At 35.5% G+C, this 144,179-nt stretch overlaps 2 pseudogenes; both read left to right on the top strand.

Annotated features, from left to right (window-relative positions):
* Window positions 1-69,597: 69,597 nt before the first annotated feature.
* LOC110218543 (mitochondrial import inner membrane translocase subunit TIM14 pseudogene) lies at window positions 69,598-107,738 on the top strand (annotated as a pseudogene).
* An 8,994-nt stretch (window positions 107,739-116,732) lies between these two features.
* Window positions 116,733-117,624, top strand: LOC110218478 (E3 ubiquitin-protein ligase RNF146 pseudogene; annotated as a pseudogene).
* The last annotated feature ends 26,555 nt before the right edge of the window (window positions 117,625-144,179 follow it).

Below are 144,179 nucleotides of genomic sequence, written 5' to 3'. Positions count from 1 at the left end.
TCCCATTACATATAATGCTTGTTGATAGTTTTAGATAGATATTGCTTATCATTTTAAGGAAAACACCACTCATTCCTATGCTCTTTAGTGTTTTTAATATGAATACATGCTGTATTTTGTCAAAAGATTTTCTGCATCTACTGAGATAATCATATAATTTCTGTTATTGAAGAGCATCTGTAATATTTCCTTAGTATGTAGTTGTGTAGCAGTCATGTGAAATTAACTTATTTCATCTGCAGATGACAATGTAATAATCAGATAAATAAAATAGACAATCAAGCAGGCATTCTTGAAGAACCCACAAAGGAACTGTACTTTCTGAAGGACATGGTCAAATTAGCCATATTTTAGACATAGGACCCCCAAGCCTGAAGTCCAAGGCATGCCATGAAAACACATTTAAGAAAATACAAGGTGGATCATAAGACCTGTGCAGAGAGGAAACCAAATCACTTTCTTGTGAATTACATTGGAAACTTCTCTGCCAAAATCAATCCAATTCACACTGGAATATTCCTGAAAAAACTCAGTAAATTGGTTGACCACAGCAATAGAATTAAAAATCTTTGGGGAGGAGAACTCCTGGTTATTTAGAATGTCATTTGTTGATCATGAGCTATGGATATGTAATATATAAATATTATTATAATCCATAAATACATAGGTACCTTAAGTTATTCCACTGCTGCTAAGCAGGTATATTCAGGTATATACTCTATGTGCTAGTCCTATGATATCACTGTTTACAAGATTTGCTTTAGGAAATTATTATTGTAGAATCCTAAAATATATTCTTCTGCTAGAATACAGATGTGATTCTTTCTAATCCTCTAAGTACCTGACATTACCAGAGAAGGTACTGAGCAAATCCACCAAATAGAAATCTATATGAAGATTCCTTTCACTGCTAAGCAGCAGCCATTTCCCATCAGGAATATCTCAGTGGTATCTGGGAGCTGTCCAAACTAAAGTTTAGTTGGAGGAACATGGAGGATTAGGTTAATAGCAGATGCTTGGGATGAAAAGCAATTACTTCTTTAATCTGCCAGGTATATGTGGACTCATTTAAAGTGAAACTTTGTTGGGTATCTGCTTTCTTTGAAGACTATCATGGTGGTGGGGTCTGTTTAACAGTTGGCTTTGCATCTTGTTGTAAATACACTGTTGTGCCTTTCTTGTCATTAGACAATGATCTTGTGACAGGGCTGTAATTTTATTTGGATGTCATTCTCATCCCTCTGAATGCCTCTGTTTCATATGATTTACTTCATGCTAGCTCCTCATGATCTGAGATTTTTCAATAAATCTCTGTAAGTACCAAAAACTTTTTGTTATTTTTAACTGAGACAATCTAAATTATATTGACTCAAACACAATAAACCTTACATCTTTGTATGTCCTGAAAATTTTTTTAATATAGAATACTAATTTTGCTGTAATCATTTGCTTTATCTAATTAAAATATGCCACAAGATTTTTTTTTGTTTTTCATTAAAATACTGTTTTTCTATCACATTGGATATTAAGTGATCCCTGGAAAAAAGAATTTTTCTAAGCCTAGACTTGATTGTAACCCATAAGTTATCAATGGGATTTAAACAAGGTGTGTTTCCATGTTAATAAATCTTGTGTAATTTCCGTTTCATCTAAAACATTCTTTATTTTTTTTAATGTTGAGTTTCAAATTCATTCTTTCACTCTAGCACCTCCAAAACACATCAAGAAGATGTAAAAATCATGCAAACAATACTTCTAATTAGCTATGTTGTAAAAAAGAAAGAAAAATGAAGAGAAAAATAATACCTCCTAATTTGCATTCAGAGTTTGTCAGTTTTCTCTCTGGAGATGGATACTATTTTTCATCACAATCCTTTGGAATAGTTTTGAATCATTATATTCAAAATATGTAAGTCACTTACAGTTGATTAACATGAAAATATTGCTGTTTCTAGTTACAGTGTTCTCCTGATTCAACCCACTTCATTCTGCATCAGATCACTTAAATTTTCTCAGGTTTTTCTGAAACTCTCCCCCTGATCATGTCTTATAGCATAAAACTATTCCATCAAAATAATATACTACATCTTGTTCATCCATCTCCAAACTGTAGCCATTCCCTTAATGCCAAAAATTTCCCACCAGAGAAAGAACTGTTATGAATATTTTTGTATATGTAGGGTTTCAAACTAAAAAGGGGGTTTAGCAAAGAATTTCTTTGATCTCTTTGAGATAAAGACTTAGTAGTGGTATGTAATGTTTATTAATAAGATAAAGAAATCTGTTATTTATAGGCCGCCTAACTTAATATATTTTTCATTTCCTTAATATTCTTGACATTTATACTTCTACATGAGTTGTGCTGTTATGTTTTCTAGTTCCATGAAATAATTCTTTGGTACTTTATTTGATATGACACTGAATAAATAAATTTAAGTAGAATTATTTTTTATTACATTGGCTCAGCCTACCCACGAGCAATTAATATTTCTCCAATTGTTTGGATTTCTCTTTATTTGTGTGAAAAGTGTTTTGTAATTTTGTTCATATAGTCCCTGGGTTTCTCTTGGCAGGTAGACTTCCAAGCATTTTATATTATCTGTAGTTACTTTCAACGGAATGTCTCTTTTCACCTCTTATTGTGGGGTTTGTTGGTAGTGTATAGAATCATCACTGAGTTCTATGGATTTACTTTATATCCTACAACTATGTTAAATTTGTCAATTTTCAAGTAGTTTTTAGTTGATTCTCTAGGGTTCTCTAGGTATACTATCATTTTATTTTCAAAGAGTGATAGTTTTGTTTTCTCATTGCCTATTCTTATTCCTTTTATTTCATTTTCTTTTATTATTGCCATAGCTATAATTTCTAGTACCATATTGAATAATAATGATGATAATAGACATACTTGCTTTACCTTGGTTTTTTTGGGAAGGCCTCTACTTTTTACTCATTATATGTAATGCTTGCTCTTGGTTTTAGATAGAGACTACTGATCATTGTAGGAAGACCTCCATGACAAGAATCTTTCTAGCAAAAAATGTTAAGTACAAGGGAAATTTTTTAGTATCCTACACGGAGGATGACATGTTCTTTCTATGACTAAGTAAGTTACTATCTATGCTCCCACTACTGGGTCATCCCCATCCAATAAAAGATGGTAAAGGAAATAAATATTTTCTTCTTTTCTAGGTCATCAAATAAAATCAAATCTTTTTTAAAAAAAGAAAGATGGGAGAGTGAAGGAGATTAAAGGTTTGAGGACTAGAAGAATATCCTGATTTATGTTAGGAGTTTGAAGGCTTGAAGAAGAAAAAGAGATGAAAGATTGATGAATACTTAGAAATAAGCAACAAATAGTAGTCTTCCAAAAGAGACAAGAGGTAGAAGCAACTAATTGTTTTCTAGAAATGATAATTTACAATCATTGGTATGATAGTACTTATTAACATTAATAATAATAGCTAGCATTTTATAGTACAATTGTGAATCACATATTATTATCTTCCCATTTTACAGATTAGGAGACTGAGGAAGACTGAGATTAAGTAAATCATTCTGGGTTACACAGCTACTAAATCCCTATGGTGAGATGATAACTTAGATCTTTTTTGATTCTTGATTCAATGCTCTATTCTGTGCCATCTGTATGTCTAATATCAAAGATTGCTGTAAAACATTCTGTTGGCTCTAGGATAAAATAAAAGATTCTTCAGTTTGGTTCTTCAGTTTGCATTGAGACTTTATTTAAATGCTACTTCCTCTCACTCATGCCATAAGCCAGACAAAAAAGCTATTTTATTTTTATCTTCCTGACTTTCCATTTCCTTACTCCATTCCTTTGTGGAAGCAACTTTACCAATAGGGAATGCTTTGCTTCTCCTCTTCACCTCTTCTAATCTTTTTTTCCTCTTGAAGATTCAGTTCCTATGCTAATTCCCACTTTACTATTACCTGGATGCTCCATAGTTTAACAGTCTGAACCCAATATGATTATTTTATGTTGTATACATTTATTTGTGAATGGCTTGTATCCCCCTTCCAGTTTAATTTAATTTCAATGAGAGGGAAAACAGAACCAAGCTATTTCTTTTTCTTTTTTCTTTTTGGTGAGGCAATCAGGGTTAAGTGGCTTGCCCAGGGTCACAAAGCTAGTAAGTGTCATGTGTCTGACACTGGATTTGAACTCAGGTCCTCCTGACTCCAAGGCCAGAGCTCTATCTATTGTGTCACCTAGGTGCCTTGAACCTGAAAGCTTCTTAACAAATTATTGATGAATTGAATTAATAAATACAGTGGGACAGAATAGAATGGAATGGGATGAAATAAAAGGAAACAGAGGAGAATAATGTAGAAAAATGAAAAGAGAGTGAACATAAGGCTGCATGAATTTTTCAAGGGTATGCTGCAAGAAATTATATTTATATCTTTTTAACAGGTTTGCCAGATTGGTACATAAAGAGATTACCAGAAGAATAGTTTGCCTAGATGTTTCAAAATAGAAGGACATAATTTTGATTGCAAAGCAGTTAAATAGATTTATAGCTATTGGATGGCCAGATTGAAAGAGTTGTCAATAATCTTTAATTTCATCTTAGATTAAGATCTCTAGAAAAGTGTTCTGGGGTTTCTATGCTTAATCATATCATTTTAACTCTTTCCAATGGCTCACATGATGGACTGCAGGTAAGAGAAAACTGCCTAACACTTTGAATAAAAATTAGATTCAATAGGGTTGAGATAGGCTATGATGTTAGACTAAATCAACTATTATTATATTTTATAAGGGTGAATATAAAGCTTTTCATTTTTTTCCAAAAATCAATTTCAGAATTACAAGATAAAAGAAGTTCATCTGAAAATTGGTGTTAATATTTTAGACGAATCCAAGTGAATGTAGAAGATAAAAAAAAATAAAGCAAACCAAGGGAATATAATTTTGGATATACGTCTTGCATAGTGTCTAGAACTAAGGATGTACTAATGCTGGTATACTCTAACCAAGTAAGACTATTTTCATATTTTTGAGTACTATTTTTGGTTCTGGGCATTACATTTTAGGAAGGACTTTTTGATAAACTGGCAGAAATCAACAAGAGGTAAATTAGAATGGTGAAGGGCCTTGTTGTCAATAAATGAACTAGTTGCATGAAATGGAAATGTTTACTCTTAAGAAGAGAATATTTACAAAGAGGCAATAATGATAGCTGTCTTCAAGTATTTGAAGGATGTTGACATGAAAAAAGTGGTACTGGACCTGATTTGTTTAATTCCTGAAGTTAGCAGTAAAGGTTGAAAAAATACTAGAAATATAATATATGGTACTAAGACAAGAAAAAAAAAAAAAGAAAATGAGGGAATAAGGTTGAGAGAAAAGGAAAGAAATTCTCACTTTTTACACATGATCTGATGGATGTTTTACTTACGAAATCCTAGAGAATTTAACTGACGCAATTAAGAACTTAAACAAAGATACTGAATATAAAGTAAATACACATAGATCAATAGTATTTTTGTATATTACTAATAAAATTCCAACAGAAAGAGATAAAAAATTCCATGTAAGATAATTACTGAATGCACTTGGGAGACTACTTCTTAAAATGCATATAGGAATTGTAGGAATACTACCACAAAATACTCTTCACAGAAATAAAACAGAATTAAATAAGTGGAAAAATTAATTAATCCTTGGTAAATTAAGCAAATATAACAGAAATGAGAATACTGCAGAAATTAATTTACTTATAGAGTGTAATACCAATTAACTCCAAAAAGATTACTTTATAGTGCTTGAAAAAAATAATAAAAAAAAATTTATCTGGAAGAATCAAAGGGAATCTCAAGGGAAATGATAGGAAAAGATAATAGGAAAAAATAGTGAGTTAAGGAGTGTAGCAGTACTAGATCACAAACTATTCTGCAAAACTTGTTGGTACTAGTAAAAAAAAATAGAGATTGATCAGTGGAACAGATTAGGTACATCATACACTGAGGCAATGAAATTGATATCCTAGTGTTCAATAAACCCACAGACTTTAGCTACCGGGATAAGGATGTAGTATTTAACAAAAATTACCAGGAAAATTGGAAAATAGTCTGGTAGAAATTAGCTTTAGACAAACACTTCATACCATATATGAACATGAGCTCAAAATAGATAAATAACTGAGATATAAAAGGTCACATCATAAGAAAATTAAAAGAACAAAGAAGAAACAATTACCTTTTAGTTCTATAGATAGGAAAATAGTCCATTACCAAATTAGGGATATAAGTAATGTAAAACTACAACATTTCTCAAGACTACTGTAGCAAAAATTAGAAAGGAAATAGTTAACAGTTGCAGTAAGTTCTCTGATAGAGGCCTCATTTCCAGGATATATAAGCATGTATAAATGAGTCACTTTTCAATTATTAGGAGGTCAAAGGATACAAATATACATTTATAAATGGAGGAGTCAGATATGCAGAGACATATGAAGAAAAAAATGCTCCAAATCACTAACAATTAAAGAAATGTAAATCAAAGCAACTCTGAGGCTCCATGTAACATACATTAGATAGGTGAAGATGACAGAAAATATAAAAAGAAAACATATGGGGGGGGCTACTGGAAAATAGGCATATTAACAAAGTATTGGGGGAGCTATGAATTGGTCTAATCATTGTGGGTAGAAATTTTGAACTATGTCCAAAAAGTCATCGGAAAGTTCATAATTGTTCATCCAATGATATCCCTACTAAGCCTATACTTAAAAGAGATCAAGAATAATGAAAAAGTACCCCAGTGTACAAAAATAATCATATCAGCTATTTTGCTTGTGACAAAGAACTGCAGAGTAAGTGTATTCTAACCAACTGGGGAAAGGCTAAATAAGTACATTATGTGAATGTAATGGGATACTACTTTGTTATGAGAAAATATTAAAGAAGGCATAGTGTCAGAGAAATCTAGGAAGACTTTTATGAACTGATAGAGGGAAAAGTGAGCAGGATCTAGGAAATAATTTATGTAATAACAGCAGTATTATAAATAGAAACAACCTTGAAAGAGTTAAGAACTTTGATTAACACATTGCTTGATCATGATACTAAAGGAATAATCACAAAGCATGCTGCCTTTCTCTTGCCGTAGAGTGGTGGACTCAGGATTTGGAAGGAGTCATGCTTTTTTGAATATTGTTAATACAGGAGTTTGATTTTCATGACTAGGCATATGTTAGTAGGGTTTTGTTTTCCTTCTTTTTTTTTTTTCATTTGATTAACATCCATTGAGGTAGGAGGGAAAGAAAATACTTATCATTTGAAAAAAAATACAATGTTAAAAAGTAGGCACTTAAGAAATCTTTGTTGAATCAAACAAAATAACTTACAGACAAATTCAGTCATGATGTAAGGAATGATTCTACTATAATTAGAGTTATTCTAGAGAATACCAGAAATAATAATGTTGTGGAATCTCATTTTACTTATTTGATGGTGTACCAATGAAGCTACTGAAAGGATACTTAATGGAGCAAGAAAATATAATAACTAAATTCATTCAGAGTAATAAAATATCTAGACATAATAGTCCTTAATTTGGTGTTCATGATCTTTTAAAAATATTTTCTGAAAACTACATTTCAATATAATTAATTTCCTTTATAATTCTATGTATTTTAGGTTTTTTGCTTTTAAAATCCTTATTCTGAGAAGTTATCACCAAGTTGTCAAAGGTGACCATTAGACAAAAAAATAGTTAAAAATCATTTCTCTAGAATATCAAGGATAAAATTGTAGGGGAGTGGAAAGTAGGAAAAAGGGAGAATAGTAATTCCACATTTTAAACTACATTATAAAACAGCAATCATCCAAACCAATTGATACTGGTTTAAAAAAAAAGAACAGAAAAGTAGAAGAACAAAACATACTAAACAAAGAAGACTTCAAAATAATTGAACTCAATAATCAGTATTGATAATCTCCCCCCAAAAAAACCATGCAAAATATAAACATAAATCACCTAAGAAATAACTATCTCTTGGATAAGAACTTCTAGCAAACTGGAAAACTGACAGAAATTAGACTTAGGCAAGTATCTCAGACTACCTTGCACAATAAACTTTTTATCAATATGTGATCTGCCTATGAAAAATTAATGGAGTTCTGGGTGCATGTGCAGAATCAATTTATTTGCTAAATATCATCATCTGCACAGAACATGCTAAGGACCTCTTTCAAAAGAGTACAAGAGTGGATATTTTGTAAATGGTTCTGGTTGGTCAACCACAGTTGTGAGAATCTTTTTTTTCCATTGTCTGAGAAGTTGGAAAGAGCTTGAATAAGCATTGCCAAGGATTTTTAAAAATTGATTTGTGACTGAGGGAGCAGAGCGATTAGTTCATTAATAGTTCTTCTAAAACAACTATGTTGTAAGAGAAAATTCTTTTGATTCTTGGCCTTTTTGTTCATTATTTTCAATTCTCGGTACTCTGATTCTGATCTGGACTGACAGTATAGGCCATGCATATAGTGGTCTAAAATCAAGGCCCAATGTTGGATTCAGTCCAACATCATATTCTGAGAAGTAAGGCACTCCAGGCTCCTAGAAGCCAAAGTAATGGTGACTTTATACCTGAACTTAATGGGACCAAAACTATGTAGAAACTGAACTTATGTGTAAGTCTAAATTTTCACCCATCTAGAATGAGGTTATGTAGGGGAGATTATGTCCCCAAGGTCTTGAGGGAAGGAGTGTATGTTTGATTGTCATGTCAATAAAGCAAACATTTCTTTGTAAAATTCAGTCAATGTGAAGTGGTTAAATGGAACTGGGCTGCTCATCACTGGAACCCTAAAATGAGAATAAAAATAGCAGGCCTTGAGACCAAGTCAGAAAAATGTTACCCAAATCATCCTCCTTCTGTTTCCAGTTGCCTGAAAACACTGAGGGGAAAGATTTAGTCTGCTTGGCCCTCAGAGAATGGGGCCAGAGAATATTTGTTACAGAAGTAATACTACAAAAATTAGAAGAGAAACAGATCAGAAATCTTTCATAACTAAGACTAGGGAATGAATTCTTAACCAAATAAGGTATAGAAGTAGTAGGAAATTTAGGTATTTCAAAAATAAAATAAATAAAGACTATATTAAAATAAAGTAAATTTGACTGTTTCAGAATGTCCTCAAGCAAAGGTTGTAAGACCATTTGTCCCATACTTTGCAGAAGTGATACTGATTATAGTTACAAATTGTACAAGAATACCTCTGAATTCCCTTCTTACTCAGACTCTATGATTTCATATGTATTGTCTTTACCCTTAGGAAGAGAATGCTTTTCTCTCTCTCAAACTGTCTACAGGCAATATGAAAAGAGAAGTTGAGCTTTACCTTTGTAATGCTGTTTGGCTGTTCCATTATACTTAAGCTGCTAAGCTCTATGTTTTAAAGGGAGGAGTAGTAAAGGAGGCAGACCCTAAGAATAAGGACACTGAACTTACAGCCAGTTCTGTTCTGCCAAGCTGCACAGCCTCTGGCAGGTCATTGGACCTCAACTGACTGAATGACACCTTCATGATCAAGTAGTTACACAATAAAACCAACTGAAAAGTCTTGATTAATCAGGTGGCAACTCTCTCCCCTTCCTCAAGGTGGCAATAAAGAGTAAGATGGACAAATATAGCTGAGGCTTGAGGTCAGTGTTCTGACCTATTCATCTGCCTGTCACTGCTTGGTGAAATGTCATAGTCAGCTCAAAAGGAATACTTCTTAAGGGCAAATCATTGTAAATATGTGATTTATTGGTATGCAATTTATCTGAGCACATGAATGCCAATGTCAACAATCCCTAAATTTACAAGACTAGTTTGACAAGAGACTTTGGAGAGGAGACTAGTAGAGGGGCCAGGTAACCTGCAGTCAGTCTTCTTAATAATCTCATTCAACTTTTTATCTTTCACAGCATAAACCACAGTAGCTTGCACTGATGATTTGTTGAGTGAGAGATTGGAATGAATGAATGAAATGAGAAAGCAATTTATATCCACTGGTATAGCCTCATATTCTAAATTCTCACATTTTTTTCCCTAAAGAACAAATTTAATTAGAGAAACTTTCTATAATATATTCCAAGAATGCCCTCCCCCCACAAAAAAAAAACAACTTCTTGTTAGGATTAAGTTTTGACTCAGGACATCCAGTAATAATGAACTTCAAGGGCTTTGTAGTGAGGCTTTGAAATCATTGTTCCTTTAGTATTTGGGGAAGACCAAGAACCAGCACAGGTGTGGAAGAGGAAATTGCCCAGAGACTAGCCATATGACTTTCTAAGAACTGTAGTCCTGATGAACAAGAAGAGTTAGGAGAAGAGAGATTCAACAAGTAGATTTTACAGCAGAATGATGACAGATAGCAGAGGGGAGGTAAGATAGATGGAGAGAGAGAGAGAAAGAGAGAGAGACAGGGAGAAAGAAACAGAAAGAGATAGAAAGAGAAGGAGAGAGAGAAAGGATGGTGGTGGCTGCCATGGATAAAAAGAAGATTTGGGGAAGGAGAGTTTAATATTTCATTTTCTCCCATTTCATTTTTTACCCACAGAGACAGCTTTACTCCAAAGTTTTTTCTGTGCTACTTTCCTAATTTATTTTCATATTGACTTAAAAACTGTCTCATGCTAGATACAAAATTATGAGTGGCCAGAACTGTTTTGTGACTTGTTATTCCTTCATTGCAAACAGTTTGAGTACAAAAGGTTCACTAATCAGATAGAGTCTTAACAACATGGCAAAATATCTACAGAAATATTTATTGAAATTGCCGTGGTTGGAGTTGAGGAGGTAGTTTTCCTCATAAGTTATTTCAACACTTTGAGCCTCAATTTTTCCATTTGTAAAATTGGGAAGCTGCATTAGTTCATCAATCAATAAATTCCCTTCTAAATCCCACAATCCCATGACCCTCTAATGAAGAACCACAGTTAAATTCATAAAGCTGATTTTTATCATCAGCTCTTTGTGTGAGGTTGCAACCATAGAATTCTTGAAATGTACTCTACTGTAAGAGATATGAAAGCAGATAGATTCACCAAAATACAGTCAAAATAATATAGATAATCTTTAAATGCAAAAATAGTTGTTCCATTCCAATGCAGTCTATTAATACATTGTGGAGCAAAAAGGCTTTACTATGAAATTTAGTCAGGATCTGACAAAGTTACTTTCTTATTAATGAAGAATAAGCAGTTATGATGGGTAAATAGAGTTATATCCAGTTGACCCAATAGAGGGATGGCATGTCACTATGCTAGACAAAATATTTCTGAACATAGAATTTTATATCCACAATATTTACCACATGAGAGGCAGAGGGGCCTAGTGGGACTAGGGCATTGGAACCAGGAATACCTGTATTCAAATCTTGCCTTTGACACATGCTGGATATATGACCCTGTACAAATTCATTAATTTCTCAGTATTTTAGGTGACTCTATATGACTATAAATTAAAGAGAAAATGTGCTTTGCATTGATAGAAATGGTTTCATTATCCTGGAATTCCCAGGATACTAATGAAATCACAGGTCCAGTCCTTTTTCTCATTTGTAGTATAAACTAGAAAAAAGTAAGATTCATTAACCTTTGATTTATAACAGATAAGATCATAGTTAATATTGTTTGCAAGTCAAAATATGCAAAATATTTATTTTCTTGGCACAATTTGGTCACAAATGACAATATTCTTAGAAGCCCAAAGAAAAAGGAACTCTAAATTGGACAGGAATATTGTAAAGCAGAGACACAAATTGTAAAATCTCTTCCCCCTCCAAAAATAAAGCACAGGGAGCCATGTGACCCATGATCTAGTGATTCTGGGAGGGCCAAAGGAAGATTTAGGATCTCTGCTTCAACAAAGAATGATAGCTGTGCCATTCCCAGATTACTTTGCTTCTTAGATTGCCTTCTATCTACTCTGTAATATGTGTAGTTTTCCAGTAGAGCAGATGTTCCCTGAGGAACAATTTGCATGCTTCTTTGTGTTCTCAGAACTTAGAACAATTCCTGGTTTAGAAGAAATGCCCAATAAATGTTCATTGAGTGACAACAAAAGAGAGAATAAGAAGTCCCAATCCCATACTATAAAAAGGTTTCAGTTTATCTCTTTTTCTTTTTTTTTTTTTTTAAGGAGAAGAATGTTGAGATAAATTTGGTACTTGTGATATACAGATTTCTGTACTACTCATCACAGAAATATTAAATGTTTTCATTACACTGCCCAATAATTGTTTTGAGATAGATAATTCTTGGGTGCAGCTACTAACTGGAAAGGATTTCACCAAAGTGTAGCTGAGCCATCAGTTCGTGGTAATACAGCTGAAGACACTAAGTGTTTAATATCCAAATTGGGTTTTGGGCCTTTTCTTTGCCATTTCAAGGCTATACTTGTTGGAATTTTTTTTTTTGTCTGATGCGGAACATTAGTAATAAGTACTATTTTCAGCAGCTAATAATTTCTAAATTAATTTACTCCTAGCCTGGTAATTCTCAAACTTGTTTTCAAACCCAGTGTTTCTGGGGGAAAAGTTTTTAAAAAATTTGTTTAGACATTGTGCATTAAAATACAAGTTCAACATTCACTGCCCCTCATCCTAATATTTACTAATATGGTCAGACAACAGAGAGATTCTTCTGTGGTCTGTTGCTAAGTGGAAATGGGTCAAAGTCATCTGTGTCTCCATTTTATTTTAGGAAGTATAGCCCTTATTATATGAATAAAGCAGAGGAAAATTATATGGAAGGTTAAAACAGTTTTCACTCAGGTTCCTTTCCATTTGAGCAAGTAGAACTGTGGGGAAATGTGCTAAATCTGGAGCATATGATATGCATTAAGAAGTAAAATGGATTCATTATCAATTCAGCAAAGTTACATGAGAGAATCAGATAATGTATTAGAGGATCAGTAGTTAAAAACAAACAAACTTGTTATCCTACACTGGGAATCTCCTCCCTTCTGTGAGTAGCCAGGATAAGTTAAAGAACTTCATAGCCATTGGCTGAGAGCATCAAATGAGAAGAATTTTAGTTTTTTTTTCTTTGGTGGGAAGAGAGGCTTCCTAACTTGAAGTCTCCCAGGGAATAAAGAACAGATGAGTAAGTAAGTAATACTGAAGATAGCACCTCAACTGCAGATTATAGCTAAGGCACAGAAGAATATTAAAAGAGTTGGTTGAAAGAACATCTGCCTTCCATAGTAAGCACAGCAACCCTTACCTGCCATCCAATAAATGTTGGATGTAGCTGAAAGAGATGGTTGACTGAACTTTATCTGTTCCATAGAAGGGCAGAGCTCACTAACCAAACATCCATAGTAGAAGTTGGGCAGGGTTATACATAACCTTGAAAGAACTAGATAACTGAAGAGTCTGGAATAGAGCTCTAAGACTCAATTGGCAGAAACTGAGATGCAGTATCTAGAAGTGAGGAGAATAGATCAATGGACAAGAGGAAGAAAACATAGCTGACCATTATTATAACATCACAAAAAGACAATTAGCAGTGCTACAATGCCAAAAATATGAATACATCACTATGTATGATGTTTATTCATATGTTTTATCACTTCCACTGAGGATGTGTGTATTTGTAAAAGAATGAGAGGGAAGCAGAAGGAAACAAGGATTTATTAACTTCCTAATATGTGCCAGGCATTATGCTAAACACTTTATGACTATCCCATTGAGCTCATGACAATCTTGGGAGGTAAGTACTATATTATGAGACAGACAGAAGTTAAATGGTTTGCCCAGGGCATCTACTAAATGTCTGAGGCCATGTTTGGACTCGCCTACGACAGCACTATTTACTGTGCCACTTAAATATCTTGAAGTTTATGGGGGAAATATGATAAAGGATTTATTTTTATGATCACTATATTATTACATTTAGTGCCTCTACTTTGAATTGTATCCTATGGGCAACTTGTCAAATTAGTCATTGATAGGGGCTAATGAGTTTCACATGGAAGAATTTTGACCCACAAAGTACCTAGAAACTGGAAATGCTTTCTTTAGACTCATAGATGTGAATGTGATTGTGTGTGTGTGTGTGTGTGTGTGTGTGTATAATGTGTTACACTAACTTAATATAGAAGGGTTATAATTTTTAGAAGAACACATATAGATATTTTCACTTTCTGTTCCCTTATATTTTACAATAAAACCCATAATAACTTTAAAAGAAGTTTCCAGATTACCTGTTTCTTTCCATATGGTCAACTCAAGTCAGTTAACAAAATTCATGTTTTAACCTATACAGTAAATAGACAAGCCAAATAGTCTTGTCTTTAATTTAAAATCTGTTGGAAAGTGCAGAGCAAGTGAATTTCAATCTTTCTGCTTGTGGGGAAAAAAATCTCTACCAAATATGACACATGAATGTAGGACACAACTAGAGAAGCATAATTTGCCAGGCACAGAAAATGATAAACCAAAAAAAAAAACCACTATCTTTTTCATCCTCATTGGAGGAGAGCTTTCTTCTGAATTCTTAGATTATTTGAGCTTTTAGTTCTATTCACACTTCTTTTTGCTTTATTCCTTATCTAATAAGGTTGTGAGATTGGAGAGGGTGTTTACAAAATAAAAATAAATAAACAAAATACCAACCCAAAGTTCCTATTTATACCTTGAAGTCCTCGAAGGCTGTCAATCCCTTCACTTCACACTCTATTTCCTGAGCATATACAAAAGGACAGCTGATGCTCCATCCCCAGTATTAATGGGAGTAGATAGAGCCTGGGGAAAGGTGTGGAATCCTTTTCCTTTCATTATTATGACTCCAGTTGTTTCTCCATTCCTCTGTGTTGATTACTCTAAGAATGGAGATACATTTGAATTGATTTAGGCAAAATAATAGAAACTCTAAATGCTCATCATTAATCCTGACAAGGCATTCAGTAAACACTGCACTTATCAGGGAAACTTTCATGTAGGGGTGAAAATTGTGGCTGGGATAAAATCAGTCTGCTCTGAAGTGGGATGTAAGCCTAAGGCCTAATATTTAATTTTGTACAATTGTGCCTCCTAATCTATGTATGACTATGCACTTATTTTCCTTCTCTTTTTCTGGTGTTCTTTGAACACACTTATTTGGTAAAATGGTCTCTTTTTGCCTGGTAGTGTCTGGGTCAAGTTCTGAGAGTGATTACAACCTATAGCTTAATAGAGTAATCTCTACAGCCTTTTTTTTTTTCAAATCCATAATGGTAACTGAGGCCATGTTAGTATTTTGGAAGCATACTAAAGCTTTCTTTAGTTAATCATGAATCAGAAGGGCAGTCCTAGACAAACTCTCCAGCATAGTGGATGTAAGAGTAGGATTCCAGGAAAAAAGTAACTTTTTTGATGACAGGAAATATGTTTTTGTGGTGTTTTGTCTATGTACACCCTGTGTTTAGCACATATTTTGTGCATAGTCAGCAATTAACATTACATGCTCATCAAATTGTAATGAATATCACACTAAAGGAAGGAGAAAGGTAAACAGAATTCTCTTTCTCTTCTTCCTCCTCTTTCTCCTTAACGAAAGATCTCCATTAATTTTTTCAGCTACTTTGGGAGTGCCTTCATTTGTGGAAAACATTATGCTAGGAATCAGGGCAAAAAAAATCAATAATATGGAGTCTTTGTTCTTCACAAAACTTTGCTATATCCCCTGTTGCATAGTACAATTAGATCCCACTTAGTGAGAATAATAATCTCTTGAAGTGATTACCTATATTGGAATTTGCACTATTCAAAGTTAAAATTATGCAAAATATGATAATTGGGCTCAATGGAAAACTGATTTGTAAATTTGAATAATGCGATCTTTTCATAGGATTCATTATCTGTATTAATAGGGACTTGGTTATATTATCACAATAAATGTGTCTTTATCAGAGATATAAGGTACCATGAAAATCCATAAAAAGGAAAAGAAAACTTATCATGAGGTGAATTATGGGATTGAAGGAAGGCTTCATAGAAGCCTGTCAGGATGATGTCTTTTAGCAGACTTGTTTTCTTAATTTAGAAGAAACGAATCTTATTTGTTTTATCAAGCAATATTCTATGCCACCAAATTTTATAGCATTTAAGCCTTTGGTTTAACCCAAGTGCAGACCCATTATATATTTTGCACAGCATATATAATAATTCATTTCCATTGCAATTTACCAGATTATCAAAATGAGTTCAGAAGTTTCTTTGATTATTATTTAAAAAGTAATGTGGGAAAATGATGCATTCTGAGAATGGTAATTAAAAAGAAAGCAGCAACACTACATACATTTTACAATGAAAAAGAACGTCATTTAAATACATTAGAGTTTCAGTCAATTTACATTTCTAGGCATATAGAGTATATTATCTCAGAAAGTAAAAGAACTCACTTATCCTGGAGTAAGGCTAAATTACTCATGAAAATGGTAAATGTGAGCATATGCATGCTTAGAAAAATTAATTATGAGAGACATGACAAAAACAGATGAAACAATGAATTCATACCCCATTCATAATTTTAAAGATAACTCATTTCCTTTAATTTTTGCATGAATTCAGGAAAAAATTAATGAATTTTAAAGATCAAATCTTATGTCACATTGAATTTCAAGGCCTGCAAAGAAATCTTTGACATCTGTTTGGCCAAAAGGTTTTCATTTGTCATTCTCCTTTGGCATGGACCATAGCCTCTAACTGAAATTCATTGATCAAACTTTGTTCAGAGAAACATGAGCAAGCTGACAAGAATTTGAAACCGTGCCATGGAAGGAGGAATTTAATAAGTTTCTCTATGACATAATGGGACTTAGACTTGATTCATTTGGCTCTGGATTACAGAGCTGGGAGCAAAGAATAGAATTTACAGAAGAATATTTTAGCTCAATACAAAGAAAAATAAATAAATAAACAAAAAATATTGTTACCAGTTAAAGCTTCCCAAAGTAGAATGAATTTTCAAAGTCTAAGAAAGAGAGCTCCTAATTTAATTTTATTTAGTTCAATTTGATCTTTGAGACATTTTTTGAGCAATTATATGTGCAAGGTACTGTGGTAGATACTACACAGATGAAGATAAAATCCAAAAATTAAGCCATTTCTGCCTTCAAGGAATTTATTTTCTGCTGAAGGGCACTTAAGTGCAGATGCAGTGACCACTTTCAGTGACATCAGAGGGGAATTCTTGTGTGGATGTAGGTTGAAGTGTATATTCTCTTTTTTTTCTTTCTTTTTTTTGGAGTATATATTCAAAATAGTCTCTTGCAACTCTTAGATTATATTAATTTCAACTTTTTTTGTAGATACAGGTCATGACTTCCTAGGGAATGCATGGACAATAAATCTGATCACTGAATCAGAAAATAAAAATCATTACTTCAAAATAATCTTAGACCTTTATCTTAATCTGCTAGATAATTGCTTTTCCATTTCATAATCACATGACATATCAGTGAACTGTGTGTAGCCATATATTTGAAAGTACTGGAAAAAGCTTCTGGCTAGGAAGCTTTCTTAGAAAATTAAAAAAAAAAGAAATAGAGAAAGAAATTATTTCAGCCTAAGGAAAAGTTGGTTAAAGTAAATAAGAGATTTAAGTGTGAGAATAAAATAAAAAAAGAATAATGATTTTAGTTTTTGAAACACATCCAAGTGAAATCTCAGACTATTGGTGTGGCAAGGAGACTTACAGATCATCTGGTTCAGGGACTCTTGACCTTTTTTGGGCCATTGGTTCCTTGGGAGACAGTCTGGTCAAATCTATGAATATCTTCTCAGAATTTTTTAAATGTACAAAATAAAAGGTCATTACCCAAAGAAAACTCATTTTATTGAAATACAATGATGATGATGATGATGAGGAGGAGGAGGAGGATAATAATAATAATAAACTTTAAGTTCATAGATGCCAGCTAAAGAATTAGATTCAATTTCAAACCATTTATTAATGTTACAAATGAGGAAATAGAGGTCTAGAAAATTGGTACGTCATACTTCTATGGTCCCATAGAGGGAAGGGGCAGGGTACAAACATTTATAAGCACCTACTATGTGGCAGGCACTGTGTAAGTGTTTTACAAATATTATCTAATTTAATCCTCACCACAACACTAAGTGATAGGTGCTATTATTACCCCTACTTTGTAAAGGTGAAAACTGAGGCAGACCATGGTTAAGCTACTTTGCTGGGTCCACAAAGCTTGTAATTGTTTGAATCCAGATTTGACAATAGTAACAGAACATGGACTAGTATATGAGTCTCTTATATTCTAAGTTAATCTATTCCCTCTATAGCAGAGAATCTATGCCATGTTGCTTTCAGATTCTAAGTTTTGATTTTAATTAAACCTCTGATATTTGGAATTTATTCCAATGCTAGACGTATTGATTTGTTTCCAAATTTTAGCCTCTGTTGGGAATTTATTTTAATTATTAAAAAGTATTTAGTACTTACTACTTGACAGACACTGTCATAGATACAAAGGATAAAAGACAAAGAAAAGGAGTTTCTGTTCTCAAGAAACATTCATTCTATTTAGGGGAAATATGAAATAGTTCACTGAATATAAAATATGTGCAAAGTAGTAATTTGGGGTCTGAGGGTCAAAAGTAACTGGGAGAGGGAGACAAGAATAGCAAACAACAGTGCATCTTAAACTGTGGGTCATGACTCCAAATGGGGTCACATAACTGAATATGGCAGTCATGAAAGATTTGCCCATGATAAAAGACTTCTGAATGAGCAACAACCAAAAATTAATTCAAAATCAAACACGTAATGAATCTGAGGTGTTTCTGGCAGTGCTTGTCCATGTTGCATCATGGAACTTCATTGCAGTCATGGTTCTGAACACACAATATGCACGCTTTACACTGCACATGACATCATGCCATGCAGTGCCAACAAACGCTGCCTGAAACACCTCAACTAAGATTCAAGTCTATTATGTGTTATGAATTGTAGCATTTTTACTGTACATGCAAAGTTTTCTGCTCTTACAGAAAGATAATAGCTTAATTATGGAAAATAAAGACTTTTAATATGTTCCTACTGTCATTCCCCATCACGTATGTATCAAATTAATATATCTTTATATTGTATTATGTTAGGATATTTCATTTAAAAATTGCTGTTATCAATCCTTCTTTTACAGAAACCTAAGTGTTTAATTGCAGCGAGTAAAGACAAAAACCTAATAATAATATTTCTTCACCATTACCACTGTAGGTATGTATATGTGTGAACATCATTTTTTTAATTAAGCATAAACAAATGTAATTTCATACACTAAAGCTAGTATTTATTTGAGAAATTATTAGCTGTGTTTATTTATATTTTAGGACAAATATTTTTCGGTTATAGATAAGTGGCTAAGTTTAGAGGGAAGAGGTAAAAATACTGATGACAATGTCATAGAGTCTTAACTATCAGATTGCAGTACACCTAAATCGACAAGAAAAAGAAAATATGTCAAATCATTTTAGTGGTATGGATTTACTTCTAATAAAGATGATGTTGTGGAAAGACTCTTTGCTTAATTTGTAATGAAGTTTTGGCTACAGAGAACATGGAATCAGACAAACTAAAATGACATCTTAATGCCAAGCATGCAGTGTACTGCAATAAAACAAAGGAATATTTTGAACAACTTCTAAAATCTTCAAATAAAGAAAAACAGTGTTTTGAGAAATTTGTTATTGTCAATGAAAAGTCTTTATTGGTAGCTTACAAAACTTTTTATTTAATTGCAAAAATTAATAAAGCCCTGCATGACAGGAGATCTCATGTTACCTGCTGCTATTAAAATGTCAAAAATAGTTCGTGTGAAGAAGTATGGGAGTGACATTCATAAAATTACTTTATTGAGTGATCCTGTTTCCAGATGAATTTCTAAAATTAGTAATGACCAATTCCAGAAACTTATTACCATGCTCAAGGGCAGCCCAAAGTTTGCAATTCAGTTAGATGAAACAACTGATATTTCTAACATGACACAGTTGTTAGATATCTATATCTTTATATCTGTATCTATATATATAATGCAAGATATGCTTATGAAGGAATCACACATGAAGAATTATTGTTTTGTTGCCCTCTGGAAGGGTACACAAGAAGGGAAGATACATGTCTTAAAGTCAATGATTTTTTTTTTAAATGAGGGTTTGCAGTGCACAAATTGCATTGGAATCTGTGCAGATGGTGCTGGAGCAGTGATTGGAAAGAATATGGGATTTGTAGCAAAAGCTAAAGCTGCTGGAAATGAACATATCACTTTTACTCACTACATGATCCATTGGGAGATACTTGTAACCAAATATACATACACACATGCATACATACATACATACATACATACATACATACATATATATATGTGTGTGTGTGTGTGTGTGTGTGTATACATACATATACATATATATATATATATATATATACATATATATATATATATATCACCTAAGTTAGATATGCTTCACAATACTATCAAAATCATTAATTTCATTAAAAGCTATGCTCTTAACAGTTGTTTGCTTCCAAATCTTTGGAAAGACATGGACTCTGATGACAAAAGCTTATTACTACATGCAGAGGTAAGGTGGCTTTCAAAAGGCTGAAGTTTCAACAGATTATTGAAATTGAAAGGTGAAGTTATGTTTTTAACTGAGCAGAAATCCAATTTTGTTAACTTTTTTTCATAATGACTAATGGCTTTCAAAACTGTTATTTGTCAGGTATTTTTTGAAAAAAAATCAATTGTTTAAACACGTTGCTTCAAGGAAAAAATATAACATATTTATGTTAAAAGATAACATTGAAAGATATGCTAAAAATATTAACATGTGGAAGAATAGAGTGGAAAATGGTTCTTTAGAAATGTTTACACCTACAGATGATTTTATAATTGAAAATTACCTTCCCAAATTGTGAGAGTTATAATTGACCATCTGAAGTGCCTGGAGACACAGTTTCAGAAATACTTTACTTCAAATTTTGATTCTAAAAAAAATTAACTTGGGTTTATAAACCATACTCAATTTAAATAAAAAAGTCAGTCATCTGTCATTAAAAGTTTGAGAATAATTTGCTGAGTTATCAAGTGATGCAGGTTTAAAACTTGACTTTCTTAAAAAAATTGTTACATGCATTTTGGCTTGGGATTAGGACAAAATTTCCAACAATTTCTGAAATGACTGTAAACATACTTCTGCCTTTTTTGTAATGCGTATTTATGCAAAGCAGCATCCTCAGCAATGATGATTATAAAATCAAGTATTGATCAGTTCTGAAAAACATTGAAGATGCTCTGTGTCCTGTAGTTTCAAATATTCTGCCAAGGCTTAATTCTTTATGCAAAAATAAACAAGCAGGGGACGGAGCCAAGATGGCAGAGTGAAAGCAGTGACTTGCTTGAGCTCTCCCCAAAACCCCTCCAAATACTCATAAAAAATGGCTCAAAACAAATTCTGAAGCAGCAGAACCCACAAAAAGACAGAGTGAAACAAATTTCCAGCCCAAGACAACCTGGATGACTGATCAGAAAGGTGTATCGTGCCAGGCTGGGAGCGCAGCACAGCATGGCATGGGCATGCAGGCCACAGCAAATATGGAGAAGGCCTCAGAGGACTGAATCATGGGCAGCTGTGGCAGTTTCCAGACTCTTCAATCCATGAATGCCAAAGACAACTTAGAAGGTCAGTGGGAAAACTCTGTTTCTGCGGTGCTCAGAGAGGAAGGCGGGTTTCAGCTCCATTCCCCAAGAGTGTGGTGGGGGGGGCAGCTGCTTCCCAAGCTCCTGGCCCACAGACTGAGGGGGAATCCAGTGGCTGATTAGAGAGGGATTGCAGGGATCTCTGCCAGTGCTGAGTCAGGAATCTCTTGCTTTGCCCATGTCTGGATCTGGGTCACAGTTCTGGGCAGCTGTGCTGGGGTGAGGAGGAGCGCTGGTGTGGAGGAGCTTGTAGTGGCAGTGGAGAGGAAATCCTACTCTCAGCTCCAAGACAGAACTCATAGACCAGATCACAGGACAGGAAAAGAGTAAACACCTCGCCCCTTATCATACCACCTTGGAAGAATCGAAAATTTACAGGTCCCTAAGAAGTATCTCTGAAAACAGCTGTACAAACCCCTGAAGCTTGGGACAGTACACTCTCCACATTGGAAGCAGACTCTTACTTTAACAAAGAATTTAAAACTCAAGTAATTGGCCGGGATCATGAGCAAGCAGCACAAAAAGAGTCAGACTATATTATCTTACTTTGGTGACAGAGAATATCAAAATATACAACCAGAAGAAGACAACAAAGTCAAAGCTCCTACATCCAAAGCCTCCAAGAAAAATATGAATCAGTCTCAGGCCTTGGAAGAGCTCAAAAAGGATTTTGAGAAGCAAGTAAGGGAAGCAGAAGAAAAACTGGGAAGAGAAATGAGAGTGATGCAAGGAAATCATGAAAAACAAGTCAACAGCTTGCTAAAGGAGACCCAAAAAAATACTGAAGAAAATAACACCTTAAAAAATAGCCTAACCCGAATGGCAAAAGAGGTCCAAAAAGCCAATGAGGAGAAAAATGCCCTAAAAAGAAAAATTGGCTAAATGGAAAAGGAAGTCCAAAAGATTACTGAAGAAAATACTTCCTTAAAAATTAGGATAGAGCAATTGGAAGACAGTGACTTTATGAGAAATCAAGACAGTGTAAAACAAATCCAAAAGAATGAAAAATTAGAAAACAATGTGAAATATCTCATTGGAAAAACAACTGACCTGGAAAATAGATCCAGGAGAGAGAATTTAAAAATTATTGGACTATCTGAAAGCCATGATCAAAAAAAGAGCCTAGATGTTGTCTTTCAAGAAATCGTCAAGGAAAACTGCCCTGATATTTTAGAACTAGAGGGTGAAATAGAAATTGAAAGAATCCACAGATCTCCTCCTGAAAGAGATCCCCAAAGCAAAAATAAACAAGCACGTTCATCTCATTAGTATGCAAATTTGCTTTCATCTTTAATAAATGGTAAAATTATATTATACCAAAGAATTGTTTTAAAGTGCATTTCTTTATGATTTATTATCAGTAAATGTTTGATTTATATACTTATTTTATATAACTGTGTACCTAGGTTTGCATAAAAATTTCTTGGGTGAAAAGGGGTCGCAAGTGGAAATAGTTTAAGAATGCCTGCTCTATATGTTCCTATCGCCTCTCCTTCCTATTTCATATTTGCTTAACTCTGTTGAGCAAGGCCAGGGAAACAATCAATCAGTCAATCAATAAGCATTTATTAAGCACCTACTACGTTCTTGGTTCTGAAGATACCAAGATAAAAATGACACTTCTTGCCCTCAATGAGTTTATATTTGGGCCCAAGACATGAGCATACATATGTAAATATATAAAGGTGGTTTATTAAGCCCTGGAGCTTCCTGCTTTTTTTTTTTCACTGATTTCTTCAGGAGTATTTCTTTTGATACCTGAGAGCCCACTACTTTATGACATGTAACAGTTTCTGGGTGTTAGAAACCTGGAGAGTGCTTCTGAATGTATAAAGAAATTACTAGGATTATGAGGTAGTGAGAAGATTGGTGCAGTTTACAGATATAACCCAAAAGCCTGCAAAATGTTCTCTTTCTTTTCTTTTTTTTTTGCCTTCAGCTGACTACTTAGATTTACAGCAGGCTTCCAATTGTTGAAATCTCATCTCTTGAGAAAGAAATTGAAATGATGTATGGAGAGAATGGAGAAAGAATGTTTTATCATACTGGCAAGATTATACATTACAGTTCAGGTGAATCACATGCAACCCCAGTCCCAAAGCCCGTTGGCATGGGACTTTTTCTTCATTGGTGGAGATCATACCCTCCCCTGCACGAAGATCAGGGCAAAGCTGGCAAGCGCAAGAGAATTCTAATCTTCTTTGAGTCTTCTTGTAGTTTTCATTGAGTTGCTTCAAGGTCTCTTCAAGTTTCAAATTACCTCAGAGCCTGTGGTCACAGCAGGCACTTCTGGCTTCTAGCTTCAAGACGGAAGACAAAGGAGGCCAACCCCACTTCAGGTTGCTAAAGGAAAAGACTCTGGGACATCATGAGAGAAACCAGCAGCCTCCATTGTGTTCCCATTCCCCACCTTTCTACACTTGAGACTTCAGAGAGCTTCCTTTGGGTGAGATCTAGGACTCTTTCTCTCCTTTGAGATGAGTTACTTTACTCCTAATGAGAGAGTTCTTTCATTCCATTTTGTCTGTCATGTATTTGCTCTTTATACTTTCTCTAATTTCTGTTTTGCTACTGATGTGAGTAAATGGGATTTCCTTGATAATTGCTATGCGCCTTCATTATGGAACTGGCATTTGGAGGGAAAGGGTCAAGACTTCATTAGAAATCTTGGGGTTCCCTTTTCCCACAATAATAACAGTGATTGGAAGCTAGATTGAACCTGAAACTCACACCTGCTAGATTAATAATATTGAAAGGAACAGATAGATATTCTAGCCGGGTACTCCCTTTCTTTAATGACAACAGAATAGCAGCCTGTGACCCCTGCCTGTTTGTTTGCCCTCCTGGCAGGAAGTAAAGTCTCCCTTGCAGAAAGGGTGATGGTGGAGAAAAATGCTACATATGTTTATTCTGTCTCTCTTCAAGGCACACAAATGACACCGCCCCCATTACAAGGTGGGAGGGAGAGACAACCCCTTGACACATGTGGGCCTCACAACACATGTATAAAATATCATTGTCACCTGAGAAAATAATATAAAACAGTAGAATTCCCCACCAAATACATTTTGTAAGGTGAATCTGAAGGGATACACTTGAGTTTAGAAAACCAGGAAGGTCAATAAGTTGTTTATAAATAGGCAAAGCCAGCTTTCAACAGTTCTATTCTAAGGGAAGAAAAATAAAGAAAATGTGCCTCACGCTCTCTTTTTAAGTCTCCAGGCTTAAGGCTGAATTTAGATGGTGACCATCCTGCCAGCATTTCCTCCCACACACTTTGCTTCTCCTCCCAGAGGGGAATAGTATTTGTGTTGTTTCTGCGACACATTTTATGGTTCTTCTCTGACATAAGCCTTCTCTGCTTGAATACAATGAAAATCTTTTGAGGAGAAAAGAAGTACAGCTAAAAACTCCTTTATCATGAAAAGGCTGAACTCTCTTCTCAGCTCCCTCTTCCCTGGGAAATAAAATTCTCACTTAAGCAAGACCCAATTAAAACAAAGTAGTCCCTATACGTTGGATGATGATACTATTGCTTTTCCTTCTCCTCCTTTCCTTCTCTTCTCCATCTCTATTATCCTCCTCTTTCTTTACAGTTACACAGTATTCTTTTTCTCTTCCTTCTAGGTTTCATGAAAAAGGTTAGACTCCTACTGTAATACCTTATAACTACCTACTAGACATTGATCAATTGCTAGCATTTATTTAATTTTTATAACTATTATCTCATTTTATCCTCACAACAGTCCCAGGAAGGAGGTGCTATTATGACCTCATTTTATAGTTGAAGTAACTAAGGCAAACAGAGGTTAAGTGATTTGCCCAGGATCACACAGCTAGTAAGTATCCGAAGCGAGATTTGAACTAATGTCTTCAGAATTCCAGTCCTACCGCTCTATATATTCCACCACATACCTGCCAACTAAGTAAGAGTTCCTCATTATGTGAGCTATTTTGTGGAAATGAGCCATGCTCTTTTGCGAATGAAACAATCTCTTTTAGACTGCTCATGACTCAGCAACTATTGCTTGGTACCATTAAGTGATATCAAAAGACAAATGTTATTGACAGAATTTAACACTTAGCAAAGTGCTTAACATACATTATCTCATTTAATGTTCATGATTACCCATGGATGTAAATACTGAATGTATTATTTTAGGCAACATGCCAAAGTAAACTGAGAAACTGAGAGGTTAACAAATTTTCTAAATATTGTATAGCTAGTGTCTCAGGTGGTATTTGAAGTCACACCCCCTGGCTCCAGTCCCATGCCCCATCTATCACAAAATGATACCTCCAGAATATAATATTTCAATGGTATACTCCTAGAATATCCTTCACTTTTTCTCTGTTTGGTTTCTATTCTCACCTTAGTGGGATGAGGTAGAATGCCTTTATTCACATCGAGAAATAGTATTAAGCTAAAGTAAATTACTTCAGATTCTAACATTTATGGCAGTATTGTCAGCTTGGTGGATTCTTGCTTTGAATGTTCTCATGGATTAACAGAAATTAGAATTTTTTTTCTATCATCCTCACACCTGAGAGAGCTTTAAAATCTAGGACTTCAAATTCTTCTCCTGATTTTTTTTTCTCTCTGAGAATGGAAGAAAACAACATGTTAAACTCTATCAAGTGAAACGTTTAAAAAGATTAGATTAGCCGGTGCATGGTACTTTAACTTTTATGAAGGCTAGCTACACCTACTAAATTCAATTCAATTTAGTTCAAGTCAACAATTATTTATTAATTGCTTAATAGAGGCAAAGTACCATGCCTGGCTCTGAGGTTACATAAATGACCTCTGAAAAAAGGTATAACCTCTGCTTTCTAGAAGCTTAGTAATTAGTGAATGGCAAGGATGAACATTACATGAGGGGAAAAAAAAACATGAAAAAGATAGACAAAGAAGAGACCATGATGAAGTGATTTAGGAAAATTTGAGGTGAGAGAACTGGGGATATTGGGATTAAATCATGCCTCCTCAAAGAGGGGAGTGAAATAGCCAAGAGGCAGTTTACTTAAGTTGGAAATTTCAAAATACAATTTCAGAGACATAACTACAAAAATTAACACTTATAGGATAAAAGTCATATAATTAAGCTGTTTGAGGTTTATGTGTTCTTCCACATTAATAAGCATGTTTGCATATATGTGTAAGCTTTCATGAAAGCACATGTTTACACAATACACATATAGGTTTGTACATATCTGAACATATTATATGAGATCCACATTCTATATATGAGATATATTTCGGTGTTCGATATAGTCAACACAATGTTACTTGGACAAAGGAGCATATGGAAAAGCAGTACTATATGTTGACAGCAGACCATTAAATTGATTACTGAATCATGGATTTGTTTGTGGCTATGGAGGGGTTTTGAAAGACAATTAAATATCAGGTCATTGTCACCTCAAATAATTAACAGCTAAAGTTCTGAGGTTAATTGTACCAATAGATAAAGGCAATGCCTACTACATATAAGTAATAGTCTTCTCAGAAGCACCTCCTACCACGTGAAATCACGTTGACCACATTCAAGCATAGAATAATGTAGTAGAGAGTAAAAGTCAGAACACTCATGTTCAATCCCCAGTTCTCATCAATGTGTATTTTTGGGTCTGAGTATCAGTTTCTTTATCCACAAATTGAAGGGATTATCTTGAAAGTCCTTCCAATTCTAAATATATAAACACACCATAGATTTACCTCAAAAAATCCATGCTTACTCAAAAAAAGTTATTTTTATAATCTACTCCAAAAAAGCAAATGAAGAATCTCTATGTTCCATATCAAGAGTTGGCAAACTGTTATCTGTGGGTCAAATTCAGTCCATTGTCTACATTTGTACAGCCCACATGTGATTTTTTTTTACAATTTTAAATAAAGTTTTGTTGAATTTTAGAAAGATAAAATATATTCTTAACATAAGACTCATACAAATGTAAGAGGCAAATCCCGTGGCTGATAGTTTACCAGTCTTTTGAACAGACAATAACTGTAGTTGGATGGGTCGTGCACTGACTTAGTCACCTGGTACTTCTAGAAGCAATGGATTTCAACAATGGTCTCAGAACTGAATAGGCAGAAGGGGATTGGTTAATTTTAGAAATTTCATAGAATTTCTGAGATAGTCTTCTGGTGATGTTACATGTCTGGAGTTCGTGGAACACTGCAATCTATGCAGAATAAAAAAAAGTCACCCAAAGAACAAAGGAGAAACACATTTTGGTCCTATTTAGGTTGCAACAAGTTATTAATAATTCCTTTTGAAGAAGTGGTGGTTGTTGTCCTCCATGTTGGAAGAGGAGCAAAATGACATCACTATGTTGGGGACAAAGTAAAATTTGTCTGACTGTGGTCAATCAAATTAACATGAGCTCAGCATTTTCTACCACAGATTAGGTACAAGTAGTCCATGTAAACATTTGGGGTGGAGAGGTCTCTAAATTTGTGCATCTCATATTTCTTTTGCAATTCTACTTTGCTCATAGAGCACAGTGCTTTTTTTGATGTGAGCATGCCACACAAGGCAATCCTGTGCCAGTGATTGGTCTCACAATTGATTCCAGAGTGCTTCAGAGAGACCTTGAGAATGTCCTTGTATCACTTCTGAGTGTTTACGTCATGCGAATAAATAGTCTTTTAGGCAAATGTACATTCAGCATTTGAACAACATGTCCAGCCCATCAGAGTTATGCTCTCTGAAGTAAAATCAGAATGCTTGGTAGCTTAGTTGGAGAAAATAACTCTTCTCTTCCACACTTTCATTCAGATTCTCCCAAACACTGAGCTAGCTCTAGCAATGCATTTATCAATCTCATCATGTATGAGGACATACCTGGAAAGTATACTGCCAAGGCAAGTGAACTCATCCAAAGTACTAAAATTTTTTTCCATTTGCTAAATGATGGTTCCACATATGGACAGTGTGGTGCTGGTTGGTGGAGAACCACTGTCTTCTTGGTGTTAATTGTTAGGCTAAAGTTAGCACAAGCAGAAGATAAGTGATTCATACTCTGTTACATATCAGCCTCAGGGCCTGCATTGAGTGTACAATCATCTGTGAACAAAAAGTCACACAAACTTTTCTTTTACTTTAGTGTGGATAGTATGCTTTTAGTAAAGAAGTAGATAAATATCTGTAAATTGTAGAACTGGGAAAGAAGGTGAGCTTGTGCTATGTCCCTAGCAATAAACTGAATTCTACTTTGGTTGCCATGCAGTAGTAAAAGAACAGGCTTAGTAGGTAATCTGAGGAGAGTATGAGAAGCCAAGCAAGAACCAAACAGGATGAGATGTGCATGGTTTGTAATCAGTCATAGCAAGGAGTCCTTGTTGTAAATGAGGTTATGGATTCATTGAAACATTAAAGTATTTGGCATGTTGAAGTTTGAGAACACACTTCCACCCCTTATCAATTACTAACCTTCTGCCACACCCCAGGCTCTTCTTCTAGACCACATCACCTTGCATTATATCGCCTCAGCATCCACCAGCAGATTATTGTTATGACAAGCTTCTCAGTGATTCTCTCTTCTCTCTTTCCCAGGGAGTAAGAGTCATATCATACCTATACTCAAAGTGACTTTCCTTTGCACTGCAGCTGCTATCCACCTCCACCCTTCAACTGTGCCTCAGGTGAAAATATTCCAATTTATGGTTCTGATGAGCTCTACTCAGAAGCTCTCATGCTCCTGTACAAATCATATCTTATTGCAAGCCAAATTACTTACATCAGTTATTTGGATTTTGCTATGTAGCCATACATTATTTACAAAAGTTTATTAAACAGACTCTAAACATCTTCATCAACTTGCCATAACTTGACATGATAAGATATTTCTACTGGCCACACACACAAAAAAAATATAAGTCCAATATAAATGGGTAGAAATCCATTTATTCCAGTTCAGCAAAGATGTCCAGATAAACATTATCAGATAGCATTTACAAGTCTCAGATTGCTCTCCCAATGGAAAATGCATTGATTAATAGGTAACAAAATAGGAAACATACCTGAATTTTTTAATTGAATTGATGCTTTTTGGATCTAAATATATAACTTGGTAACTCAGCTGTTGTAATGGAGAATTTTAAACATCTTTTCAATGAAACAGACATGGTGAATTATTATTATGCATTAACAGGTTTTTTTAATAATAATCATCATTTTAGCACTATTTCCCATGCTGATATAAATATGATGTTTATCTATATCTACGTCTATCTATTGACATCTATGTATGCATAATAGCTTCTATAGTCCTATGAGATGAAAGTACTGAGGCTTCATGAATCAGCTGTTTCTTATTTCCTGATTTTCTATCCTCATTTGAATGTATTTTTGTCATTTTACATTTTTTCAAGTTTAAGACACTCATTCCATTTTTTAATTTGCTAAACAAAAATGGGACTTTGAACATTCTATCTATTTCTCTCATTTGGTATATATACCCAAATATATATATACACATGCTGATACAGATATATACACACACACACAGATATATATATGTATATATATATATATATATGCATGCACACATGCATATACATATATATGTGTATATGGATGTATACACATATGTATACACATACATTCTTTGGAGATAGTTTTTTTTTTAATGTTGTCTCCTTCATTAGACCGTAAGCTCCTTGAGAGCATAGATTTTTTTTTGGCTTTCTTTATATTCACAGAAATTATCAAGGGTCTGGTACACAATAGGTGCTTAATATCTGCTTGTTGACTGACTATACATCTTGGAAATTAAAATTTCAGTGACCTCTCTAGGGGGCAGAAAGAAGAACATACCTAACAATTCCTGCAGGCATCCTTATAAATGATATATGATAATCTTACTCCAGGAAAATCCACAGTCCCTGGATGTAGATTGGCAGAGGCAGCAGAGGAAAGTACCTATAATACTGGACTTGGAAAGCTTTTCAATACCCAAGTTTATATCCTGCCTCCAACGTTTAGTAACTGTAACTGCAAGGAAGCCACTGAACTTTTCTGTGTTCTAAGTGTTGGGCAGCTCCTTAATAGACAGCTATTAATTTAGAAATAAGTTTCCCCTTCAACCCATTTTGCCACACTGGTAAAATGGTAGATACTCAATGTATTCACACGTTGTATATCTGTATGTGAATGTGGGGAGGTGGGATAAGGCAGTGGAGTGGAAGTTATCTCCCATTTTTACTGGTGTAGGGAAGCCCCTGGTGAGGAAATTTCTTGAACAAATTTAGATTAGGAGCTGTTTTGCAATTTATGGCCCTACAAAGTTTCTTTGGGTACTGAACCTATTTTAAAAATATGCTTTAATTTTTAAAAATTTAAATAGCATTTATTTTCCCCAATTGCATGTCAAGAAAAAAAATTAGCATTTATTTTTATAAGATTTTGAGGTCCAAATTTTCTCCCTTCCTCCCCTCCCCTCTTCTGAAAATGGTAGGCAGTTTTGATAAAGATTATACAGATGCCATCATGTGAAACACATTTCCATACTCATTGCAGTTATGGAAAAAGAAACAGATCAAAAGGCATCCCATTCACATTCACAGTTATGATCACTACCTGTGTATTTCCCTCCATTCTAGTCTTCCTCCTGTTCTCTCCTTTCACCCTTTTCCCACCTCCCCTGTGTTTTGCTTCTGTCTACCACTTCCCCTGATCTGCCCTCCTTTCAATTAGTTCCCACCCCATCTAGCCTTATTTGATATCCTCACCTCCTACTTCCCTGTTAGGTAAGATAAATTTCTCTGTTTAACTGATGGTGTATATTACTCCCTCTTTGAGACAATACTGAGGAGAACAAGGTTCAAACGATGCCCATCGCCCATCCTCCCATCTTTCCTTTCACTGCAAAAAATCTTTCTCACCTCTTCATGTGAGATAATTTGCCCTATTCTGCCTTCCTTCTGCACTCTTTATACTCCTTTTTCTCATCCCTTAATTTTTATTTCATTCCCTCAAATTCACCTTTACCCTTATATATATATATATATATATATATATATATATATGTATATATATATATGTCTATGTCATATACATGTACATAAATATATTAATTTTCTTTGGATTGTTAGTGATACAATTTTTAAGAGTTACAAGTATCATCTTCCTGTGTAGGGATGTAAATAGTTTTGCTCTATTAAATCCCTTATATTTTCTTTTCCCTTTTTACCAGTTTGTGCTTCTCTTGGGTCTTGATATTAGAAGTCAAATTTTTGGTTTAGTTCTGGTCTTCTCCTTGTGAAAGCTTGAAATCCTTCTATTTCATTGAATCAACATTTCCCCTCATGATATATTGCACTTAATTTTGCCAAGTAAGTGATTCTTGGTTGTAGTAATTTCTCCTTTGCCCTCTTCAATTTCATGTTCCACGACCTCTGGTCCTTTAATTTTGCAGCTGCCAGGTCCTGTGTGATCCTGATTATTACTCCCATATATTTGAATTGTTTCTTTCTGGCCACTTGTAATATTTTTTCCTTGACCTGATAGTTCTGAAACTTGGCTATAATGTTCCTTGGGTTTTTTATTTTGGAATCTCTTTCCTGAGGTAGATTCTTTCAATGCCTGTTTTACCTTCTAGTTCAAGGACATCAGGGCAGTTTTCCTTGATAATTTCTTGACAGATTCTGTCCAGGTCCTCCTTTTGATTATGGCTTTCAGGTAGTGCAATGATTTTGATATTGTCTTGACTGGCTCTATTTTCCAAGTCAGTTGTTTGTTTGTTTGTTTGTTTCCCCATGAGGTATTTTACATTTTCTTCCTTTTTTTTCATTCTTTCGAATTTGTCTGATTGATTCTTGATGTCTTACAGAGTTCATTAACTTCTACTTTTCAGTTCTAACTTTTATGGTATTGTTTTCCTCAATTAACTTTATTACTTTCTTTTCCATTTGGCCAATTGTACTCTTTAAGGACTTGTTTTCTTTGTGGATTTTTATATCTCCTTTTCCATTTGGCAAATTCTACTTTTTAAACAGTTTTCCAAGCTGTTGACTCTTTTCATAATTCTCTTGCATCACTCTTATTTCTTTTTCCCAGTTTTTCTTCTATCTCTCTCATGTGATTTTTAAGCTCCTCTTTAGATCTTCCATGAGATCTTTCTGGGATTGGTACCATTTCACATTTTTCTTTGGGCTTTTGCTCATAGGTGTTTTGACACTGTTGTCCTCTTCTGAATTCGTGTCTTGGTCTTCCCTATCACCATAACTTTCTATGGTCAGATTTTTTGTTGTCATTGTTTTTTGCGCATTCTTTTTTATTTTGGGCTTTTTCCATTTTTTAAAAATTTTGAGCTTTGCTCCCAGGGTGGCAGGGGTACTTTCTCAGGCTTCTTGCGCTAGGGGCTGTAGGTCCTGGCTGTTCACCTTGGTGCGGATCTGATGTTTCCCTGAAGGCCACAGGGACCCTCTTGTCTGGTGCTACACTGACGGCATAGGGTGAGGGTTGGCTGACCCTGCTAGAAGCCACAGGTGTCTGGAAGCTTTCCTGGTGCTAAGCTCAGGTCCTTGTGGTGGTGTCTTGGCCTGTGCTGAGGCCTTGTGAGTTGTTTCTGTTTCCCTATGGCTACAGTTAAGCATGTGGTTGTCAGGCTTCTGGAGGCTGCCTCTTTGCCTGGAGCTATGCTAAACCATGGCTGGCTGTTGTAACTGACTGATGGCTACCTGTTTGCTTTTGCACCCATAGGGTTGCTCTCTGCCTGTTTGCCTGGGGCTGTGCTGGAGCATCTGGAGGTCTTGTCACTGGGGGCTGCCTATTTGCTCAGGGCTACACTGAAGATCATGGTAGTTCTTAGAGCTGGGGTCTGCCAGTTTCTCTGGCTATGCTAAGGCATGTGGGGAGTCCTGGTGTTGGTGTTTGCCTGCTCCACCACACTGGGGTTCAAGATCTCCCACTGGTTTGGGGGGATGTGGTTTGCTGCTGCTTTGCTGGGACACTTCCTGTTCTGGGTTGCAAACCAAGTGAGATGGGCTTTTCTTGCTGATCCTCCAAATATCTCGGGGCTAAAAAATAGTTTCACCCCATCTTTTTGCTGGTTCTATTGCTCCAGGATTTGTTTGGGGGCTCTATTTTATGGCTGTTTGGAAGTGAGTAAGCAGAAATCTCTTGAGTGATAAACTAGGTTTGTTAGAAGATGATGTGAACTCATGTCATATTAACCCTGAGTTTAGCTCTCGATGCATTATAACTACATTGCCTCTCTCTCGTTCACACACACACACACACACACACACACACACACACACACACAGAGTGAAAAATAACACTATTATAAGCCTCATCAATTTTAAGACAAATAAAATTTGGTTGAAGAATTTAGTTTCTATTTTGAATGCTATAATAACAATCGTAGTCACCTTTCTATCTTCTAACCAAATTCTCATAGTAATCAAATCATGACTGTCTTATTTTTTTCTTCCATATTTTTTCATGCAATATGAGCATTTGATATCATATGGATCACTAATTTTACTGTCTTTTGGAAAGTGTCACTTTGGATTCATATTTGGTGCCAAATACCCAAAGCTTGCTTCTGTTATCAATCTTATGTATCACAGGTAATGATATTAGTTCCATAATACCAAACTAAAAAGAAGCAAAAGAGAAAGCAATTTCAGCTTATATTCTTTTAAATAATCTATAAACACAAAATCTATATATTGACTAAAGAACAAAAATGGTCTGCCAAAAAATTCCTATGGTGTTAAGAGCAAGTTTTTATTAACTCAGTAATAATTGAGCACAATGCCATGTCTTCTTAAACCACATATACTTTCTTTTTTTTTTATTATTATTACAAAGCTTTTTACCCAGTTCAACACTCATGACTTTATTTCCTGAAAATATGCAAGATAGAGTATTTGAAGTTCATATGGAAAAGTTTATACCATGTGACTAGCAAAATAAATCAAGAAAATTAATATAAATATGATATTTTCAATGAAATATTTTCACCTTATTATAGTGTTGCCTTTTCTTAAACCTAGTATCTTATTTCCTAAATGGTTTGCAAGTTAAGAAAGGAATTATACCTACTTGCTCCATGTGCTAGCTCCTTCATTCCTACCTATCCTCACACTGGTAGGTCTAAGTTCTCAGAGGAGAACCACCATCACATGATTATCCACAAATCTCAGCATTTTTGGAGTAATCTTGATGTGAGGGGCTGTATTTCTGGTACTAACCCATCTAGCACTTCAGCTTTTTCAGGGGTGGCTGAATTAAATGGTTTCATTTACACAGCCAGTTTCTCACAACAATGATATTCTTTGATCTTAAATGTAACCATTTACTTAATGATAGGGGAAATTAATAATAAAAATATACAAAAATTCATACATATTAAAGCAAACATATAAATAAAACACATATAATAATCCACATATAAGCTTACATCATACTGTTCCATTAAAGGTAGATATACACAGTACATTTACACAGTATATCTGGATGTATACATAAATCTACCAAGGAGGTACATGACTGAAAACAAACAAACAAAAAACCAATATACTCACTATAATTTAGATCTCTGTAATTATGAAATGCTGTATTGTGAGAATGATTTCAATAGCCCTACTCAATTTGATAAGTATGTACTCAGTTCATTGTGATTTATAGGTATCAGTGATTGTCTACAAGTAAGATAAATAGGATAGAATTAGATTTAATTGTTAGAATAACAATCCTGTAGGTTGGAATTAATTGCCTACAATCTATTAATGATAGTATCCATTTATTAATGATTGTTTTTTTAAATGATTTATGAAATAGATTTATACTATACAGAGGTACTAACCTATGTTAATAGAAATTTGCTGTATTCTGAAAGCTGCTGTGTTCCAGAAAACAAGGTACCCATTTTACTTTGTTATTTTGTGCTTACTGTTCATAACATGCTAATGGAAAGTCCCAGAATCCTGTTGCTTAGTCACTTACTAAACACTTGTGATTGATGACATGTGGAAAGCCTGATGACTAGACTTTGATGATTGATGGACAATTCCTTTTGACCAATCATGTGGATTTCCTCCTTTAAGAATCGACCAATCAAAGAATTCTACCACCTCATTCTATTTTGGTGCTCTTTCATTCCCTCTAAATATTTACAGAATGGGAATATAACTGCAGAAGCAAGTCTTGGGTACAATTTCTTAGGGATCATTGATCTCCTAATAAATTAAAACAGCTCTGAATCTGCCTCAGTTACCCTTTATTGTGGATTGGAATTTGGGGGTCATAGTGTCCTCTTCCTGTTCAGGAGTTGTTCATTAAAGTTCTGGCTTTTATGCTGAATCAATGTTTTCACTGATGAGATGAATAGAGTAACACTCCACTTAACTCACTAAGACACAAACTTACAGCCAACCTAATCAGTCTGCTGGGTGATTTCTTTGATTCTTTTCTCACAATCTGTTCCTTTGTTTAATTGAAATTATTCCCCAATAGCATCTATATTATCGATCACTTCCAGCTTCAGTCAGTCAATCATAAAGCCAAGTATTGTGTTAAATATGAGGGATACAAAGAAACAAAAGACAGCCTGTGATCTCAAGGAAGTTATAATCTAATGGAGAGGGCAACATGAAGACAGTTATGTACAAATAAGATATATACAGAATAAATTGCCGATAAAAACAATGGAAAGGTACTACAAATAAAGGCGATTCAGAAAAGTAGCTGTGTTTTGGTGATGAGAATTTATGTGGAACTTGAAGAAAGTCAGGAATTCAGGAAGGTCACAGGAAGAAGAAGATAATTCCAGGTTTGGGGGACAGCTATCAAAACTCCATGTAATCAAGTGATGGAATGTCTTGTGTGATGAATACCAAGGCAGTCAGGATTATTAGATTACAGAGTACATGGAGATAAATAGAATGTAAGATGACTGGAAAGATAGAAGCAGGCTAGTGTAGCAACATTTGAATGCCAAAGAGATATTTAACATTGGAGGTAATAGGGAACCATTAGATTTTATCATAATAGAGAGGGGGTGGCTGATATAGGCGAGCCTACACTTAGGGAAGATCAATTTAACAGAAGAGTAGAGAATGAACTGGAGTTGAGAGAGACCTGTGGCAGTAAAACCAACTATCAGGCTATTGCAGTAATCTAGGCATGAAGTCATGAAGGCCTGTGCCCAGGTGAAGGTAGAGTCAGAGGAGAGAATAAGGCATATAAGAGAGATATTATAAAAGTTAAATCTACAGGATTTGGTCACAGATTGAATATGGGGTGGGGAGAAATTGAGGAGGTGAGGATGACACTTAGAGTGTGAGCCTAGGTGACTGGGAGACATGGTAGTTTCTTTGACAGTGATAAGAAAATTAGCACGAAGGGACAATTTCAGAGGAAGTATTTTGGACATGTTGAGTTTCAGATATTTGCGAGATATTAAGTTGAAGATGTTCAATTATCTATTAAAGATTGAAGTATGGAGGTTGGGAGAGAGGTTTGGACTGAATAATTAAATCTGTGAGTCATCCTGATAGAAGTGATTGAGTCTATGGGAACTGATAAGATTAAAAAGCAAAATAGCATAAAGAGAAAATAGAAGATTATCCAGGATAGAACCCTGAGGAACACCCACGGTTAGCAGATGTAATCTGAATGGAGATCCAGCAAAGGAGACTAAATTCAACTAAATTTTCATTTTCTTTCACTACTCAACTAGATTATATTTGTCTCAAAATAATACAACAGTGTTGGTGTCCATATCAGTCAGTCAGTCAACAAATATTTATTAAGCACTTACTATATGCCAGGTACCATACTTAGTGCTAGGTACAGACACAAATTAAAGAAGAGAAAAAATAGTATCCATTCTCCAGGAACTCATTGCCTAAGGTGGGGGACCACATCCAAGCTATAATGGGTAAACAAGATAAATTTGAAATAATCATCTTCCCAGCTTGCTATAGTTTATCATATTCAAAACTCAGCATAACTCTCCTAGTACTATGAGTCAGAGTTCTTAACAAGCTTAACTCAGAATACAAATTTTAAAGCCCAGATTCTCTCTTTTTTTTTTTTTGTAAAGCTATATATATTTTATTGAATGCTTGCCACTTTTCCTTTCAACTTGAGACAATAATTGCAAATTGCACAAATTTAGACAGTGAAATATTACATGGTATTACCATTAACTGTTGTATACTTAACCAAACTTTATCATTGTTATCAGTACATAACTTAATTTAAAAAAAATCCTCAGGTTAGCAAATGATAACATACAAACTTCTAGATCTTTGAAAAGAGTGGACCTTTAGGTAAACCTTCTGACTTTACATATACTAAGTAATATTGAAAGGATATCCAAGAACAGCACTCACAATCTGAAGACACAAGATGATGACCCTATGGGCCATCAATATAAAGCCCAGATTCTTCACCTGGAGTCTGAGGAAAGATCACAAGTTCTCCATGAACTTAGCATATTACAGGAAAAAAACATGTTGGAAAGTTTGAAAACATCCTTGCACACTGTGAATATTTAGTATGTACCAAAGGCTTAGTAAGGCACCACCTGGTGGCTAGAATCTTACACGAGAAGTTCACAATCTTTCATGACCTGAGAAAGAACAAATCTCCACACTAAAAATACAGAAAGTAAGATATCTGGGAGAATTAAAAAAAAATAACTTTACTAGAAGAAAGACCATTAGCCCACACTGAAATGCTGCCACACTATCATATGGAAATAATATTTATTCATAAAAAAATTAAGAGTATTTAAAAGTACCAACATTAAAATACTTAAAATATACCCAAGCTACATGAAATAGAAAGCTTTAAAAATATAGATGCCTGGAAAAAAGGGAAAAAAATTGGGGACTGGATGAGGTGAATGTTATCCCTAGAATCTTTTCTGCTTCTGGAATTGTAGTGAAGATGATTTCAACAAGTCTACAGAATACGAGTTTATATTCTAATATTTTTATTCAAATATATTTTTTTAAAAAGCTATCTCCTTTTGAAATAGCCACATAATATGAAATAATAATATAATAGCAGTAATGTTAAACATTGCTGAGAAGGTTCTAATTTGATTTGGTAGAACAAATTGCTTGGCAGGATGTCTCTACAATGATGAAATGACAGGTCCATGCAATGGTTGAACATAATGCCAGGAGATTTATGATGAAACATGCTACTTATTTCCTGTTGAAGGGACGATAGACCCAATATGCCAAAAAGAAATGCATATTTTTGGACATGGCAAGTGTGGGGATTTGTTTTGCTTGATTATGTGTTTTTGTTATAAGATTGTTTTTCATTTCTTTTTTACAGAGGTGGGAAGGGAGGGAGACAAAATGATTTCTTGTTCTTTGAAAAATATATATAAAAAAAACAAGTAAATGAAAGAATCAACACCCAACAGCAAGAGATAAAGAAATTCCATTTAAAGTTACTGTAGACATTATAAAACATTTAGGAGTTTACCTACCAAAACAAACCCAGGAACTATATTAACACAGTTGCAAAGCACTTTCCACAGAAATAAAGTCAGATGAAAATAATTAGAAAAACTTTAGTTTCTCATGGGTAGGCTGAGCTAATATAATAAAAATGACCGAAGCTGATTTACTTATTCAATGCCATACCAAACTACCAAAAAATGTTTATTATAGAGTTAGAAAAAATAATAACAAGATTCATTTGGAAAAACAAAAGGTCCAGAATTTCAAAGGAACTAATGAAAAGAAATGCAGGGGAAAGTGGCCTAGCAATCTTAGATCTTAAAGTGTATTAAAAAGCAGCAATCATCAATACCGCTTGGTACTGTCTAAGAAATAGAGCAGAGGATCAGTGTAATAGGTTAAGTATGCAAGACACCATAGTCAGTGACTATAGTAATCAATTATTTGATAAACCCAAAGACCCCAGATTCTGGGATAAGAACTCATTATTTGACAAAAAACTGCTGGGAAAAATGGAAAAAAGTATGGCAGAAACTAGGCATAGACCCAAATCTCACACTATATACCAAAATAAAGTGAAAATGGGTTCATGACTTAGATATAAAGGCTGATACTGTAAGCAAACTGGGAGAGCAAGGAATAGTTTACCTATCAGGTTTATAGAGAACAGAAGAATTCATGACCAAACAGGAGATAGAGAACATTATGAAAAGCAAACCAGATAACTTTGATTACATTAAGTTGAAAAGTTTTTTTCACAAACAAAGCCAATGCAACCAAGATTAGAAGGAAAATAGAAAATTAGGAAAGAATTTTTACAACCAGTCTCTCTGATAAAGGCCTCATTTCTAAAATATATAGAGAATTAAGTCAAATTTATAAGAATACAAATCATTTGCCAATTGATAAATGGTCAAAGCGTATGAGTAGGCAGTTTTCAGATGAAGAAATTAAAGCCATCTGTAGTCATATGAAAAAAATGCTCTAAATCACTATTAATTAGAAAATGCAAATCAAAACAACTCTGAGGTACCACATGAGACCTATCAGATTTGCCAACACTACAAAATAGGAAAATGATAAATGTTGGACAAGATGTAGGGAAATTGGAACACTAATGTACTGTTGGTGGAGTTGTGAAATGATCCGACCATTTTGGGAGCAATTTGGAGCTATTAAAATGTGCATACCCTTTGACCCAGCAATAACACTTCTAAGGATATATCCCAAAGAATCATACAAAGGGGAAAAGGACCCATATGTACAAAAATATTCATAGCAGCTCTTTTTGTAGTGGAAAAGAATTGGAAATTGAGAGGATGCCCATCAATTGGGGAATGGCTGAACAAGTTGTGGCATGTGAATGTAATGGAATACTATTGTACTATAAGAAATGATGAGCAAGCAGACTTCAGAAAAACTTGGAAAGACTTGTATGTTCTGATGCTGAGTGAAGTGAGCAGAACCAGGAGAACATTGTACACAGTAACAACCACATTGTGCAATGACTAATACTGATAAACTTAACCCTTCTCAGCAATGCAAGGATCTAAGCCATCTCCAAAGGCCTCATGATGGAAAATGTTATCTACATCCAAGGAAAGAACCATAGAGTTTCAATGCAGATCGAAGCATACTATTTGCCATTTTTTTCTTCTGTTGTGTTTTGTTTCCTTTTTCTGGTGGTTCTACCTATTGGTTCTAATTCTTCCTTATAACATCACTAATGTGAAAATATATTTAATAGGAATGTGTATGTATAGCCTATATCAGATTGCACAGTGTCTTGGGGAAGGAGGTGGGGAGGGAAGGAGAGAAAAATTTTAAACTCAAAACCTTGTGGAAGTGATTGTTGATAAATCAAAATAAATTAATAAGTTTTTTTAAAAAAGATTTAATAAAATTACAATCCATTATCCCCTTTCCCCCCAAAAAATAGCATGAAAGAACATTTCTGCATGAAATCCAAACAATAAGAATAAGATGATAATAGCTAATAATACTATAGTTCAAAGACCTTTACATATATCATCTCATTTGATCATAACAACGACACTCTGAGGTAAATACTGCAGTTATTATTACTTTCATTTTATAGGTGAAAAAACAAAAGCTTCATGAGTTGATATGACTTGTCCCAAATCACAAACAGTTCCTGAGGCAAGAATTGAGCCATATAATTTCTGATTCTAAGTCCAATCCTCCAAGTACTACACTGAAAATGGGAGGTGGTTGTGAATAGTTCTTAGAATAGGAAAAGTCCCAGGAAAGGGAGTACTTTTAATATTGGAAATATACATCAGCCTAATGCATTTTGATAGTGTTTCAAATGATGCTTACTGTTATTATTCTACCAACTGTCAGAGGTAGCCATTTGTATTTTAAGAAGGGACTGGCTGCCCTAATGACAATGGAGCTTTAGGAAAAATTCTAAAATAACATTTCTTAATCTTTGCCAGTCACTTACAAGGTGACGGTCTCCTAAAATGTGTGGTTTTTTTTTTCAATGTTGAGCAGGAAAGTTTTTTTCTTCAGAATGTGAAGTTGGTTCCAAAGCACTTTGGAAACCAATTTTTTTCCCATCATATTCACACCTTGACAATGATACAAACAACTTCACTTCTCATCTCGACTGGCACCTTGAAGCACCGAGCTCAGAAACTGGAATAAAAAAAACACTTATAAGCCTCATTTTGCAGTTTACTTGTGGGAAGGAGTACATCTTGTTCTAATTCTATTCCTAAAAAATGCCTCTCACATCATCAGAGAGAAATCTTCAAAGGTCATGGTTGAAGTAAGCAATTGCCATGTTTTGTGCTTTGCTGGTATTTCATAGCATCAAACAACTTATAAACTACATCACCAGTTCCATTTCCGGGAACTGGACTTATTGTCATGACCTTACTTCCAAAGAGCATTTTCTTTTCTATCTTTCTGTAACTTTCTGCCTGGGCAAGACAGCAAGAGATCTGGACTCACAAACCTTATTTAACATTTGGTAATTTAACCATCCAACTGCCTGAGTGCTAATCTTATGCTAATGGGAATGCCAATTCTTTGTGACATCCTGTCAACAAGAAAAGATGATGATAAGATGGGAGCAATGAATATATTTTATATAATTGCACATATGTAACTTCTATCAAATTACCATCTTAGGGAGGGGAAAGTAAAGAAGAAAGGAAAAATTGGAAATCAATTTTTTTTTACAAAAATGAATGTTAAAATTGTATTTACAGGTAATTAGGAAAATAAAATATTATAAAAATGATGGGAGGAATAACATTTTCATGGTGTCAGATTTTAACATAGGCAGTTAAACAAACAGACCAAAAAGAAGTCAGGAGCATGGAGCCCTTAGGGTAAAGTATGAATTTTAGCCTATGCCAAAATGAAAAGGGCAAGATCAGCAGATAAGCTAGCTGAATCATCAAAATTCAAAGAGTTGAAATTAATACGGAGAAGGAAAAATATGCATTTTTTTGTATTTTACTGTTTAAAGGTCCCCCTTTCTTTACCATTGTTTGTCTAACAGATTATTATTTATATTTCCTATAAAACTGGTGCTTGCTGTTATGGTCAAGATTGCTGCTGAGCCATTTATATGAAATCTAACAAATATTGAGATCTTGCTTATGGCTGACTAGTGACTCATCTGTGTATGCTTTCTTATTAAACAATGTTTCTTAGGCTCCATTGAGCCCTTATATTGCTCCACTGATCCCCTCCTTTATGTTGCCAACATGAAAAGCTAAACAAATTAAAGGGTACCATTGAATCAAACTTAATAAATGCTCATATTCTGGATTAAAATTACAACTAAGAATACCTTACTTTAAAGTTTGTCCCACAAAATCATCTAAATGCTCCTTGGGCCCATGAAAAAATGCACATTTACATTAAGAAGTCACTAAGGTGTCATTAGGACATTATTATAGCAATTGTCTAAACGGTACCTTAGTTGACTGAATGAGTTCACTCACCGAACTTACTACCAAATTATAACTCACACACTAGGAAGATCAGACTGATGACAAAACATTGGATAGTGCAAATTAATCACAAATTCCCTGTATGAATCTAGACTAGGACCTAGATTTTCAACCTAGGATTTGTGGGAGTCATATAGACCAGGTTCATGGATTTCCAATTTATTCCTCTCAAGCTACTTTTAATTTCCACCTGATACAGTGTACACCCCTACTAAAACAAACCAAACAAGTAAATAAACGCATCAAAGCACTTTAATAGTTGCCTATTGCCTCAAGGACAAAACATTAACTGTTTAGTCTGGTATTCAAGCTCCATCCATGTTCTGATTACCACACCTTTTCATATTAATTCACCTTAGGGCCTTAGTTTGCTCTATGTTCCAGACAAATTGAACTAGCCCTTCCTTGATCTTATGGTGTCTTTGGCTATCTTATCTTGTACATTTCCCATGCCTGGAATGCTCCACATCCTCATCATCTACACCTGTGATAATTTTTCTTTTAATTATAAAGGAGTAGGAGACAGAAGAGAGGGATGTGGTGGGGTTGGGTAGGAACCACTTCACTCATGAATCTTCATGATTTCTGTAACTGAATCTTCTCTCTCCCTCTTCCAATTTCCATAGAATATTTGAATTTCTCCTTTGTATCTTTCACTTTTTGTATTATTCTGTATTAAATTCATTTTCATATGGTCATATTTTCTCTAAAAGATCGTTAGCTCCTTGAAGAAGGAAGTATTCTTTTTCATCTTTGTATCCTAAGTGCCTAGCACAATACCTTGCACCTAATAAGGCATTTAATAAATGTTTCTTGAATTGAATTATAAGTGGTTATGTATTTAATATTTTCTCCATATGGATAAAAAAGTCTGATGAAATCCAACATTATTATGGCTATTCTAATAGATGTATTGCAAAATTTGAAGCTTTTAGACCCTCCAGAGTAGTTCATATATACAAATTGGATCCTACCAAACACTTTATGTAGTTTTTCTCAGTCTTTCACATCTTTATATTTTATTTACTTGCTCAAAGTACAGTCTGATTCCCTCTTGCTCTCTTAGCAGCCTTGATCCCAGCCCTTTTAGGTAACAAAAGGCAGCTGGAGTGATTAGTAATATGATTAAAATGGTTCCAGTACATAAACACCCACACCCACATATACACACAATATACATACATACACAAACATACACATATACATATATGCATATCGCACACATGGGTTTATTATTTATGTATACATCCATATATGCGAACATGTGTGTATACATATGTATATGCATATGAGTCGATACATAGATCAGTCCAGGCACATACAAAAGACATTAGTTATAATAAGCATTTCATGTTAGAAGAGAAATTAACAAGATGGCAGATTTATTTCCACTTCAAATAGGTACTCAAACATATGGATTCTTCTGTGAAGCTCACTTGCCTATGAATTTCTTGAATTCCCAATGGAGCGTTTCTTGTGATCTTTTTACTTTCTTTCTCCTTCCATTCTTCAAAGAGATTTCATGAAACACCTTGCTATAATTTCTTTTCTCTTGACTTCTTCAATGATCCATTCCCTTGGTTGAAGAATCAGCCTCTGGAAAGAGGCTATGGAGATTACTGGTTATGTACATTGTGTGTGTATGTGTGTGTGTGTGTGTGTGTGTGTGTGGTGTGTGTGTGTGTGTGTGTGTGTGGAAAGGGAAGGAGGGGAAATGTCTATTTTAGATTTTAGTGAAGATGGAAATCTTTCTTTTAACAGATTTCTGCCCCCTGAATGATATATACACAGAAAATACTCAGCCAAGAGTACCATGTCATAAAAAGTTAAATTTCAGCATAGCTTACTTTTCGCCTTAAATGACTAGTAAACTATAAGCAAATGACATCATCCTAATTCCTTGTATGCGGAATTTAAGTAATACTAAGTAATTGTCTAAGCAGGGATGACATAAGGAATGAAGACAATTGCAAAACCCTTGGAAAATGAAAAGCTTTAAAATTGTGGTTGAAGGACATGCACAACAATAGCAACATCCTTATAACTTTCCCAAGAATAAAGCAAGGAAAGCGGGATTTTTTTTTAGTATTGAATAGTTATTTTAATTTAATAGTTTATTTTCCACAAATTACAGGTAAGATAATTTGAACATTATATTTTTTCAAGTTTTGAGTTCTAAATTCTCTCCTTCTCTCCCTCTTCTCCCCTCCTCATTGATAAGGCAAATACGTTGACGTAGGTCATATGTGTGTAGTAAAGCAAAACACATTTCCACGTAAGTCATGCTGTGAAAGAAAACACCTAGAAGGTTTCTTTGATCTGCATTCAGGCTCCATCAGTTCTGTCTCTGGATATGGACAGCACCTTTCATCATAAATACTTCAGAATTGTCTTGGATCATTGTATTGCTGAGAATCGCTTAGCTATTCACAGTAGATCATCATGCAATATCGTTGTTATTGTGTATAATGCTCTCCCGGCTCTGCTCATTTCACTTTGCATAAGTTCATGTACATCTTCCCAGGTTTTTCCAAGAGCATTTCACTCATCATTTCTTATAGTACAATATAAATAACATCACAATCATATATAACTACCTGTTCAGCCATTCCCCAATTGATGTATAGGGTATTTACATTGTTTTTAAGAAATCTTTTTTTTTAAAAGAAGTCTTCTCTGACAAAGTTGTCTTTAGAAATGAAATGTTTATTTGATATTTTGTTTTCATATCCCTACTCACAATTCTTCACTGTCTTCCCATTTTTTATATTAAAATAATAAGGCACATTTTTCTTTCTTTTTTTTTTTTTAGGCAATTGGGGTTAAGTGACTTGCCCAGGGTCACACAGCTAGTAAGTTTCAGGTGTCTGGTCTGAGACTGGATTTGAACTCAGGTCCTCCTGACTTCAGAGCCAGTGTTCTATCCAATGTGCCACCTAGCTGCCCCAATAAAGCACATTTTGGCATGACAGTGAAGGCCCTCCACAGCAAGGCCTCAACCTAACTTCTCCAACTTTTCTCCCATCTGTAGTAGATAGTGTGTTGGATAAGAAGTCAAAAGACCTGCATTCAAATCCTGCTTCTGACATTGTTATGTCTGTGTGCTTATGAGTATACAGAGTTGATCATCAGTTTCCTTATCTATATGTCTATAGTACCTTTCTCATAAGAATTTGTGAGACTCAAATAAAAAAATGTAATTATCAAACATTAAAGAGCTATATAGCAGTCAGCTAATGTTACTTTACTAGACACGTACTGTACCCTAACCTCTAAAATGGAGTACTTGACTCAGTCAGTTGATCATCAAGCATTAATTAAGCATTTATTATGTGTGAGACTTCAAGGAGCTTAAATTCTGATGGGGTAAATAGGACTTTTAATTATTAATACAGGTTACTGAGGGAAGATAGGGAATTCTGCTCCCTCAAGGCCTTCATAACTATTCTTTCTCTTTACCATTTTGAAGAATAAATTCCTATTGGGTGGACCAGATGTCCAAATCATTTCTCTTGGATAGCCAATGCCAGGGATAATTCAGCTGTAGGAACTCATTGAATGATATTATGAAGTACTTTCCACTCTAGATGTTTACTTCATTTTGCAAATTCTTACATTTTCCATTACCTTTGAGTCCATGACAGAGAGCTAAATTCTTCATATCAGTGATGCTATACGTCTCTTCACACTTTGAAAATATCTGTCCCTGTCTCTTACTAGTTCTAAGCAAGCCAATTCGTATCTCTGGGTCCTAGCTCCCTCAACAGTAAAATGAAAGGATTGAACTAGGCGACTGAGGTTCTACGATTCTTTGCTACTGAAACTTTACTTGATTCTGGAGACCAAAAATCTCTGTTTGTAGAAGGGGTGCTAACGCTAGAGGGCTCCATCCTCATACAAATAAAATGAGCCCCTAGCCTAGGTTACTAGGACTTTAATTATCACAGATCCCCATTTTGAATCATCCCTGAAGTAGGCAGCTTTGATTTAGATCTTATTTTTGTAAATAAAACAAAATGCACTTCATATTTCTGAAATGCTCCTTACTCACAGCTTAGCTATGTGCTCAGCAGTTTGCTCACAGCTCTGGCTTTATTATCCTGCTGCATTCTGAGGTTCCTGATAGAGGAAAATGATCCTTTTTTTTGTTTTGTCAGTGAGCTGTCCTTCAGTAACAAAAAGCTCACCTTCATAAGCAAATAAAAGTTTGGTTTTTATCACAGCCCAGTTGGTCTTGTCAAAATACCAAACTGTGACTAACATGCTAGCTTTGTCTGGTCTAACCTCATTCTGACTTGTCTCAATGAAGCTTTCTTAGCACTCATAAAAATAAGAGGATTCTTCCAGGAGAGCCTTGAACTAAAGCATATGCCTGAAAAAACAGCTTCTCTGATTGTGACAAGAAAAACAGAAAAACTGACTGGCTAACAGTAACACTCAAACACTAGGGGACACAAACAATAGTAATAACTAAAGTAGGCACCTACAGCTTAAAAATGATAATAAAATACAATAAAACTATTTTCCTTCTAAGATAAGTTGCATCACACAAGCCAGGCTAATTGTACTATAGAGGAATAATCTCTTCACACATAAGAATGGGCATATTTATATAGATCTTTGAGGTTAACAAAGTACTTCTCTCATATATTATTATCTCCTTCTATTTATAAGGAAATGGAGGTTAAAAGAAGCTATGTGGTTTTCAGAAGATTATAAAAAGTAGGATCAGCATCATAGATTCAAAGCTGGAAGGGTGCCACAGAGACCATCTGGTAAAAATCCCTTATTTATTGCAGTTATAGGAGGTGGGTTATGAACTTGAGTTTTCTTTGCCTCTTAATCTGGGGCTTTTTCTGTTAAAGTTCCTCACATAGCATTTTGTTTATTCTTCTGATATTGTACATATTTGTCATATACCTGATATATTTTACCTGCTGGATCATAGGTTGCTAGCATGCAGTGGAAGTGGCTCTTGTTGATTTTATATTCCCAGACAGAAGCTCGGTGTTGATTTGTTAATGGTATAGGTCAGAAAAAAAATTTCTTCTGTAATTTCAATTTTTGGTAAAATGTTGGAATTAAAAAACAATCTTATGCAAACTCAGGAAGAAAGTAATTTTTTAGAAAAGATTCTTATCCCTTTTAAACCCATGATCTTTTCTTTTTAATATTGAGATCAAGTCCAATAAAGAGGCAGCACAGGTTGCAGACATAATTCACTTTTGTGAGTCAAAATTAATTAATTCTTCTTTTTAATTAACAGGGAAATAGATTTAGGTGTAAATCTAAGTATAATAATCAAGACGTTGTTCACCAGGCAAGTACAGGAATTATCAGTGTCCATGAGCAACTTCCATGTAAATTCTACTGATGTCAAGGAGACTATGCAATCATCTATGCCATTATTGGAATCTATGTTGAATTCCTTGGTGATTTCATTACGAAGTTTAACAAAACAGATGTTCCTTGGTTGGAGACTGACGAAAGAAACTATGGTTCTTGAATGTAATGAAATATTACTGAACCATAAGCAGTAATGAATACAAAGAATACAGAGAAGCATGAGAATAATTATATGAACTGATAACAAGGTGAAGTAAACAGTACCAAGAAAACAATACACAGAATTACTGCAACAATGGAATAGAAAAACAAGATAAATTAAATTCATTGTGATCTAAGTATAATCTTTGAGTCCTTATTGAAACAAGAGGTAAGAAATTTGACCACCTTTACTTCATTAAAGAAACAGCAGACTCTGGGTATGGAACATTGTATTTATTGTCAGACTTGTTTGATGTATCAGCATTTTTTTTCTTTTTTCTTCTTTGTTTCAAAGAATTGCTTGTAGAGGAAAGAAAGTGGAAGGGACTTTTTTTAAATTAAAACTGTATAAAAGCAAAAACATATCAATGAAAATTAAAACGAATGTCACTAACATGATAAATGACCCTCATACATTTCTCACTCTGCTTACCAAGACCCTTGTGGTATTGAGGAGATTTATCAATTCAAATATGTACCAAAGTCATAGATTTGAGTATGGTAGTATTTGAAAACAGTCCCCTCAACCATCTATTCCTTTTCCTAGAAACTCAAATAATATAAATATATTTTCCCAGTTTTGTAGTTCAGAAATGTTGGAATCAAAGTAGGAAGAAATAACTGCTCCCTTAATTCTAATATGAAGCATATCATTTGTAAAAAATAAATGAAACCAAATTACTGTTGGTATCAGGTTATCTGTTTCTCTTTTATTTAGTGATGGTGGGTGAATTTTCCAAAGCTAGTCTAGTCCTAATGCAAGCTGATAGAAACTAAAATCTACCTTCAGAAACTCAATTGAATATTAATTGAAGACAAGTGAAATTAGGAAGTTAAATCTATTATAATAAAGATACATCATGTTTACTCAAACCATTACTTTTGATTTTTCATAGCACTACTAAACTTTTTTTTAATGTTTCCCATTTGTAGCATTTAGCATGGTGCTTTTCAAACAGGAAAGCTTAATAAATGTCTTGTCATTTGTTCTTCATTTATAATGATGGGTGGATAATATAGATTTGATTTTCTGTGCACATATACTCATGATCATGCATGTGCCAAAGAACAGGTTCGTAACCATTTTGGTATATCTGTTGCTTTGTCCAAGCTGCTGATATGGGAATGGGGAGAATTTCATTTGTGGAGGATATACTTCCTCCCTTAAGTGTTTTACCCACACCTTTTCATTCTCCATAAGATTGTGTTCCCATCTTCTTGCTAGGGGCAGGGAATGTGGATCCCAGGAAACTGTGAGGGAGTGGGTTTCCAGACAGGTAGAGATGAGGAAATAATTGCCAATACCTTAACCACACTCTCCTTTTTAATCACAGTGGAACTCATAACCTGGAGGAATTGTAGGATCCACTAGATGACTGGTTCTGCTTCCAGCCAAGCCTCTATATCCATCATTAAGTTTTATAACCTTGTGGAGAAAGAACTTGCCATCCCAACTACAACAAACTCCAACCCCTAGCCAACTGCCACCAGAGAGGTAAGCCCAAGAGCCTCAGCAATATCAGCCTCCCCTTCTCCCATCTACTATCTTTGATATTAGCATGACCCCATGAAGCCATTATCAGGGAAAGGGGGAAGTAGGGAGAGATGAATATGACAATCCTTGTGCACATAAGGAACTTGACAATTGCCTTTACAGGTGCCATAACCTCCTCCTCCTCCTCAGTGAACATAGCTACTGAAGACCAGAAAAATGAAAGTTCTTGCCCACAAAGTCTTTAGAACCATGGAATGGTACCAGAGTGGAAATACATATGGTTTCATCAATGGAAATGACTTTAAAGAAGATCCATCACCATCTGTTTGTCATTGCAACCTAGAGACCAGTGGCCTTTACATGTGATATGAGCTGAAACCTCCTAATTGTATTCTCTCCCCTATTGAAATTGGAAGTTCTTGAAACTAGTTACTATATTGCTTTTCTATTTATATTCTCTACTTTTACAATGCTTTGCACCTAATAAGCCATTAAAATGTGCTTTCATTCATTCAATAGTGTGATTTTCCACTGGTGGATAATACACACTAAAAAGACCCTAATAGAATTTCCAGAGGTCACTTTGATTTATCTGTTTAAATTAATGGACAGAAAGTTGATAAAGTATTTGTTAAAATTAACTATGTACCAGGCATTGTTGCTAAGAGCTGGTGATACAAAAATAAGCAAGCAGCACAGTCTCTGCTTTCTGGGAGCTTACATTCTAATAGACAAGACATAATTGAAGCTAGAAGAGCAGATAAAGCGATAGTGGTATGGTGTGGGAATGGCTGGGAAGTGGTTGTGGCCAATAAAAAGTTAAATGCTCACAATCTGCCCCAGGGACAGATTCCAGGTAGTTCTGACAAGTGGAGCTAGGTGGTGCAGTGGACAAAGTGGATAAAGTGCCAGGCCTCGAGTCAAGAAGACCTGAGTTCAAATCTGGCCTCAAACACTTAGTAGCTGTATGACCCTGAGTAAGTTACTTAACCTTTTTGCCTCAGTTTCCTCATCTGTAAAATGTCTAAATTATTCTTTATTCTGTTACATTGGGTGGTTGATGACTTATTAAGGTGCAGGAGAGTCTAATATAAATTCCTTGAGGGCAGGAACTATTTTCAACTCTGTCTTGATATCCTTAACGTCTTTCACTGTATTTTGCATGTAATAGATTCCTAATAGAAGCTTAGTGATTTCAGTTAAAGGATGAAGTGATAGAGTACTAATAAAGTTGATGTTTGTGCTTTATTCTAGAAGAGGCCCATAGCATCAGGTAGGTGATGTCATAACATGCAAGTGAATTGGATTTAAGTGAGGTGCTCTGCCCAAAGGGAGTGTAAAAGTAATAAAGTAGGAGAGTAGTGAGAGAGGAAAACTGAAATTCCAGGTGGGTAAGATAAATAGCTTATTACCATTTTAACAATATTAGGGTCAAAATAATGGGCTGTCTGAGAGTTGGGTTAAAGATCAGGAGGAAAGGGAAAAGACATTAGCCAAAATATTAGCCACTCATTATTGCACTAAATTATATCGCCTTTGTTAAGCTTGCCCAGGACAATGAAATAGGAAATATACTATGTTTAGAGTAAAAAGAGCTCTGGTAATTACTAGCTATATGGCTTTGGCCAAACTGCTTGACTTTGGGGGACATCAGTTTCTTTATCCATGAAATATGAAGATGTAGTAAATGATCTCTCAGGTCGCTCTTGACTCTGTCTCTTCTGACCCCATATGTGTATTCAAATTTTAGGAATATAGGGCAGGATCCATACACATAATTATATACTCCCTCACTTACATGTTTTGAAGTGTTTATCTTTAAGATTCACCTTCCCTTGTTAAAATAAACATACTCCTAGAAGCAATAATATCATAAGTAATTCTCCAATGGACCTGTGATCTCATTGCTTTGGTAGTTCCCTTCAATGGTGGGGATCATAACATATCTATATCTACCCATCCTTTGTGACTCAAGTTCACGTCCGCAAAAAATTCACCAGCCTGCTAGAAATCTTCTTTGATTTCTCTTGACCTTTTTAGGGTACCAATGTATCACTGAAGACATTCACCTTTCATCCTTCACTATGCTATTGTGATCAGCTGATCTTCTTGTACTCCTAAATAATTCTTTGACATCTTTCATTCCTGTTCTTTTTTGATGTTTCTAATTAGCTATATGTTGCAGCCCATTTAGCCCCAACATGGACCTGTCTATTGCTTTCTAAATAGTAACTCTTTTTTAAAAAAATTTTTTGGAGCCGCTTGAATTCCATACTTCAGTGTCATATGGTAATACCAGTAAAATGTTGGCATTGAAAAGCTGAGTATTAATTTCCATTGGAATCGTGGGGCCACCAAAGGAATTTTGCAATTTCCCGAAAGCCATTCAACCTGATTCTCTCTCCTATTCAATTTGAAATAGAATATATTATCCCATTGTCCTGTCTTTCCCAAGTATAAACAATGATGGAAAAGTTCTACAGATTTTTCATCCAAATGAATGACATAATCTGGGCAGTAACCGCCAGCTTTTTTCCTGCATAGATATTTAGAGCAAACTATTGATGAAAGGCTGCAGATCTCTTCTAGGAGGGTCTGCTTTTTTTCTGGGACTTGATACAATCAGAACTATATCATCTTCAGACAAGGAGCAAGGACTATGTACTTAACTTGGACATGGGTCCAACTTGGAAATTTGGACTTAATTTTGAAAAATGCAAAAGATGAGAACAGTTTACAGATATTACTGTAACATACTGTTTTCACCATCACGTGCAATTGGACACCACAAAATACCTTTATCTCACAGTCCTATATTTGTTCATAAAGGAAACAGAAGTGATACAAAAGAGAATGGAGATGGGAAAAATAACAGGATTGAGTCAAGTATACATAGAATATTATGTCCTCAGCAGATAATCATGCATGAAAAGCACACCAAGATGAAGAGAAGGATGCTGAAAGTAGAGTTAGATGGACACCATAAATAAGAGTCATAGTAAAGATAAGATGAACAAGGCTTTTCCATAGACAAAGCATCTCCCTTCCCATTTCCTAGCACTGCTGTGCTTGCCTCCCCCCCTCAACACACTTCTCACCCTGACTTATTTGGACTTTTCTCTATACCCTTGCATGTTCCTCCCCAAATACTCATAGGGGTCACACCATCCTTGGCAATGTCTGTCAACACTCATCTGACATAGCTTCAGCAAGTTGCATGTCTGCTAAAGGCAACCTTTTCAGACTTCAGCATTTTCTCCAGGGCTAGCCCTAGTCTTTGAAGCAGATCTGACCTTCCCTCCATCCTGTGGAGTGTCCGGCCACAGACTATGAAGCTGAAACAGACATCATGAATCAAAATGTTATATAACCGAACACCCCTTGGCAGACACTTGACTCTTTCCCAGGGCTGTCCTTGTTAGAAATGAGCTGTATTGAAATGGAAAAATGGCAACACATGGTTAAAAATGCCAACAGTTTTTGTCACAAAATCAGTCACGGAAAATCTGTCCTTTCTATTTGTTATAGGGTCTGGCATCTTCTAAAGCCCATGCAGCTGTTTCTCTGAAAGACAGTGAGGCAGTCCACACTCAGGGCAGCATTTGGCTTCAAACAGTATTATTTGCTCAGGAGGAATCACAAAATTGGAATCAGAGGGTGATGATGGCTTTTGTTAGTGCAAGATGCCAGGCCATCCTCAGCCCACTGAAGAGGATATTCATCAAGCTCCATTTGCTTTCAGTTTCTGAACTGTAACCCAAAGCATTAGCACCAACAAGCTGCTGTTGTCGGAATCTGTTCTTGTCATTAACAAACACATTTTCAATGCCTGAACAGAACTCTGCAGGGCAACGCTGTTTCATTAGTGAACACTGTGCGCACTTGGCTTGCTTAAGAATAGGGAGGGTGGAGAGAGACAGACAGAAAGGCAGAAAGAGACAGAGAGATAGACACAGAGACAGAGACAGAAATACAGAGAAAGTGGGAGAGGATGAGAGGGAAATGAGGGACAGAGACAGAAAAATAAAGACAAAGACAAAGACGCAGAATCAGAGAGAAATCGAAACAGAGAGACAGAAACAGTCAGCTCTGCAGAGACAGAGGAACAAGGACAGAAATGGAGACAGACAAAAGTGGTTAAAATGGGAAGGGGAGGGAGAGAAGAAGGGGGGGAGAGAGAGGCGGAGTGGGGAGAGGAGAGAACTTTTGTGCTTGCTTAAAAGAAAGTTTTCAATCAAGGAATTGTTTTTTTAATTACTTCATCCTGTTGAAAAAGAAAAATACTGACTCTCTCATGCAATGTAGTTAAATCTCCTTATCATGTGCTCTTTTAGGGCAAGACCAATGTCTTAAACTTGTGGGTTTGAAGTCAGAAATCTCCAGCAGAATTCTGGTATAATGGATTTCTCAGAAGCAAGGGAAAAAAGAAAAAAAAAACTATTACCTTAATGTAAAGCAGGAGATTGCTATATGAAAATTTTATGGAACCCAGTAGTCTTTTGAAGAGTGGCTACATTCCATTCTTATAAGTGTGCAACATATTTACCAATTGTCAATTTTTCTCTACATGATTTTTAGTGCATGGATTGCCCTGGGACTAAGGACATGAGAAGGTTTCACTTTTTCCCCATGATTCTAGGAACACATTTACTTTAGGCTCTGGGGAAGAGCCAAGCATGAGGGGAAAATATCACTTACCCTAATCTGTTTGAACCTTTAACATATTTTTAGTTGGGGAATGTGACTAACTTAAAACCTTGATATTAATATGGCAAATCCTAAGACATAATAATCCATATTTTTATACCTTCTTTATAGAAACCCTGTGGAGTAGGTAGCACAAATATAATCATCCCAATTTTACAGACAAGTAAACAGAGGCTGAGAAGTAGGGTGATTAGGTCATATAGCTAGTAAGTATGAAGGTAAGGAGTCTTTTGTCTCTGTGTCTGGGGTTCTTTCCACTATAATATAATTACAAGGATGTCCAAAGCCCATAAAAGTGGGAGTATTTAGACTCACAAGCTAGTCATATGTCACCAAAAAATAGGCTTGTACATCCTATATCCTACAAGTTTGTATTTAAATTCTCTCTCTTAAAGATATAAATTGCTGGGCAATTGCACACAATGACAGGTGATTGAGCTCAATCTGGGGGATCAGATTTGTGGCTCTGAGACCAAATCTATAGGTCATCTACTCACTGCTCAAATCCCTCTTAGATGAATTCTGTGCTCTGGCTTTAGAATTACATGTGGTGTGTGTGACTATGGACTACATGAAAAATTTGGGAGAACCCAGGTATACCATACAACTTTTTGACTGCTTAGGAAATTCAGTGAAAAGGGCCATAACATATTGCACTGGAGTGTTATGGATTTCCCTCTTAGTAGAATGTGCATATCAGGAAGGAATCATTATAATGATGGAAAAAAATATTAACCAAATGTTCTGGCTTTTGAGCTGACTGGCTGCCAAAAAAGAAGTCAATAATAACAATAGCCAGGAGAGAGGGATGTCTCTATCTATACTAGCTAATTAAAGGAACTTGGCTTTTTAATCAAGCTACTCCACAGGAAAGAAAAATATGATGATAATGTTAAATCTGCAGAAATCTAACCCGTACTTTCATCTGTCTCTTTACATGATCATAATAGGAAAGGATGTCATTAATACAGGATTTCAGCTAGATGGTTAAAATAAACATAGCATCACAGGATGCTGGTAGTGAAATGGATGTTCAAGTTCAGAAAATCTAACTCTCTGATTTAAAAATTTTGGAAGCTGAGTCCCAAAGAGATTAAGTAATACTCAAAGGCATAATGCTTTTATGGAGGAGAGCCAGGATTCAAACTCCAGAACAAAATCCAGAGTGCTTTCTTCCAAATCAGCTTTAGCACTTATAGCATACATAGAACCTGCTACTTCACCTCCAAGACTTCTTAATAGTCACTCTCTATTTTTCTCTTGGCCCAAATATCACTGCCATGGCAAATAAGATACTATAGATTAGAAGGAAATTTGCCTCGATGTCTTAGTACCAATTTATAACATGGAAACAATGGTAGGTGCCAAAAGAGATGAGTCTTGATCTGATCTGCAAGGCTGAGTTTTCTTTCCAACCAGGGACAATATCATGTTATATTGGTTCACACAGTGGGTCACTTTTGTAAGGAAAGGCAGTCTCTCTAATTTTTCAATACTTTCTCTGGGACCAAAGTACTTTTGAAATTTGTAGTTAGGATTCTGCAAAACCAGTTCATATTTTAATAACAGTCTTAGAAGAAACTGGAATTGTTACCAAAAGCACTCTATCTGAGTCACATTTGGCACGAGCAGTATTCCATCTCACATTGCTGTCTGTCTCTGTTTTAATTATTTGAAAGTTTAAGTGTGGAGGGGGGTGGGGAATGGAAAGAAATTGAAATAGCAATAAGTCTGCATCCAGGTCATGCAAAGCAGGAAGGGAAATATTCCACAGCTGAACTTTTCAATTGAGATCTGAGACTGTCTCATATTTGTTCTTATTAATGATAGCTAGCATTAATATATGATTTTAAAATCGGCAGAGCATTTTACAAACAGTACCTTATTTTTTCCCTCACAACAAACCTGGGAGGTAGATGCTATTATTCCCATATTATCAATGAGGAAACTGAGATAAACAGGGGTTAAGTGATTTACCCAAGTTCATACTGCTAGTAAGTATCTGAAATCTCATCTCGAACTCCAGTTTTCCTAACTCCAGGTCAAGTGCTTTACCTACTGCATGAACTAGCTATCTATTCTTACTTAAAAGCTGCTTACAGTTTCTGACTTCTCCAATTCAGCCTCCACTTAGCTGTCAAAGTAAGCACAGATCTGACCAAGTCCCCTTCCCTCTCTCTCAATAAACTCAGGTGGCTCCCTATTTCCTCCAGGATAAAATATAAAACCCTTCATAACCTGGCCCTTTCCTCCCTATCAAGTCTTCTTACATTTTATTCCCCTCCGTATACTCTATGATCCATCACCACCAGCCATGCTCTTCTTTTTATGTTATTCCATTTCCCGACTGTGAATTTTCCCTGGCTGTGCCCCATGCCTGGAATATTCTCCCTCTTTTTCTGTCTCCTGGTTTGGCTGGCTCCTACTTTTTCCAAGAAGTCTTTCTTGGCTTCCCTTCCTGCCCTCATGCTGGAACATTCTCTCTGAGAATACCTCCTATTTACATTGGCTATATCTTTCACATAAATAGCTGTTTGTATATTGCCTTCCCTATTAGAATACAAACTTCTTAAGGACAAGAATTATATGCTTGCCTTTCTTTGTATTTCTGGCCCTTAGCAGAGTACTTGGCACAAAGTTAGCACTTAATGAAAGAGTGTTGTTGACTATCTCAGTTAGTTGCACATTCAACTGCATGCCACTGTTTGAGTGGGCCATTTTCATCATTGTTTTTTTTTCTTTTCTGTATAGATGGCCAAGCTTATCTAATTTAAGTCCACATGAATCTGAAAAGACAGTATAATGTTCTGGGATTTGGAACAAGCAGCATGATTTCTTTCACTAACAGGAGCATTCTCGAGGATCTCACCATATATTTGGAATTCCTCCATTTTGCCCCAAGAGTTGGATACCCTTCACCAAAATTGTATGGACCCTTGGAGAGTATGCATCTCATTTATTGCAAGTCAAGTAAGGCTTAGAACAAGAACAGATAACTATTATTTCTTTACAATAGAAAAATTTTAACTGTATTATGAGGCAGCAATTGTCAAAACTATATGGTACTGGCTGAGAAAGAGAAAGGCAGATCAACGGAATAAAATAGGCATACAATTTACAGCAGCAAGTAAGCACAATAACTTTGTATATGACAAGTGTAAAGACTTAAGATTTTGGGATAAGAATTATTTGGGGGCAGCTAGGTGGCTCAGTGGATAGAGCACCGGCCCTGGATTCAGGAGGACCTGAGTTCAAATGCGGACTCAGACACATAACACTTACTAGCTGTGTGACTCTGGGCAAGTCATTTAACTGCATTGCTTAGCCAAAGGAAAAAAAAAAAGAATTAATTATTTGGTTAAAAAAAGTTGGGAAAAATGGCAAGCGGTATGGTAGAAGCTGAGAATGGGCCAATATCTCCAACCACATATCAAGATAAAGTCAAAATGGATGCATGACCTAGATATAAAGAGAGATTTTTACAAGAAAATTAGAACATATTATTTATCAGACTTATGGACAGTTAAACAAGTTATGAATAAACAAGAGGTAGAGAGCAAAGTTAGATGTAAAATGCATAATTTCAATTATATTAATTAAAAATTGTTCGTACATATAAGACAAACATAGCCAAGATGAAAGGAAAGCAAAGAATTGGGGGTAAAGTTTATAGATAGTTAATCAGATAAAGTCTCTTATCTAAAATACATAAAGATCTGTCAAATCTTTAAGAATATGAGTCATTCCCCAATTGATAAATGGCCAAAGGATATGAACAGGCAGTTTTCTAATGAAGAAATCAAAACAATTTGTAAGCATATAAAAAAACTCTAAATCATTATTGATTAGAGAAGTGCAAATTAAAACAACCTTGAGATATCATTTTAAACCTACTAGATTGGCTAAAACAATAGAAGGGGAAAGTGACAAATGTTGAAGAGGACAGGGAAAAATTGGGACACTACTTCATTGTTGGTGGAACTGTAAAATGATCCAACCATTTTGGAGAGCAATCTGGAATTATGCCCTAAGACTTAGTAAACTACCTATATCCTTTGACCCAGAATTTTTACTACTTGGTCTACTGTCAAAGATGATTGTGGGAAAAAGGAAAAGAACTATATTTCTGAAATGTTTATAGCAGCTGTCTTTGTGATGGCAAAGAAATAGAAATTGCAGGGATACTCATCAATTGGGGAATGGCAGAACAAATTGTGGTATATGGTTGCGATGAAATACTACCATGCTATAAAAAATTATGAGCTCAATGATCTTAGAAAAATGTGGATAGACTTGCACAAAATAATGAAGAGTGAAACAAACTGAACCGAGAGAACATTGTATACAGTAACATCAGTATTGTTTTATGAATGACTTTGAGCAAATAAGTTATTTTGTCTATTACAGATATCCAAATTAACTATAAAGGACATATAAAGAAAGATGCTATTTGAATCAAGAGAAATAACTGATAAATTGAAGTATAAAATAATTTTATGTATATTTGTGTGTATGTGTGTGTATATACACACACACACATACACACACACACAGACCTCTTTGTGTTTATTGGTGGCTATCTCTACTCTAGGATGGAGAGGTAGGGAAGAGAAAAAGAAAAAAAAGAAATTTACATGATAATTTTATTGTACATTTGAAAAGAATAACAATGTACATAGTAAATTTGCATTTTCATATATAATCATCTCTTTATTGTACTATCTTATGGAAATGCTTATTTTATTCCATAAATTACAAATAAAATAAATAAAAATAGATGAATTTTATGTGATGCTTTAAGGTGTGCAAACTGCTTTATATATATTATTTTATGATTGTCCATTTCATGGCCAGCTTCTCCTCAAATGGAACTGTACCCTTCCAACATGACTTTCAGAGATCAGGACCCTAGTCCTTGGGGAGTTAATCCACCAAACTATGGAAGTTCAGTACTGAAATCTCACATGTAGACAAGTAAATGAATGCAAATTCCCCTGCCCACAGAGAAGACCACACTACATATCCCACTCTGCTGCTCACCAGACCATTTTGCCATTTGCCTTGACACTAAGTAATTACATTTCTACATGGTCTTTCACATTCTTCTCTGAACACAGTAATCCGTTATTCCTGGAAAGGGTAGGATAATTGGCTCTCCTATGAATCTATTCACTATCCTATGATTCCAGACCAAAAAAAATCTTCCATTGCCACCATTCTTCTCTATGTGTTGGATCCCCCTGATAGAATACAAGTTAATCTTGAGGTCAGGGGCTATCTTTCTTTATATTCAATTAGCTTCACCCACTGTCACACACATAGTAAGCACTTAAATGCTTTTTCATTCATTCATCATTGGTCTCTGTCCTATTCTGACTTAATGGAAATGGAAAAAAAGCTAGTTACTTGTATTCATAAATTTCTCTGTCATATAATTTTATGTGTAGATATATACATGTACATATATTTATTCTTGACTATATACATTGTTCATAAATACATATACATGCATACTGGTTCTAGAGTCAGAGATCCTAATTTCAAAGCTCTCCCTCAAACTCTTTTCTCTAGGTCAAACATGCCAATATCTCCCCATTATGCCACATATTTATACATTATATTAAAAACATAGAGCATATGTTGGGTGAACTATCCTGCAATGGTGGTTAGGAATGAGGAGAGAGAGAGAGAGAGAGAGAGAGAGAGAGAGAGAGAGAGAGAGAGAGAGAGAGAGAGAGAGAGAATGAAAATAACTCTGTTGAACTTTGAAATGTCTCTACTTCATTTTTTTTTGCCATTTCTACACAGTTTTAGAATAGGAAATTGAGAAGTCATCTAGTCCACCTCACCACCCCCCATTTTACAGATGTGAAAATTGAGACCCAAGAAGGTTAAGTGACTTCATGTAGGTCACTTATGTAGTAAGTGACAAAGGTGAGCTTTGAACTTAGGATTTCTGGCACTATATCCAGTGTTCTTTCCATTGTACCCTCTACAGTGTACCTACTGTATCAACCCTCCTGGTCCTTTGGATGGTATAAAATCAAGTGGATAATGATTTTTTTAGAACTACAGAAAGAGCAAAATATGTTTGAAATGCATTCAATGGAGCCTTATTAAGGGTATATCTTACTTGAACTCAAATTAAGGCGAAAAAGAATGATACCTTCAATAGAGACAGGATCATGTCACACTGATCTTGTCATTCTGGAAAGCTTGCAATGCTCTGCATGATAATGCTTGAAACCTAATTACCATTTATTAGATGAGAATCAAGGACTGAGTAGGTATTTGTGCAGACCTAAAACACAGGGAAAATATGATCTCACCAAATGGTTTCCCCTTAGACTTGTGAGAAAGAAAATGTTGTACTGAAAAGTGTTGAACTTGGGAATTAAAAGTCCTGGGTTTGAATGCTGTATATCTTTTGTTATATTGGTGACTGCAAATAAGTCAATTAACACCTCGGCGACTCAGTTTTTTAATCTATAAAACAGGGATAAATAGCCTTTACTTTGTCCCAAGGACTATGTAAAGAAGAAAAATCTTTATAAACATTAAATTGCTTTATAAATCTAAGTTATCAATATTCTCTAACAATATATGGTGAGATGGTTCATCATGTTCTGTACTTGGAGTTAATCAAGAAAATTAGGGTTGAAGTCCTATTTCAGACACTGTATAGCATGATTGTACGCATGTATTTAGTTTCTGTGCTTTAGTCAACTCCTTAGAACTTGCTAGGTGCATTGGACAGAGCACAGGCCTTGGAGTCAGCAAGACTTGAGTTCAAATCCAGACGTAGGCACTTATTGGCTGTGTGAAAAAAAAGGCAAGTTTCTTTATGCCTCAGTTTTCTTATCTCTGTAAAATGAGGATACTAGCACATATCTCAGAGTTGTTGTGGTGATCTAATAAGAACCATATTATTACTAACTCAAAAGTGGGTTGTTGATCTGTAGTGGTGGAAGGAATTTCTGTCCCAGAAGTTTTTCATACAGAGAAAATTGTAGAATCTTGGATAATTATAATTATTTTTGGACTTGGAAGAGACCCCAGGAGTTACGTAGTCTGATTCATGTTGCCACAGAATTGGGTCACAATGTTAACACTTCCTACCACGTTAGTTGTTTGGTTTTTTTTTTTTGGCTGTTGCTGTTTTGTTTCTTTAAGTCACTTCTCCAGACGCTCATCTGTAGTGAGGACTGCTGAAAGAAAGGTACTAGCTTTCCCTTCCCAAAATAATTTTTTTTTAATTTCAAAGAGTTGTGACGTTTGTCAGTATATATTGGAAATATGATGGGACAACAACAACAACAACAAAAACCTTATGGAATTCTGGGCTTCATTAAGAGATAGCAGTAAGATGGCAATGCTCCTGCTGGACTCTGCCTTGGTCAGAACACAACTGGAGATTTGCATTAAGTTCTGGGCACCATATTTTAGGGAGAATGTTAATAATCTATAAACCATTCAAAAGAGGTTGACCCCTTTGGTTAAGGTATTCAATTTCATGCTATATGTGAGTCAATGGAAGAAAGTAGAAATATTTGAAGTAGAGAAAGGAAGATGACTTAAAGAAAAACACAAAACTCAAGAGAAATTCATATTCATTTGCCCATTTCTAAAAAGGGAAGTAGGAGCCATGATAGGAAGTTGCAAAGAGGTAAACTGAGGTTTGATAAAAGAAAAAAATGGGCAAATGGAATAATTATACAAAATCAGTTTACCTTAGGAGATAGTGGATTACCCCTCATGGAAAAAGTTCAAGGAAAAGCTGACTCCTAGTCACTATGCTCTAGGAAGGATTCTTGTTCAGGTACTATCTTTACTCAGTGGTTAGAAATTTTCTCCTTATAAAGCAATCAACTAAACGACCAATTTATCAACAAGCATTTATCAAATGTCTAAAGTAGTACATTGCTGATTTATGTATTGGGAAGCTTTTCCTCATATTAATATGAATTTTGCCTTTATAGCTTTCATCCTTTTCTCCTAGTTCTACCCTCTTAGAAAACAAAATGAGTTTAGTCCATTTTCAATGTAGTAGCCCTTGAAATATTAAGGATAGGTATTATCATTAACTCTCCTTTCTCTACTAATGTTTCCTCTCCCCTTCTTCACTCACATGGTATATGTGCATGTACAAAGATGTGTGTATGTGTATGCATGCATATACATATATGTGTATATGGAATATGGAACTGGCCTTTAGAACATTGTCACATTTTCTTCCAATTTTTCAAATTTCAAAATTCCCTTTTTATACTGTGAAGATCCAATAAAAGGGCTTAATTTATTACTATTCAAACTACTATGCCTACACAGTCCTTGCATTTTTCCATTAGCCCCTCTTGTGAGAATTATAAGATTTTTAACCATTTATTAAAAGTAGCAAAGTGAGGTGAGTAGGTTCCCAATATTTTTGAAGGCATGTGAATTATAAACATTTCTATTGGAGACTGGTATTTCTGATAGCAATTTGCTTTTCTCTATCCTGTAGATTGGGTGTATATTTGAGCTAGAAGTTTGTTGTTACTTCAGTCTGTTTTTCCTTTTCATGTTCTTATAGATTCCTCTAAGAGAAGATGCCAACATCACCTGTGGTGGTCTATTGAACTAACCCTAAAATAGCTCAAAAAGGCTAATAATAATAACAGTCTAAAAGTTCAATGTGTGCTATCCTGTGGCATCTGCTAATGTTCTGCTTCTTTTATTTTTATCTCAAACAAAAGTAGGAATTTTTATTAGGTTAATAAAAAATGGGTGACTTGATTGAGAGTTTGAAAGAAAAATATAATTTGAAGGAATATATTAATCTAATTATCTAAATCTTTTCTATCCATAGCAGTTACAGAGTTGACCTCTGTAGGTATTTTATTTCAATTCAATAAAAATAAATTTGCATAGTTGGTCGTAATAAAACTGAAGATGAAAAAGAATTTTTTTAATTCCTGAAAGTCTCCAAGATCCCGTCTCTTGCTTTAATTTAAATTTAACAGAGATCGAACAGAATAGGTCAATAGCAAGATACATGACCACAAATTTTGATTTGTTAGAATTAATTATTAACCTTGATACTTGCTGGTAGGTAGAGGGAATATTTCTTAAGTGCCTGCATTTTTATAATTAGTTTCATACATAGACAGTTGTATCATATCCACATAGACTAATAAACGAAGAGGCATTAGCAATAGTTATGCATTGCAATATGAAGCGATTGCTCAGGGTAACTGCTAGCACTGTTAATGAAAACACACATACATGTAGAGAAATGATAATCTTGTTACAGCCCTGGACTTGAATTCCTGGTCTGCAAATCTGTGATTGCTCACACATATGTACTGTTGGTTTCTCATAAGGAGAGTTAATTATGTGGAGGAAATTTTTCCTGGTTACTTTTTAAAAAAAATTTTAACAGTTTACCAAGGAATCCTCATTCAAGATAATCAAAAATGTTTGGGCATCTAATGTTTGTGTAAATATGGGCAATAACTAAATTCATAGCAGTGTATTAATTTACAACACACTATTCGCAAAGTGTCTGGGTCTTAGAATCATATATTTGGACCTTGAAATCCACTGACACTGACTCTTTCATTTTATGCTAAGGAAACAGAGATTCCAAGAGACACACTTAGCAATCCTGTAAGGCAGGATTTGATCCCACTTCCTTACTCCAATTCCAGTGGCATATCTGCTTGAGCTGCTCATGATAAATTTGTTTTGGTCGTGATTAAGCTATTCTCCAGATATGTTGTTTAGCTTTTCATTCCTTGGCTAAGAAATATAGGTTTTATTTATTTTAATTTTTTTTGAAAAACTGTATTAGACTTTAGTAATATTAAGTGTGTCTCTTCTTTCCAGGACTTGGGAGTTTTCCAAGCTACTGATATGCTATTGAATTCCACTAAGGTTTTGAAATAAAAAAAAATCCTCAGTAAACCACTATATTGAAATATGTACTATTTAAATAATTTATATATACATTGTGGAATATATAGAAAAATGTGCATCTGTACATACATATTCACACATATTCATGTGTACGTATATGTATGCATTTATGTATGTATATATGTATATATGGCTTTTCCTAATTACTTCTGTATGTTTAGGGGATTTCATCCATGAGAATAAATTACTGTTTTAGCTAAGAGAGATCCTGGAAGTTTATTGATTTTTCATAGTCAGGTAAGATGTGAGAACCATTAAGTAGCATACTATCTTATAACTTCTTATTTTCAAACTCTGTATAGGCTAAAATCTCCTTTTGAGTTCAATTTTTCAGAGAGCCATGTGCCTAAGAGTTTCTTCTATCTTTTCTCCTACTATTAAAAGGCAACAATAAAATTTTATTGGTGTAGGGAACTTCCAGAGTAGGAACTCCCTTCAGTCAGCTAGATCAGCAACTTGAACTTAATTTAAAGTCTTCGAATGATACCGAAGGGCCCAGAGAGGTTAAGTGACTTGTTTATGAACCATGAAAATTATTTTTGAATGTCATTCTTTATTTAATGTATTATCCTCTAATTCTATTCTTATCTTTCTGTTTTCCATAGACTTTTTGTCTTCCAAATATCTGTCAATGACATATATTTGAATAGACCTGTGATTTCTTCAGTATTGGAATCTCTCTCCAGCATTAGGATCAGCACATTTATGGTCTTTCTTGAGGTCCAGGTAAAGTCTGAGTATGTCTTTGTTCCTATTTTGGTAAAATTAAAATAACAACAACAAAAAAAGTAACCTTACAGTACTGATGAAATTAAAATATTCTCCCATCTTTGATAAATTGTCAATGTGTTTTTATTTTTAGATTCTTGGCTAGATCCTCGATCTAACTGGTGCGAGTATCCCACCTCTGACAAGATAAATAATCCTTTCATGCCTTTTCATCCTGTGTGATTTCTAACAGTTTTTCCAGAAATCTTTCATAGAGCACTAATCTAATGCATTGGAGGCTTTCTTTTGTGTCTTTCTCTGCCGCAGGTATTCAAAAATACCATCTGACCTATCTGCCATTCTCAAAGTGTGACTGGCCTACCTTGTCTCACATCTCTTCTTTGGGGCCAAGTATGCTCATCTTAATTTCACAGCATTCAGTTTATGCTATGTAGTCATTTTTGCTTTTGTTTTTTTTCCCCCATTTGCATTGTTATTACTATGTAATCCCCGGTGGGGGAGGAGGAAAAGAAAAAGGAATAAGCATTTATATAGCACCTACTAAGTGCCAGACACTATGCTAAGCACGTTTTTATTATCTCATTTGATGTTGTTGTACAAGATACAATGCTGGAGTAAGCAGTAGTTTTCCTAATTCTCATCACTTCATTTTGCAATAGTTCATATGCCTTTCATTGCCTCTCTATATTCGTAATTTCTCAAGTCACAGTGACATAATATGACATGCGTGTTTCGCGATTTGCTTTCACTTTGGGGCATTAGCTTTGTTTGCAGTTCTTTGCTACTTCAAAAAGTGTGACTACAAGTATTTGGATGATTAGATTTTTGTTTGTAGCAATGATATCCTTGGTTCATTGTTGTTGTTATTCATCCTTCATTTATAAAGAGGGCCATTGGCAACAACAACAAAACCAATAGCTACAATATTGTATTGTAAATGTTAGCTTCAGCAATAAAAGAAAAAAAAAGACATTGAAGGAATTAGAATAGGCAATGAGGAAACAAAGCTATCACTCTTTGCAGATGATAAGATGGTATACTTAGAGAACCCTAGAGAATCACTGAAAAATATTTAAAATAATTAACAACTTTGGCAAAGTTGCTGAATATAAAATAAAACCACATAAATCATCAGCATTTCTATATATTACTAACAAAGCCCAGCAGTAAGAGATAGAAAGAGAAATTCCATTTAAAATAACTGTAGACAATATAAAATATTTGTGAGTCTACTTGCCAAGACAAAACCAGGAACTATAGAAATACAATTATAAAACACTTTTTACACAAATAAAGTCAGATTTAAATAATTGGAAAAATATCAATTGCTTATGGGTAGGAGAAGCGAATATATAATAAAAATGACAATTCTACCTAAATTTATTTATTCAGTGCTATACCAATCAAACTACCAAAAACTATTTTACAGAAATAGGAAAAAATATTAACAAAAAAAATTAACAAAAGTTCAAGAATATCAAGGGAAAGTGGCTTACCCGTACCAGATCTAAAACTATACTATAAAGCAGCAATCATCAAACTATTTTGTACTGGCTAAGAAATATAGTGGTGGATCAGTGAAATAGATTAGGTACCTAAGACAAAATAGTCAAACGACTATAGTAATCTACTGTTTGATAAACCCAAAGACTCCGCTTTCTGGAATAAGAACTCAGTTTTTGAGAAAGACTGCTAGGAAAATTTGAAAATAGTATGACAGAAGCTAGGCATAGACAAACATCTTACACCTTATACCAAGATGAGGTGGAAATGGGTACATGATTTGTACATAAAGGGTGATACAGTAAACCAATTAGGAAAGCAAGGAATAGTTTACACGTCAGATCTATGAAGAAGAGAAGAATTTATGACCAAACAGGACATAGAGAACATTATGAAAAGCAATATGGATAATTTTGATTATGTTAAATTGAAAAGTTTATGCACAAAGCCAATGCAATCAAGAAAAGAAAGGAAGCAGAAAGCTAGGAAACATTTTTACAGCCAGTGTCTCTGATTAAGGCTTCATTTCTACATTATGTAGAGAACTGAGTCAAATTTATAAGAATACAAGTCATTCCCCAATTGATAAATGGTCAAAGAATATGAATAGTTAGTTTTCAGAAGAAATTAAAGCCATGTACAGTCGTAGGAAAAAAATGCTTTAAATCACTACTGATTAGAGAAATGCAAATTAAAACATTGCCACATCACACCCATCAGATTGGCTAACATGACAAAACAGGAACACAATAAATGTTGGAGAAGATGTGGGAAAATAGGAACACTAATGCATTGTTGGTGGAGTTGTGAACTGAACCAGCCATTCTGGAGAGCAATTTGGAACTGTGCCCTAAGGGCTATAAAAATGTGCATACCCTTTGACTCAGCAACACCACTACTAGGGCTGTATCCTAAAGAGATCATAAAAACGGGAAAAGGAAGTTCCACTTCCAGGAGCCAAGATGGCAGAGTAAAAAGGTAGTTGCTCTCACTCTCCCCTATCAACCTCTAAAATCCCAGAAATATCACCCCAGAAAAAAACCATGGAACAACTGAACAAGAAGAAAGATGGGGAGCAGCAGTGAGGCAGCCCAGCAAATGGGTCTCCCAGGGCCTCAGAAAAAATAAGGGAAGCAGCACTACAAAGGGCCCCAAGTGGACAAGCACCCTGTAGTATTCATCTGAAAGGAGCTGAAGAAAGCAACCTAAAGTCTTCATAAAGCCCCAGCCTTGCTGCTTCCAACCCAACACCAGGGAAGAGATCCTGAAGCCCAGGTGGTAGAGCAGGCAAACACTAACACCTGGACCTCCAAGTGCCTCAGTGAGGGTGGGGGAACCAGTGGAAACCAGCTCAGAAAACAACCAGGTGACTCAGCAGTCTATCTCAAAGGAATCTCCCAGTGCATTAGCAGAAATGAGGGAGACAATGCAGCAGGGGGCCACAGGCAGATAAATACCCTCCAGCACCCATCTAAAAGGAGCTGAAAAAAGCTAAAGGAAAGGAAAAGCAGGCAACCTAGAATTGCCTGAAAGTTCCAGCCTTGCCAATTCCAGCCCAACAAGAGGTAAGCTGCAAAAACCCTACAACTTCCAATTGGCAATATAAGAGGCCCCAGCACACAAAGCCAGTGACCAAGACCTAGGCTCCCAAGACAAGAAGCTTGGGTCAGTGCCCTCTGTTCCCCAGCAGGAGAGCTCAATATCTTTAAAGGCCAGGGAATAAAGAAACACCATGAGTAAAAAGAAACGTACCATAGATTCCTATTATAAGAGTGAAGATCAAGACAGAAATTCTGAAGAGGACAACATTGTCAACAAACCCACATCTGCAACAACAAAAGGGAATATGAAATGGTCTGAAGCCCAAAAAGCCTCTTAGAAGAGCTCAAGAAGTATTTTAGTAGTCAAATGAGAGAGGTAGAAGAGTCCTTAAAAAGTACAATTGGACCAATTGGAAAAAAAGTACATTGAAGAAAACAAGTCCCAAAAAAACACAATTGACCAATTGAAGAAGAAAGTGCAAAAACTAACAGAAGAAAACAATGTGTTAAAAACTAGAATTGGAGAAATGGAAACTTATTACTATGACAGAGCAAGAATCAGTCAAACGGAAACAAAAAAATAAAAAAAAAATAGATGAAAATGTAAAATACCTCATCAGTAAAACAACCGACCTGGAAAATCGATTCAGGAGAGACAATTTAAAAATTATTGGACTACCTGAAAATCATGATGAAAAAAAGAGCCTGGACACTATCTTTCAGGAAATCATAAAGGAAAACTGCCCTGAAGTCCTAGAACCAGAAGGTAAAATAACCATAGAAATAATATACTGGCTTCCTCTTGCTGTGCTGGACCTGAGGAGGTAGTGGCTGCGGGCCAGAGCCGGGTCTGGGGCCTGGAGCTCAGCCAGGACCAATGTACAGACTCTGGGCTGGGATGAGCTGCGGTTTTGCAGGCTCAGGGCAGCACCAGCTGAGCCATGGACGCACAATGGTAGCAGTGGGACTGACAATCACAACTACAGGATTTGCAGGCCGATATGTTTTGCAAACAATGAAGCATATGGAGCCTCAAGTAAAGCAAGCTATTTGAAGTCTGCCAAAATGTGCCTTCAGTGGTGGCTATTACAGAGGCATGTTTGAACCCAAAATGACAAAGCCAGAAGCTGCACTAATATTGAGAGTAAGCCCTACAGGTAATAAAGGGAAAATTAGGGATGCTCACCAAGGAATCATGCTTTTAAACCACCCAGACAAGGGAGGATCTCCTTATATAGCAGCCAAAATCAATGAAGCTAAAGATTTATTAGAAAGTCAAGTTAAGAAGAAAATTAATACACAGATAATTTTAAATTTATATATATATATATATATATGTATATATATATACATGTATATACACACACACACACACACACAAACATACATATACATCAATTACTTTATGTATAGGAGTCCTGATGTTTTATAATAATTTCATTAAAGCTGTAGTATTTCTTTAAAAAAAAAAAGAATATACCACTCACCACCTGAAAGAGATCCCAAATTGAAAATGCCAAGGAATATAATAGCAAAATTTCAAAATTACCAGATGAAAGAAAAGGTGCTGCAAGCAGCCACAAAGAAACAATTTAAATATCATGGAACCACAGTAAGGACCTTGCAGCTTCTACATTAAAAGACCACAGGGCCTGGAACATGATGTTCCGTAAGGCAAAGAAGCTTGGATTGCAGCCAAGGATCAACTACCCAGCAAAAATGAGCATCATTTTTCAAGGGAGGAGATGGATATTCAATGAAATAGGGGACTTCCAAACCTTCCTGATAAAAAGACCAGAGCTCAACAAAAAGTTTGATCTTCAAGTACAAGACTCAAGAAAGACATAAAAAGGTAAATGGGACAGAAAGATACAACATGTTGTTAATAAGGGGGGGAGGTGTTTAAACCCCTACAAGGGAATATGAGACTTGCAACCCTTGAGAATTGTATTGTTATTACACCTTGTTAAAGGAGTATACATGAAGAGGGTGGATATTAGTTGACTTTGATGTAATGATAAAAAAAATCTAATCAAGTGGGTTAAATGGATCCAAATAAGTGGATCAATCTGATCTTAGAAAATGTACTGAGAAAGGAGGAGGCAGACAAGGGTAAATTACATTACAGGAAAAGACACAAAATCCTATTACAGCAGAGGGAAAGAGGGAGGGGGTGAGCATTGTTTGAACCTTACTCTCATCAGATTTGGCTCAAGAAGGGATAACATAATCAGTTAGGTATAGAAATCTAACTTGCCCTATAGGCAGTAGGAGGGAAAAGGGGAAAGAAAAGGGAGGGGGGATAGAAGGGAGGGAAGAAGCAGTAAGGCTAAAGGGGAAGAAAAGGGAAAGGGATAATAGAAGGGAGGGGGCTGAAGGAGGTGGTGGTCAAAAGCAAAACACTAGTGGGAGGGGGGAAAGGAGAAAAAAAGAAAGAAAAGCATAAACAGGGGGAAAAAAAGATGGAGAAAAAGACACAGATAGTAATCATAACTGTGAATGTGAATGGGATGAACTCTCCATAAAATGGAAATGGATTGCAGAATGGATTAAAAACCATAATCCTACAATATGTTGTTTACAGGAAACACATTTGAAAAAGAGTGACACATACAGGGTAAAGGTAAAAGGCTGGAGCAGAATATATTATGCTTCAGCTGAAGTAAAAAGCAGGGGTAGCAATCCTGATCTCAGACAAAGCAAAAGCAAAAATAGATCTAATCAAAAGAGATAAGGAAGGAAACTACATCCTGCTAAAAGGCACCATAGACAATGAAGTAATATCATTACTAAACATATATGCACCAAATGGTATAGCATCCAAATTCTTAGAGGAGAAGTTCAGGGAGTTACAGGAAGAAATAGACAGCAAAACTATACTAGTAGGGGACCTGAACCTCCCCCTTTCTGCACTAGAAAAGTCTAACCACAAAATAAACAAGAAAGAAGTTAAGAAGGTGAGTAGAATATTAGAAAAGTTAGGTATGATAGACCTCTGGAGAAAACTGAATGGGATAGAAAGGAATATACTTTTTTCTCACAGTACATGGCACATACACAAAAATTGACCATGTACTAGGGCATAAAAACCTCACAATCCAATGCAGAAAGGCAGAAATATTAAATGCATCCTTTTCAGATCATGATGCAATAAAAATATATGTAATAAAGGGCCATGGAAAGATAGACTAAAAAATAATTGGAAACTAAATAATCTAATCCTAAAAAATAATTGGGTCAAACAACAAATCATAGAAACAATCAATAATTTCATTCAAGAGAATGACAATAATGAGACAACATACCAAAACTTATGGGATGCAGTGAAAGCAGTTCTTAGGGGAAGTTTTATATCTCTAAATGCTTACATAAATAAAATAGAAAAAGAGGAGATCAATGAATTGGGCATACAACTAAAAAAACTAGAAAAAGAACAAATTAAAAATCCTCAACTAAACACCAAATTAGAAATATTGAAAACCAAAGGAAAAATTAATAAAATTGAAATTAAGAAAACTATTGAACTAAAAATAAAACTAAGAGCTGGTTTTATGAAAAAACAATAAAATAGATAAACCTTTGGTTAATTTAATTAAAAAAAAAGAAGAAAACCAAATTACTAGTATCAAGAATGAAAGGGTGAAGCTACCACCAAGGAAGAGGAAATTAAAATAATAGGAATTATTTTGCCCATATATGCAACAGATTTGACAATCTTAGTGAAATGGATACATATTTACAAAAATATAAATTGCCCAGATTAACAGAAGAGGAAGTAAAATACTTAAATAACCCCATCTCAGAAAAAGAAATTGAACAAGCCATTGATGAACTCCCTAGGAAAAAATCTCCAGGGCCAGATGGATTTACATGAATTCTATCAAACATTTAAAGAACAATTAATTCCAATACTATATAGACTATTTGGGAAAATAGGTGAAGAAGGAGTCTTACCAAATTCTTTTTATGATACAAATATGGTGTTGATACCTAAACCAGGAAGAGTCAAAATAGAGAAAGAAAATTATAGACCAATTTCTCTAATGAATATAGATGCAAAAATTTTAATCAAAATACCAGCAAATAGATTCAGCAACTTATCACAAGAATAATACACTATGACCAGGTAGGATTTATACCAGGAATGCAGGGTTGGTTCAATATTAGGAAAACTATCAGCATCATTGAGCATATCAACACCAAAACCAACAGAAACCACATGATCATCTCAATAGATGCAGAAAAAGCTTTTGATAAAATACAACACCCATTCCTATTAAAAACACTAGAAAGCATAGGTATAAATGGAGTCTTCCTTAAAATAATAAATAGCACATATCTAAAACCTTCAGCAAGCATTATATGTAATGGGGACAGGCTAGAAGCATTTCCAATAAGATCGGGGGAAACAAGGATGTCCATTATCACCACTGTTATTCAATATTGTACTGGAAACCTTAGCTTTAGCAATAAGAGAAGAAAAAGAAATTGAAGGCATTAGAATAGGCAAAGAAGAAACAAAGCTATCACTCTTTGCAGATGACATGATGATATACTTAGAGAATCCTAGAGAATCAAGTAAAAAACTACTTGAAATAATAAACAACTTTAGCAAAGTTGCAGGCTATAAAATAAACCCACATAAATCATCAGCATTTCTATATATTACCAACAAAGCCCAACAGCAAGAGATAGAAAGAGAAATCCCATTTAAACTTACTGTAGACATTATAAAATATTTAGGAGTCTACCTCCTGAAACAAACCCAGGAACTCTATGAACACAATTACAAAACACTTTTCACACAAATAAAATCAGATCTAAATAATTGGAAAAACATCAGTTGCTCATGGGTAGGCCGAGCTAATATAATAAAAATGACAATCCTACCTAAGCTAATTTACTTATTCAGTGCCATACCAATCAAACTACCAAAAAATTATTTTATAAGAGTTAGAAAAAATAATGGCAAGATTCATTTGGAAGAACAAAAGGTCCAGAATATCAAAGGAACTAATGAAAAGAAATGCAGGGGAAGGTGGCCTAGACATTCCAGATCTTAAATTGTATTATAAAGCAGCAATCATCAAACTGCTTGGTACTGGCTAAGAAATAGAGGTGGATCAGTGGAATAGGTTAAATGCAAGACACAGTAGTCAATGACTATAGTAATCTATTATTTGATAAACCCAAGACCCCAGCTTCTGGGATAAGAACCCACTCTTTGAAAAAAACTGCTGGGAAAACTGGAAAAGAATATGGCAGCAACTAGGCATAGACCCAAATCTCACACCATATACCAAAATAAAGTCAAAATGGGTTCAGGACTTACATATAAAGGCTGATACTATAAGCAAACTGGGAGAACAAGGAATAGTTTACCTAACAGATCTATGGAGAACAGAAGAATTCATGACCAAACAGGAGATAGAAAACATTAAGAAAAGCAAAATGGATAATTTTGATTACATTAAATTGAAAAGTTTTTACACAAACAAAGCCAATGCAACTAAGATTAGAAGGAAGGTAGAAAATTGGGAAATAATTTTTGCAACCAGTCTCTCTGATAAGGGCCTCATTTCTAAATATATAGAGAATTAAGACTCATTTATAAGAATACAAGCCATTCCCCTATTGATAAATGGTCAAAGGATGTGAACAGTTAGTTCTCAGATGAAGAAATTAAAACCATCTATAGTCATATGAAAAAATTCTCTAAGTCATTATTGATTAGAGAAATGCAAATCAAAACAACTCTGAGGTACCACATCACACCTATCAGAATGGCCAACATAACAACACAGGAAAATGATAAATGTTGGAGAAGATGTGGGAAAATTGGAACACTAATGCATTGTTGGTGGAGTTGTGAAATGATCCAACCATTTTGAAGAACAATTTTTAACTATACCCAAAGGTCTATAAAAATGTGCATACCCTTTTATTCAGCAATAACACTTGTAGGGCTATATCCCAAAGATATCATACCAATGGGAAAGGGACCCACATGTACAAAACTATTCATAGCAGCTCTTTTTGTGCTGGCAAAGAATTGGAATTTGAGAGGATGCCCATCAATTGGGGAATGGTTAAGCAAGCTGTGTTATATGAATGTAATGGAATACTATTGTGCTATAAGAAATGATGAACAGGTTGACTTCAGAAAAATCTGGAAAGACTTTTATGGTCTGATGCTGAGTGAAGTGAGCACAACCAAGAGAACTTTATACACAATAACAGCCATGTTGTGTGATGACTAATATTGATAAACTTAACCCTTCTCAGCATTACAAGGATCTAAGGCATCTCCAGAGTACTCATGATGGAAAATGGTATCCACATCCAAAGAAAGAACTATGGAAGTTGAATCGCTGTCATTTTTCTTCTCTTCTGTTGAGTTTTGTTTCCTCTTTCTTATGGTTCCTCCTATTGGTTTTAATTTTTACTTACAACTTCATTAATGTGAAAATATATTTAATAGGAAAGTAAATGTGTAGCTGATATCAGATTGTGTGCTGTCTTGGGGAGGGTGGTGTGGCAGAAGGGGAGAAAAATTTTAAACTCAAAAGCATATGGAAGTGATTGTTGATAAATAAAAATAAAGTAATAAAATTTCTTAAAAATGGGAAAAAGACCCACATGTAAAAGAATATTTATAGCAGCTCTTTTTGTGGTGGCCAAGAATTGGAAATTGAGGGGATACCCATCAGTGGAAGAACGACTGAACATGTTGTGGAATATGAATTTAATGGAATACTATTGTACTGAAACGATGAGCCGGAAAACTTTAAAAAAACCTGGAAAAACATGTGAATTGATGCTGAGTGAAATAAGCAGAACCAGGAGGACATCATACACAGTAACAACAACACTGGACAAAGACAAACTCGGATAGACTTCGCCCTTTGCAGCAATACGATGATGTAATATAATTCCAATAGACTCAAGATTCCACATTTGGAGAAAGAACTATGGAGTCTAGAGGCAGATTGAAGCACACTATTTTCTCTCTTTTTTTCCCTTTCTCATGGTTTTTCCCTTTTGTTCTGATTCTTCTTTCAAAACATGACGAATGTTGAAATACGTGTAATATGACTTTACATGTATAGACTATATCAGATTGCATGCCATCTTGGGAAAGGGGGAGGGGAAGGAGGGAAAAAATAGAACTCAAAATCTTATAAAAGTGAATGTTGAAAACTAAAAAAAGTTACATTTAAAAAATAATAAGAACTAAAATTTATATATTGCTTTAAGTTTCACAAAGCACTTTATGAATATCATCTCATTTGATCCTCACAAAATTCCTAGGAAATAGGTGCTATTATCTTTTTTTTTTTAAAGATGAGGAAACTGAGGCAGAGTTAAAGTGACTTTCTCAGGGTTATACAGTATCTGATCCTGTATTAGAGCTCAGTTCATCCTGAATCAAAGGTAAGGCACTATATCCACTATGCCACCTAGCAGTGGAATTTCAGTCAAAGTTGTGGAAATTTGAATCAGATACTTAGCATAATTCCACAATTCCAAATTGCTTTCTAGAAGTTTCTTTCTTTTTTCTTTCTTTCTTTTTTTTTTAACAGATTCATAGCTTTACCAATAATACATTAGTGCCTTTGCCTATATTTCCTCTGAGTCCTGTTATTATACCATTTTTCTCTCAGGTTTGTGAAGGCAAACCTCAAGAGTTGTTTCATTTGCATTTCTTTTATTATTCAAGATCTATGTCATTTTTTCTTGTGGTTGTTAAGAATTTGCAATTCTTTATTTGAGAATTGTTGGTTTCTTTAACTATTTATCAACTGAGAGCCAGCTTTTAATCTTATTTATTTGTTTCCTTGGTTATTTGATCATGTCAGAGACTTTATAAAATAAATGTCAATTTAAACCTAATTTCAGCTGAACTACTTTTCAGTTTTTCCAGAAGCCTATGTTAAATAGAAATCTCCTTCCCAAGTAAATGACCTTGGATTTACCTAATGCTGGTTAATTAGTTGAATAGTTTGTACTTTTCTCCTTTATATGGTACCTAATAATTTTGTTATTAGTGTTTTATAGTTTAATTGGAGGTTTTTATGTTCCTCTCTCATTTTATCCTACATTTTCCATTATTTTCCATGAGATTCTTTTATTTCTCATGAGATACTCTATTTCTCTAAATGAATTCTGTTATTTTTTTTCTAGATCTATAAAGGATACTTTTGGAAGTACAGTATAGCATTAAATCCATAAATTAAATAATATAATATCATAATTTTACTATATCAGTATAGCCTAACCATAATCATTGAATATCTCTACTTATTTGTTATTCTTAAATTATTAAATGTGTTTGTATAATTATCATTGCATTTATTAAACATCTTGGTCCCCCTTTCCCTTCCCCTCCCTACATACACTGAGAAGCACAATGGGAAGGGAAGACAATAGCTAGAATAACTAAATTGCATCACACCATGGTTTTATACCATCTGATCCAGTGTAGGCAGCATTAACTTATGTTTTTCTTTATATTTAATTTATATTAAATTTAATGAATGTGTATTTATGTTTTAAACCACAAATCGGTAATTTGTACATACTAGGCAGTCAATATATTTGCTGAATTGAATTAGTTGCCCAGATTAAATATAGGTTCCTAAAGAGTAAAAGAAAATTTTCTGATTCACATCTATATTCCTAAGTGATTGCAAATACTTTTACTGTGTATAGGGTGAAAAATGGAGATCTAAGTGAATATTCCATGTCCCAAAATGCCCTGTGTTTTGTGTACATTCTGAGCAGCCTGCTACAATTCAAATACCTTCTCTCATTTTGAACAATGGAGGTGATTGTTTCAATCATCTCTTTACTTATTTAATAGAGGTGCAGACATGAGTTTCTTTGCAACAACTTTTCCTGCCTGGGTTATGCTTGGTGTATAGGCCGAATGCAGAGTGACCAGAAGAGGGTGCTTTAGTAACCTGAAATAAATGTGGGAATGATAAGTTTGATAATAATCTAGCAAGTACACTGCTATAGTTAGCAATAGATACCAAGTCAAACTTGTAGAACAGTTTTAAAGGTGGTGTGTGTGTGTGTGTGTGTGTGTGTGTTGTGTGTGTGTGTTTAATGCCCATCAACAGACCTCAAAAGTCTTAGACTGAACCTAGGTTTTTGCTAAAATTGAGAATTCTTTAACCTAACCCTAAAGCTGAGATGAAGAGCAGTTGGCCACAGAATGCTGATCAGATAAATATAGCTCAATCCAGTCACAACTCCAGCCTTACTGTTATCAGTCTCCTGATATTTGGAAAGGTTGGAGGCATGAGCATTCTTTAAAGAAATAACAGCACACTTCTGTTCAGCTGAATACGTACCATACTGGAAGCTTCTCAAGTGTTACCTGGAGGCTCTCTTGTCTGATTCAGTTCAGACATCTGTCCATTAACTACATTGGTTTCCTAATAGCTAAATAAGGAATGCTTGAAGGTCTGTTGCACAGAACATAAAATTCAAGCTAAGATAAAGCCACATTGTTGGTCCTGGCTATTTATTCCACTGGAGACTTAACGACTTTTTCTTAAATGAACTTTGTAATAATGATAGACAAATATTAACTGAGTTTAAGCCTTTATTTCTAATTGTTGGGGACTTTTAGAGGTGATGAGAAAGGGGAACTTAACAAATTAATGGGAAGAGACATTTTCCTTCCATTTTTCTAAGGCAATTGGTAAAACTATGAAAGATGATTAATGGACTACTCTGTGTCTTTAGACTACAAATGTTTCTTTCAGATTAGACATAGATGATTACTCTTCCAAAAAGCAACTCAACTCATTGAAACTAAATAGTTATCAACATTTAATACTCTATGCAAGAGATTGTGCTATATATGAGATTTTGCTAGCATGAATGGTATTAATCAGGGAAGTACCTCCCTCCATGACTTTTTAATTTTTTAATTTCAGTCTCCTATATTGAGACTATCTCATGCATTGGGCTGGTCCTGCTCCTTGGTCTGTGCGACTAAGATTACAACAAAGACAAAATTTCCAGAAACTATTAAACCAGGAAGAGTAGCCCACTTAGTCAATTTCCAATTTCCAAAACAGGGAATATTTTTTCTCTATTGTTGTCTCTGTATGTATTTCAGTCTGTCTTTGTAGTATGTCATTTGAGACCCAGACTACTTTCCCTTTAGATTTCTAGTGAGGGAAAAAGGAGATGTCTTTCCTCCTCCTTCTTAGCATCAATGTCTATATGCACATGACAAATAGAATATTTGTTTGCCTAGCTGAATTTGGTAATGGACCTCAAATAAGAGGATTCCTCTTCTACTTTGTGTTTACTTCCCTTAGCATAGGTGACTAAACAGTGATTGTGAGATTAGCATTTCAATCTTGTCAGCTATATTCTGAGCTCAAAAGTTCAGGAGTTCGTGGGTGGGTATAGGTGTTGGTTTACAAGAATGAAATGATCCCTGCAACAATATTGCTGTGGGCACAAGATGTGATCATCACCATGACACTAAGTCATCTGAAAGTAAGTGGCCTGTCTTATCAGAAGATATGGATCTTCAGTGAATTGGTTTGAATATTACAGATCCAAGGTAAAAGAAAAATGTATACTCAGTATTCTGACAGGTTTTCCAGGAACTTTACTTCATAGTAAAGTATACAATGCTGGAAATTTCATAGTTTGAGAATTTATCAATATTTACTAATGAGTCTTATGATTTTATTATTTATTTTGGAAACAATGAAATAAATAGCTGTCCTATACTCAATACCTATTTTGTATACAAGTAACTCTCTAGAAAGGATTCTGTTCTTCCCTTTTGGGGATATTCTGGATACAAGGTAGATCTAAGCTTTATTTAATAAATTTTCAATGTATCTTCTCTAGGGTGAAAGTATAATGACTCAGAGTCCTAGAGGAGAACTTGGTTTGCGGTCAGATTCCATTTGGATATAAACTTTGTTTAAGTGAGCCCAGATTTGGGGCTTCTTATTGTGAAGAAAGTTCCTTCTTCCAGCCCTGTGAATAATACTAGTTGTCAGATATAATGATACAATCCAAGTCTTACTTTGAAAAGAAGTCACAGTCTAAAGGGATGGGGGATATTATAAAGCAAAAATAATTGTGATACAAAAGTAAAAGGGAAAAATGCAGAAGGGGTAAATACATGAAGTGTTAGCTGAAGGACACTAAAGAAATTCAATGGTGGAGTTGGTGAAATCTCTTTAAAAACATGTTTGATTATATTCTTTAAATTCACTTCATTCAACACACATTTATTAATCGCCTATTATGGTTATTTCTGGGGATATAAAGACAAAATCATACAGTTCCTACCTTCAAGGACCTATCATTCTACTGGGATAAGAAAAAAAGAAATGTGTGAAAAGCAACACAGATAAAAGGTAATTTGAAAAATAACTTCCTGGAAAAGGTGGCCCCTAAGCTGAGAATGGACATAAAATAAACATTTTGAGCGGTGGAGATTGGGAGGGAGTGTATTTAATCCATAAGGATAATTTGTCTGAATACAGAGATGAAACTGGAATGTGGAAATCAGGAACAAGTAGGAGTTATTTTGGTTGGAATGCACAGTACATGAGGAGGAATAATATTAGATTAATATTGGCAAAGTACGTTGGTGCTAGGTAGTAGAGCAACTTAAATGACAAGCTGAGGAAGCTGTATTTTATCTCAGATACAGTCAGGAGCTCTAATTTGTTTTTTAAGATTTTTTTTATTAAATGTGCATACCCTTTGACCCAACAAAAGCACTTCTAAGGCTATATCTCAAACAGATCATACAAATAGGAAAAGGACCCACATGTACAAAAGTATTTATAGCAGCTCTTTTTGTGGTGGCAAAGAATTGGAAATTGAGAGGAATGCCCATCAGTTGGGGAATGGCTGAACAAGTTGTGATATATGAATGTAATGAAATACTATTGTGCTATAAGAAACGATGAACAGGTTGACTTCAGAAAAACCCGGAAAGACTCATATGGTCTGATGCTGAGTGAAATGAGCAAAACCAGGAGAGTGTTGTACACAGTAACAGCCATGTTGTATGATGACTAACATTGATAGACTTAATTTTTTCAGCAATACAAGGATCTAAGACATCTCCAAAGGCCTTATGATTGAAAATGCTATCCATATCCAAAGAAAGAACCATGGAGTTTCAATGCAGATCGGAGTACACTATTTGCTATTTGTTTCTTCTGTTTTGTTTTGTTTTTTCTTTCTGGTGCTTACTCCTATTTGTTCTAATTCTTACTTACAACATCAATAATGTGAAAATATGTTTAATAAGAATGTATGTATATAGCCATCTTGGGGAGGGAGGCAGAAAGGGAGGGGGAGAAAAATTTAAAACTCAAAAGCTTATGAAAGTGATTGTTGATAATTCAAAATAATTAAAAGATTTTTTTATTTTTCCAAATTACAAGTGAAACTGTTTTAAAATCTGTTTTTAAAAATTTTGAGTCCTAAATTCTTTCTATCTCCCCACCCATCTCTTCCCTGAGACAGTAAATAATTTGATATACATTATACATGCAAAACATATTTCTATATTAGTTGTGTTGTCAAAGAAAATATACCAAAAAAAGAGAAAGTGAAAAACAGTATGCTTTTATATATATTCAGACTCCATCAGTTCTTTCTCTAGAGGAGAATAGCATTTTTCATCATGAGTCCTTTGAAATTGTCTTAGATCATTGTGTTGCTGAGAATAGCTGAGTCATTTATAGTTGATCAGCATACAATTTCCCTGTTAGGGTGTACAATGTTCTGGTTCTGCTCACTTCATATTTCATCAGTTCATGTAAATCTTCCTAGGCTTTTCTGAAATCATCTTGCTCATCATTTCATATAGCACAATAGGATTTTATTATAATTATATACCACAACTTGTTCAGCCATTCCCCAATTTGTGGACATCCACTCAATTTCCAATTGTTTGCCACCACAAAAAGGAGGAAGGAAAATCAAAAGAGAATTAAAATGGAAGGAAAATTAAACCTATGTGCTATGATGCAGATGTTAAAGGTAAGTTATTAAAATGGTTGAATGGGACTTCATGTTCCTTACCAAACTGAAGACCAAACAATCTGCCTGATAACCTAATCCAACTTGGTAAGGAATGAGATTACTTTCCATATGTTCCTCAGCTGATCAGTCACTACCCATTGTAGTGTAATTTTTATTAGAACCTGAGAGTTAATAAAGGCTTCCTAGAAAACTTCACAAGCAGCAAAACCTACTGAATTGAGCACCAACAATGGTTTCAACAAAAGCTCCTCTTCATAATACACTGCACAAAAAGGTTTTTTTAATTTCATTTTAATAGCTATTAGAAATGTTAATTGGAAACAGTTGATTATAAGGGAAAGGTATTATAGAATGATAATGCCCTGAATCTGACCAATGAGGAGTCAAGGCTAGGAATAGATGCTAATTCTCCCTGGGTAGGCATATAAGCATCCAAAGTCCAAGAAAATAATTCCTTAAAAACTATAATTGGGCAAGTGGAAGCAAATGATTTTATTAGACTTCAAGAAATAATAAAAAAATCAAATAATGAAAAAATACAATAAAATATGGAATATCTCATCAGAAAGAAAAAAACAACCTAGAAAATAGATCAAGGATATATCATTTAAGAATTATTGGACTGCTTAATTGCCATGATAAAAGAAAGAGCCTAGATATCATTTTTTCAAGAAACTATCAAAGAAAACTGCCCTGATATCTTAAAGGCAGAAAGTAAAATTGAAATTGAAATATAATGAAATGGAGCACTTTCAAACATTCTTGATGAAAAGACCAGTGCTGGAATCTAAGAAAGGCAACCTAAGGCTTTTCTTGGGATCAGGAGAAAGCAAAGACAGAATTAGGCATTAGTAAATCTGTTGTATGATAAAAATTGCAAATTAATTTTATGTTTTATTTATGTATTTTATGTGCATATACATGCATATATATTCCATAATAGGTAGAAGAGTGAGATGCTGAGTCAATGACCCAAGCAAGTCCCAATCCTTGAAGTAAGTAGAAAATGTGAAAAATAAGCCTGTGTCTAGCCTATAAATTTTATATTATGAAAAAATACACTAGTTTTGCATTTAAGAGATGATACTGCAATGGTTTTTTAAAAGATTCCCATTTATAAAGAAAATATGGATATTGTCAAGCTTTGCACACAATTTTAATATTTCTCTCATGAAGACAAGATGTTGTAATTGCACTACAAAATGTTTCCATTGAATTTGACACTTAATAAACTCAGCTCTATCTAAATATGAAAAAAAAGAAAAAGAAAAGACCAGTGCTGAATAGAAAATGGACTTTCAAACACAAGAGTCAAGAGAAGTATAAAAAAGTTAAACATGAAAAAGTTATCATATAGGACTCAATAAGGTTAAACTGTACATTTCTATATGGGAAGATGACACATGCAACTCTGAAGAACTTTATCATTATTGGGGCAGTTAACAGGAGTTTGCATAGAAAGAAAACATGGGCATAAGTTGATTATATTGGAATAATCTCCAAAAAATAAAAAAATAAAAAAGATGAGAGAGAAGAATACACTGGAAGACTTCTGGGAGCCAAGATGGTAGAGTAAGAACTAAGTCATTCTCACTCTTTCTTACTGACTTGTGAAAGCCCAGAAAATATCACCCCAGGAAAACAAAACAAAACAAAAAAAAAAACTGGAACATCTGAGCCACCAGAAAAATGAGGTGCAGCAGACTTGTAGCCTGAGAAGCTTGGGGGATTAATGGGAAAGGTTTCTTTCACTCTGGTGGAAGGGGAGCAGTACAGGACAGGAGGAGTTACAGCAAGCCAACAGTAAGCCCAACCTCAGTAAAGCAGGAGTATATCCTGAGCCTTAGGTGGTAGAGTAGGTAAGCACCAACACCATGACCCCCCCACCCAGTGCCTTGACATAGGCAGGAGAACAGGTAGACTCCAGCTTAGAAAGTCACCACGTGCTATAGTGGGCAGCCTCCAGTCCTCCAGCAGCCAAACCTCCCTGTGCTTCTGCACAACTCCAGGAGGCACAAATTCAGAAGGCACAGCTCCAGATGAACAAGTATCTTCCAGTGGCCAAACCTTCCAGTACTTCAAAGCAGCCTGGATGAGTAGGTATCACTCAGAGGCCAGACTCTATCCCCCTCCCAAGAACTTCAGTGTTGCTGACCCAGCTCAGCACCAGGTAAGCTGACAGACCCTTACAACATCCAACTGCCAGAGACTCCAGTACACAAAGCCAGTGACCATGTCCCAGGGCCCCAGGACAAGAAACTTGGATTGGTGCCCCTTGCGCTCCAGCAAGAGAGCTCTACTTTAAGGGGCAGCTAGGTGGCGCAGTGGATAGAGCACCTGCCCTGGATTCAGGAGGACCTGAGTTCAAAACCAGTCTCAAACACATAACACTTACCAGCTGTGTGACCCTGGGCAAGTCACTTAACCCCACTGCCTAACAAAAAAAAAAGAGAGAGAGAGAGAGAGAGCTCTATTTTAAAAGCCATGAAATAGGCAAACACCATGAGCAAAAAGTAGAAACAGACAATGACCATAGGTTCTTACTTACTTGATCAACACAAAATTTGAAAGAGGATAACTTTGTCAACATACCCACACCTGAAACCTCAAAGGGGAATATGAACTGGTCTCAAACCTAAAAAACCTTCTTGGAAGAGCTCAAGAAGGATTTTAAAAGTCAAATAACAGAAGTTGAAGAAAAATGGGAAAAAGAAATGACAGGTATGCAAGAGAGAGTCAATACCTTGGAAAGCTAAGGTCAAAAATTGACTACGGAAAACAAGTCTTTAAAAATACAAGTGGCCAAATGGGAAAAAAAAGTACACTGAAGACAATACATCCTTAAAAATAGAATTGGTCAAATGGAAAAGGAGGCACAAAAACTCACTAAAGAGAAGAACTCTATAAAAAGTAAAATAGGCCAAATGAAAAAGGAGATACAAAATCTAAATGAAAAAAAAAACAATTTGTTAAATATTAGAACTGGGTAAGTAGAAGCTAATGACTCTATGAGACACCAAGAATCAGTCAAACAAAATCAAAAGAATGAAGAAAATAGAAGAAAACATAAAATATCTCATTAAAAAAAAACAACTGAACTGGAAAATAGATCTAAGAAAGATAATTTAAAAATTATTGGTCTACCTAAAAGCCATAATGAGAAAGAGAACCTGGATACCACCCTTGAAGAAATCATCAAGGAAAACTGCTCTGAGTTCCTAGAACCAAAGGGTAAAATAGTCATTAAAAGAATCCACTAATCACTTCCTGAAACAGATCCCAAATTGAAAATGCCAAGGAATATTGTAGCCAAATTCCAAAATTATCAGGTCAAAGAGAAAATACTGCAAGCAGCCAGAAAGAAACAATTTAAATATCATGGAACCACAGTCAGGGGTATGAAGGACCTTGCAGCATCTACATTAAAAGATCAGAGAGTTTGGAATATGGTATTCCGTTAGGCAAAGGAGCTTGGATTACAATCAAGGATCAACATTCAGCTAAATTGAGCATAATCTTTCAGAGGAGTAGATGCACATTCAACAAAATACAGGACTTCCAAACATTCCTGATGAAAAGATCAGAGCTCAACATAAAACTTGATCTTCAAATATAATACTCAAGAGATGCATAAAAAGGTAAACAGGAAAGAAAAAAAACCCTACAACATGTTATTAATAAGGGCAAACTATTTACATTCCTACAAGGGAATATGACACTTGTAACTTTTGAGAACTCTATCATCACAAAATTTAAAAGGGGTATACATAGAAAGGGCATTGTATGATTGACTTGGGTTGTGATGATAAAAATATAATTAAGTGGTAAAAAGGTATTGTTCTTGGAGAAGAGGAAAGGAGATGGCAGACAAGGATAAATTACTTCATATGAAAAGGTACAAAAACCTACTACAATAGAGGGAAAGAAAGGAGGGAGATGACCATTGTCTGAACCTTGCTCTTATCAGATTTGGCTCAAAGAGGGAATAACAATCAATTAGGTATAGAAATCTAACTTACCCTATAGGAAGTAGGAGGGAATGGGGAAACAAAGGGGAGGGGATGGATAGAAGAAAGGGAAAAAGTAGAAAGGATAAGGGGACTGATAGAAGCAAGGGCAGACTGAGGGAGGTGGTGGTCAAAAACAAAACTTTAATGAGGAGGGAAAGGGAGAAACGAGAGAGGAAAGCAAAAATGGGGGGAAAGGATGGAGAGAAAGATGCAGGTAGTACTCATAATTGTGAATAAAACTAGAAATAGTTTACCTGTCAGATCTATGGAGAAGGAAGAATTTCTGATCAAACAGAACATAGAGAACATTATGGATAGCAATACAGATAATTTTAATTACATTTAATTGAAAAGTTTTTGTATAGAGTCAATGCAATCAAGATTAGAAGGGAAGCAGAAAGCTAGGAAACCATTTTTACAGCCAGTGTCTCTGATAAAGGCCTCATTTCTAAACTATAGAGAGAATTAAGTCAAATTTATAAGGATACAAGTCATTCCCCAATTGATAAATGGCCAAAGAATATGAACAAGCCATTTTCAGAGGAAGAAATTAAAGCCATCTGTGGTCATTTGGAAAAAATGTTCTAAATCACTCTTTATTAGAGAAGTCCAAATCAAAACAACTCTGAGGCACCACATCACATCTATCAGATTGGACAACATGACAAAACAGGAAAATGATAAATGTTGGAGAAGATGTGGGAAAATTGGAACACTAATACATTGTTGATGGAGTTGTGAATGGATCCAAGCATTCCAGAGATGAATTCAAAACTATTTCTAAATGGCTATAAAATTGCATACCCTTTGACTTAGCAATATCACTTCTTGGCCTGTATCCCAAAGAGATCATGCAAATGGGAAAAGGACCCACATGTACAAAACTATTTATGACAGTTCTTTCTGTGGTGGCAAAGAATTGGAAATTGAGGAGATATCCACCAATTGGGGAATGTCTGAACAAGTTGAGGTATATGAATGCAATGGAATAATTATGCTATAAGAAATGATGAACAGGCAGACTTCAGAAAAATGTGGAAAGACTTATATGAACTGATGCTGAGTAAAATGAGCAGAACCAGGTGAACATTATTCATAGTAAGAGCCATATTGTGCAATGACTGACTTTGATAGACTTATCTCTTCTCAGCAGTGCAAGGATCAAGGACAACTCCAAAAGGTTCTTGATGGAAAATGCTATCCACATCCACAGAAATAACTTAGGAGTCTGAATGCAGATATAAGTATACAATTTGCTTTCCTTTTCTTTGTTACTTTGTTTCATTTCTTCTTTCTCGTGGTTCCTTTCAATGACCCTAATTCTTCTTTACAACATGACTAATGTGAAAATAGGTTTAATAGGAATGTATATGTAGAGCTTATATTACATTGAGTGATATCTTGGGGAAGGGAAAGGTGACGGAGGGGAGAAAATTTAAAACTCAAAAGCTTATGGAAGTGAATGTTGAAAACTAAGAATAAATAAACAAACAAACAAACAAATAAATATATATAAGTAAATAAATGAACAAACAGCCAAATAAATCAATCAATAAATAGATGAATGAATGAATGAATAAATAAATAAATAATTTGAAAATAAGTAAGTAAATAAATAAATAAGAAGAATACCTTGGAAGAAGGGGAAGGGAGAAATGAGTGGGTATTTTTTACACATAAAAGATGGAAGAGCTTTTACAGTAGAGGACAAAATGGGGCTGGTGGACCATGTTTGAACCTCGCTCTCATTGGAATTTGTTCAAAGAAGGAAGTATATACACACACCCACACACAAATACATACATATACATACACGTATACACTTATATTTTGTATGTGTATATATACACATATACAGTTATATACATATATGTATCTGTATACATACACAAATATACATACATACATGCATATATATACATGAGAGAGAGAGAGAGAGAGGGAGAGAGAGAGAGGGAGAGAGAGAGAGAGAGAGAGAGAGAGAGAGAGAGAGAGAGAGAGAGTTGTGTATAGAAATTTAATTTATCCAATAGGAAAATGAGAGAAGACAGGAATATGAGAAAGACTGGAGCAATGATAAAAGGGAGGCAATGGTTAGAATCAAAATAGACCTTTTAGGAGACACAGGATAGTAAGAGAGAGGAGAAAAAAGAGAAGAAAATGGAATAGAGGGGAACAATTAATAATCATAACTGTTACTGTTGTTGTGATGAGCTTATCTATAAAATGGAAATGGAGAGTAGAATGCATTAGAAATCAGAATCTGACAATATACTGTGTACAAAAGACACACTTGAAACAGAAAGACACAGAGTTAAAGTAAAGGGCTGAAGCAGAATCGAATATGTTTCATTTGGAGTAAAAAAGGCAAGTGGTAATAATCATGAGCTCTCATTCTTTTCAGTTGAGTCTGACTCTCTGTGACCACTTTTGGAGTTTTCTTGGCAATGATACTGGAGCGGTTTGCCATTTTCTTCTTTGGCTCATTTTATAGGTGAGAAAACTGAGGCAAACAGGTATAAGTGTCTTACCCTGGGTCACACAGCTAGTACATGTGTGTGGCTGCATTTGAACTCAGGTCTTCCCGACAATAGGCACAGAACTCTATTTACTGTGGCACATGATCTCAGACAAGGCAAAAGCAAAAATGGACACAATTCAGAAAGATAATAAGGGAAATTTGCTTAAAAGTACCATAGACAATAAATTAACATAAAAATACAGCAAGCTTCTCTGATAAAGACCTCATTTCTAAAATATATACTGAGTTTAGAACTGAATCAAATTTATAAACATAAGAGGCAATCACCAATTAATGGGTAAAGGGCAAAAACAGGCAGTTTCAGAAGAAGAAATTAAATCTATCTATAGTCAAATGAAAAGTGCTCTAAAATAATAATGATTAGAAAAATGTAAATTAAAACAACTTTGAGATACCTCTTCACACCTGTCAGAAATGATAAATTCTCCTGGGGATGAGGAGAAAATAGGTATACCAACAGACTTTTGGTGAAATACTGAACTGGTCCAGCCATTTTTTTTAAGATTATGCTTTATTTTGACATTCTTTTTTTGTTTGTTTTTGTTTGTTTTTTAATTTATCTTAATTTTCAACATTTACTTCCACATGATTTTGAGTTCCAAATTCTCACCCTTACCCTCACCCCAAGATGGCATGCATTCGAACTATCCTTTCCTCTAGTCTGCCCTCCCTTCTATCTCTCCCCACCTTCTCTTATCCCCTTCCCCTTATATTTTCCTGTAGCACAGGATAGATTTCTGTACCCCATTTCCTGTATTTCTTATTTCCCACTTGCATGTGAAAACTTTAAAAATAAATTTTTTGAAAAATTTTTTTAAACATGTGTTTTTAAAACTTTGGGTTGCAAATTTTCTCCCTTCCTCCTTCCCCACCCACAATCATTGAAAAGGCAAGCAACTGAATATAGATTATACATGTGCAGTTATGCAAAACACTTCCATAGTAAACATGTTGTGAAAAACTATTTCCCTTCATCCTATCCCCCCATTTATTCTATTCTTTCTTTTGTCCTGTCCCTTCTCAGAAGTGTTTGCTTCTGATTACCCCCCTTTCCCAATCTGCCCTCCTCTCTGTCATTCCCTTGCTCACTTGTTCCCTTCTCCCCCTATTTTCCTGTAGGGTAAGATAGATTTCCATACCCATTTGAGTGTGTATGTTATTCCCTCTTTAAGCCAAATCCTATGAGAATAAGATTCACTCATTTCCTTCACCTTCCCCATGTCCCCTCCACTGTAACTGCCTTTTGTTTGTTTTGGTTTTGTGAGATAATTTACTCTGTTCTACCTCTCCCTTTCTCCTTCTCCCGGTATAATTCTCTCTCACCCATTAATTTTATTCTCCACATATGACCCCTTCATCTTCAACTCACCATGTTCCCTCTATCTATCTATCCATCCATCTATCTATCTATCTATCTATCTATCTATCTATCTATCTATCTATCTCTCTCTCTCTCTATCTATCTATCTATCTATTATCTATCTATCTATCTATCTATCTATCTATCTATTTACATACATATATTTTCCCCTCCAATTTCCATGCAGGAATATAAACAGTTCAACTTTAATAAGTGCCTTATGATTTCTCTTTCCTGTCTACCTCTTCATGTTCCACTTGAGTCTTGTATTTGAAAGTTAAATTTTCTATTCTGCTCTGGTATTTTCATCAAAAATGCTTGAAAGACCTCTATTTTACTGAATAACCATTTTTTCTCCTGAAGGATTATACTCAGTTTTACTGGGTAGGTGATTTTTGGTTGTAATCCTATCTTCTTTACCCTCTGGAATATTATATTCCATGCCCTACCATCCATTAATGTAGAAGCTGCTAAATCTTGTGTTATTCTGATTGTGTTTCCACCATACTTGAATTGTTTCTTTCTGGCTGCTAGCAATATTTTCTCCTTGGCCTGGGAAGTCTGGAATTTGGCTACAATATTCCTAGGAGTTTTCCTTTGGGGATCTCTTTCAGGAGGAGATTGGTGGATTCCTTCCATTTCTATTTTGCCCTCTGGTTCTACTATATCAGGGCAGTTTTCCTTGATAATTTCTTGAAAGATGATGTTTAGGCTCTTTTTTTTTTTGAGCATAGCTTTCAGATAATTTTTAAATTATCTCTCCTGGATCTATTTTCCAGGTCACTTGTTTTTCCAGTGAGACATTTCACATTGTTTTCTAATTTTTCATTCTTTTGGATTTGTTTTACAGTGTTTAGATTTCTCATAAAGTCACTAGCTTCCAATTGCTCCATTCTGATTTTTAAGGAAGTATTTTCTTCAGTAATCTTTTGGACTTCCTTTTCCATTTGGCCAATTTTTCTTTTTAGGGCATTCTTCTCTTTATTGACTTTGTGGACCTCTTTTGCCATTTGGGTTAGGCTATTTTTTCAGGTGTTATTTTCTTCAGTATTTTTCTGGGTCTCCTTTAGCAAGCTGTTGACTTGTTTTTCATGATTTTCTTGCATCACTCTCATTTCTCTTCCCAGTTTTTCCTCTACTTCCCTTACTTGCTTTTCAAAATCTTTTCTGAGCTCTTCCAAGACCTGGGACTGATTCATATTTTTCTTGGGGGCTTTGGATGTAGGAGCTTCAACTTTGTTGTCTTCTTCTGGTTCTATGTTTTGATCTTCTTTGTTACCAAAAATAGATTCTTTGGTCTGGCACTTCTTGAGAGGTTTACTCATGATCCCAGCCAATTATTTGAGTTATAAACTCTTTATTAAGGTAGAGGTCTGCTTCCAGTATGGAGAATGTTCTGTCCCATGCTTCGGGGTTTGTACAGCTGTTTTCAGAGATACTTCTTAGGGACCTGTAAATTTTCGATTCTTCCAAGGTGGTATGATAAGGAGCGAGGTGTTTACTCTTTTCCTGGCCTGTGATCTGGTCTATGAGTTCTGTCTTGGAGCTGAGAGTAGGATTTCCTCTCCACTGCCACTACAAGCTCCTCATTGCCCCAGGACCACCACTGAGAACTGTGACCCAGATCCAAGCAGGGCAAAGCAAGAGAATCCTGTACCAGCACAGAGATCCCTGCAATCTCCCTCTGCTCAGCCACTTGCTTCCTCCTCAATCTGTGGGCTGGAAGCTCACGAAGCAGCCTGGACCACCCTAAGGCCACACTCAGGAGCGGGCGTTGAGACCCAGCTTCTCTCTCACTGCAGAAACAGACTTTTCCCAGTGACCTTCTAAGTTTTCCTTGGTGTTCTTGGTTTGAGAGGTCTGTAAACCTCTACAGGTGCCTGTGATTCAGTTCTCTGAGGCCTGCTCCAGGTTCGCTGAGGCCTGCGTGCCCAAGCCAAACTGTTCTCCTTTCCCAGCCCGACGCATTATTCCTTTCTGATCAACCATCCAGAATGTCTTGGGCTGAAAATTTGTTTCATTCTGTCTTTTTTGTGGATTCTGCTGCTTTAGAATTTGTTTAGAGCCATTTTTAATAGGTATTTGGAAAGGTTTGGGGGAGAGCTCAGGCAAGTCACTGCTTTCAGTCCCCCATCTTGACCCCGCCCTTTGACATTCTTGGTCCAACTATTCTTGAGAACAATTTGGAATTACGCTCAAAGGGCTATAAAACTGTGCAAACCTTTTGGCCCAGAAATATCATTCTCTCTTGTACAAAAAGCTGGCACTCTGCTCTGGAATGTCGGTAATTAACAAATGAGTTTTCTAGTGCCCACGTGTCCATAGAATATCTGACAAAGTCTTCCAACTTTTAAAGGCACTCAGCCCACAGAATAATAGGTGATTCCTAGCATATTTCTTCTGTATCTGTCCTCACTGCTTTTTTGTTCTTGACAAACATAGCTTCTCTTTCCCCACATGAATTTTCCACTTCAGCCAAGATAGTTCTCCTCACTAACCATGACCCTGATCATGATGATTTATGCCACTACGCCTTTGCTCACATCTCCCTCCAAAGCTCCACCTCATGTCACTGTGGCCGTAGATACTACATTTTGACAAGGATAACCTCAAGTCAAATGGCTGAACAAGTTGTGTTATATGATTATGATGGAATACTACTATGCTATAAGAAATCATGAACTTAATGATCTTAGGAAAATATGGATAGACTTGCATGAAATAATGAGGAGCCAAACGAGCAGAACCAAGAGAACGTTGTATACAGTAATAGCAATATTGTTTTAAGAAAAACATTGAGCGAATAAGTCATTTTGAATATAATAAATACCCAAATTAGCTACAAAGGACATATGAAAGGAAGACACTATCTATATTCAGAGAAAGAACTGATAAGTAGAAATGCGTATGGAGTGATTATACACACACACACACACACACACACACACACACACACATACGTATATATATATATATTTGTGTATGACAGTGGCCATCTCTAGGGTAAGGAACAAAGAAAGAAAAAAAAGAAATTACATGATAATTATGTATTTAAAAGCAATAGCAAGTTGTACATAATAGATTTGCAATTTCCTGTATAATCTTTTTTTTTATCATTATACCATGTTATGGAAATGCTTGTTTTTTTTTCCCCCATAAATTAAAAATAAATAAATTTTTAAAAAATTTTTAAAAGGATAACCTCAAGTTTATACAGAATGAGTAATATTGAAAATCATGCCATATGAAGATTGCTTGGAGGAACTAGGGATTGGCAGTTGAAGTAAAAAGGGATGTCATTAGTATCTTCCAGTGTCTGAGGGACATTAAACCTCAGAGGCAGAAGTTGGAGTGGTAGTCAAGAACTACAGAGACTGTTATCCCCAGATTGAGGTAAGGAACAACTTTAAAATAGGTTGCCACTGGACATTCACTAGAAAAGGCTGCATGATCACATCTTTGATATATTGTAGAAATCATTCCTAATCTGGTATATGTTGTAAGGGACAAGTTTTGAATTATGTTTTAACTGTGAGATTCTAAAATTCTTTGGAGTCCTAACTTACCCGTTAAATTAAAATCTAGTGCACACTGATATTTCCCACCTCCTTCTAGATTTCTCTTCCACTTCTTACCTATACTACTCATTTGGAATTTATTAGATAGGTAATTAGATAGGTCCATAGATCTATCATAGTACATCTATCTATGCTATATACACTGTTGTAAGTATAATAAGGGTGATTATTATATGTATTATATACTTACTAAAAGTACAATATGGGCACTAATGTAATTACTTATGTGAAAGAAGTTTCTTCTGGAAAACTAAGACAACATGCAAGGGAAGTGCCCTGAAGAATTTTGGACCATGCATAGATAGACATTCTGTAACAGGCTTCAGTCTTCTAATTGTGTAAAAAGAGTATATTGTTACATGTTGTCTGAGAGATGTCTGTACTTTTAATTTTGGGGCATCTTTGAAGTACCTCTTTTTAAAATCTAATTCCTCTTGATTGGTTAAATGAAACTCGGGAGTCATACCTGGTGATGAGCAATGAGAAGGGCAAAAATTGGGGCTTCAGCCTCTCTAAAGAGAGATGCCAGACTCTGAGAGGAGAGATGTGATTTGTCTTGCTCTGAGAAAGTGCGTCTAGGTTCATGGCTACATATACATCAGATCTCTATATGATTGTATCAAACTACTTTACTTTTCTGGGCCCCAGTTTCCCTGTCCTTTAAAGAGGGGTTTGAACTTGATAATCTTGAAGGTTTCTTCCAGCTCTAAAATATTATAATTTGAGGATAGATTCTATCTCATAGAAATATGTCATTCACTGTATGGTTATTTTCATGTTCTACTTTCAAAGGACATGGAGAACTATATCTTTTTCATACACTTTAGTTGTTTTTTTTTTTCATACTAACGTTAATGTTGTCATTTACTTTCGCTTTTCTAACCTGAGAAATCCAAAATCCTTTAGCCTTTCCAAACTTCTGATTAAAATTTTCCAAAAGTTTAATGTCTGTCTCTAGCTGTTATATTCAGAACTAGATGTTGTACTCACTTAAATCCAATTCATGGGCAAGTCAAGATGTCTTGGTCTTCTTGAAGAAGGAGGGATCAACAACAACAACAAACAATGCAGCAGCAGCAACATTGTGCTCAAATAATGGTCTGACCATGGTTGATTATAATAGGAAGAGTTAGAGGTGTCTTTATCCAACTTCCCCTGCCCCCATTCTCCTTCTCCCTTACAGATAATTTTACTGGTCTTTAGATAACTCAATCATAACTTCATGTCTTTATAATTTAGAATTACAGAATCATGGATCCAGAGCTAAAATGCAACTTGGAGGTCATCTAATCTGACCCTCACATTTTACAGATGGGGAAATCAAAGCCATGTAAATTGAGTGACTGGACCAAGATTACAGTTGTAGTAAATTGAAAGAAGTTTTCACAATTATCTCCTGGTATCAGTGACATTATTACTTATGTTTCAAGCAAATAGAAACAATGATTTTCCAGATTACTGAAGTTAAGCATTTGGTATTACGTAGCTGATGAAACGTCATTTTGTCTTCCACGTGTAGTCTCGAAGCAATGTCTCTTTAGACTTAAAAAAAAAAAAGTGACATAATCCATATCCCTTAGACAGGAGCAATAGTTCTCATCACAGTAGTTACCACAATAGCTCTTATTGTAAGGATAATACAAGGCTCTTATCCTAAAGTATGTCAACTTAAAAAGCGATAATTTTATTTTAATACAGTTGGATTTAAATAAAAAAGACTGCCAAACAGGAAAACCTAAGGTCTTTTTAATGAAGTTGGGGACTTGCAATTTCGGGCAGCACCAGGGTATAAGAGTGCCCAAGAGGGGCAGGGGTGGACAAGGTTAAGGACATTACAACCAGGAGGGAGTCCCATGGGGGCACAGCCTCAGGGAAACATTTATGTAAGCTGTTTTGCATAATAACCTAAGGTCCATAGAGAAGGCTGAGAGTGGTGACATCTGGTCAGAACAGGACTCTCTTCTTTTTTTAATTGGTTTTGATAGTTCTCTTTTAACTTATTTCATTCACCCTCAGGCAATAATTTGTTTAAGGAGCCTTTGGACTTCAGTTTTTGCCAAAAGGATCCATGACACAAAATAGTGAAGGACTCTAGAATTAAAATCAAACATATATTAGAGAAAAAAAACAGTAACAATAACAAAACAATAGAGCTCAAAGGTACCAAGTAGGAAACCTGTTATTCTCACTGGAGTAACAGCACCCTTGATTGACAAGATTAAAGAATAATTTGGGAATATTTAGTAAGTTAAATAAAATACAATGGAACATAGCTAATGTTAATAGCTACCTTTCTAAGTCAATGTGCTGTTTTCAGGGATTCTTTTGTACGGTTTAGAAGTCCCATTTCTATTCGAATTTGATACCACTGGTCTAGATTATATTGTAATCTGACAAAATAGTTGTGGGTAAATCAGGGTAAGGAATAAAAGAGGGTCCTCCTAGACTTCTTTAACTGTTCATTGATTGAAAAATTACTAAGAATTAAAAGCAATGTAAGCAAGACTGTCATTATTGGATCCTGTTAGCCATGAATTTATACAAATCTTTAGTTGAACATTAGAGTTTCTTCTGAACAGATGTTTCTCCAATGCTTGACCTTCAGTGATGGCTTGTTAAGCTTCTACATTATACTTACATAGAGAATTATGCCATTGTTTTAAATTATTTTGGTATTGGCCATGACCAATTAGATGCTCATAAGAAGTCAGTGCATAAGAAAATTTTCTTATCAGAATTTTCACACTTCATTCCCTGGTTATGTTTTGTTCTCTTGTGTTTCTTGCAAACAAATCCTCTTGGGAGAATAAAAAGCAAACACAATAGAAAAAAGTCTAGGCAATTCTCTTCATAAGTGGAGATGGATGACAGCTATAGCCCAGATTCACATCCCATGTATCTCTATGGAAATTTAGGTATCCCATAGGTACCCAGGAGGAGAAATCTTGTTATCTCACCTTGGCTTTGGCTTTCAACTCATCATACAAGATGCTAGTCTCTGGAATTATTTCTTCCCTTTCTTAAATAAAACTATCCATGTTAGTCTATTTAAAGTAATTTAAGCATCTAGGGAGAGTTATAGGATTGTTGCCTTTCTTTGAACATTTATAACTTTATGAATTCTGATCTCTTTCCAATTATTGTACCTGATCCATTTGGACCTTCTGAAAAGAAAGCTTATTAATTATTCTATCCATGTTCCAACATTTAGAGCCATATTTTAAAAGGCATTAAAATTCAATGTTAGATGGCAAAACTGATTGATTTATAAAAAAAAACCTTCATAGACTGGGCAATTTTGAGACTACAAGTGTTACATGCATTAAGACAATCAAGCACATAGGTATAGGGACTGAGTAGAACTGTGATTCTACTTGTATAGAGAATTCCCTCTACTAATACAGGGTGACACCTTCTCTGCAATTTATAGTTTTAGAGTTTCCTAATACACTGATATATTAGGTGACTTGCTAAGTATCCTACAGTCAGTATTTGTCATAATTGAGATTTAAACTCAAGTCTTGATGACTCTGAGTTTAGCCTTCTATCCACTATGCCATGCTATATCTTTCATTTAAAACATAATTTAAAAAATCACAGGAATTGAAAGTTGTAAGAAACACTACATGTGGGTTATTTTACCCATCCATACATGAACAGTCCTCCATTCTCCATTGCCTTAGCTGTCATTTATCTTCTGATTGAGGAATTCCAGTGATTGGGAAACCATTACCTCTATAAGCAGCCTATTGTACTTTTAATAGCTTTAATTGCCTGCAAAATTTTCCCATATTAAGCCAACACCTGCTTCTCTGAAACTTCCATTGTTATTAGGTCTGTCTTGTGGGATCAAACTGAACAAAATTAATCCTTTTTTTTTGCAAGCCAGACCCTCAAATATTGGACCAGAGCTATACTGTTCCTTCCTCTGGAGTGTGCTCCATCTTGTCAATATCATTTACAAAACTTTATGACTCAAAGCGAACACATTGCCCTAATGTGATCTCTATAAAATATTGTAGTGGAAATGTGACTGCACTTGTGATGGATGTGTCATGCTGCTAATTCAGACTAAGATTACCACAAAATGCAATGACACACTGTTCACTTTTATTGAATTTGTAGCCCAATAAAACCCTTCGAATGGGCAACTATGCGGCACAGTGGATAGAGTACCAGGCCTGAGTTCAAATCTGGCCTTAGATACTTTGTGTCCCTGGGCAAGTCACTTAACCCTGTTTGCCTCAGTTTCCTCATCTGTAAAATGAGGTGAAGAAGGGATTGGCAAACTAGTCCAGTATCTTTGCCAAGAAAATTTCAAATTGGGACATGGAGAGTTGAAGATGACTGAAAAAGAAAAAAGAAACAAAACAAAACAACTGAATAATAACAACAACAAAATACTTTGAACATTTCCATAAAAATTGTTCTTTGGCCATACTTCCCTTATTCTGGACTTATGCAGCTGATCTTTGGGATCTAGGTCAAGGATTTTGCAGTTGTCAGAATTAAATTTCATCTCATGAGATTTGCTTATTCCTCCACTTTTGGAGATTCTGAAACTGTCATAAGGGCACCAATTAAGACGTATATATTAAGTATTTACTACCACCAATCACACACAATGCCCTTGGTCTCACCAAACCCAACTATCTATTAATGACCTCAGAGAATAATATCCTATGCCAGGAGTGGGGAACCTACAGCCTCAAGGCTACATACGGTCCTTTAGGTCCTCCAGTGAGGCCCTTTGACTGAACTCAAACTTTACACAACAAATCTCTCTCTCTCTTTTTTTTTTTTGGCTAGGCAATGGGGTTAAGTGATTTGCCCAGGGTCACACAGCTGCTAAGTGTTATTATGTGTCTGAGGCCGGATTTGAACTCAGGTCCTCCTGAATCCAGGGCCGGTGCTCTATCCACTGTGCCACCTCGCTGCCCCAACAAATCTGTTAATAAAAGGATTTGTTCTGTAAAACTCAGACTCAGTCAAACAGCCGCACCCAAGGAACTAGAAGGTCACATGTGGCCTCAAGGCTGCAGGTTCCCAATTCCTGTCCTATGCCTTCTTTATTGTCTGCTTACCAAGACACTCATTAGATGCTAGCTTTTTGCAGCCTACACACATACACACAGAGAGATACAAGATAAATAGGTTGTAAAAAACCAACGCCTTATGAAGAAACAAAGATGGAAAATAAAATATTATACTTGAGGAGCGCCAAGAATACCTATTTGGCAGAACGGAGACATTCAGGAAAGGGAATAATGAACCATGAGTTTGGATTAGGCGGTTGAGCTCAGCTTTTGAAGGGTTTTAAAAGACAGAGAAGTTCATATCTGATCCTAAAATCACTAGGAAACCATTATAGTTTATTGAGTACAGCAGTGAGATGGCTATCCCTCCTCTGCAGACAAAAAAATCTTTTTTTTTGGCTTTATGTAGTATGGATTAAGATAGGTGAGACCTGAGAGAAGGAAACAAAGGGTACGACAAGATTATAGGTAAGAAGCAGTGAAGGTCTGATAGAAGGCATTGGCCATGAGCTTAATCTAATTCATTTACTCAACTACAAAAATATCGATTTTACCCACGAATGGAAAAGCGCATAAAGTTTTAATCATAAAAGAGCAATAGCAGGTGACAAATCAGTTCATGGATCAGAATATCACACAGAATCAAAATAAGAACCAAAAGATAACATGAACAATAGCAATGGAAAAAGAAATGTTTATTGAAAAGATAATATTTTTCATATAATAATTATTATGACTGATGTTTACATAGGATATTCTCTAATTTAAGCTTCAACAAACGTTTAACAGAGATACTATAATGCTATTCTCATTTTACAGGTGAGAAAATTGATGCTCCGAGAGATCAAATGTCTCATCTTTATTTACAAAGCTAAGAAATATCTGAGGTGGCATTTGAATTGAGGTCTTTCTGTTATCTACTACTCAATTTACTATTCCATAGTGCCTCTGCTGCAAAATATCTAACTGTATAAAAACTCATCTTATTTCTCTGACCTCAGTTTCCTCATCATAAATGAAGGGATCAGAGGATTCAGCATGGTGCATGTCCTGTGGTATGAAGCAGATCTTTAGCTACCCTAGTGATTTGGGAACATAGGGAATCCTTTCTATTTTATGTCACTCTAATGTTCTCTTCCTTTGCCATTCTCTCCTTGCCCTGACTCTCAGACTACAGGACTTGGATTCAAAAGATTCCTCTGGCAGCTTACAAACTGTGCAATCATCAGCTAGTTATTTCTTCCCCCTGCACCTCAATTTCCTCATCTATGAAATGAACAGATTGAATTGATTCTTCTACATTGAGATCTATGATCATAATGTAATCTTAGTTTTAAAATAGTATTCCCAGCATGTAGAAAATCTTTCAGAATGAAGATAATCTGTCCTTGAAATTATTTGTCAAAGAGAAAATAGATCAATTAAATAATATATTTTATGCAATGTTTCAGAAGCCACATCTATTTTATGAAGTAAAGAATAGTTGTAGCTATAGCTGTGGTCAGGTCTCAAGTGTAGAAACTACAATTTACAAATTTCCAAGATTAATATTTTCCCAAAGACTAGAAATTATATCTCCCTTAAGATACTGTAATTAAATTCTGTATTCAAGCCGTCTAGGAATAGATAGCTTATTATTCCAAAATCATTCCTCCTTGTTCTGATTTCTAAACCAGCTATTATAGTTTCATGTACTTTTCAAATACTCATAACATTATTGCCAACATTATTCATATACTTTTGTAAAATAATTCACAATCATATGTAAGGAAAAGGTATGCCCAAAACAAAGACTTCTGCTAGGTTCTGGATCATTTTTTGATCTCAGGTAGTTTTCATACAATTAGAGGACAAGGCTACCATGTTTACACAGGATCCCTTCTTTCCCTACAATCACTGTACCCCAACATCAACAAAGGTCACAGGGATAGACAAACAATTATTCAAAGTTCATTTTCTGCATCAGTTTGTTCTTCTTCTGGTGCCACTTTCCCCAACTCTGCTAGAGTTGCCCAGTAGCATCATATTCTTGGGACATCCAGGGACCCCATTTTGGCATCACACCTGATATAACCATTAGTAGTGTCACACGTGATGGATCTTTTCAGCGTGTTCCTCTTCTTAAAATTCACCTGTCCATTTATTTTCATTCTCATTTGCTAGATAGTCAACCCTCATTCCTGCCCTTAAGCAAGGGTTTCTTTCTGTCCCTCTTCTTTTCTCTCTTTTCCCTCTTTGTGGCCACATTCATTTCTACAGGTTCAATTATTTCACACAGATGATTCATAAATCTATTTAGTCTTAGCCTCTTCTGAAATCAGGTCATCACTAATTGCTGATTGGATATTTTTAATATTAGATTTCATAGACAGCTCAAACTCAACATGTCCAAAACATATTCTCTTTCTCTAAATATACAGTTCTCCAATCTTCCCTAAAATTATCATCCACCTTCATGTTTCCATACTTCCAGATTTGCAATTTCTAAGTAACAACCTTCCTTTTCTTTCACTCACACCTAAGTTCAGCTGCAAAAATCTACATCAGTTACATTTAGCATTTTTCTCTGCACTTGCACAGTCCCAGGCTAACTCAATCCTTCATAACTTCTTGCTTGAATTTTTATAGTAGTATTTTAATTAGTCTTTTTTTATTCAATGTATTCACCTTTCAAGTTTTCATCCGCACAGTGAATAAAATAATATTCCTAAAACATGTCTAACCACATTACACCCCAGATCAAAAACTTCTAGGATGACTTGCTGTCTTTAAGATAGCTTGTAGGATTTACAATCGAATTCTATAAATCATCTAAGGAACAATTAATCCCAAAACTATATAAACTATTTGAAAAAATAGTGAAAGAGTCTTACAAATTCCTTTTTGTGACACAAATATGGTGCTGATACATAAACCAGGGAAAGCAAAAACAGAGAAAGAAAATTATAGACAAATTTCCTTAATGAATATTGATGAAAAAAATGTAAATGAAATACTAGCAAGGAGATTACAGCAATATGTAACAAAGATCATACACTATGAACAGGTGGGATTTATATTAGGAATGCAGGCCTAGTTTAATATTAAAAAAACTATCAGCATAATTGATAATATCAATAACAAAAAATTACAAGATTATCTCAATAGGTATAGAAAAGGCTTTTGATAAACTACAATACTCATTACTATTAAAAAAAATAGAAAGCATAGGAATAAATGGAGCCTCTCTTAAAATGATAAGTACTCAGATCAGGAAGTTCCACTTCCAGGGGCCAAGATGGTGGAGTAAGAGGTAAGTCACTCTTATGCTCCCATATTAACCCCTGAAAATCCGGAAAATATCACCCAAGGAAAAACCCTGGAACAGCTGACCCAGAAGAAAGAAGATGTGAAGCAGTCCTGTAGTCCAGGTAGTTTGAGGGATTAACTGGAAACGCCCCTCTTGCCCTGGGAGAAGGGAAGCAGTACAGAAAGGGAATTTGCTTGACAATGCAAAAAAAAAAAGAACCTCAAAATATCTTTACATGTAATTTGGGAGTTTTCAATGAAATAACATACACACACACATATACATATATACATACACATATATATGTATATGTACATATATACATATATATCATAATCTGTAAATATTTTAACTTGCCCTTAAAATCCTTCACAATCTGGCTTCAATCTACTTTGATAACTTTATTGAACACTCACATATCCTATCCTTTAGCCAAACAAAGCTACTTATTCCCCTAGTTTTTATTTTATTTTATTTTCCACTTCTGTGCCTTTTCAAAATTTGACCTTCATATGGGAATGCATTCCTTCCTCATCTCTACCTCTTAGAATCTCTTGCTCCTTTAAGACTTAACTAATGTGACATAGATGAAAAAGAATGAGAAAATGAAAAAACTCCAATCAATACCTTTATTGTGAGTACTTTTATTTATTTTCTTTTGCAAATGCTTATTCATGTACTTCTCTATATGTTTCATTTCAATGTTTTATCAATCATCTATCTATCTGCCTACCTATCTTCCTACCAACCTACCTATCTATTTTGTTGTTGCACCTAGTATAGTAATTTGCTCATATAAGGGGCTGAACACATGCTTACTAGATTGGATTTTATCCTATGGTACATTCTCTCAATATAATCTTACTAGCTGTCTGCTGATAAACTAACACAATGTAGAATCAAGTGCTAATGTGTGAAGTGCCAGCGACTAGCACCATGGTAAATCAGGGAGATCATGAAGGCTTCCTGATATAAGTAGGATTTGAGTTGGTTACCTTAGATTTGGAAGACTATGTGACTAAACCCTACAGTATGTGATCCCAAGCTAGACCACTTCTTTTCTTAAGGGGTCATGTCTTGTGCAAGCAAAGGGAAAATGTGTTCAGATCAAAGCTGGAAGCTAAAGGTAAAAATAAAAGGAAACCCAACAAAATAGAAAAAGTAAAAGCCAAAGACAGTCGAATAAAAACAATGAGCCTATGGAGTATTATTTGTTTTCCCTGCACCTATAACTTTGAAGCTTGTATTACTCTCCCTATAGATCACTCTCATTTTCTTCTTTAAAATATAAATTTGTAGAGGTATTGCTAATGCCTAGAGGTCTCTGTGTCTATCTATTGCATAGTTGCAGTTCTAAATGTACCTATTTTATACTGTAACATGGTAAATTAAAGTTCGTTGGTTAATAATGTCCTTGTCCTATGGGGAGTTATTTTAATATAGATTAAGCCTATCATGTTCTTATAAATTTTTTCCTTGGGTTCCAAATCGTGATTTATATAATGACATATGTGGACTGACAGGAATAAAACTTTACTTAGAGTCCCATAAAAATCTTAAAGTCATGACAGAAATAGAATCATTAGGAAAGATTGCTTTTGTTGCCTATTAAGGGATAATGAAGGATTCCAACATGCCATTGTATAGACATTGATTACATGCTTTTATAGATACTTTCTCTTTTTTGTTACAGCAACTACTTAATCTTTGTTTGACAATAACTGTAGAGGATTTATTAGGGTAAGAAATGCACTCCACTATTTCCAGAAATTGTATACTGATAGGTATTTTTAAATCTACTTTGTTTTGTAGTTTATTTAAACCTAATGGGGAAAAATTTGGAAAAAGGAACTTAGAGTTTCTCTAACTACATGGACATGATATTATTCACTCATTTACTCAGCAAACGTTAGCTCGGCCAATGCAGTAGATAACGTAAGATTTGGAGACTTGAAGGGATATTGCTCTGCAAGTAGTAATAGGGTTTTCTCTATTCTGATTTATTAACACCTGCAACTCATCAAAGTGGTTGAATGAAAAGGAGCAGCAGAGCTGCCTGGGATTGAATAGAATATCAACATCAGTCAGTGTGAGGTATTCGCAGACATCTGAAATAAAAAAAAAAAAGCCAAGATTTTTGGAAATGGCTTGTGTTCAGACAAAGTGCTAACTTTCACGTATTGTGTGCTTTCCACCACTCTATGCTTCTGAAATTATTGTTTCAATGTTAGTGTTATCTTTTAATTTTACATCACCTTCATTTCCAAATATATCCTTACCCCTTCTCCAACCTAGCAAGGAAGAGAGGGAGAGACAGAGAGAAAGAGAGACAGAGAGACAGAGAGACACAGACAGAGAGACAGAGAGAGAACTGTTGAGAAAAATTAACCAACAACCCAATCACAGCCGACTGAATATTCAATATATAACTCTCATTGTCCCTACCTCTGAAAAAAAATGGAGGAACATGTATTTTGCTGGCCCTCTCATCCTAGGACTCTGGCTTGCAACTAATCTCAACCCATTGGATCTTTAAGTCCTATAGTATTTCTGTTAAGAGTATGGCCTGAACTGATCCAATACTGAGATGAGTCAGCTGGTGTTCTGATACAGTTTATCAAATTGAGAGGACAGTGCTGCATTAAATATTACTGTTTTACTGCATTTGGTTGTGAGGTTTTTATGCCCCAATACATGGTAAATTTTTGTGAAGGTGTCATGTACATCTGAGAAAAAGGAATACTCCTTTCTATTCTCTTTCAGTTTTCTCCAGAGGCCCATCATATGCAACTTTTCTAAGATTCTATTTATTTCTGTAACTTATTTCTTATTTATTTTTGTTTAGATTAATCTAGCTCTGGGAGGGGAATGTTGAGTTCCTCCAATAATACAGTTTTATTCTCTATTTCCTCCTGTAACATTTAATGTTTCCCTTAAGAATTTGTGTGCTATGCTACTCAGAGCATTTATGTTTAGTATTGATATTACTCATTTCCTACACCATGGCAATATTCCAACCCAATCATATTCTATCTGAGAGACTATTTATGAAAGTTTTTTTTTTCCCTCCAGTTCTCTGCATTCCTTCTATTCTTGGTTGCATAGGTTTTATTTACTACAAGAAAATTTTAATTTAAAATAATCAAAATTATCCATTTTACACTTCAAGAATTCTTTCATATTTAAATATAGTCTAAGATCTGATACTATTTTGTCTCTTTCCTTTGCATATTCCCAACCCCCCAGTTTCTTTGAAGTTCCTGACCTTTTGTTCTTCCAAATGACTTTTATCATTATTTTTTCTAACTCAGTGTGATATATATTTTAAGTAATTTAATTTGGGTGGTAATACATAAATAGATTAGCAAGGTAAAATTATATTTTTTATTCTATTGGCTTTACCTAGCGGTGAACAATAAATATTACTTCAATTGTTTAGATCTGGCTTTATTTGTATAAAAAGTATATTTATGTTCATAGAGTTTCTATGTTTGTTTTGGCAGATATACTCTCAGATAGTTTATACTGTCTAGTTATTTTGAGTGGTCTAAAATCATTTAGACAGTGCAGTTTCCCTATTTTTCTCTTTTGATCAAAACCATTTTAGTTTTAACTTTTTCTGAGATCATGATTACTAGCCCTGCTTTTTTACATAATAAATTCTACTCCTGATCTTTATTTTATCTTTTTGTGTATCTCTCATTTTTATAGGATTTCCAGAAAACAACATATTTTCGAATTCAATTTTTTAGTCTGCTGTCAGTTTCTATTTTAGGGGTAAGTTTATCCCATTCACGTTACAATTACTTGTATTTTTCCTTCTTCCTGTTTTTCCTCATCGTACTTCTCACCCTATTCCTATCCCTCCTCATTACCCTGCTTTACTTCTACCCCACTACCTTGCCCTCCTGTTCTTTAGCTTACTCCTCTAAGAGTCTCTCCCTTATCCTTTCCCCCCACCCTATCCCCATGCTTTCTTATTTCTTTCTGAATTTAGAATACTTTTATACATACACGCATGCGTGCATACACATATACATGTATGTGTATTTCCATCTTTATTCCATTCCTGATAAGAGTTGTTTCAGCACTACCCGCCCTTCCCCCTACTAGCTTCCTCTGTATCAGTTTTGCCATTTATGACTCATTTGTATAAGTGCTACATTTTATCTCTCCCTACAGTTTTATTTTTTTTAGAATCACCCCATCATACTCTGCTCAGCCCAAGTCTTTCTTCTAAACTACTCAAATAAAAATGACAGTTATAAAAGAACTGATAATATTTTCACATATAAGTAAACAATTTCATCTTATTGAGTCTCTTATAATTGGTCCTTAATGTTTACTTTACATTTCTCGTTATATATGTTGAATTTTGTTGTTATATGTTGAATTTTCCTTAAAGATCTGCTGTTTTTTGTTTAAAATAGCTGAAAGTCTTTCAGTTCATGAAACATCCTTTTTTTTTTTTCATTCATGATTATACTTAACTTGCTGGATAAGTTACCCCTGGTTATAACCCCAGTTCTTTTGCTCTACAAAATATAGTATTCCAAGAGCTACAGCCCTTCAACATAATAGCTACTAGGTCTTGTGTAATCCTTACCGTAGATCCACAATATTCAAATTTTTTTTTCTTTATGCTTCCAATATTTTCTCTTTAACCTAGGAGCTTTGAAACTTGGCTATGATATTCCTTTAAGTTTTTTCTCCTGGGGTGACTTTCAGGTGTATATTGGTGGATTTTTTTTTCTGTTTCTGCTTTGCCTTCTTAATTTAGAACAGGGGTAGGGAACCCATGGATTCGAGGCCACATGTGGCTTTCTAGGTCTTGGGTACAGACTTTTGACTGAGTCCAAATTTTACAGAACAAATCCTTTCCTTAAGGGGATTTGTTCTGTGATATTTGGATACAATCAAAGGGCCACATTTGAAGACCTAGAACCACATGTGGCCTTAAAGCTACAAGGTACCCACCCTTGCTCTAGAACTTCAGGGCAAATTTCCTTGATAATTTTTTGTATATCTATCAAGATGCAATGTATCAAGATTATTGTTGTATATTTTCCTCCTTCCCATTTTTCACTGTGCTCCTCTCCATATTCCTCTCCTTTCTCACTCTTCCTCTTTACTTCTACCCATTACCTTACTACAAATGTATCAAGATTCATTTTTATCATAATTTTCAGGTAGTCTAACTATTCTTATATTATTTCTCCTCAATCTGCTCTCCAGATCAGTTGCTTTTCTGATGAGATGTTTCACATTCTCTTCTTTTTTATTCTTTTTATTTTGTTTGATTGTGTCTTGATGTCTTAGAAAATCATTACCTTCCCTTTTCCTGATTCTAGTTTTCAAGGACCTATTTTCTTCCTTATGTTCTTGATTCTCTATTTCAAGTTGATTGACTTTACTTTCATAATTTTCTTGATTTTCTTAGATTGCTCTTATTTTTTTCTAATTTTTGCTCAATCTCTCTTATTTGATTTTTAAAGTTTTTCAAGTTTGTCCAAGTATTCTTTTTCTGCTTGGGATCATTTGATATTTCTCATGGAAAAAGGAATGACTTTATTTTTTAACTCCATTATCTCCCTCTGAACATGAACCCAGATCTTCTCTATCCCAATAGTAGCTATCTATGATTGGGTTCTTTCTCCTTTGCTTGCTCATTTTTTGTTTTATTTTATTGTATTTGTTTGTTTGTTCAGCAGTTATTAGTGTGATGAAGTTTTAGTCCAGAATTATGGGAAATGATGTCCCATGCTTCAGGTCCTTCTTACTCTTATTTTTTGAGGTGTGTCACAGGGCTTAACCTTGGGCTCTCCACTCCACTCCTAAGCCATGGCTAAAGCCCCAGTCCTGAAAATGATCTTGCCCCCTGAGGTCCCTTTGATGGCTGCAAACTACAGCTGTCATTTCTGCCCTGGAACTGTAACCAGGGACTCTGCACTCCTGCAAGTACCCACAGCCAGAAGGATTCCTGCCCCTGTGCTACTGCACTCACCAGGTGCATGATTTTTCCTGCCACTCTGATTTGATTTTGAAAATTAATTTTACCTATGCCAGGAATTCTTGTTGGGTTTGGTCCAATGCACTTTTTTTTTAATTGATGTTCAACTATTTCTTGATTTTGAACTTTATGCTAAAGGTGGGCTTTGTTCCCAGTGTGGGGAAGTGGTGGTAGTAGTGGAGAGGCGCCATCTTAAGCTTCAGGCTCTTTCACACTAGTGTTTTCAAAGTTAGTTCTGGGGGTTTGGAAGTTTGGGGTGCTTTTTTTGGTTGCATGCTCTGAGGAGAGCTGAGGTCACTGCTCTCCTGATCCACACTCTGGCCCTTACCCAGGAAATGTCCCTGATAACTCATCGTTGTAATCGATATTGCTCCTCACGGACCCTATTCCTTAGGATCACAAGTAATACTGTTCCCTAGGGTCCCTGAACTCTTGGGACCAAAAGTGCAACTGCTTCTCAGGGGCCCTGCACACTCTTGACCTGATAGTGCCCTTGAACTATAACTCAGAAGTGGGTATTGAAAATGGATTTTCAAAATATCATCTGGTCCTGCATTCAGTGCTAGCACAAGGGTCTGCAGTAATCTCTTTTTTGACCACTTTCCAGGTCCCCTTACTACTTCTAGTTGACAACTCCCAAAGCTGCTATTTCTTCTGTCACCACCACCAAATCCCACCATCGCTGCTTTGGCATCTATGTGGACTCTGGGCTAGCCTCCAACCCTGTGTCATAGCTTTTCCTGGACTGGAAAATTGTCTCACTCTGACCTTTCACTGACTCTGTTACCCCAGAAATTAATTTCAAGCATTGTTTTAAAGTTGTTTGAGGAACTCAGTTGTGTACTTTCTATGCTCTACCATCTTGGCTCTTCCCTTCAAAGTTCAGACCCTAAATTCCTGAGGAAACTAGGGCTCCTTTGCAGTGATTACCATGATTGTACCCGTATAGGCAAACAGGAAAATAGTAGACTGCTTCCAGGTTCTGAGGTAATGCTGTTCCACAACTTTCCTGGTTTTTTGTTTGTTTGTTTGTTTTTTACTTATAACCATATCATTGACATGAAATACAATTTCCTTTGAGGGTAAAGTCCACATAACTTTACTTAATTGTAACAAATTTAGTGGTAATAGGAGTAGGCATGGCCCTGGATGTCATTGTGCTGATTTCACCTTTAATATCCATACCAGCCCTGTATCTTGTATCATTTTCTTCCCTCCTGCATCTGACATCATTTTACTTTTTTCACCAGCTATGGAAGCACTTGAATCCATGAAGTTAAATGAAGCTAGGCCAAAAGACCAGCTTCCTAGTAAAAGGCCAAATTGATCAATCAATTTGAAAACTGAAAAAAAAAATCAATTGAAAAACCAATTAAACAAATGAAACACGAGATCTTCAAAAAGTGCTTTGATTTTTTTCTTCTAAGGCAAAATCCTCACTCTCCAAATAATCAGGGAAAACATAGTATTACCGAAAACAAAAATAACAACAACACAAACAATAACAAAACAAAATACTCATTAATCCTTATTTGGGTGAGGCAGGATTATAAAAGGAAAGGATGGCTCACTGTGAATTCAGAGGCTCTGGGTTTATAATCCACCTCTAATATTCATTGCCAATGTAAATTTAGGAAAGTCACTTAATTTTCTTTGACCTCATTTTTTCAGTGGTAAAATGAGGGCATCATTGATCCCTTCCAACTCTACATGATGGACCTCATTCACACATCTTAAAATCAATCCCTTGAATTCTTTTCCTTTCTCTTTTAGGAGGGAAACCAGCTTATACCTTGAATGTAAGTAGTAGTTACTAGACTGAGGCACAGAGATTGTCAAAGCAAAATTATCTTTGTGTACCTTATAGATAAGTAAATATATATATATATACATATATGTATATGTATATATACGTATATGTATATATATGTATATGTATATGTGTGTGTGTGTGTGTGTGTGTGTGTATATATATATATATATATATATATATATATATATGTATTTGTTGTTGTTGGATTTGGTTATTCAGTTTCCTTTCCAGGAATATAGCATTTAGTGGAGATAGCCATAGATTTGGAGTCAAAGGACCCGAATTTGAGTCCCAGCTTTAATATTAATAATTAGAGGAAAATCACTTAACCTCTTTCTGCTTGGTTTTCTAAACTATAAAATAGGGATGATAAAACTTGCACTCTTTTCCTTAAAAGGTTGATATGGTAAAAGTGCTCTATAAAAATGAAAAAGCTCTTTAAGTAATTAAATGGTGAAGACTACTACTACTACAACGATAATGATGATGAATATAACCTTGCATCTCTGTGGAAGATTTCCATGAGGACATAGTCGGGATTTACATATGAAAGGTAAGCATGCATAGGTTGCAGTATATCACTGGAGGGAATTCACAGATTTGTTGAAGTATTGGAAAATTGGAATGATCTTTTGAAAATTATTGCCCCCCTTCTGGGGGTTATTTTCCTCTTCTATAAAATGAAAGGGATTAGACTGCATCTCTGCAGTCAAACTCAAGCTGAAATGGAGACCACACATTTACATATAAGAATCCCTTTGGGCCTCACATTGATTCAGTTTTAAAATGTGATATTATCTATGTTCCATTGTATTTTATTGATTTTGTTAAATATTTCTCCATTACATTTTAATATTTTTCAGGCTATATTCAGGAGTGTTATGTAGCCTACCTGTGTATTTGACGCTTCTCTTTCCTCAGCCTCCTGTCAGTGTACTCACATTATCAATAGAAGATAACTTGCTCCAGTTCTGAAACATAGCAGCTGGTTATTAAACTCGTATAGCCTATCATGTGGAAAACTAGAAAATTTCTGTGCCTACATCCTACATCCTGGTATTTCTAATCCCCTATTGCTTTCCCCTAACTTTGTTACATATATAAGCTGAGTTAGTGTTCTGTTTTTAGTGGCTAGAAACTAAAAAGCCTTTGAATTGCATCTTGTTCTGTTGCAAGAGCTGTTAAGTCTTAGAATTTCCAGCTGTTCATAAGACAGCGCTGAATGACTGCCATGTCTCTTAACAAAAGCCCAGCATGAGAGCAGCTGATCCATTGTGTTTAAGGAAGCCCAATTCATTTGACTTAGTAGGTACCATAATGGCATATCATCTCATTCTAATCACTGGGTGCATCGTCAGGAATATTGTACAGCGTGCTGCTTCCTTCATGTCATTTATCAGGAATTACTATTCATCAGAAGAGGTCCAATTGAGCACTTTTTGAATCCAGCCATCAACAGAGCAAATAAGGAAAACAAAAAATTGTAGTAGTTGAAAGTACCACGGGACAATAGGACAGCCAGTCTGGAAAACAGAATATTTCAAAAGTAAATATGGGCAAACTAAACAGTGTCTTTAAACCTCCTTTCTTTCTTTGCTCTGCATTTTTGGTGACAAGTTTGTTGTTCATCATTACAATTTTCCAAGGAACAGTAAGGGCATTTTTAAAAATCTCTTTGCAAGTGAGACATGGAGTAAAACAAGGGAAGCATTGGTTTCAAAGTAAGGAATCTTGGGTTCTTTCTACTGTCAGCCACATTATTAACTTTTTTGTTTTTGTCTTATTGGTCTGAGAAGAATTTTACTTTATTCTGGCCTATAAAATGAGAAAAGTGAACTAAATGATAAGTGTAAGTAACTCTAATGTTTTATTAGTAATTTCAAGTGTTGTTAGGCAATATAGGTCCCTTAACTATGTCATGATCAAACTACTTTCTGAAATTATTTTGCAACTTGGCTATTCAAAGATTCCAGATAATCAAGGCCAGGAGAGGTACTAGCCTATACAACTCAGTCTCAAAAATAGTTGGACCATAAATAATGTCTTACTTATCTTAGTGGTTATTTGCTTGTTATTTTAATCGGGGCAAAAGAAATGTTGAAAAATGTAATATTGAAATTATATACCACCAAGTAAAAAATTTAAATACTTGAACATCTTTGGTTAATATAGACACAGACAAAATTAAATATTTATTTTAAAATATATTTTACTTTTACTAGACTCTGAGCTCCTAGAAGAACAGGAGACATTTTATGTCATTGGTAATCAATACTACATGTGGGAAGGGAACATACACACATACTATATTTCAATGTATATCTATTTATAATTTATCTTTCTGTCTATCTATCTCTCTATGATCTATCTGTGCATCTACAACATTTAATGATCTAAGGAGACTAACATTATTTCTTATATTATCATATATATATACATATATATACACACACACACACACATATACATATACATACATATATATATATACATACATATATATATATATATATATACATACATATATATATACATACATATATATATATATATATGTATATATATATATATCTTATTATTGCTACACTACATTCCCAAACCATCATTATTGATAGTGGCAGACAGTTATAATAAATATAGGAACATAAACCCATGATAGTCTAGGCTTCATCCAATTCATTATGTCTCCTAGGTTCATATGCATATCAAACAGAAAACATAATGGAATTGTAGAGGAGCCCTCCCCCTCTTTTTCCCCCCAATGAAATAGGTTTTGGGTCTCGGAATACAATCAGAAATGTAAAAGTTTGTTTTTTTCCCCCAACTTTAAGCCTGATAATTGACAAAGTTAAAGGAACTTGAATCATTATCAAGAAAAAAAAAACAATAAAAAAGAAAAGACTTTATCTTACCCTAGGTGTTTCTGCTAATTTTCGCTTGATTCAATCTAAACAAAGAGCTTTGACTCATCACTCTCGTTAGAGAGTTTTGTTAGCACCCAAGCAGATGGTAGCATAGAATAATAGACAGCCCTAAAGAAGATGAATAGCTGAAAACAACCAGAGTCTAGCTAGTGATCATGACCGACAGAAACATCACCATGAGTATTGTTGTTGAGTCATTTCAGGTGAGTCCAGCTCTGTGACCCTATTTGGGATTTTCTTGGCAAAGATACTGGAGTGCTTTGCCATTTCCTTCTCCAGCTCATTTGACAGGTAAGGGACTAGGGCAAAGAGGGTTAAGCAACCTGTCCAGGGTTACAAGCTAGTAAGTATGTGAGGCCATATTTGAACTCCAGTCCTCCTGACTCTAGGGCAGGCGCTCTATTTCTGTGTCACCTAGCTGCCCTTGTTATTATGAATAGCAAAGACAAATTTGGGGGCCAGTAATACGAAGGAGATTGCATGCAGTGGAGAGATGATGAATAGAATTCTGAGGAAAGAGCATCACTAGAGAAAATCAGAGTTCTCCACCACTGCAGGTGTGAATATCCCTGACCAGACATGCACACTAGCCAAAAGTGTACTTACTTGTATGCTTGCCGTATATGCACCTTACTCATTCAGATTCCTGGCATATGTGTTTCTGCACATGGGGTATCTGGCCATATGTGTTTGTTATATGTAAGAACCATATATTGTTCCTGGACATGCAATCTCTACATATTTTCCTCTCTTATTTGATGCCTTCCTATATACCAAGGCTCCTGAGATTAGGATAGATAAAGATTTGGAGATCATGTGGTTCCTGGTACTCTCAGTGTCCCATGGACAAAATAATAGGCAGCTGGACCCATAGTGGGCTTATCCGAAGAACACTGAGTATTAGACAATAAGTCTTGTATGGAGTTTTTGATTAATGGGGAGAATGTGTGGGTTCAGTAGTTAGCCTAGCAATCAGGTGGCAAGTTAGAAAAAAGAACAGATTTGAGTGACAAGACATGGGGATGTGGTTTTGGAAAGAGCATACTTGGAAAACAGCCTGTTTGAGAAAACAAGGTTTTAAATGATACTTCATACTAGACCTTACCCAGGTATTTCCTAAGGGCATTCAGGGGTCAGTTTGACTAAGGTATTTACTAAGACCTGGTCCCCATAAGTAACATGTTGGGAGTATTACTCTGAAGGTGAATAGGAGACTATTTTCTTATCATGCAAGATTGTTTAATTGGATTTTTATTTATATTTAGTTTTGTTCTTGCTTTTTTTTTTTTTTTTGCTTTGAACTACCATGCCCTTTGGTTGGCTAACAAAGTAAATACATTGGTGGCAAATCATGACCTATCAATATGAGAGGGTATTGACCCACAGAGTACCTCAAATATGAGTTAGATTTTCAAGGGATACATGTGTGAGAAGGACCCCTAACTGCTGCTTTAATTAAAATCAAAGTTTTCGTGCCCTGCTTGCCTCATTTGCAAATCAGCAAGTATTGATGGAGTTATTTTTTCCTGCTGAGAGATGATCATGAACTCATCTATGTTTCAAAGGGAGATACCCAGAGGAATCTCCCCCATCTTAGCTTAAGAAAAGCTTCATTTCTGAATGCATATTTTAGAGTGTCCTAAAAAGCAACATTTATCCTCATTACATTATATTTTAAATTGGATTTTTAAAGTGTGTCCTGGGGATTGCATCAAACAACCTTACTACCCTCAAGTAGATATCAGAATGTGCTGGATTTGTTTTCTTTTCTGAAATCACTTTTTATATGATCGTAGAAACATACACTAAGGCATGATGGTGGGTAATGAAGTCCACACTAATTAATAATAAGTGTGGGTTTGACTTTTGACAGTTGTACTGCTCCTTGTAATAGCTAGTCATTGTTAGTTGAAATATTGCATTAATAAGTATACTTTGGGCAAATTAAAACATCAAGCAAACATAATTTCAGATTAAATTAATAAATTCTCACAGATGATATTCTAAATATGATGTAAAGCCAAGGTCCTGACCACATGAAGAGAAGAAATATCCCTTGGCATCCTTACTAAATCAAAGAGAGTTAACGCATAGACTTGGCTTAATTCCAATTAGGTAATTACATTTTTCCTACATAAAATGGCTATATAGTTTCAATTAACTATTATATTTTTCATTTTTCTTTGGGAATACTGGTTATTTATCTTCATCAGAATTTTATACTAAAGTGCTAAGTGGTCCTGGGTGTTTGACCAGTCTAAGAATCAATTTCCATAATATGGGATAATTAACTTATAGATGGCATCTTGAGTTGAAATAGTGACTGATTCATAAGGGGTAGGTAAAAGTAGAAATCAGGCAATCGGATAAAATATTTAATAGGACTTAATTTTTTAAAAATAAATAATTTAGTAGTTGTCAGAAATCTTACATATCATCCACTCCAACCTCCCTTTGAAATAGATGTATAAAATGAGGCCTATAAAGGATGACATCTCTTTAGGACATATGGTAACAAAGATGGGATGGGAGGCAATGGAGAGAATAGAAACTCTGAATCAACCTTGGATAGGTTGCTAATAATGGAGATGTGCTTTTTCCTAATTTTTCTCATCAAAAGGCAACCAAAATCTTACAATTTTTCTCTAGACTTAACTAAGGATCTGGATAGTAACCCTTGGATATTGAATTACTAAGCAGGAGATTTCCAGTGAATTGGGTATATCTTATCAAAAATGAATGGAAAAATTTATTCAAAGTTTGACTGTGATGAAAAAACATGTGTATGTTGGAAACAGTGCCCAAAGTTCTGAGTGTTCTGCCCTTTCCCTAATGATTAAAATGTCCCTCTGACCCAGAAACATTTGTGTGGTGACCATGTTCAGGACTGGGTGAACCTGGTCATTAATGAGCAGGATTAGACACACATTCTTTGATTCTTTAAGCCCTCACTCCCACACCATGGTGTCCTGTAGAAAATTATTTACAGCTAAGGGTTGGCTCATGTCTAAGGTCTCTATAAATTTGTGTGTGTGTGTGTGTGTACATGTGAAAATTGTACTCATATAACAAGAACCAAACAAGGGAGGATAGTTATATATTTCCTTTATATAAGAAATATACTTAATGCACACAAGATTCAAAAGCACATGTCAAGAGACTTTAAAAAAAGATAAACTTATAGTACCATCATATTTTGTGAAAAGGTTTAGATTAAAACCATTGTAACTTTAAAGCATTTTATATTATATTTAAATTGACACTTCATATTTCAACTGTTTAAATAGTTGTCTCTAGGCTTACATCTTCTGGCAAGTTCAATCAGGGGATAATTCTACTAACAACATCCTAATTCCTTGCATTTAAACAAATTTTCCAGAGACTTATTAGACGTTTTAGTTACAGGCTCTTACTCCTAATGTAATGGGACAATCTCCCATTACTAGTCCAATCAGCCATAGTTGGACATATTGTACTTTGTCTCTGATATTGTGATATTGTGTTGGTCCTTTTTGAGTAAGAAGGACAATGATGGGTCTGGAAGTTGATGTAGCTCTAACCAAAGGACCCAAGTCCTCTGGGCCTATCAAATCCACATTACCTCCAACATTGGAAATACTCATCTCGAGATCACTGTTTAGTCACATGTGATACGGTAAAAGCAGCACAAAGAAGAGGAAACTAGGGCTCTGTGATCAATTTCAGGCTTGGCCATGTATATGTGCCTTAAGCTTACAACTGCCATTCAATAGATGTGAGACCCCTCCTAAACTTCTCACAAGATAGGATGGAATAATCTTGCCAAAAAACAAAACCAGGAAGTGAAGAGACAAAGTTTAAGTTATACTGTTCTATATTCTCCTAAGTCAGGAGTTCTTCCAACTCAATGTTCAGTAAAGGAATTCCTTTGTATTTTTTTCCCAACATGTCCAAAACTTTCACAATAAGCCATGTGACAAAAGCTGGAACAGTAGCTCTGCCCATGCTCCATGACTTCTGTTATTTGTGCATTAATAAGAATCAAGGTCTAGAAGCACCAGTTCACCTTGCCATCACATCATCTCTGCCAGTCTATGGCCACAATGCTGTGGCCCAAGAGAAAACACTGTGAAGTGGCTACAATGGGAGGATAAAAGCTTATTTTGCTCTCCGAATGCTTGTGCAGAAAGGCAGATAATAGATTTTGAGGTTGTGGGGAGATGGAATAGTCTTCATGTACAAAATGTGAAGATGTAATTACCCTGAATTTTTTAAAAAGCTTTGATGGAAACAACATTGCAATCTTTAAGTTAACTGGAGGTAAAACATCAACAATGCTAGTAGACAGAGAAATTGATGCAAGTAGGGTCTCCCTTCACAGCACAAAGAATGAACCAATACTGAGGGAAAAGTATTCTAATTTGGCTAACTGCCTATGGAGAAGATGGTTTTTTTTTTTGTCTTATAAGAAACATCAGTGGAATTCTATGATAGTAATGTTAACTAGGTGTGGTGAAATTGATCACACAATAAACATGCTTCCTATAATCAGGAAGGCAAATGGATGTCCCAATCCTGGACCTTCTCTTACTGGCCCTGAATGTGCCATCTATATGTAAATATGTGTTTACACACTCAGTCTTTCTTGTAAGCATGTATTCTGCTATTTGTGTTAAAGGAGGATATGTGGTGTGGAAAGGGATGTGTACTCTCTAAGTAAGAGATTCCTCAGGACTTTCTTGACAAGCCAATTTCATTACCAACAGAGTAACTTAAGCAGCAAGTACAGGCAATGGAAAATATGCCTGATATTAAGAAGGAATAAATGGTGGTGGCAGTATGTACCAGCAGGGAAGTGGAAGACACTTTCTTCAAAGGTAAAAAGAACACTGAAATGTTAATTGTTGAATTTCTGTATGTTGCTGATCTTAAAAATATGGTTCAATAAAAAAGAAACAACTGTGGATGGTGTAGGAAAATTAAACAGGATACCAAAGATGGCAATGTCTGGATTTCAGCGGGACTATGACGCTAATACTAGCAAGAGAGGGCTCTGCAGTTGGAGCAGACGATAGATCAGCCCAGGCTTGGGGTTCCATGCTGCCTCTAGTGTCTACTTCTGTCTGACCTTTAACTTTACTAGATGCCAGTTAACAGGCCCTAGAACACCTTCACTTCATGCAAGCACTTCTCTAGAGGATTATTTTGCTCACTTGCAAATCAGTGGAGATAGCATGGCTGAAAGAGTCACAGGGGAGAGGGAGAGGAAGACTGTGAATCATTATCTTCAGTCAGGGCACCTCCTTTGAGGAAACCAAATTAGTCAACAGTAGTGATAGTGAGGATGTATATGCTCGCATTGCACAACACTTATCCTTAACTCAGTAGAAATATTTTGCTCTAAATGTACATCATACAGTAGCTGATCAATCTGCAGCAGGGGATGGGGTAGTGAAAGCTGGTATCAGGTCTAGCAGACCTGATGGCCAGTGCTTAGTAACTGAAGTTGGAACATGTTGTCAGCTACATGCTCAAGAACACAAATACAGCTATACAGCTGGTAATTGCATCTGTAAATTTTTGCCCAGGAGACATTATACTCATCCCCTGCTAATGTATTTTGGGGTTAGTGGTAGAAAAGGAGAATGGGAAGAATTGGCATGTAACTAAAATGTCTAATAAGTCTCTGGAAAATTTGTTTAAATGTCAGGAATTTAGGTGTTGTTAGTGGAAAACTACTTAGTAACACCAAGATTTTTTCTTTTAAAAGTCTTTATTTTGTAATTTTTTTTGAGATCCTAAATCATTGTGGTGACTCTGTATTCTCTGTTTATTAACTGTCTTCATTATCTGATTTGAATTGTGTCTCATTTCTCTTCATGGTTCAACATATGGAAAGAACACTAAATTTGAAACCAGTATTAAATGCTGGTTATTGATAAGAGCAGGAGCCTTAGTTTAATGTGAAAATAGATGTGTTTGCAAATTATGAGGGAGATTTTAAATCTACAGACAGCAACCATTTTATCTTCAGGTTCTTAAAATGAAAATGTGAAGAAAACAGCTAATAACTTCTGTTGCAAAATCTTAATTGTAACCCTTTGTAGTGTTCCCCTAGGCTTTGCTGTCTAGACCTTACAATCTATCTATTGCAATTCGAGATTTCTCCTAATCTATCTTATCTTTTGTTTTTTGTTACAAAATTTATTATTTAATAAATACTAGTTTATAAAAAAAAATAATCAGAGAGCGGAGCCAAGATGGCAGAGTGAAAGCAGTGACTTGATTGAGCTCTCCTCAAACCCCTCCAAATACCTATAAAAAAGGGCTCTAAAAAAATTCTACAACAGTAGAACCCACAAAAAGACAGAGTGAAATACATTTCCAGCCCAAGACAACCTGGATGATTGGTCAGAAAGGTGTATCGCGCCGGGCTGGGAGCTCAGCGGGGCGTGGGCGCGCAGACCACATTGAACCTGAGCAGGCCTCAGAGGATGGAATTGTGGGCAGCTGTGGCGGTTTCCAGACTTCTCAACCCATGAACATCAAAGACAACTTAGAAGGTCAGTGGGAAAAGTCTGTTTCTATGGTGAGAGAGAAGAATGGTGGTCTCAGCCCCAGTTCCTGAGCATGACCCCAGGGTGGCAGCTGCTTCCACTGATTTCCTCCTGAAAGACATCCCCAAAGGAAAACTCCTAGGAAAATTGTAACCCAATTCCAGAGTTCCCAGGTCAAGGAGAAAATATTACAGCCAGAAAGAAACAATTCAAGTATTGTGGAAACACAATCAGGATAACACAAGATTTAGCAGCTTCTACATTAAGGGACCACAGTGCATGGAATATAATATTCCAGAGGTCAAACGAGATAGGATTACAACCAAGAATCACCTACCCAGCACAACTGAGTGTAATTCTTCAGGGGAAAAAAGGTTATTCAGTGAAATAGAGGACTTTCAGGCATTCTTGATGAATAGACCAGAGCTGAATAGAAAATTTGACTTTCAAATACAAGACTTGAGTGGAACATGAAGAGGTAAACAGGAAAGAGAAATCGTAAGAGACTTATTAAGGTTGAACTGTTTACATTCCTGCATGGAAAGATGATATTTATAACTCATGAGACCTTTGTCAGTATTAGGGTAGTTGGAGGGAAAAAAATTATATGTATGTAGATAGATAGATAGATAGATAGATAGGTAGATAGATAGATATAGATAGATAGATAGATAGATAGATAGATAGATAGATAGATAGATAGATAGATGATAGAGGGCACAGAGTGAGCTAAAGATGAAGGGGTCATATCTGGAGAATAAAATTAAGGGGTGAGAGAGGATTATAGTGGGAGAAGGAGAAAGGGAGAGGTAGAATGGGGTAAATTATCTCGCCAAAAAAACAGAAAAGGAAAGGCTCTTACAGTAGAGGGGAAACTGAGGAAGGTGAGAGGAAATGAGTGAATCTTATTCTCATAGGATTTGGCTTAAGGAAGGAATAACATACACACTCATTGGGGTATGGAGATCTGTCTTACCCTACAGGAAAATAGGAGGAGAAGGAGATATAGAGCAGGGAATTATAGAGAAGAGGGCAGATTGGAAAAGGGAGTAATCAGAAGCAAACACTTAAAAAAATGTTTTCACATGCAACTAGGAAATAAGAAATACAGGAAATGGGGTACAGAAATCTATCCTGCCCTACAGGAAAATAGAAAGGGAAGGGGATAAGAGAAGTTGGGGGGGAGAGATAGAAGGGAGGGCAGACTAGGGGAAGGGATATTCAAATGCATGTCATCTTGGGGTGGGGGGAGGGGCGAGATGGCGTGAAAATTTGGAACTCAAAATCTTGTGGAAATAAATGTTGAAAACTAAAAATAAATAAATTTTAAAAATAGAAAAAAATAATCAAGTAATTAATCATTAGACAATACAATTGTCCACATTTTTTTTTCTGGACTAGGATTCTAGTAGAAGTGGCTTGAGTAAACTCCTACATTTCCATAATACCAACAAAGCTGTCATCAATCAAGACATTATAGGACCTAAGAGAGTTTGAATTAACCTTTCTACCACCTGGATTGATCAGGTACCCAAAAGTAGGCCCTTTGTGCAAAGAGTACTTAAAGATGTATCCAGGACTGGGAAGAAAGAGGTGGGGAAACTTCTGATAACCCAGGAAGATTCCTTAGAGACTGCTTATGCTCTCTCTATGCCTGATTATTTGTTTCATTTTTTTATGGACTACTTTACTGCCTAATAGAAAAGTTTTATGGGGCTTAGTGAATATGCATTTTACTAAGGTAATTTAATATCTTACTCTCGGGTTCTGAGTTAGGCTTTGTATCTTAGTGCAGCAAAGGTGTCACCACACCAGGGACTCACGCATTGCAGATTGCTTATGGCCTGATTATCATCCCTTTGTCCTTTATGATACCTTGTAAATTGTTGTCCCATTGAAGACAACTTATTGGCATTAAAAATCCATCTCACATCACTATCAGCAAATATTGTTTAATCAAACAACCAAATCGTACAAGACACTTGATAAAGATAACCAGCACGTTGCTTCATTCATTCACTCATTCATTCATTCATTCATTGGTCATTTATTAAATGCCTACTATATGTTAGACACAGGGTTCACCCTAAGGACTTATACAAAGTTTAAAAGAAATATAGCCTTAGGATTATTGATTTAAAGATAATAGAAACTTAAAACATCATCTAATTCAAGTCCCTAATTTTATACATAAGGCAAGGGGTCCCAGAATATTAAGTGATTTACCCAGAATCATATAGATAATAAGGGCAAGAAGGAGGATTCAAATAGAGGTATCTTAACTTCAAATGAACCACTCTTTCCTCTACTCCAAGCAACTTCTCTTTTATATTCAAGCTGTCATTGTTGCTGTTGTTGTTGGTGGTGGTGGTGGTGATGCTATTGATTTGATGAAGTGGAATAGAAGCTTTTTGAAAGTAGGTGCTATTTCATTTCTGGCTTCATGTCACCAAAATGTTATTGAATGTCTTTCACTCAATAGGCGCTTTAATGCCATGGAATTAGATATTTTAAATTCAGCTCTTTCTAAAATTGATTTTCTATTATTTTCTATCTGTGCCACTGAATAAATAAATTTAGGTAGAATTCTCACTTTTATTATATTGGCTCAGCCTACCTATGTGCAATTAATATTTCTCCAGTTGCTTATATGTGATGTTATTTGTGTGGAAAATGTTTTGTAATTGTGGTTATATAGTTCCTGGTTTTGCCTTGGCAGGTAGACTCCTAAGTATTTTATGTAGTCTACAATTATTTTAAATGGAATTTCTTTTTCTATCTCTTCTTGTTGGATTTTGTTGGCAATATATAGAAATTCTGATGATTCATGTGGTTTTATTTTATATATTGCAACTTTGCTGAATTTGTTAATTACTTCAACCAGTTTTTTAGTTAATTTTCTAAAATTTTCATCATATCATCTGCAAAAAGTGATCGTTTCGTTTCCTTTTCTCCTTTTCTAATTCCTTCAATTTCTTTTTCTTGTCTTAGTGCTATAGGCAGCATTTCGAGAATAATACTGTATAGTAATGGTGATAATGAGCTTCTTTCCTTCACCCTAATCTTACTGAAAAGGCTTCTAGCTTACCTTCATAACAGATAATGCCTGTTATAATTTTAGATACATATTACTTATTTTAAGGAAAGCTCAATTTATTCATTTGCTTTCTAGTGTTTTTAATAGAAATGAATGTTGTATTTTTTAAGACGTCTCCATGATTCCTCTTTAGTTTATGAGAGAAAGACAAATTACCATCTCTTTTACTAATTATCTGCTAGCCATAATTAATAACATTTGATTATCAATTACCCAGAAATGATGTCTCTTGCACTTTTCATATGTCACACTGTGATATAAGAAATGATGAGCAAGATGCTTTCAGAAAAACCTGGGAAGACGTCCACGAACTGATGTAAAGTGCAATGAACAGAACCAGAAGAACATTGTACTCAGTAACAGCAATATTATACAATGAATTGTAAACAACTTAGCTATTCTCAGCAAAACAGTGCTTCAAGAGAATTCTGAAGGACTTCTGATGAAAAATGCTATCTATCTCCAGAGAAGGAATTGATGGAGTCTGAATAAAATCTGATGCACGCTTCTTAAATTTCTTTGTTTCTTTGTTTCTTTCTTTCTTTCTTTGTTTCTTTGTTTCTTTCTTTCTTTGTTTCTTTCTTTCTTTCTTGTTTGTTTGTTTGTTTGTTTGTTTGTTTCTTTCTTCTTTCTTTCTTTTTTGTCTATATTTTGTTTTGCAGCATGACTAATACAAAAATGTTTTGCATAACTGCACATGTATACTCTATATCAAATGGCTTGCATTCTCAAAACAAGAGGGAAGGGTGGGAGAGAAGGGGAAAGTGTGGGTAAAAAAAACTTGTTTACATCTAATTGAGAAAAAATATAAAAAAGAATAAAACTGTCAGATAATATACTAAAATGGATATATACCTTAATATTTAAGTTATATAATTTTAAGTTATAACCTTTTATTGGAATACCGTTATTTAAAATAACTTCTGAGAATTTCAGTTGTTCATTTGTTGCTAAATTTTCTTTCTCCTTTTCAATTTTGGAAGTTTAGTTTAGCTTTGTTTTTCTGTTTTAAAGATAAAAAATTAGTAGTTCATTTACTAGCCATGCTTTTAAAGAAAGGACATCTTACTTCATTTGCAAATACAATTTAATTTTTTTCAATTTTGATTTTATCTTCTTTGATTTTTCCCCTTGATTTTCAAAATTTCTATTTAGTTCAATTTTTCATGGGATTTTGTTTTCGTTGCAATGACCTATTCATTGATTCCCCCGTTATATTTTGCCTTCTCTATTTTTATATAAATTTTGTATTTTTATGCCCGAGTACATGTTCATTTTTTTCTAAAAATGCTGTGCATAAAGAGAAATTCCATTTAAAGTTACTGTAGACATTATAAAACATTTAGAAGTCTACCTCCCGAAACAAACCTAAGAGCTATATGAACACAATTACAAAACACTTTTCACACAAATGAAGTCAGATCTAAATAACTGGATAGGCCAAGCTAATGTAATAAAAATAACAATTTTACCTAAGCTAATTTGCTTATTCAGTGGTATACCGATCAAACTACCAAAAACTTATTTTATAGAGTTAGAAAAAATAATAACAAGATTCATTTGGAAAAACAAAAGATCCAGAAAATCAAGGGAACTAATGAAAAGAAATGCACGGGAAGGTGGCCTAGACATTCCAGATCTTAAATTGTATTATAAAGCAGCAATCATCAAAACTGCTTGGTACTAGCTAAGAAATAGAGTGGTGGATCAGTGGAATAGGTTAACTATGCAAGACACAGTAGTCAATGACTACAGTAATCTATTATTTGATAAACCCAAAGACCCCAGCTTCTGGGATAAGAACCCACTCATTGAAAAAAACTGCTGGGAAAACTGGAAAAGAGTATGGCAGAAACTAGGCATAGACCCAAATCTCATACCATATACCAAAATAAAGTCAAAATGGGTCCAATATTTAGATATGAAGGCTGATACTGTAGGCAAACTGGGAGAGCATGAAATAGTTTACCTATCAGGTTTATAGAGAACAGAAGAATTCATGACCAAACAGGAGATAGAGAACATTATGAAAAGCAAAATAGATAACTTTGATTACATTAAATTGAAAAGTTTTTTCACAAACAAAGCCAATGCAACCAAGATTAGAAGGAAAATAGAAAATTAGGAAAGAATTTTTACAGCTAATCTCTCTGACAAGGGCCTCATTTCTAAAATATATAGTGAATTAAGTCAAATTTATAAGAATACAATTGATAAATGATCAAAGGATATGAACAGGCAGTTCTCAGATGAAGAAATTAAAGTCATCTATAGTCATATGAAAAAATGTTCTAAATCACTATTGATTGGAGAAATGCAAATCAAAACAGCTCTGAGGTACCACATCACACCTATCAGATTGGCCAACATGACAAAACAGGAACATGATAAATGTTGGAGAAGATGTGGGAAAACTGGAACACTAATGCATTGTTGGTGGAGTTGTGAAATGATACAACCATTTTGGAGAGCAATTTGGAACTATGCCTTAAAGGGCTATAAAAATGTGCATATTTTTTTGACCCAGCAATAGCACTGCTAGGGGCATATCCTAGAGAAATCATACAAATGGGAAAAGGACACACATGTACCAAAAAGGACCCACATGTATTTATAGCAGCTTTTTTTGTGGTGGCCAAAAGTTGGAAATTCAGAGGATGCCCATCAGTTGGGGAATGGCTGAACTAGTTGTGGCATACGAATGTAATGGAATACTATTGTGCTATAAGAAATGATGAACAGGCAGACTTCAGAAAAACCTGGAAAGACTTATATGGTCTGATGCTGAGGGAAGTGAGCAGAAGCAGAACATTGTACACAGTAACAGCCATGTAGTACGATGACTAATATCAATTGACTTAACCCTTCTCAGCAATACAAGGATGTAAGACATATCCAGTTGCCTCATGATGGAAAATATTATTGCATCCAAAGAAAGAATTATGGAGTTCGAATGCAGATTGAAGCATATAATTTGCTATTTTTTTTCTTCTGTTGTGTTTTGTTTCCTCTTTCTGGTGATTCTTCCTATTGGTTCTAATTCTTACTTACAACATCACTAATGTGAAAATATGTTTAATAGGAATGTATATGCATAGTCTATATCAGATTGTGTACCGTCTTGAGGAGGGAAATGGGGGGGAGCAAAATTTAAAACTCAAAAGCTTATGGAAGTGATTGTTGATAATTCAAAATAAATCAATTAAAAATTTAAAACAATATAAAAAATATAAAAATGTTATTCAAGGCTGTAACACACACACACACACACACACACACACACACACACTCCCACCTTCATACTTTACAATCTTTGTATTTTTCATAATCACTAAACAGCCATAATTTATTTTTTATATAAATTTATTTATTTTAGTTTTCAACATATACCTCCACAAGATTTTGACTTCCAAATTTTCACCCCATCTCGCCCTTCCCCCCACCCTAATATGGCATGCCTTCTGAATACCTCTTCCCTGAGTCTGCCCTCTCTTTTATTTCTCCCCCCCTTCTCTTATCCCCTTCGGCTTCTATTTTCCTGTAGGGAGATAAATTTCTGGACCCCATTTCCTGTATTTCTTATTTCCCAGTTGCATGTAAAAACATTTCTTTTAAACATGTGTTTTTAAAACTTTGGGTTCAAAATCTTTTCCCTTCCTTCCTCCCCACCCACCCTCATTGAAAAGGTAAGCAACTCAATATAGGTTGTACATGTGCAGTTATGCAAAACACTTCCATAGTAGACATGTTGTGAAAAACTAACTATATTTCCCTTAATCCTATCCTGCCCCCTCATTTATTCTATTCTTTCTTTTGACCCTGTCCCTTCTCAAAAGTATTTGCTTCTGATTACCCCCTTTCCCAATCTGCCCTCCTCTCTATCATCTCCCTGGTTTCTTGTCCCCTTCCCCCTCTATTTTCCTGTAGGGTAAGACAGATCTCCATACACCATTGAGTGTGTACGTTATTTCCTCCTTAAGCCAAATCCTTTGAGAATAAGATTCATTCATTTCCTCTCACCTTCCTCCATTTCCCCTCCACTGTAAGAGCCTTTTCTTTTCTGTTTTTTTATAAGATAATGTACCCCATTCTACCTCACCCTTTCTCCTTCTCCTAGTATAATCCTCTCTCATCCCTTAATTTTATTCTCCAGATATGACCCTTTCATCTCCAACTCACCGTGTCCTCTCTATCTCCCTCTCTCTCTCCATCTATCTATCTATCTATCTATCTATCTATCTATCTATCTATCTATCTATCTATCTATCTATCTATATCTATATCTATATATCTGTATGTATGTATGTATATATGCACATACATATAATTTTTCCCTCCAACTACCCTAATACTGACAAAGGTCTCAAGAGGTATCAATATCATCTTTTCATGCAGGAGTGTAAACAGTTCAACCTTAATAAGTCTCTTATGATTTCTCTTTCCTGTTTACCTCTTCATGTTCCACTTGAGTCTTGTATTTGAAAGTAAATTTTATATTCTGCTCTGGTCTTCTCATCAAAAATGCTTGAAAGTCCTCTATTTCACTGAATGACCATTTTTTCCCCTGAAGCATTATGTTTGGTTTTGCTGGGTAGGTGATTCTTGGTTGTAATCCTATCTCCTTTACCCTCTGGAATATTATATTCCATGGTCAGTTGTCCTTTAATGTAGAAGTTGCTAAATCTTGTGTTATCCTGATTGTGTTTCCACAATACTTGAATTGTTTCTTTCTGGCTGTAATATTTTCTCCTTGACCTGGGAACTCTGGAATTTGGCTACAATATTCCTAGGAGTTTTCCTCTGGGGGTCTCTTTCAGGAGGAGATCGGTGGATTCTTTCCATTTCTATTTTTCCCTCTGCTTCTAAAATATCAGGGCAGTTTTCCTTGACAATTTCTTGAAAGATGGTGTCTAGTTTCTTTTTTTATCATGGCTTTCAGATAGTCCAATAAGTTTTAAATTCTCTCTCCTGGATCTATTTTCCAGGTCACTTGTTTTTCCAATGAGATATTTCACATTGCTTTCTAATTTTTCATTCTTTTGGATTTGTTTTACAGTGTCTTGATTTCTCATAAAGTCACTAGCTTCTAATCACTCTTTTCTAATTTTTTTCAAATTTTAAATTTTTATTTTTTTTCTACAAGATTTTGAGTTCCAAATTTTCACCCCAACTTGCCCCTACCCCCACCCCAAGATGCCATGCATTTAGAATATACCTTCAGCCAGTGCCCTGCCTTTTATCTCTCCCACTCTTCTCTTATCCTCTTCTCATTCTATTTTCTTGTAGAACAGGATAGATTTTTGTACCCAATTGCTTGTATTTCTTATTTCCCAGTTGCATGTGAAAACAATTCTTTTAAACATGTGTTTTTTAAAACTTTGGGTTCCAAATTTTTTTCCTTCCTCCCTCCCCACCCACCATCATTGAAAAGGCAAGCAACTCAATATAGGTTATACATGTACATTTATGCAAAACACTTCCATAGTAGTCATGTTGTAAAAAACTGACTCTATTTCCCTTAATCCTAACCTGCCCCCCATTTATTCTATTCTTTCTTTTGACCCTGTCCCTCCTCAGAAATTTGCTTCTGATTACCCCTTTCCCAATCTGCCCTCCTCTCTATAATTCCCCTGCTTTCTTGTCCCCTTTCCCCCCTATTTTCCTGTAGGGTAAGACAGATTTCCATACCCAATTGAGTGTGTATGCTATTCCCTCCGTAAGCCAAATCCTTTGAGAATAAGATTCACTCCTTCCCTCTCACCTTCCCCTATTTACCCTCCACTGTAAGAGTCTTTTCTTTTCTGTTTTTTTTGTGAGATAATTTACCCCATTCTACCTCTCCCTTTCTCCTTCTCCCAGTATAATCCTCTCTCACCCCTTAATTTTATTCTCCAGATATGACCCCTTCATCTTCAATTCACCCTGTGCATCTATCTATCTCTATCTATCTATCTATCTATCTATCTATCTATCTATCATCTATTATTTTTTCCTCCAACTACCCTAATACTGACAAAGGTCTCATGAGTTATAAATATCATCTTTCCGTGCAGGAATGTAAACAGTTCAACCTTAATAAGTCTCTTATGATTTCTCTTTCCTGTTTACCTCTTCATGTTCCACTTGAGTCTTGCATTTGAAAGTCAAATTTTCTATTCAGCTCTGGTCTTTTCATCAAGAATGCTTGAAAGTCCTCTATTTCACTGAGTGACCATTTTTTCCCCTGAAGGATTATACTCAGTTTTGCTGGGTAGGTGATTCTTGGTTGTAATCCTATCTCCTTTGCCCTCTGGAATATTATATTCCATGCCCTGTGGTCCTTTAATGTAGAAGCTGCTAAATCTTGTGTTATCCTGATTGTGTTTCCACATACTTGTTTTTTTTCTGGCTGCTTGTAATATTTTCTCCTTGACCTGGGAACTCTGGAATTTGGCTACAATATTCCTAGGAGTTTTCCTTTGGGGATCTCTTTCAGGAGGAGATCGTGGATTCTTTCAATTTCTATTTTGTCTGGTTCTAAAATATCAGGGCAGTTTTCCTTGATAATTTCTTGAAAGATGATGTCTAGGCTCTTTTTTGATCATGGCTTTCAGATAGTCCAATAATTTTTAAATTCTCTCTCCTGGATCTATTTTCCAGGTCAGTTGTTTTTCCAATGAGATATTTCACGTTGTTTTCTAATTTTTCATTCTTTTGGATTTGTTTTACAGTGTCTTGATTTCTCATAAAGTCACTAGCTTCCAATTGCTCTATTCTAATTTTTAAGGAAGTATTTTCTTCAGTAAGCTTTTGGACTTCCTTTTCCATTTGGCCAATTTTGCTTTTTAGGGCATTCTTCTCTCTATTGGCTTTGTGGACCTCTTTTGCCATTTGGGTTAGGCTATTTTTTAAGGTGTTATTTTCTTCAGTATTTTTTTGGGTCTCCTTTAGCAAGCTGTTGACTTGTTTTTCATGATTTTCTTGCATCACTCTCATTTCTCTTCCCAGTTTTTCCTCTACTTCCCTTACTTGCTTCTCAAAAATCCCTTTTGAGCTCTTCCAAGGCCTGGGACTGATTCATATTTTTCTTGGAGGCTTTGGATGTAGGAGCTTTGACTTTGTTGTCTTCTTCTGGTTGTATGTTTTGATCTTCTCTGTCACTAAAGTAAGATAATATAGTCTGACTCTTTTTGTGCTGCTTGCTCATGATCCCGGCCAATTACTTGAGTTTTTAATTCTTTGTTAAAGTAAGAGTCTGCTTCCAATGTGGAGAGTGTACTGTCCCCAGCTTCAGGGGATTGTATAGCTGTTTTCAGAGATACTTCTAGGGACCTATAAATTTGCAGTTCTTCCAAGGTGGTATGATGAAGGGTGAGGTGCTTTACTCCTTTCCTGGTCTGTGGTCTGGTCTATGAGTGGCTACAAGCAGTCTTTTCTGTCTTGGAACTGTGAGGAGAATTTCCTCTTCCCAGGCACTATAAGCTCCACCATGCCAGGGCTCCTCCTCGCCCCAGGATTGCCACCCAGAACTGTGACCCAATTCTAAGTATGGGCAAAGCAAGAGATTCTTGCCTCAGCACTGGCAAAGAGATCCCTGCAGTCCCCCTCTGATCAGCCACCTGATTCCCCCTCAGTCTGTGGACTGGAGGCTCAAGGAAGCAGCCACCGCCATGGGGCTGTGCTTGCTTTGGGAACTGAGTCTGAGACCTAGTTCCTCTCTCACTGCAGACACAGTCTTTTCCTACTGACCTTCTAAGTTGTCTTTGGCATTTGGGTTGAGAAGCCTGTAATCCACCACAGTTGCCTGTGATTCAGTCCTCTGAGGCCTGTTCCAGGTTCACTTCAGCCTAGGAGCCCACCCCAAACTGTGCTCCTCTCCCCACCCTGTGCAATATACCTTTCTGATCAACCATCCAGGCTGTCTTGGGCTGGAAATTTGTTTCACTCTGTCTTTTTGTGGGTTCTTCTACTTTAGAATTTGCTTAGAGACATTTTTACAGGCATTTGGAGGGGTTTGGGGGAGACCTCAAGGAAGTCACTGCTTTCACTCCACTGTCTTGGCTCCACCCCCTAAACAGCCATAATTTCAAAGATTATTACAAGTATAAAATGATATAATATTTGTAGAGCAAACATTAAACCAAAGTTCCCTGCATATAGTAGGCTGTTAAAAACTTGTTTCTGTCCTCTAGGGCTCTTAATTGGGCTATACTTTGTGCTTGAAATGTTCCCTCCATTTTCTTTTCAAAATATTCCTGTGTCTTTAAGTACTACTTTAATACAACTTCATCCATAAAACCTTCCTTGATCTCCCTCATAATCCATTTTGTATTGCTCTGAAATAAATTATTCCTACTGTTTTTCTTCTTGTTTTTGTCACGTTCAGCTTTGTATCATAGATCTTTAAAAATCTGTATTTTTGATTCTCCCTGTTAGACCTTATACTCTTAGAAGGTAAAGACTTGGTGATATTCTTGTACTGTAGAGTATGTAGTGTAGTATTTTTCATATAGGAGACCTTAATACCTTTAAAAAGAGGGAATGAATACATAAATGAATCTCTGATACGATTTTCCTGAGAGGCATCTGCTAACTACTTTACCCATTGGTAAAATTATTTTCCCTTTGGTTCAAATGAAATCATATTTATAAAGTCATTTGCCAATGTTAAAGCAGTATTTAAATGTTATCTATTACTAATACTATCAGTAGTAATACTATTATTGCTGTTAAGTAATAATATTCATTATGAGTTGAAGTCAGTGTCTGTCAGACTTTAAATTGAAATTTAAATTGAAAAACTACTAAGCATCCATTGTGTGCATCAGCAAGTGGCAGCGTGATATAGTAATCTTCACTGAAGTCAGACAGATCCGGATACAATCATACTACAGATACAGGAGAGGTGCAGCATGATGAGCCAGATACTTAACCTAATTATACCAGGAAACTCTCAAAGACTAAAAGTTGTTACAAGTTACCAAACTGCTCTAGGGGATAGAATCCCTACACATTGGGGATTTCCTTCATAAATGACGTCAGAGATCACAAATGATGAAACCCCAAGAGATAATAAATGAAAAAAAAATTGAAAGTAAAACGTGTAGTACATTGGAGAAAAACTATAAATACACAATTCTCTTTTTCATGGAGCTGATAATCTACTTGAGGAATACACTAAATTATTTTCTTCAAATATAAAGATGGTGTATGTAGCTGACTCATGTTTTTTTTTGTTGTTGTTGTTGTTGGCAATACCCTTTCAAAAAGTTCCTTCCTCCTGCCTCCTTCCACCTGCCCTAGAAACAATGTAGTTAGCAGATGTCTGTTAGAAAAATCACATCAGAAATTCATTTACGTATTCATTTCCTCCTTTTAAAAGCATTAAGTTCTGCTATATGAAGTCCTCAGCCATTTCTAACCTAATTATTTTTTAAAATTATTAACATGTAGATATCTATGGAAGGTATGGGATAGCTTAAACGAGTCTATGAAGAAAAGAAAAAAAACTGGCCTTTTTACATAGAATTTTTTTTTCTAGAAATTCAACTAAAGCAATTGGTTTCATTACTACCTTATTATTACACCCAACCACCCATGTTTTACTTAGTCAAGATTTAAGGACAATAAAGTATGTACTATATCCCCTCTTAAGCAGATCATCTTCCATTTCAATCTATATTATTTTAAAGGGAATCTACCATCTTCAATGTATGTGTAATTTTAGTTGCCACTGAAGTTTTTTTTTCCCCTTGCTAGGAGATGCTAGGAAAACATCCTTCAAAAAGAGTTAATATGTCATCTGAAAACCAAAGCCATAAAGAATTAATACAATTATGCCCATATTTGTGGGGAAATTCATAGGACAATGAAATATGAGTCAATAACCATTCATCTTTAGTAATAATTTAACACTATCCCAAAATTAATTTGTTTGAATTTATTACAAATGTGGCACCATCCCTACTACTGGGGTAATAAGAAATACATCAGCAAGTAATGACTAATTCACTTGCTTATTTCTCAGTTCTGTGGAACTCTGTGTTCTTATTTAAATTGAATTCCATCATTTATACAGTAAAGATCCTGCCACCACTCGACCTTCCCTTGAGAAAAACAGCAGGTCCCTTCTAAAAGGACATCAATCCTGTCTTACTTCCTAGGAAAACTTTCTCCTAATTCAGGTTCTCAGAAGTTTCTCTTAACCAGTCCCCTTCTTCAGTGTTGCCCACTTATAGGTCATAGCTATTTGTCTCTTGGAAATGAATGCTAGGAGTTAGAGGAAGGACAAAAGAAAACTAGTATGTAGCATGATTATTTGGCATCTGATTACTTGTTCTGGTCCTCTTCCTGAGAGATTTTATGATTCAAAATTTATTATAGTGAAGGTGACATTTTTTTTGTAGATAGTATGTGTTTGGTCATGCAAAGTTCTCTTTTCAGGTGTTTAGTTTAGGAAAAGTTTTGTATTAGCACATATTGTGTATGCTATCCCATCCCTTCCATAGATAAAGAATAATTTTTTATAAAAAAGCTTCACCAACAGAATGTAAGCTCTTATAGGTTCTACCATGCTGAAAAGACTTTTAGTAGAGTTCTGGAAAAAAAGAACAAATACTTACATAATTAATTGATTGATAGATGTAAAGAACACAAGATTCCACTAGTCTCATTATGTGTAGATTAGTTTTAGGAGCGTGTGCCCTGATAGTGGCAAATACCACCTTAAAGGCTCTCCTCCAAAAAAGAAATTCTGCATTCATGCTTCAAAATTATTCTAGATTCCTTGAAAACTGCAGCAGAGATAATGTTGTTTGACAACTGTCAACTCAAAAATACAAGGAGAAACATATCAGACCTACACTTGCCTATGGTTTCTACCACTATAATAGAAAGTGTTTGGGGTAGAGCTGAGTTCTAAGATGAGGAAAGTTTTTTTTTTTTCTGTGTAGCATTTGATTCTCTAGGATTAGTCGCTTATAGATGACATTGTGCTGGTTTCATTAGACCCCCAAACAATGCAGTATTCAGAAATATATCAATAATCACTCCAGAGATTGATCTGAGCATCCCTAAGGAACCACCTCATTGGATGAAAATTTATCTATTGCTCAAATTGCATGTGGTTAGCTGAAAACATTTTTGTGCGTACACATGTATGCATATATATGTATGTGATGACATCCATACACATACTGGTACCTATATATTTTATCTTCTATAGTTAATACTATAGCTATGGCTTTTATAGCTATAGCTCTCTAGACAGACAAAAGGACTGAAACAGAGATCTAGACAGTCAAAGAATGAGGTCAAGAAGGTGTAACAGTGCTTTGGGACTTAATGAAACCATAAAAAGTTGCCAAAAAGAAACAGCAACATGTAGAGGACCTCTTTACAGAGAATCCTGAAGAGTCAAAGGGTATAGGCAGTTTAATAACTTTCTGGGCATAATTCCACATTGCTCTTCAAAATGGTTGAATCAGTTTACAATTCCACCAACAATGAATTAGTGTCCCAATTTTTCCACATTCTCTCCATCATTTGTTGCTTTCCCCTTCAATCATTTAAGCCAGTCTGATAGATGTAAACTGATATATCAAGGTTATTTTAATTTAGAGTTTTCTAGTAATCTTGAACAATCGTGATTTATTGATGGGAAATTATTTATTGGAAAATATTCTTTAAGCTTGAATTTTGTTCCCTTTAATTGCCCTTAAAAATAATTGATGTAAAATGAGAATAGTATGTTATATTCTCTTCAAGTATCAGTTTGTGAGAGTTAAAGGTGTGGTATCCTCTAGAATGTCATATATGAATCTGTCTATTCACTATTAATACTTTTATGGAAGAAGCTTTTGACATGTGGAGATGATTATAATAAAATTTCATGCACAGAGAAAAGTAGGCATTCAGGTTAGTGCTTGATATTCTCTTGGTTGTCTTAGTGTTAATAAGTTTAAGGTTTTTTTGGTCGATGTATAGAAATGTAGATGAAACACATAGTCAATACTTGCTAAGCATTTGGAATAAAGACATAAGCAGCAGCAACCAAGAAAATTAACATATGAATGTAAAATCAGTACATTGGGGCAAGGCAACACAAAAAGGAGAACTTGAAATGAGAGAATATCAGAATTATTGCAGAGACAAAAACCTATCTCTTTAAAAAAAATAGCATTTAACTAATGTTATAGGGGAGCAAGCCTTGCTTACCTTGAAATAAGCACTGGAATGTCCCCTGGGAAAGGGTGGCTACAATCCCAGAGATACAGATAAGTACTTTCCATGAGCCACATTGAATCAATACATGTTGAGATACATAATCTACGTGGGTAGCACACATACCTTACACAGGCAGCAAGCTGAAGCACAAAGTGTTACTTTTTGTAGAAACTAACCATCATGTGTTTTTTAAAAATTTTTTATTTATCTTTCTATCTATCTATCTATCTATCTATCTATCTATCTATCTATCTATCTATCTATTTATTTATTTATTTATTTCATTTATTCATTCATTCATTCATTCATTCATTCATTCATTTATTTATTTATTTATTTATTTATTTATTTATTTATTTATTTATTTATTTATTTTTAGTAATTGAGGTTGAATGATAACCCGACATTACCTGCTATAGAGCATGAAAAGGTGTCATTTAAAGTCTTTACTGCTGCTACTGGGGTGTGTGTGTGTGTGTGTGTGTGTGTGTGTGTGTGTGTGTGTGTGTGTGTGTTTGGGAGGCGAGATGAAGGTTTGGTATTGAGAGGAAGGAGATGAATGTGGAACATTGCCTCTGATACTCTGCCTAGGGTCTCAGTCATCTTTTTGTAGGCTGTGTAGGTTTTGAAAAGTGCATGGCCCAAGGTGGAGGGAGGAAACTCAGTTCCGACATAGAATGGTTCTTCTGACATTGGTTCTTGAAGGAGACAAAACACATGCTACCTTTAAAATCATACCAGCTGCCATAAATAGCTCCATATTCTCCCCTTCCTCCAGGCATCATACTCTTCTGCTTCAAGAAGGAAGGAAAAACAACACAACAGCATATTGTTAGTTGTTGTTTAGTTGTTGTTTTTTTTTTCAGTTACATCTGACACTTTGTGAACCCATTTGAGCTTTTCTTGGCAAAGATACTGGACCAATTTACCCTTTCCTTCTCCAGCTCATTTTAGAAATGAGAACGTTGAGGCAAACAGGATTAAGTGACTTACCCAGGGTCACACAATTAGTAAGTGTCTGAGGTTGGATTTGAACTCAGGAAGATTAGCCTTCGTGATTCCAGGCCCAGCATTCCATCCACTGTGCTACCTAATTGCCTTGGAGGTCCTGCTTGGATGTGAGTCCAGGATCTCCTGTTTACCTTACAGGAAAATAACTGCTTCCTGAATGAGATTAAATTCTGCAAGCAATAGATAGGAATATGAGGCCTTAATACACACACACACACACACACACACACACACACACAAAACAAACAAAACCTCAGACAATAAAATAACATTAGAATAGAGAAATAGTTTTAGGAGGCATCAATGTACAACGAAAAGAACCTTTGCTTTTGGAGTCAGAATTCAAATCTTGGTTCTGTCTAGAATTGGACTGTCTTGACTTTTCCAGTCCTCAGTTACCTGATCTGTAAAATAAGAAAGTTAAAGTAGATGATTACTAATGTCTTTCTAGGTCTCTACCCCATGAATATCTGTTTTGTCTCTTTAATAAATTGTTATATACCTATGTCTCTAGAAGAAAAACATTAGCATAAAAATGTTATTTATTTTCATTTTATAGTAAATGAAAAAGGGTCTCAATTCAGATGTTTCTCTCTGCTGAAGCTGGATAGAAGGTTGACTTTCCCCATTATTGATTTTAGGGGCTGACTACACTGACAGCTGCAGTTAATTATAAATGATTATTCTGCATTAAAAATAGCACCCTTTGCACTGTCTGCTCCTCCTTTTTAATTTCCAGATGTTTTCAGGAGGGTGCTTGTTTGAGCTAAATGGCATTGATATTTAAAATCTTTGAAATTAAAAGTGTCCTTTTTGCACCCTGTAATGAAGGCACTAGTATTTTATAACTATTTGCCATTTTCCCTCTGAGGCTTTGGTATAGGCAAACAAACATATCCATTCATATTATATACATATACACCCTGGAATGGATATGTATGTGTGTGTATGTACTCATATGCATATCTGGAGTTGTGATTTTATCATAAGAGTGCACAACTGGTGAGAAAATGAACCCTTCTAAGCAATCTAGATCTCCAGCTATTCTTCACTTTAGAGTCTTTGCCAGATACCTAGGATACTGAGAAGGTAAATGACTTGCCCACAATCTCACAACAAGTATGTGTCAGAGGGAAAATTTCTTCCTGACCACAGACTAAATCTCTATACATTATACCATATATGTCAGACATGAGCTCCTTCTCCCTGCTTACACATGGAGCCTGCAGCACTCAAGAGTGCCCAGGATCCAAGTTAAAAAGTAATTAGGAAATATTAACCAAATAAGTAAAAATATGATACAACAGAGATACTGTGAATTTCTGAGTTTTTTTAAGTCAACATAAAACTTGCCAAGATTTGACGCTATTGCGTTACATTATGCCGCCTCACTTAATACTTGAATATTGCTAGATATATGCATGTGTATACACACATTTATTCAGAAATGTATTGTGTATATTTGTGTTTAATAACACATATTAGCTTATTTCATATTACCCTGTATTTATGTGTGTATACATATATATGTATGTATATATATACGCACGCACACACACACACACACACACACACACACACACACACACACACATATAGACCCTCCTCAAAGGGTCAATAGTTCTTGTTAATAGTCCTTGCATTGTTTTCAAAACCCTCCATCGCTCAGAACCTGTTTTTAAGCATGTAGCAAAAAGAATAGCCCTATCCCCAACTTGAACTGCTTGACCTTGCAAAACTTCCCATCTTTTCTTGTCTCTGGGCAAACTTGTGTAACTGCCTTTGTTCTCTGTTGCTTGGGGAGAAAGTTGTAAATAGATTGTGCATCCTGAAGCCCGACCAATGGGATAAGGGGAAGGGCATTAGGGAGGAGGAGCTCAAGGTTAGGGTGTAAATAAGGCTCACTTTCTGTAACCAACTCATACTCTCCTGGCTGTTGCACAAGGCAATGAGGGGCAGTACCTTTCTCATGAGAAAGCAATAAAACTCCTCTTTGCCTTCCTTAAGAAAAATCTCTAATTATTACAAGGGGTCACAAACAGCCCACACATCTAAATTCTTACTGGTCCAACCATTCTGGAGATGATTTGGAACAATACCCCAAAACTATAAAACTCTGCATACCTTTTGACCCAGCAATACCTCTGCCAGGTCTTTATCCCAAAGAGATCAGAGAAAGAGAAAAAGGACCTATATGTACAAAATTTTTTAGTCACTCTTTTTGTGATTACCAAGAATTGGACATTGAAGGAATGCCTGTCAATTGGGGAATGGCTGTACAAATTGTGGTATATGATTTGATGGAATACTATTGTGTTATAAGAAATTATGGACATGTTTTTGGAAAAAAAACCTAAGAAGACTAATATGAAATGCTGCAAATTGAAGTGAGCAGAACCAGGAAAACATTGCATACACGAACAGCAATATTGTAATGATGAGCAACTGAGAAGGACTGAGCTACTCTGATCAATAAAATGACTTGACAGTTCCAAAGGACTAACAAAAGTGCGGTCTGTATCTAAAGAGAGAACTGATGAACTTTGAATACAGATTTTACCATACTTTTTTTGCTTTATTTTTCTTGCTTTTTTTCCTTTTTGTAATATGACTAATTTGAAAACATGTTTTGCATTACTTTATATATATAATTGACATATTGCTGTGCTCTCAATGGGTGGGTGGGGAACTGGACAGAGGGAGAGAATTGCAAACTCAAAATTTTTAAATATTAATGTAAAATAAATGAAGTATAATTTTTTAATGTTAATACTTAATGGACTGCACAGCCAGCAGCTCTGTCTCCATGAATTTATTTTCAGCCACAATCATAGGATCCTGTTCTCCACCAAACAGAAAAGAAAGATGAAAAGCAAGTCTTATTTTTTTCTTTCTCCAGATGTCAGAAATCACTTCATTTTTCATTGGCAAATAGATCCTTTCAGAATTTCTTTTTATTCCATCTCTCTGGAAAACTTGTTCAATCAATTTTTAACAAATGCCTAGTGATTTGTTTTTCATATGTATTTTATTCCCTGGGATAAAAAGATTATAAATAATTTAAACAATACCATTATTTTGCTTGAATATGTGCTTAGTTGTTTCAGAAGTAGAATTCTGTCATTTTCTGTTCTGTATGTTTTTGTTTTGTTTCCCATGGTTCATGATGCCAGCTGAGCTTGTAAGCACAAAGGATAAAAACTGATTGGATAGTAAATTGGTAGATTCATCTGCCATTTTTAGAGATTCCCTAAAACTGAATAACCTTTGTGGAAGTAGTTACTCATCAAGAGGTCTGGCAGATTCCTCCTCCTTACACATACCACCTGAGCCTATCCATTTACCTGTTACTTGACCCCCCAGGGTGGAGAAAATAGTTTCCTGGGGGTGGAAGCAGGGGGAAGTGTGTGGGGGGTTGTGGGGACAATAAAGCAACCCGTACTTCATTGAGCTGAATTTAAGTTGTCTTTTCACATGATCTTTATAAATTAGGGTTAATGAGTGCAGAAATTTAGATGAGAACTTTTTGAATGAATAGAAGACAATAATTTTTTTCCACACATTTAAATTCCTCATGTGGTGCCAAGTGCTTTTTCAAATGTGTTAACCCTGTCTCTGAAGGAAGTCTGTGAATGAACTAGGATTTATTAAGTGCCCATATGTCAGGCTCTGTGCTATGTGCTGGGGATACAAAGGAAGGTTAAAAAGCAAACAAACAAACAAAAAGAAAACAAAAGACCCACCACAACATATAAACAAAATATACAAACAAACAAAAAAAAGCAGTCCCGGCTTTCTAGGAGTTCACAGACTAATGGGCGAGAAAACATGCAACAAACTATATACAAAAAAGGTATTTGCAGGACGAATCACCGTTAATTTCAGAAGTAAGGCACTGCAATGAAGGACTGGCAAATGCTTCTTGCAGAACATTTAGCTGAGCCTCAGAGGAATACAGAGTCAAAGAAGCAGAGATATAAAAATGGAGTGTCCCAGACATAAGAAAGAGCAAGAGAAAACCCTTGCAGTTTTGATATAAAGAATCATAATCAAAGAAAACAAGGAAACCAGTGTCACTGGATAACAGAATATATGGAAGTAAGGTGTAAGAAGACTGGAAAGGTAGGGGAAATCCAGGACAGATAAGTGCTTTAAAAGCCAAATGGAGGAATTTATATTTGATCCTGGAGGTAATAGTGTTACAATAGTTTATTGAATAGGGTGATGATATGATGAGATCACAGGAAGGGAAAAAGGAAGCTAGTTGAAATCTATATCTAGGCTGAGGCAACACTGTGGTAGTTCCCTATAATGACATGGTGTGGCAGCTCTGAAAATGGTTTTCCCGCTTTTCCTTTTAAAATGAGAAAAGCTCCATCTCTAATGAGTGATGGAGATGTACCATTCTTTCTAGGATGGAGATTGGTGAGGAGCAAGATGTTGCTGCTCTGCTTCCAGAGCAATCCTTTGGCATCTTTGTCTACAATAATTTATTGATATGACAGTTTGAGAATGGAATATTCCCTGATATACTCCAGATTGGACAATTAAGGGGAAATGGAGGATCCTGTCTATGATTCTGGGTACCAAAGCAATCTGGTCTCAGGTGGAAACATCTATATTATTAATATTGGGTAAGAGGGGAGAACTTCTTGACTTGTTTTAGAGGTGAAAGCAAAAAAAAAAAGGGCAATCGACATATCAAGTATACATGTCCATTGTCTGGCAAGTATCTGATAATGCCATTGGATTATTATCTCAGGAGAGGACTCATAACCTTTACAAAGGTGGTTAGAACCTCCACTCTCCATCTTGGGATTCTATAGGGGATATGTTAACTCATAGTCCACAGAGGAGGTACACAAACTCCTCCCCAAGCACAAATATCCTAGCAAGGTCTTACTTGTTAACTTAACTACACACACACACACACACACACACACACACACACACACACATGTATATGTATGTATATATTTGTATGTATGCATATATATATGTATGTGTATATATATGCATGTATGTATATATATAAGTATATATATATATATAAATGGGTGTCTATGTTCTACATTCAACAATATTTATTGATTTGTTTTTATGTTCGTTTATGTTACTGAAAATGAGGAAGAAGAGGGCTTACAAAGAAAGAAATCTGTAGGGCAGAACCATATCTTTATATACGTAATGAAAAGTGATATGAAACTAGAGAGACTAGATATTACAGGAAATATTGAAGCAGGTATAATTTTTCTACCTCTATCACCTCTAGTCTAGAATACCTATTCAATGACAACCCTCACTTATCATGGTAAGACAGATTCCTCAGCTCTAATAGATGTCTTGATCTGTGTGCAGTAAACTCCTTGGCAATGCATACCCCGGAGGGGGTATTGGTAGGAAATTGCTGAATCTAAAGGAGATATCCTGAGCAAATATTAGCACAATTTGGAGACTGCTAAATTCTATCACCGTGTAGCATGCAATAAAACCAATGAAAATCAAACAGCTTTGAGTGTGCTTCTTATATCAGATCAAGCATTGCTCTTAACCAAGTAAGGAGGAAAAAGAAAATTAGTTGGTTTACTGGGATTCCTGGCTTACTCCCACGCCAAATCAAATCTGGGGCTAATCACCTCATACTTTTCTAATCTTATTGAGAGTTTCATAATATTCTTCCAGCTTTGTATTGTTCACTTACATAGAATTCACCAATAGGACAGAGCCAAGATGGCGGAGTGAAAGCAGCAACTTGCTTGAGCTCTCCCCCAAACCCCTCCAATTGCCTATAAAAATGTCTCTAAACAAATTCTAAGGCAGCTTGACTCATAAAAAGACAGAGTGAACAAATTTGCAGCCCAAGACAACTTGGATGATTGATCAGAAAGGTATATCTCGCCAGGCTGGGAGCGGAATGCAGCGCTAAGTGGGCACGCAGGCCACAGCAAACCTAAAGCAGGCTTCAGAGGACTGAATCGCGGGCAGCTGTAGTGGTTTACAGACTCCTCAATCCACGAATGCCAAAGAAAATTTAGAAGGTCAGTGGGAAAAGTCTGTTTTTGTGGTGCTGAGAGAGGAAGGTGGGTTCTCAGCTCCATTCTCCAAGAGCGTGGCCCTGGGGTGGGCAGCTGCTTGCTGAGCTTCTGGCCCACAGACTGAGGGGGAATCTAGTGTCTGAAAACAGGGGGATTGCAGGGATCTCTCTGCTGGTGCTGAGGCAGGAATCTCTTGCTTTGCCCGTGTTTAGATCTGGGTCACAGCTCTGGACAGGGGTCCTGGGGTGAGGAGGAGCCCTGGCATGGTGGAGCTTGTAGTGGCTGTACAGAAGTAACCCTCCTCACAGTTCTGGGACAGAAAGGAGTTCTTGTGGTCACTAACAGACCAGAGCACAGGCCAGGAAAGGAGTAAACACCTCGCCCCTTATCATACCACTTGGAAAGAACTTAAAATTTACAGGTCCCTACAAGTATCTCTGAAAACAGCTACATAAACCCCTAAAGCTTGAAACAGTACATTCTCCACATTGGAAGCAGACTCTTACCTTAACAAAGAGTTTAAAACTCAAGTAATTGGCTGAGATCACGAGCAAGCAGCACAAAAAGAGTCAGACTATATTATCTTACTTTGGTGACAAAGATGATCAAAATATACAACCAGAAGAAGACAACAAAGTCAAAGCTCCTACATCCAAAGCCTCCAAGAAAACTATGAATCAGTCCCAGGCCTTGGAAGAGCTCGAAAGGGATTTTGAGAAGGAAGTAAGAGAAGAAGAGGAAAAACTGGGAAGACAAATGAGAGTGATGCAAGAAAATCATGAAAAACAAGTCAACAGCTTGCTAAAGGAGACCCAAAAAAATACTGAAGAAAATAGCACCTTAAAAAATAGCCTATCACAAATGGTAAAAGAGGTCCAAAAAGCCAATGAGGAGAAGAATGCCCTAAAAAGAAAAATTGGCCAAATGGAAAAGGAAGTCCAAAAGCTTACTGAAGAAAATACTTCCTTAAAAATTAAAATACAGAGGCGGAGCCAAGATGGCGAGTGAAAGCAGTGACTTGCTTGAGCTCTCCTCCAAACCCCTCCAAATACTCATAAAAAATGGCTCTAAACAAATTCTAAAGCAGTAAAACCCACAAAAAGACAGAGTGAAACAAATTTCCAGCACAAGACAACCTGGATGATAGATCAGAAAGGTGCAGCGTGCAGGCCGGAGCAAACCTGGAGCAAGCCTCAGAGGACTGAATTGTGGGCAGCTGTGGAGGTTTCTAAACTCCTCAATCCACAAATGCCAAAGACAACTTAGAAGGTCAGTGGGAAAAGTCTGTTTCTGTAGGTGGTCAGAGAGGAAGGCGGGGTTTCAGCTCCATTCCCCAAGACCCTGGCCCTGGGGGGGGGAGCTGCTTCCCGAGCTTCCAGCCCACAGACTGAGGAGGAATCCAGTGGCTGCTCAGAAAGGGATTGCAGGGATCTCTTTGCCAGTGCTGAGGCGGTAATATCTTGCTTTGCCCATGTCTGGATCTGGGTCACAGTTCTGGGCGGCAGTGCTGGGGTGAGGAGGAGCACTGGCGTGGTGGAGCTTGTAGTGCCTGTAGAGAGGAACCCCTCCTCACAGTTACAGACAGAAGGAATACTTGTGGTCACAGGCCAGGAAAGGAGTAAACACCTCGCCCCTTATCATACCACCTTGGAAGAACTGAAAATTTACAGGCCCTACAAGTATCTCTGAAAACAGCTACAAACCCTGAAGCTTGGGACAGTACACTCTCCACATTGGAAGCAGACTCTTACCTTAACAAAGAGTTTAAAACTCAAGTAATTAGCTGGCATCATGAGCAAGCAGCACAAAAAGAGTCAGACTATAATACCTTACTTTGGTGAAAAAGAAGATCAAAATATACAACCAGAAGAAGACAACAAAATCAAAGCTCCTACATCCAAAGCCTCCAAGAAAACTATGAATCAGTCCCAGGCCTTGGAAGAGCTCAAAAGGGATTTTGAGAAGCAAGTAAGGGAAGTAGAGGAAAAACTGGGATGGGAAATGAGTGATGCAAGAAAAGCATGAAAAACAAGTCAACAGCTTGCTAAAGGAGACCCAAAAAAATACTGAAGAAAATAACACCTTAAAAAACAGCCTAACCCAAATGGCAAAAGAGGTCCAAAAAGCCAATGAGGAGAAAAATGCCCTAAAAAGAAAAATTGGCCAAATGGAAAAGTCAAAAGATTACTGAAAAAAATACTTCCTTAAAAATTAGAATAGAACAATTGGAAGACAGTGACCGTATGAGAAATCAAATTCAAAAGAATGATAAATTAGAAACAATGTGAAATATCTCATTGGAAAAACAACTGACCTGGAAAATAGGTCCAGGAGAGAGAATTTAAAAATTATTGGACTAGAGAGGTAAAATGGGGTAAATTATCTCACAAAAAAAAAAAAACAGAAAAGAAAAGTGCCTCACAGTGGAGGGGAAACAGGGGAAGGTGAGAGGGAATGAGGGAATGTTATTGTCATACGATTTGGCTTAAGGAGAGAATAACATACACATTCAATTGGGTATGGAAATCTGTCTTACCCTACAGAAAAATAGGGGGAGAAGGGGACAAGAGAGCAGGGGGTGATAGAGAGGAGGGCAGATTGGGAAAGAGGGTAATCAGAAGCAAATACTTCTGAGGAGGGACAGGGTCAAAAGAAAGAATAGAATAAATGGGAGGGGAGGATAGGATTAAGGGAAATAGAGTTAGTTTTTCACAACATGTCTACTAAGGAAGTGTTTTGCATAACTGAACATGTGCAACCTATATTGAGTTGCTTGCCTTTTCAGTGAGGGTGTGTGGGGAGGGAGGGAGGAAGGGAGAAGATTTGAAACCTAAATTTTAAAAACATTTGTTTAAAAAAAGGTTTTCACATGCTACTGGGAAATAAGAAGTACAGGAAATGGGGTATAGAAGTCTGTCCTGCCCACAGGAAAATAGAAGGGGAAGGGGATTAGAAAAGGGGGGAAGAGATAGAAGAGAGGGCAGACTAGGGGAATGGATATTCAGAATGCATGCCATTTTGGGATGGGGGGAGGGGTGA

The sequence above is a fragment of the Phascolarctos cinereus genome, unplaced genomic scaffold (genome assembly GCF_003287225.1).
Source record: "Phascolarctos cinereus isolate Bilbo 61053 unplaced genomic scaffold, phaCin_HiC Scaffold_2;HRSCAF=192, whole genome shotgun sequence".
Lineage (NCBI taxonomy): Eukaryota > Metazoa > Chordata > Mammalia > Diprotodontia > Phascolarctidae > Phascolarctos > Phascolarctos cinereus.
This window is presented reverse-complemented; position numbering and strand designations above follow the sequence as displayed.